We start from the raw sequence: 142575 nt of genomic DNA, 5'->3' as shown, positions 1-142575 counted from the left end.
TATGGAATCTGTTTCTGTGCTGCTCAGTCTGAAAGGAGTGTTTCAAGTTCATGGGATAATCTGTGAGCTGTTGTTCAGGGCATTGGCAGGACTTTCAGTCCCAGCCTTAGAGAAAATTTGGGAATCATTAGCATACAGAGCTTGTCTGTGCAGCGGAAGGGACATATTCCCCTTTTGGTAACTGATTAAGTTAATAAACAGCCGTGATGATCGATGAGATCTGTTGTCTGCTGAAAGAACATTCTCTTAAGATCGTTGTCATAATTGACAATGAAGTCAGAAGGAAGACCTTATTCTGTGACTTTTTAATAATTAAAGTGTATTGTCTAGAATATTGAATTAATCCACGACATTTGTCCTAACTTAGTAAAAGGACCCAATGTCCTAAGGTTATTAGAAAATTGTTTTAACAGATTATGCTCACTGAATAATATGTTTTAAAAAGAAGAGTTTCCATTATCACTGTTTTTAAAAATTTCTTCATAGTTCACAAGCCACCCACAAAGGAATCTTAAATTTCTCCAAACTTTTAAGAGGATTCAAGTTATGAAATATACAGGAGTGGGTAAAAACAGATTAGTAATAGTAATAACACACTAAACTTACCTAATAATAGACAAACATGTAAATTGATCATACCTCTGTTATGCCCACAGCCAATCAGGAGTGAGTATGCAAATTGACCTGACAAAGATGGTGGATTAGTTTGCATATGCAGGTGCCAAGCGGTCGGGAGGGGTGGGGCACCTGCTATGAGGGGAGGGGGTGGTGGCAGAGGGAGCTACAGGAGCGGTGCTCCGGCCAGGAGCGAGGACTTGCAGGCTCCTGGGCAGCCCGGAGCGAAGCCAGGGGAAGGAAGGCCTATTCTTGCACGAATATCATGCAACGGGCCTTTAGTTAATAAATAATACAAGAAGAGCAAACAACAGATAAACTAAGACCATCATAGGAAAACTAGAGTATATGGTCATCTGTATCAGAGATTAATTCAGGAAATAAAAGGGGCTAGGGAGGTGTGTGAAGGTCCAGCTTTAAGTTTAGTGCTAAAAAAGGAACTGAGCTCTGATTGAGCCTCCAAAACCTGCAGATAAAGAAGCTGGGCTGAAGCAAGGGGCTAACCTCTCCCGTTCCCTGCCCTGTGTTTATCCCTGTGCTTAGTTCATTTTCTGGGCAAAGCCCATTGACCTGATTCTTAAGTTCATGTTGAGAAGAGGTCAGTTTCTGCAGCTTATTTAGCTTACTGGCCAAGATGGCCTCTTTACCAGCCACATTTCAGCTAGATATTTGCTTTATGCTACATAACTTCCACACAATACTGACTAGTTTTCAGGAAATGACAGAGAAAGCATGCATTCCACTACATGGCCTAAGTATTTCATTTTGGGTCATTTAATGGACAGGTTTGAACAATGCTAAACAAGATGTCATCACATTGTGAAGAGTAGAAGTTGAAGTTGCATTATAACTTTGCTGTTATTTTTCTTGGCGTTGTAGTTTCCCTCCATGTTTTGAGGGTTGTGTGTGTGTGTGGTTTTGAAAAATCCTTGAGGCGGTGCTGATATTGCCCCCATTTTCCATACACTCACTCTATGGGGTGGTTTCCTCCTAGTTGAAAATCAGTGCAAGCAGTGGGGAGCCATTGACGGATTTTCTTTCCTTTTTTAGCTTTTGTATTCAATTTATTGCCATGATATTGGTTAATAAAATTATATAGCTTTCAGGTGTGCAATTCTGTAATACATCATCTGTATATTGTATTGTGTGTTCACCACCCCAAGTCAAGTTTCCTTGCATCACCATTTATCCCCCTATATCGTCTTCTACTCCTCTCCCCCCTTTCCATCTGGTAATCACCATACTGTGTTGTCTGTGTCTGTGAGTTTTTTGGCGTGTTTTCTTTTCCCCCCTCTCTTAATCCCTTTACCACTTTCACCCAGCCCCTCAATCTCCCTCCAACAGGATTTTCTTTTTTAAATAATCAGATTCGCAATTTGCTTTAGCTTCGACATAGAGGGTAGACCCAGTGGGGGAGAGATTAGGAGGCTATTTTGATCATCTAAGTAAGAGATAACCAGCTTCTTAACTAAGTCCAGAGAGGGACTATTTCAGGCCTAGCTCACAGGTAAAACACGTGACCAAAGGAATGGATATTCTGTGGGAGTATTGGTCAAAAGATGATAAACCTAGGGACACCTAGGATGTCTGTGTCTCTGAGTCCCATTGACTATAGAAGAACATGGTTGCCTGCCATGGCTCTGCCCCCATCCCCTGACTTTCTCTTAATAAACCTAGGAAACTGTCCACATCTTCCTGCCATTTTTATTTTAAGCCAGTTTTTTCTCAGCAGGGACTCCTCCTGGACTGGTGTGGCGGGAGTGCAGGGTGAATCCTGGAGGGTGGTAAGAAAAAAGCCTGGGAAGGTAGACAAGGGGCTGGAGGGGATGTCCTCCCTTACCCCTCCACTTTATTTTTCAAAACTAGTGCCAGTTGTCTGAGCATTTGGGTTAACCAGGCAATTGGAGTAACTTCGAAATGGGTGAAGGAAAGATGCCACTCTGTCTCCAAGTCTCTAGAAACGAGCCTTTGTCATGGGAGGATCATAAGATTTCAGTGGTGAATCCCAAAGGAAACCCTCGTGATTGGGATGGGCCTTTGAGGCTTCGGTTTAAAGTAGAATTTCTTCAAACGAGCAGCTTCTAAAAACATTTCAGTCAGCCAGAACTTTCCAAATGAAACAATGAAAAGTGATGTTAGTATATATTTAGGAATTACTTTTTGGACACATCTTCAGTGGTTTAGGCACCTTCATTTTTTTTCCAAAGAAATAGTAAAAAAGGATACCTTTCTGTGTGAGGGAAACATCTAGTCAGCTTTCCAGCCTTTGTTGTTTACCACTTTTTAATTTTGTCCAGGATAAGACACAGCCGGTACAATAAAAGTAAGTCCCATTTACTGACTTCCGGTACAGATCATCTTGATTTCTTAGCTCCTTCACCCTGCTCGCTACGGAATTTGTTTTACTGACAGAGGGCTGTATCTGTTATTTATTAGAGTTCTGAGGAGAAATTCTTGGAGCACTGCATGTATTGTATCTGTTCTTGACACAAAAAGGACTGAAGAAAGGAAAATGTGATTATTTTGAAAGGTGAATTCACAGAACTTTTAAAATCAAAGCTGAAATATAAACTGCAATTACATATTAAAACATCACTCTTGAGAAGATGTTGTTAGAGCATGAGCTTACTTTCTTCATTTATTCAAAGAATAAAGTTACTGCCCAGCCAGTGTAGCTCAGTGGTTGAGCATCGACCTAGGAACTGGGAGGTCATAGTTTAATTCCTGGTCAGGGCATATCCCCAGTAGGGGGCATGCAGGAGGCAACTGATGGATTCTCTCTCGTCATTGATGTTTCTATCTCTCTCCCTCTTCTTTCCTCTCTGGTATCAATATATATATATATATATATATATATAATTTAAAAAAGAATAAAATTTCTGCTCCACTTTATAGATAGATAGAGATAAAACATCACTATTACTGAGTACTGCCCTAGGGTAGCTCACACTTAGGCAACAGGCAACATGAATATCGCTGCTCCATCTGTCTTCCCCAGTAGGGCAGAGAGAGAGATTGTCTCTCTCTTTTTTTTTTTTTTTTTTAATATATTTTATTGATTTTTTACAGAGAGGGAGAGGGACAGAGAGTTAGAAACATCGATGAGAAACATTGATCAGTTGCCTCCTGCACACTCCCCACAGGGGATGTGCCTGCAACCAAGGTATATGCCCTTGACCGGAATCGAACCCGGGACCCTTCAGTCCGCAGGCCGATGCTCTATCCACTGAACCAAACCGGTTAGGGCGTGTCTCTTGCTTATTACATGTACTTGGTTCTCACACAGCGCCTGGCACAAACATGGTCTACAAAAATTACTTGACAATTGACAGTCAATTAAATAGAGCACAGAAGTCTGTGGTCCCAAAAGACCTTACATATGAAGCTCCAGCTCTCACAATGCGCTAACATCACCATCCTCCCACATAGCTGCGACCTTTGGCCCTGAGAGATGCTCCAGCTGGATCCTGGCGCAGTTTCCACTTTGTCACCTTTGGGCGGCGGAGACCTTAAAATTCAGTCTCCGAGACAGGGCACATCCGAAAGGCAGATGGGGACAAGGTACACCTGCAGTTGCTGTATGGCTGTTACACACGTGGTGGTCCCAAGTGGGATAGGAAGCCCAGATGCCAAAGCACAACTTAAAATAACACACCAGTTGTGTGGGATGTTGTAAACCACAGTCATCAACAGATTGCTGCAATTGCCTGTGAGAATGCCTTTTGAATTCACAGCATTGTGCAATCCAAGCAAGGCCTCACCAGCACAGCTGTCTTCCTAGAGAACGTAGGACAGTGTGGTGTGGGTGCAGGGGATGTGTGTGTGTGTGTGGGGGGGGGCAGTGTGGCTGGGAGGATTGGTTATTCAGCTGGCTTTGCAACCACACCTACACGTGTGGAGAATCACACCCTGGCACCTCGGAGTACACCGGACTTCATGAAAAAGACTCTGGCAAGGTGAGTAGCTCATATAATTTTACTGCATGTTTACTTTACTTCTAACCTGAGTTTCTGTGTTGCTTAGTGGATGTGTTAAGAGCCTTATAGACGATGAGAGCACCTTCGTGAATCCGTTGCTCAGGAGAGGTCATTTTTATTTCATAAAGTAATTAGGATGCCAGAGGAAGAAGTGAGGAATGAGAGTATTTGACAATTCTGTAAAATAAGTTTCGTTTTAAAAATAGGATATAAAGAGCCCTCCTGCTAGGCTTGTTTTATAAAATGTGCTGAAGTTCATGAAAATACTGCTCAGTCCATATTTACAGCATTAGTACATTAAAGCGTCCTGCGTAGCAATGGACAATGGTAGCCATCTTACGGGGGCTTATAGATTTTAGGAACTTTGCACACATCCTCACACCGATTCTGTCAGGAAGATACTATCTAGATCCTCATCTTATAGGTTAGGAAGCTAGGGTCAGAGGGGGTAAGAAATGTGACCAGAAACAGCCAGCAATTATTATGGGCTATTGCATGAAGCTCAAAATAAAACAATGTTTTAATATTTGTTTATAATTATAATTACAAATACGCCACATTTATAATCATTTCAACTATTGATGAAGTTATGAGCATAATTATTTAGAAACTATTAGTGTCACTACAATGTCCTACCTTTAATCTTACAAAACTGAAAAGAGCAAGGAAAACATTTTTTTTTTGTCGAAGTAGACTTTTTAAATAAGCTAAAAGGACATCTCCATGTATAGAAACTGCACCTATTTGTCACAGTTTAGAACCCTGCAGCCTGGCTTGCAGGGAGAGTAAGGTCTGCACCATCCGTGCAAAGTCAGAAGCCTGCTTTCTCTTTCTAGTCTCATCTTGCACCCGACTTTTGATTATTTCATTATAGAAGAGCTTCCTACACATAAAAGCAAATTACCAGTTTCTTCATATCCATCTCTTAATTTAGTGTTGTTCTCTGGACTTTGCCTTCAGTCATAAATGCTTGTGGTTTCTCAGGTAGTTGAGATGAATGAAGTCATTGTAAAACTATCATGCTTTCAATTGTCTGGCTAATACTTCATATAAAATAAGCCTCCTTTATCACCTTTTCTTAAAGAAGACAAACATTTGGCTGCAATAATTATTAGCAGCGGTGGAGATATAAAAGCAGCTAGAAAGTATTTCAAAATTAATGCGTCTTTCAGACAATCATTTGTCAATCACATTGCTTTTTTAAACCCAGCATTGTATGGAAGGGGGAAAAAAATGGATCTGCAGTTTTGTTTTGTTTTCTGTTTGGGCAGATTTTAAAAATTCTTTGTTTTTCACTTTTGACTGAATTACATCATTTTTTTGCTTGAGTGTTTGTATTTTTTGAGATCATGCCTGTTCTTTCTAGAACTAGAACTGTACCTAGTATATTACAGAATGGCAGACTTGAAAGCGACCCTGAAGATGATCTAGCCCACCCCTCTCACTTTACGGTTGAGGAAACACCTTGCTCGGCATTTCTTCACTTAGGGCAGGTGAGGGTATTGCCTAAATCGATAGTGCTTGCTCTGCTTGACTTTTGCACTTCCAGGTGTACCCACCCTAGGTTGGGGAATAAACAAATAGGGATGAAAATAAGTATGATGCCATCAACCTGGCTGTTAGATTGTTCTTTACCAAACTATTGTCAAGTAAGTTATAGATTTAAATGTTTGAACTATGTTAACTTATTTCATTGAACAACGGTAGATGCTATTTTGTTTACTACACATCTGATTCTTTCTTTGGTTCCCAATTAGGTGAACAAGCAAGTCAAGTGTCAACAGCCCACAGAGCCTATTATGGTGGTGAATTAGCGCCCCCTAACACATTTCACCGCTGTTTAAAAATATCTTTTATAAAATATAAATGTGAAACAAAAATGTTCTAAATATTGTGCTTGGTTCTTCACACGATCTCATTTTAATTCTCAAAAAAAATTGTAAGACACCTGTTGAAACAGTTTTGAAAGGAGATAAAGCTAATATGCAATGCGGTAAGGGCTATTTCAGGTGTGAGAAGAGAGTTGGGGCAGGGAGTGACTGACTTTGTGGAGGAATGCGATGATGAATAAGTCCCACTCTCTGGGAGCTCTCAGATGAGCTGGGTAAGCACAGCTCTGGAAAGGAATGTTGCACGTTAATAACAATTGCTGCATTTTTATTTGTTGAATGATGTGGGGGCAACGAAACAGAACCACTAACTCTGCCTGTAGGTTTTGAAGGTGGCTTCGGTGAAGAGATGACTAAGTATTGAAGGAGGAGAGTCGTTTTCTGGGGGAAGAACAGAGAAATGTCATTCAAGGCAGTGATAAGAGCACGTGAGAAGGCATAGAATTGGGGAAGACCATAAGATGTAAGTTCAGGTACCAGTAAGGGGGTCAGTGTTGTTGGAAACTGGGGTGCACGGGATGGAGTGGCATTAAGATGGATAGAACAAGACTAGGAAGAGCTTCTGTGCCAACTTAGGGAGTATGGAACTTGTCCTCTTGACAGCTGGGAGCACTGGGGGTTTTCAATTGGAAAATAATGCAATTGGATTTCTTTCTTTTCCTACCTTGTAAGTTGAGAAATGTAACCTGTAGTCAGAAAACTACTAAAACAAATATACTGTACAAAGCATAATTACAAAGCAAACACTTCCATAACCCTCACCCTGGTGTGAAACAAGTAGTATTGTGAACATGCTGCTTGTCCTCCCCACCTCAATCATCATCCCATTCAAGCCCACTGTCCTTGTGATTCTTCCTCATTGTTTTGTTTTCCTTTATAGTTTTACTAGAGGCCCGATGCACAAAAATTCATGCAAGAGTAGGCCTTCCTTTCCCCGGCTGCTGGCACTGGCTTCCCTCCGGCACCCGGGACCCAGGCTTGCTTCCCTGCGGTCACCAGCAGGCACCCGGGACCCAGGCTGGCTTCCCTCCAGCTGCCAGCATGTACCCAGGACCTGGGCTTCTCTTCGGCCCCAGCTTCATCCGGAAGGATGTCTGGAATGATGTCTGGTCAAATTAGCATATTACCCTTTTATTATTATAGATTACTTATGTATACATCCTCAGAAAATAAAGTTTAGTTTTGACTATTTCTGAACTTTTTACAGATAGAATCATACTGGAGATATTCTTTGTGTTTGATTTCTATTACTCAACATTGTTTTTAAGACTCGTCCTTGTTATTGCTTGTTGCTGTAGCAGCATTTATTTATTTTCATTGCTGTATATTATTTTCTTGTTTGAATATCTCACAGTTTGTCTTGGCTGCTGCTGTTGGATATTTGTTCTTTGATTAAAAAAATAGCTCTTGCCTAATGCAAACGATATTGCTCTGAGCTTTTATACCCTGTATCCTGTTCACACACACCTAACAGTTTGTAGAACATATTCAGATTCCTTTTTCAGGAAGTTAACTGTGATACTAAAAGTCTGGTCCACTTTCAATGAGGATGGAGAGAGAGGTCCCATCTGAGAGACAGTCCTGAGAGAGAATGGAGTTCACAAGAGTGGCACTAACAGGTGACCCTGAGTTTTCTAGTTTGAAAGACTGATATCCTCAACTGACTTTAAAAATCTGGAGGAGAAATAAGTTTTAGGGAGAAATGAGTTCTATTTTGGGTTTGAGGTGACTGCTGAACACACAAGTGGAAATATCGGCTAGATCAGTGGTCGGCAAACTCATTAGTCAACAGAGTCAAATATCAACAGTACAACGATTGAAATTTCTTTTGAGAGCCAAATTTTTAAAACTTAAACTTCTTCTAATGCCACTTCTTCAAAATAGACTCACACAGGCTGTGGTATTTTGTGGAAGAGCCACATTCAAGGGGCCAAAGAGCCGCATGTGGCTCGTGAGCCGCGGTTTGCCGACCACGGGGCTAGATAGTCAGAAATGCCTATCTAGAACTTAGGAAAGGGAGGCGCTAGAGATGAAGATTTGGAACTAGTAGCATACAGTTGATTGTCAAAGCCATGGGAAAGGAGATAACAATAATTGACAATACTTTTTGAGCATTTATTATGAGCCAGGCACTATACTAAAAATGTTACATGTATCACCTCATTTCATCTTCAACAACCTAATGAGGCAGGTACTATTTTCATTTAAACAGGAGAGAATTGAGGCACAGAAAGGTCAATTAGCTTGCCCGAGGTCACATATGTAGTCAGGGGTGATGCCAAAATGAGATTATTTAGGAAGTGTATGTGGAAAGGATTGAACTTGAGTAAGCATCAATATTAATAGCTTGGAAGAGGAGGATCCTGAGAAGGAGACTTAGATGAATAGTTATTGAGTTAGGAGGAGAGCCAGAGAGTGTCATTAATAGCCAAATTCAAATTAACCTAATAAGGTAAGTACTGCAGGTGCCTGGCACTACTGTAGAAGGCCAAATGCCAAAGCAGAGTCACACTCTGAGACTAGGTGTCAACAAAACCTATTCAGGCTTGGTTCATTGCTTCCAAGATTCCTCTTTAAGGAAACTAATAAAATATAGAAAAAGAATGATTTCCCTTTGGTTACTGTTTACAGCTAAAGTAAGAAAAAAAATCCCTTCCTGAGGTAGGGATTGTGGGCATGGGAAGATAGTGGAGAAATGCGGAAGTGGTGGGGAAGATGAGCGCCCCATACCAGACTCTGCTGAGTAAACAAGCTGAGCCAGGCAGGAAGGAGGACAGGAGGAATTGTGGGAGAGTCCCTGCTCTGCCAAGGCCTGCAGCTCTACCACCCCCTACTGTGACTCTGATGACAGTGGGTAGCAGTGGGTGTCCAGGTGGCCCTACAGCTGTACCTGAAATCGCCCCATGGCCCTATCTTCTCCCTGGTGTTGCCTTGTTTCTCTCTAGATAGACTTAACTACTGTTTGTCACAAGGTTGGCATTGGAAATGTCATGGGATTGCCATTTAACAAATGACACTCCTGTGCCAAAGAAAAGATCTGATCTTTCCTTCTTTCTATTTCCATTTCCATAGGAAGAACTTTTATAAATGTTCAAAAGTCTTGACATAATAATAGGTTTCAGATTTTATTTTATTTTATTTTTTTAGATTCCAGATTTTACAAAACATTACATAACTAAATGATATATCTACAAATTATAACCTGCAGAACACTATTCTTTTTTTTATCCTCACTCAAGGATATTTTTAAAATTAATTTTTAGAGAGAGGAAGGTAGAGAAAGAAGAGAGAGAAATATTTATGTGAGAAAGAAACATTGATTAGTTGCCTCCCCTACAAATCCTGACCTCGAATTGAACACACAAACCTTTTGGTGTATGGGATGATCCTCCAACCAACTAAGCCCCTGGCCCAGAAGAGTATTCTTTAAGCTTAAGAGCGTCACACTTTCTAAATTTACTTGTTAAGTTTGGCATTTAAAGTTGTATCTTGGCCTGGTCACCTGCACACCCACTGGGTAATTCAGTTGGTTAGAGCATTGTCCCAATACAATCAAGTTTGTGGGTTCTATCCCTGGTCAAGGCATATAAAAGAATCAACCAATGAGATTCCAAGATGGCTACAGAGTAACTGGAAGCTGCTCAACATCACTAATTAAAACCATAATGAGATACCATCTCACACCTGCCAGCATGGCTACCATTATTAAATCAACAAACAACAAGTGCTGGCGAGGATGTGGAGAAAAGGGAATCCTTGTGCACTGCTGGTGGGAATGCAGACTGGTGTAGTCACTGTGGAAACCAGTATGGAGTTTCATCAACAAATTAAAAATGGAATTGCCTTTGACCCAACAATCCCTCTTCTGTGAATGTATCCTAAGAATCCAGATACACCAATCAGAAAGAATATATGCACCCCTGTGTTCATGGCAGCATTATTTACAACAGCCCAAGTGCCCATCAGTAGATGAGTGGATAAAAAACAACTGTGGTACATTTGCACAATAAAACAACTACATGGCTATAAAAGAGAAGGAATACAAACCTTTGTGACAGCAGGGATGGACCTCGAGAGTATTATGCTAAGTGAAATAAGCCAGCCAGAGAAAGACAAATACCAAATGATCTCACTCATATGTGGAATCTAATGAACAAAATAAACTGATGAACAGAAAAGAGCCAGAGGTATGGATACATGGAACAGACTGACATCTGTCAGAGGGGAGGGGGTTGGGGGGGATGGATGAAAGAGACTAACCAAAAAACATATGTGCATAACCCATAGACACAAACAACAGTGTGGTGATGGCCAGAGGGAAGTATGGGTGGAGGCTGGGTGGAGGTGGGCAAAGGGGGGGGGGGGCAGGGAGATGGGGACATCTGTAATAATGTCAACAATAAAAATAAAGTTAAAAGAAAAGAAACTATCAATGAATGCACAAATAAGTGGAACAACAAATTGATGTTTCTCTCTCTCTCTCCCCCCCCCAAAAAAAAATAAATTTTTAAAAAAGAATGTTTCTTTTGCTTAAAATAAATAAAATTTCAGAGAGAAGGTAGAAGGAGAGAAAGATAGAAATGTCAATGATGAGAAAGAATCATAGATCAGCTGCCTCCTGCACTCTCCCCCTGGGGTTTGAGCCGGCAACCCAGGCATGTGCCCTGAACTGGAATGGAATCCTGACCTCCTAATTCATAGGTCTATGCTCAGCCGCTGAGCAATGCTGGCTGGAAGAATGTTTCTTTTAAAGTTGTGTCTTGCACATAAAAAATACTTACAAGATGTGAACCTTAATTTGTTTTTACTCTTGTAGATGAGTCTTGGGGACAGGACTGACACTTTGCTAGAATCTAGCAGTTGTATTCCAACCAGGTCATACCATTAGTCTGGGTTCTCTTGAAAGCTACAGAGAATAATGTTTGAAAACTAGCTCCTTTGAAGATGACAGCTGTAAACAATGTGAATGTTTACTTCCTTTCAGAGTTGATTTTGCTTTCTTTTCTGAGAAATGTTTTGTGGTTTCTAAAACCAGTGATAGCCCTAACCGGTTTGGCTCAGTGGATAGAGTGTCGGCCTGTAGACTCAGGGGTCCCAGGTTCAATTCTGGTCAAGGGCATGTACCTTGGTTGTGTGCACGTACCCAGTAGGGGGTGTGCAGGAGGCAGCTGATTGATGTTTCTCTCTCATCGATGTTTCTAACTCTCTATCCCACTCCCTTCCTCTCTGTAAAAAATCAATAAAATGTATTTTAAAAATAAATAAATAAAACCAGTGATAATGAGTGTTGAGAAACAAAGTAATGTAGTTAAAAGTAACGGTGTTCTAATGTGCTTAACATTGGTATTGAATTATGAATTTTCAAAAGTGTAAAGGTCTTTCAGATATTATTTACTCTCAGAGAAAATTCTTGAATCTTCTCTACATCATTAGTATTTTATTCTATTTCCACTAAGGGTTAAACATCAGAGCCATGTTTTCTCAGAACAGGGCTGGATATAAAGGGCTTGGGGATTTTCAGTGGACCCAAACTAGAACCACCCATCGCTCCAGAGGTGGTGGGGTGGAATGCAATATATGAGTCAACTGCAAGTGCTGGGAGAAAATGGGGGCGGGCAGGCAGGACCCAGACTCTCACGGCTATGGAAACCTGTCACAGGGACACAATGATCATCAGTATCTGTGGGATCCATGAAGAGGGAGCACAGTGGTGGCAACCCCAGGGCGTGGTGTTCGCAGACACAGCTGACAGGATAATAGGTCAGGATGCAGCTCAGGCTGTAATGAGTTTCAGGGCAGGACTGCGAACTACATATTCTGGTCTATAAAGACCTTAACCTTGACCTCAACCTGCAGCTCTGCCCTCATGATGGGCCACTTTCCTTCTCACCTCAAAACCCCAATCACTTTCCAACCACAACGTGCCACACTCCATGGCACTCCAGAGCCTTGGTCATTCAGATTTCTTTTTTCTCTTTAGATTTCTGCTTAAGTGCCCTCTACTTATGGAGGCTTTCTCAGGACATTCTCTACCACACACTTCTATCCTAATTATCTGCATAACCTTGAGAACTTTCCCCTTATTATCTATATCCTCTCCACTATAGTATACATGGGTATCTTATTCCTCTTGTATTCAATAATCCCAGTCACATGAGGAGCATGGAAAGGAACGGTTTTGTGTGTGTGTGTGTTTGTGTTTGTGTGTGTGTGTGTGTGTGTGTGTTTGCGGGGGAATGGAAGATTACAGAGATGATAGTCAGAAGCGATTTGCTTCAAATATGCAACTTTGAATGTAGAGTGTAGAGGGAGCCTGGCAGACCTGGTCTAATCTCAGAGAAGATGGCACCCACTGCTTGACAATGAGGACCCTGATCTGGGGACAACTTCTGAAGACTCAACAGAGAGCATAACTGTTCAATGGTAGTCTTGTACCAGGTACTGGTGGTGGGAGGTAACAAAGCGGCATCCAGTTCGACTAAGAAGAGAGTAATACATTTCTTGCTCCTTCTCTAACAATTCACTCGGTTCTGTAGGTGACAAATTCTTCCCAGATAGATAAAGCAAACCTAGCTGATGGGCGCCAACAGTGACCAGTTCATTGTGACCTGCCCACCTAGATTCCATATCCAAAACCCTTCTGACAGTGAAGTGGACAGCTAAGGGCACACCAATTCTCTTAAGGTAGTAGAGGATTGTTGCATCACTGGATATAATCCTTGGTCTCAAACTCAGCATTCATCCGAATTCTTAAATTACGTTCAACAGTTATTTGTTGTCTAATCCCAAAGTTGCAACGTAAGAGGTAATCGCTCACACTGAGTATTCATTTAATAGGCATACCCTATATGTAAAGGTGCTTGGCAAATGCTACTCAATGTACTTGGCTCAACAGTCTTGAAAAATGAGCACTATTACCCTGCTTTTACAAAAGAGGATGCTGAGTTTTAGAGGCGCTAACACACACACACACACACACACACACACACACACACACACACTGCACCTCACTTCAAAGTACACCTTGCCTCGCTCTGGAGCCACACAGAGTCAGGGTCAGTTTCACAGAAGTGGTTAGAGTCTGTGTCAGAGCCATGCTGCTTTGAAAAAACTAAAGGTAGCAGAAACAACATGCTAGTTGGATGTAGCTCTGCCTGCAGTTTGAAATGTTTTGGGTTTGAGTGATATTTTTAATAATATTTTTATTGATTTCAGAGAGAGGAAAGGAAGAGGGAGAGAGAGAGATAGAAATATCAACGATGAGCGAGATCATTGATCGGCTGCCTCCTGCATGCCCTACACTGGGGATGGAGCCTGCAACCAGGGCATGTGCCCTGACCGGGAATCGAATCCACACCTCCTCGTTCATAGGTTGACGCTCAATCACTGAACCACCACAGCTGGCGGCCGGGCAAAAGTGGTGTTTTTTTAACTCCTCCCCAGTCTCCACTGATCAACTTGGTGGTCACTGAGTAAGAATGTGACACTCCTCCAGGTACCCGCAGTGTAAGGATATACCTGGGGGGGGGGAAAAAAAGGCAAACATCAATATAATATATTTAGTCTAATGTCCTTTCTGTCGGGTGGGAGATCAGGCAGAGGAGAGAACAAGGTGAGTGATGTGGGGGTTCTGTCCAGAAGGGGGGACAGGAAGGACACAGACATCAGGAAGGTACTAGAACTTGAGCTGGGCTTTGTTGTGAATTAGCTTATGAAAGAGAAACCAGAAATCTGTGTTTCCTGTTCATGATCAGAGGGTTTTTTGGTAACTGTTCATCTTACTGGGAATTGGCTTAGGAGCTAGGTGGCTGCAATAGAGGAAACTCTGTTTTCCCCGCTTGCCCAAGTTACAAGTATTGTTTGCGTTGGGAAGCTGCATGGGGGCAGGAAGGGTCAGGAAAGCCCCTGGTTCGTTGTCAGCTGGGTGGAGACAGATGTTTTCATGGAACAGAGTCTACCTTCGATCAGAGTTCAAGCACTGGGGAGGAAGGTCACCAATGCAGCAGCCTCGAGAAGGAGGGAGGTGGAGGTCAGTGGTGTGTGCGGTTGGGTCTGTTTTTCAGTCAAGGCCGGTTTGGTTGAAATCAGAAAGCGAAAGCTCACAGGGCCAGAGAAGTCTTCCCTTTTTTGAAGTTGCTTCTTAGCAGAGTGGAAAGCCCCAGCCAGACCCCAGTGCACCGAAAGCATCCCAGGCGCAGGGCAGCCAAGAGGCAGAAGCATCCAGACCTGCCCGCCGCGCCTGGGGCATGGAGCCGATGAAGAAGCTTCAGACGGTCCTGGACCTGTACCTCAAGCACCGCGACGCGCTGGGCTACGGCCTGGTGACTCTGCTGACCGCGGGCGGGGAGCGCATCTTCTCCACCGCCGTGTTCCAGTGCCCCTGCAGCGCCACCTGGAACCTGGCCTACGGGCTGGTGTTCCTGCTGGTGCCCGCGCTGGTGCTCTTCCTCCTGGGCTACGTGCTGAGGGCCCGCACCTGGCGCCTGCTCACCGGCTGCTGCAAGCAGGGCGTCTGCACCGGCGGCGGCACCGGCTGCTGCAACGCGGGGCTGCGCGGGGCCCAGGTGTGCGCGCAGCTGACCGGGGCGGCGGCCGTCGCGCCCCTCACCTGGGTGGCGGTGGCGCTGCTCGGGGGCTCCTTCTACGAGTGCGCGGCCAGCGGGAGCAGAGTCCTGGCGCGGCGCCTGTGCTCGGGCCGTGACCCCCAGTGCGTCCCACAACTGCCGCTGGTTCCCTGCAACAAGGCGCAGGCGCCCGGCGTGCAGGACCTCCTGATGGACCTCAAGGCCCAGTCGCAGGTGAGCGGAGAGGGCGGGCGTCTGCGGGCGGCCCCGGGGAAAGGAGACCTCCGTGCCCCTGTCCCAGGCATAGGACACCTAAGACAAACTGGAATGGCTTCTTGCTTCTCGTGAGCTAAGAGGCAAAGATGATGATGAAAGGGATGGAAAAGACAAAAGGCACCTCTGTGCCAGGTACCGCGCCAGGTCCTTTCCCACCTGTTAGTCTCCGACAGATACACTGAGTCTAGGTCGGGTGGTCTGCTCAGCCAGGAGAAGGCAGAATTGTCACAACGCAATGAGTCTGCCTGGCCCTAAGGCACCATCCCACACTTTTTCTTGGAATGCAGAGCTCAGAGGTTTTTGGAAATGAATGCTTGCTTCCCTGGACTTGCCAGTATTCCACTCTAGGGGAGTGACAGATAGGCATTTCCCTGGACTCTTGACAGGACTTGGGAAATGACTGACTTGCAGAGCAAGCAGTTGTACCCAGGGGTTCCGGAGGTCACTGCCTCTCTGTTCTGTTATGAGATTAGGACCTCAAATTGTTGCCTGTTCATCATGACTGCTGAGTAGTTCAAACCTTTTCTGAGGATTTAATAACGACTTGTAAAAAATGTCACTAAATTAGTATTTTGATGTGTTTTCCTAGGTCCTGGGCTGGGTCCTGATAGCAGCTGTTACCGTCTGCGTTCTGATTATTGTATCTGTCACCCGATGTGTATCTCCAATTAGTTTTCTACAGCTGAGCTTTTGGAAAATCTACGTGGAACAGGAGCAGAAGATCCTCAAAAGTCAAGCCACAGAACATGCAACCGAATTGGCAAAAGAGAATGTTAAATGTTTCTTCGAAGATTCACCTCCAAAGGAAGTCAACACTCCGAGCAACGAAGCCTGGCAGCAGATCTCATCAGTATACACTTTCAATCCGAAGAACCAGTACTACAGCATGCTGCACAAACACGTTAAAGGAAAAGAGAAGAATCAAAGTATCAGGAGTACGGAAGGAAGTGCCGTGGTTCCTGGTTTTGGCTTTGTAGATGATCATGATATACACGCCACTAATGCGTTTTGACCCTGTGAGTGAATAAAAAGAAAAGGGTTCTTTTGAATTATTCATTTTTTTAAAGTAAACATTGTTATTGTTTATGGTGGCTTTTCACTTTGGTCTTCCAAATTATGGAAGTATGGAATTTTAGATCTGAAATAAAAATGTGTAATTTTACCTCTTTGTTATATTACTAGAGGCCCAGTGCACGAAATTCGTGCACGGAGGGGTGGGGTGGTGTCCTTCAGCCCGCCCTGCACCCTCTCCAATCTGGGACATCCCTCTCACAATCCAGGACTGCTGGCTCCCAACTGCTCTCCTGCCTGCCTTCCTGATTGCCCCTAACTGCTTCTGCCTGCCAGCCTGATCACCTCCTAACCACTCCCCTGCCTGCCTGATTGATACCTAACTGCTCCCCTGCCAGCCGATTGCCCCTAACTGCCCTCCCCTGCCAACCTGGTCACCCCCAACTGCCCTCCACTGCCAGTCTCATTGCCCCTAACTGCTTTTCCCTGCTGGTCTGGTCCCCCCACCCAACTGCCCTCCCCTGCAGGCCTGGGTCCCCCAAAACTGCCCTATCCTGCAGGCCTGGTCCCCCCAACTGTCCTTCCCTGCAGGCCTGATCGCCCCCAACTGCCCTCCCCTGCTGGCCTGATAGTCCACAACTGCTCTTCCTTGCAGGCCTGGTCCCTCCCAACTACCCTCCCCCGCTGGCCATCTTGTGGTGGCCATCTTGTATCCACATGGGGGCAGCCATCTTTGACCACATGGGGGCAGCCATCTTGTGTTGGAGTGACAATCAATTTGCATATTACTCTTTTATTAGATAGGATTAAAAAAAGGAAGTGAGGTTAAATGTGCCACTGAAAGTGACAAACTGGAACTAGAACAACAGTTTTATATCCTTAATCTAGGGTCCTTTATGGTGAATAATATTGCTGCTTTCAAATACAAGACTTCATTTAGTAGCAAAAAAAAAAAAAAAAATAGTGAAAAAAACAATTGAACTTTAGATCTTTCTTTTAGGCTACATGATATCGAGTTCAAGTTCACTTTCTTGTAGGCAGCACCTTGTTAGGAACTTTAAAATACTGGCATTTTATGTCTCTGAACAAAAATGCAAAAATTTGTCCTGCAAAGGAAAGTAAAATTGTTTAAATATGAAATTTGAAAAACTAAATTAGAGTAATTGCAGACAATAGTTGTTTTTAGTGTGTAGGATTAGAGGAAAACTTTAAAGCTGTTTATTATGGTAAATTTCAAATAGGCACAGAAGTAGAGAGGATAGTATTATGAACCTCCATATAGTCATTACACAGCTTCAACAAAACAGGGAAGTCAGATAAAATCCATACCATACAAATAAATATAGAAATACAAATTGTGGCCTAATATAGATGAGGGGAGGTGCGGGGAGGGGGAGATCTGTAAGAAACTGAAATCTGTAGAGTAGAAAAGCCTTTCAGTTTGCAGGAGCAGTATGTGCAAAGGCTGAGGGGACACAGATCTTAGCAGAGTTGGAAGCCTTAAAGGTAACTGGAAAAATGAGCAAGGGACAGATCATGCAGAAGATTTTAGGTTCGTTCTATGAGCATTTTAGAAATCTTGATCTGCTTTTCTTGTGGAAAATAGAATTGGCCAGGGGAAGAGGGAGAGACAAGGTGGAAGTGGAGAGACTGGTCAGGAGGCCACCGCAGTGGAAACAGGCAGGAGTGAACTTGAACTGGGTTGATAGTGGTGAAGAGAGAAAAAGTAGATAGATAGATTCAAGGTAGATTTTGAATATAGACATGACAGGATGTGTGGATGGAAAGGATACAAGGATTTATTGGAAGAAGATTATGTATAGATAAATTATGTTGCTTGATGATGTCAGGACTTTCCAGGGGACATTCGAGTGTCATTTTTGTCCATTCCACAAATTCATGGCTGTTTGTGCATTTTTTTTTTAAAAAAAAATGATATATGAAAACTTAAAACTGTAAAACAATTGAGCACTGACCGTTTTTAGCCGTTCTTCTTGGCAGACCCTTGTACCAGCTTCCACCTGCCCTTGGTCACAGAACCCATTAAAAAAAACTAGTCCGCAGGGCTGAATACCCTGTGGCTGAGAGTCATGTACAAGACAGATGGCAGCAGAAACTGCATGCTCAGTTTTTTTCTATTCCCTAATGAATACTGTTGAAAATCATATCACATCGACTTTCATTTTTGCTTCCTTTATTTCACTTCCTAAATTCTTTTGTATATTCTTTCCTTTTTTTTTTTTTTTCTGGTCCTACCATTTATACGTACACCTTCAATAGTCTTACATTGTCTCCATTTTGTTGATCTATGCTCCACATTCCCTTGCCCAGTCTTTAATAATTACTGTCAAAGTATACATGCTTAAGATAAACAATGATAATGGTGGGGGAAGCATGTGAAGTAAAGAGTAAAAGTACCTCATTCCTTTGCAATATATTCTTCCCAGAGGAAGCCTTATACTCTGTGTCTAGACAAATATTATTACACTATCAGTGTGGTTCTTAACCTTTGTTACCTAAAACATTGTTGTTCCATATACCTATGTAACAATTTGCCTCATAAAAATTACTTCATATAATTCTGATTACTATACTATGATCCCTTTTTGTTAAAGAACAAAAGTACATAGGCACACACATACCTATAAAGATAAGCACTGAATTGTCAAATTTGGTCAATTCTGGAGACTAATAAAGAGGAAGGGGATTTGTTTTCAAACCTCATGCACTTCTGACCTTTTGGTGTTTTGATAATGTATAATAAATATTAACTGTGTTTTTCCAAAAGACTAGAGACCCGATGCACGAAATTCGTGCAGGTGTGTGGGGGGGGTCCTTCAGCCCAGCCTGTGCCCTCTTGCAATCTGGGAACCCTCAGGGGATGTCCGACTGCTGGTTTAGACCCGATCAGGCCTAAACTGACAGTTAGACATCCCTCTCGCAACCCGGGACCCCTTGCTCCTAACTGCCCACCTGCTCACTCCTTACCACCTGCCTGCTGCTCGCTCTTTACTGCTTGGCTCGCTGCTCCTTAGTGCTGCCATGGAGGCGGGAGAGGCTCCCGCTACCACCGCAGTGCTCACCAGCTGTGAGCCTGGCTTCTGGCTGAGTGGTGCTGCGTTTAACATCTGCCCCCTGGTGGTCAGTGCTCATCATAGCGACCAGTCATTCTGGTCGTTCTGGTAGTTCTGCCGGAAAGGTCGCTGGGCTTTTACATATATAGATATATATAGATTAAGAAGAACCCTTACACTGTTAACAAAGCAGTTTTGCATCTTTCACCTCATTTCATTTTCATGTGTTTGTGGGGTACCCATGAAACACATCACTCACACTTACAAATGAGGAATTGAAGACGAGAGGTTACCTTACTTGACCAAGGTCACACGGTCAGCGAAAGCAGAACTGAAGCTAGGGGCTGATCCTCTCTGGATCATGTGGCACAACGTGGCTATGTGGCTGTTTTTATTTCAGAGTTTTCTTTTTTAGCCCATGTGTCCTTATAAGCAGAGAAGATAAAGATGCCCTTAGCGACCCCAATATTTCTCATCTCATTCAGAAACTTGGCGACTGTTGATGGCTAAAACAATTTTGAATAAACGTAGTGAAATCAAGACAGTTATGTCATGATGGGAACATGGTCACCACTGTTTGGTAGGACACACCACTCGTCTGAGTCTGGCCTCAAACAGGCCACGTCATGGGTTCAAGAAGCATCTCTACACTTGGTGTATATTTATTTGCTGGCTCACCAACTGATTCTTCATAAACACCCTGGCTTTATGCTACCTTAAAGTCTTAACTTTGGAAGAGGTCCAGACACAGCACCTGCTATGAATATTGGTTGAAAAACAACCATATTGTTGTAAGGGATGATTCTACAATGCATTGAGTACTGGCAAGATGACATAATTTACAGAGCATAAGATTAGTCATGGTGGAAAAATACATCCAGAAACAGAGAAACATCAATCAGAATGTCAAACCTCAGGGAAGAAATTGTGACGTAACCAGACACCCAAGAATGCACAAGAACGCCTTTCTAGCCATGCTAGCAATCATCAGATGTACGGTAATTTTACCTGGGACAAGAGGGTAAGTATTTTGGACTTATGCTCCTGACCCTTCATGGGTAAGACCCCTTATGTGGGTTGATCCCCTGACTAATGTAGTTACCAATAATACCAAACACCTTGGTCATCCAGGAGGTCCATGGGTGGGGCAAGAAAGTATAAATACACAGGGGTCTCCACCCAGCTTCCCTTTTGTATGACACAAAATCAAAACAATGCCCCTTTGTGTGTACAATTAAAGAGAAGTTTCTGGCTTGTGTGGACACCAAAGAAAGGGTGTCACTACTATCACTACTTGCCCCCGGTAGAGGTGCAGAAAATGTAACTAAGACCTTGTCTATACAAAAAGAAATAGACAGCCAGTTTGAAAGGGAATTGCCATGGACTAGAACAAAGAATATCCTTACATAATATTATTCTACACTGTCATTAAAATTTTTCCCAGATTTGGATCATCCCCATTACTTATAATAGTTCCTCACACCCTTGGGGATTAAAAAAAAAAATCATCTGTTTGGTGCTTGGAGACAAACGTAACACATCTCTAGATATTTTAGAATTACAACAGCATATTATACAATTATCCCAAACAAACTTACAAACTAATTCTTTGAATGTCTGGCAGTAATTTAAAAAAGGACATTAAAGGGTTTAATCCCTTCCACTGTGTAGAGGGCCCCCTGGGAAGGCACCTGAGCATTCTAAATTGGCTCCTCTTGCCCTTTTGGCCAAGCGGGACCCGCTTCTCACAATCCAATTGTCCACAGCTGTTGCCTGAGCTTCTGTTCATGCCAAGGTTGAAACCTCGTGATGGCTGGTACCATGGATCTGTCTCTTGCCCAGTGGGGTGAGCTGGGCCTCCTTGGAGAAGAAACCTGGGTTCCACAAGATATGTGATCAGTGCTGGGACCCTGCCAGCAGACGAGGGGATCCCAAGGCAGGTGCTGGGCGTGGAGGCCATGGGGGCATAGGCGACCAAGGAGGCAGAACTAAACCTCACATCACCCTGCTTGGCCCCGGAGGATGGCTGGTTAGCCAGAGACGGGTAAGATTCCTCAGGGAAGGAACAACCTAAGACAGGCACAGTCGCATAGGGGCCATCAGGAGAGAACTTGGGGGTCAACAGAGGTGGGGCACAGACCTTCACCGCCCCCCCCAAGTTTGCAGGGGCCTGAACCCTCACCCCTGCTGAGGGAGATCTCCTGCCCCCGTGGCTGCTCAGCTTCGCATGCCCAGCTCAAATCAGGACCCAGGTAACAGAGACTTGGCTGACAGCAGATGCCCTCTCACTGCAACAAGACTTGATGGAGATGTCTTGCACCCATGATCCGGGGAACTGGGGTCTATGATATCTAAATCCAGCCTAGCACCAGGAATGCTCAGGACCTACTCAAGAAGGCAAATAATCCTCTCCACTAATATTTACAGGGTAAAACAAGATGGTTGTTAGAGTATTAAATTTGACAGTAAAATAGTAGTCAAGTTTTCAGACTAATTTAAATTGGCCAATCGAAATAAGCGAATATTCTAGAAAAATCAATTGTACTGGACAAAAAAGCTGTTCCTAAAGTGTTAACTAACATTTTTTTAAAAATATATTTTATTGATCCTTTACAGAGAGGAAGGGAGATGGGATAGAGAGCTAGAAACATCGATGAGAGAGAAAATCGACCAGCTGCCTCCTTCACACCCCCTACCAGGGATGTGCCTGCAGCCAAGGTTCATGCCCTTGACCGGAATCAAACCTGGGACCTTAAAGGCCGCAGACCGACGCTCTATCCTCTGAGAAAAACCAATTGTACTGGACAAAAAAGCTGTTCCTAAAGTGTTAACTAAAATTTTTATTGGTAGTTCATCTCATGGTAAAATTGCATAACATATAATGAACCTAAAGCAGTCACATTTTAGTGCAAAAAAGTAAAATTTAAAAGCTATCAAGACTACATTATAAAATTTTCAAAAGCCTCCTAATATTTAAATCAAAAAAGGGGGGAATAGTAGAAGAATATCATGTAAGGAAAAATATCCTGTAAATAAATTACATCTAGGAAACTTTTACTTTAGAAAATTAACTTTCATTTGTAATGCTAACAGCAAGACACCCAGGTAAAACATACATGGTGTCAAAACAAGCCAAAGGAAAATCGTTTGGGCAAAAAAATGAAAAAGGATCGCAAGTCAAATTTATAGAAAATATTCCTTTATTAACTTTTGGTCGAGAATATGTTTGTATATTTTCAGAAAACAACTCTGAGACCATGTGGATTCCTGCAACAGAGAGGAATTGACAGGAGTGCTCCAGCCATGAAGACAGAAGAGAAACAGTCCAGAGATGGAAGACGCTGACCATGCCTTGCCATACTAGCAGACAGCAGATGTTTGTCACTGCAGATTGCCCAGGACCAAACCAGAGAGGGTCGGACCTGCATTACCACCATTTGTCCACCATCCAGAACTGAAATATCATTGCTGTTATGTACATATAAACAACTGTTGGACATAGAAATCGGGACTCAAAAGAACTGTTGGCCCAGAAAGAAACTCACTATAGACTGATTCATTTGCCTCTCAACATAACCATAATTGCTTGTCTCATTTTCGGTTCCTATAAGTGTATTCCTAGTATCACATGAGCTCACTCATCTAGGGGAAATGATGAACAACATAGACTGAAGAACAAGAACAGCATTGATCAGACTGTCAGACCTCAGAGGGAAGGTAGGGGAGGGTGGGGACAAGGGAGATAGATCAACCAAAGGACTTGTGTGCTTGCATATGAGCCTAACCAGTGATCACGAACAACAGGGGGATGGGGGCATGCGTGTGGGGGAGTTTGGGATGGGAATGGGGGGGGGGGTTGATGACAAATATGTGATACCTTAATCAATAAAGTAATTTAAAAAAAAGATTAGTCATGGTCTCTTTGCTCCATTCAAAGGCAAGGAGAGAAAGATCAGTGGTCTAGGAACTGATTAAAGAAGCAAGTCATGAGGGAAGCATAAGAACATATAATTAGCCATGTACAGAAATGTCTGGTTGAAAATATCTTGGAACCCCTAAGTTTCTCATCTTGCATCTCATCTATCAGGTGGCCTATTGTAAATAATTCTTCCAAAGACAACAGATGGAGAGATGCCCTCTGACTCAACCCCAGCAGCAGCAACCACTGTCTATTTTGTCAGCAACAAACTCCCACTGAGGTCCACCATGTGTCAAACATCCAGCCGACCCTGAGTGCTGAGCCTTTAGTTGATTACTTTGACTCTTACTCTTTATTACCTACTTATGAAAGATCAGTTGTGAATAGCAATATAACAACAGTGGAATTAATTACATTACATTCTTATCCAAGGAAAGAGACCTGTATCAAAAAAGGGATATGGTCTGTTAAGAACCTTTGCTATAAGGAACAGAACGTAAGAAACTTCCACATTAAATAAAAATTGTACAAGATTAGGCAATTTATTGTCATTTTTAAAAAGGTGAGATATCAAACATAGAGAAGAGCAACGGAAACATTTATGTATACTTTAAAGAATAATGAGTCCAGCTGGTGTGGCTCAGTGGTTGAGCCATTGACCTATGAACCAGGAAATCAAGGTTCGATTCCCAGTCAGGGCATGTGCCTAGGTTGCAGGCTTGATCCCCAATGTAGGGTGTGCAGGAGGCTGCTAATCAATGATTCTCTTTCATCATTGCTGTTTTCATCTCTCTCTCTCCCTCTCCCTTCTTCTCTGAAATCAATAATATAATATATATATACTAGGGGCCCAGTGCACGAAATTCGTGCACTGGGGGTCGAGGGTTCCTCAGCCAAACCTGCCCCCTAGCACATACTGGGAGCTCTCAGGGGATGTCCTACTGACGGCTTAGGCCTGCGCCCCAGAGGGAGTGGGCTTAAGCCGAAGTCTGGCCTCCCTTTGTGGGAGGCAACTGGGCTGATCAGGGGAAAGCACCAGCCCCATCACCCCGCTGCTGCAGCCACTGCCAGTCACCACAGCCACCAAGGTGTTTTCATCAACACGACTCCAGTCCCTTCACCATGGAAAAATGACAACTTTCTTTAGGCATTTTCAAGATGTGTCTTTCATAGGATATGCATTTCTTTCTTTATTTTTTATCCTCACCTGAGGATATGTTTCCATTGACTTTTAGAGAATGTGGAAGAGAAAGGGAAAGACAGAGAGAAACATCAAAGTGAGAGGAACACTTTGATTGGTTGCCTCCTGCATGAGCCCTGATCTGGGCCCTGGCCAGGGAGGAGCCTGCAACCTAGGTACATGCCCTTGATCAGAATCAAACCCAGACCCTGCTGTCTGCAGGCCGAGGCATTATCCATTGAGTCAAACCGGCTAGGGCAGGATATAACATTTCTTAGCCCTCCAGCAGCGGACCTTCAATTTTTTCTCCAGAAGTGTGGTGGAAAAACCCTAGATCACCTTTTTGGATTCTTATTACCCAAGTTACTAAGAATATTACCAGTGGCATACAGGAAGCTTAGCCAATGTGCAGTCAGAAAAGGGGTTTCCTCTATAGTTCACACCAATTGAGGACTGAGCCCTGCCCAGGCCTAAAGCCTCTGCCTGAAGCTTTAGGCCTGAGCAGGCCACTCCAGCTCCCTCTGATCACTGGCTCAGCCCCTGCCCAGGCCTGCCCAGACCGAAAGCCTCTTGGGCAGGAGCGGACCCCCAGCTCCCTGCGATCAATCGCAGGGGGTCCGCTCCTGCACAAGCCAAAAGCAGACCCTCAGCTCCCTGCCCAGGCGATCAATCCCAGGGGGTCCGCTCTTGCACCAGGCCGAAAGCCTCCGGCAGAGGCTTTCGGCCTGGTGCCAGAGCGGACACCCAGCTCCCTGCTATAGATCGCAGGGGTCCACTCCTGCACCAGGCCAGAGCAGACACCCAGCTCCCTGCAATCAATCAGAGGGGGGTCCGCTCCTGCACCAGGCCGAAGCAATCCCCACCTCCCTGCGATCGATTGCAGGTGGCTGCTCCGGCACCAGGCCAAAAGCCTCCGATGGAGGCTTTCAGCCTGCGGCTGGAGCAGACACCCAGCTCCCTGCGATCAATCCCAAAATAGCAACTTGAATAAACTCAGGTCTGAGACATGGTCAAACTATGGGCAACTTATTTCAATGGCTAAGCACATTGATAGGTACATAGGGGATTTGTTAAACCATAATTTATTTCATGGAGACCAGACAATCATGTGTGTAGACATCTTTAAAGATAAGTAAAAGCACGTGGAGAGAGGGCAGTGCATAAAATAGAAAACATATGTTTTTCCTCTTACAAATCAAAACATTCCTATCCCCTTTCCTAGCTCCCAGCTCTTCTCAAGTTTTCTTGATGAGACAACTGTTCCTATTCAATTCATATGCAATCAAAAAGACTAACTTTAACGAGTTCACATTCTTTAACTTTAAAACTTCTTGCCACTGTTCATACCAACAGAATTTCACAATCTTTCCAGCTTCATAAGCACATTTATCCCAGCTAGCAGCTGCCTAACTCCCCCTGCAGATATACAGTGAATCCCTCTCTGTAGCTGTAACAAGTAGCTATTTTTTTTAGATCTAAACTTTATTCCAGTTCCTCTATATTCCCACTCCAATTTGAGATTCAACAATTTAAACTTATTAAAAATAATTCGACCTATTTTAGATAGTGTGTGAAGGTTTTAAAACATGTCTACGATTCTTTGAAATGCATTCCTTCAAAAGACAGACATTAATTCCCTCCCCTGATTGTGTGCTGGCCTCAGTTATTCATTTCTAATGAATAGATTAGATTAAAAAGTAGAAGGGATAATATGTGTGTTCAGAGCCTAGATCATAAGAGGTGTTGCAGCCTTCTCTCTCTCTCTCTCTCTCTCTCTCTCTCTCTCTCTCTCTCTCTCTCTCTCATTCAACTGCCAGGAGCAGCCACTGGAGAGGCCCCTGTGGTGAGAAACTGACGGGTCCTGCCAACAACTGTGTGAGGGGCTGGGCTTGGAAGTACATCTTCCAGCTCTCCTCAAGTCTTCAGATGGCTGCAGACTCTACTGACATCTTGATTGCAGCCTTGAGAGAAACCCTGAACCAGAAACACCCAGCTTAGCTGTTCCTAAGGTTCTGACCTACAGAAAATGTGAGATAATAAACTGTTGTGATAAGCCACTATATTAAGGGGTGGTTTGTTACTTAGCAAAAGGTAGCTAACACATAGCCTTTGAAATTTGCTAATTCATAACCATAAGGTCCATTCTCCCCTCTGATGCTGAGTGACATTACATCTTATTTTCTCTACCTGCGTGTCACAGGCTCCTCTTCCCCTACCAGCCATGGGACAATTTTTGGAGAGAGTTTTACATTGTACTCATGGGCAAAAATAACTATAATGTTGATGGATGAAGGAACCAAGATTTGTATATACCCAACCACTTGCGGGTGAGTATCCTTCTCTTCCTTCCTGCATTACAGTTCATGGCAATATCAAAATCCCATTTTACATTTTGAGTCAGCTTTTCTTTTTCTCACTGTAATAGTTAAGCAACAAGACAACATCAGAAGGCTTGGGAGAGACTTTTTTAAGAAGATAAATTGAGCCAAACCGGCTCCGTGGTTGAGTGACAACCGATGATCCAGAAGGTCATGGTTCAATTTCTGGTCAGGGCACATGCCCGAGTTGCAGGCTCAGTCCCCATTGTGGGGCATGCACATCATTGATGTTTTTATCTCTCTCTCCTTCCCTTCCTCTCTGAAATCAGTAAAAATATATTTAAAAAAAGAAAATAAATTGATAGAAAACGTAAAGTGTTTGAAGATATTGAGAGGAGATTTATTTATACAAGTGGAAGAAAAGTGTGGGAATTAGTGATAAGAATAGAGAAAGCTATGAAAATGTAAAAAACTATTCTATTTTTAACTCTAGAGAAAATCAAAAGTCGTGAAGGAAAGGAAATCTACTCTTCGGATGGGACGTGTAGTCAGCAGTGTTTATACAGTCACTGTAGTGTAACCACTGACTATTGATCTAACCTCAATTACACTCTAGTAGGAAAAATGAGGATCAGAAAGTTTGCTTATGTATGTGGTTAAAACAGAGGTTGTGTGTGAGAAAGTTTCACATTTCTTATGGGAATATTAAAAAAATCATGCCTCAAGTGAAAAATCAAGAAAGAGCTATATAAGCATATTATATATGGTAAGGCCAGAAATGCCAAAAATAAAATAAAATAAAATAATGGTTAGAAGACTAGAAGAGAGCTAGGCAGGCGATTTACACTCTTATTTGACTCTATTTGCATGAATACATTCTTAAAAGTAAAGTAAAAAGAAAAGAGAAACAAGATAATTACTAAAATGACCACTAAAATCTATGGAGAGAATCTGTAAATGTTACCAATGTTACTAATTGGTGCTTTACATCTTTTGAAATGACAAATTCTCTTCCAGGAGTCCCCCAAATGTGGAATATCTATATGACATTAACTTCCACTTAAGATCTTCCAGTGTTTCTGAATTTATTCAAAACAATCCTCTGACTGGAGATATAATAATCTGCTCTTTGAGAAGACTTTTGTTGTGTTCTGAGATGGAGCAAAATCTCTAGTGACAACTTCAATCAGTTTTGGTGACTTTTGTTTTCGCTATTGATTTAAAATATGAAAAACAATATTCTAGTTATTGAATAGACTTTCCTCATTTTAGCTTTTCCTTCTTTTTATAATATCACTCAAAAAATTTAAAAGAGGAGCCAGCTTGACTTAATGAATATTTATCAAGCATTCATTACATGGTCATAGTCTAGTGTGTGGTGGTGGGTTGCAGACCTGTGATCAAATGGTTCTAATGCAATGGAATTTGTATAAAGATTAATGTGTATACATGTCAGAGAAATAGTCTTGTGGTAATTTGCCTAAGACAGTGATGGGCAACCTTTTGAGCTTGGTGTGTCAAACTTCGCCAAAAAACTGAGCATAATTCGGGTAGTGTGTCACTTTGAGGAAATAACTAACTCCAAGACTCTAGTCGCAAATGTTTCATCCTCAGGAGCAGCAAATGTTTCATCCTCGGCATGTGGCCGCATGTCATCAGAAATGGCTACGCGTGTCAGTGCTGACACGTGTGTCATAGGTTCGTCATCACTGGCCTAGGAGCTGCCTGAGATATTTATGGAATGAGGCAAGATAGAAATTGGCTAAGGAGTGAGAGAGAGGTGGGAAGAGAAGGTTTTAGAGAACCCAAGCCCAGAAGAGGTTTTTGGAAAATGAATTGTTTACTAGGCATACAAGCAGGGGAAGAGCATTACAGGAAGAAGGAACAGCATGTGAGAAGGAATAGGGCACAAGCAGCATCGTGTATGGAGGAATCAAACTATATCAACATTGCCCTGAATGCAAGGACTGGAGAGGAAGGCAGAGAGGGCTAGTCACAGAGCGCTTTGTTTGTCATCAAAAGGCACTTACACTTTGTTCTGTAGACAATAAAGAGATAGTAAAGAAATTGGTGATGCCATCAGATATCAATAGATTATCCTGGTGAAGGAAATGTTTCGCTTGATATTATGAAAATGATATAAACATAGAGAAAAATAAAATAGTATGATGAAGCACTATAGACATAGATTTAACAATTCTTAACATAAAAAAAAGTGTTTATTGTGGGAAGTTTCAAGAATAAACAAAAGTAGCCTGGCTGGCATGGCTCAGTGGATGAATATCAACCTATGAACCAAGAGGTCATGGTTCGATTTCTGGTCAGGGCATATACCCAGTTTGCGGGCTCGATCCCAAGTGGGAGGCGTGCAGGAGGCAGTCGATTGATGATTCTCTCTCATCATTGGTGTTTCTATCTCTCTCTCCCTCGCCCTTCCTCTCTGAAATCAATAAAAATATGTATTTTTAAAAGAATAAAAAAAGTAGAGAAAATAATATAATCAAGTCTCATGAACTCATAAGTCAGTTTCAACAATTATCAACTCATCAATCTTATCTATGCTCCAATATACTTTCATCATTCCCAGATTATTTTGAGGCACATCTAAGTATAATTTCACCTGTAAGTATGTAAGTATATATCTCAAAAGAAAAGCATGCTTTAAAAAAACAGAATGTACAACACCAAGAGTGAACCATAATGTGAACTATGGACTCTGGGTGATTATGCTATGTCAATGTAGGTTTCTCAATTGTAACAAATGTACCACTCTGGTGGGGATGTTAATAATGGGTGAGGCTGTGGATGGATGGTTGGATGCAGGGGTATATAAGAAAGTTCTATACCTTCCAATAAATTCATAATTAAAGTAACAAAAAAACTAACAAAAAAACACAGTGAATCATCACACCTAAGAAATAACAATTTTTAACATAAAATATACAGTTATCACTTAAGTCCCCACATACCTCATAAAGGTCACATACTATAAAATTAATGTCTCTTAAATGTCTTTGAAAACCAATTCTTTTTTTTTTTTTTAGTCATTGGATTCATAATTTTTCAAAAATTTAAATTGTGGTAAAGTACACAATATATACAATGTACCACTTAACCACTTATCAGTATAAATCAGAAGTATTAAGAACTTCACATTTTTGTACAACCATCACCACCATTCATCTCCAGAGCTCTCTTTATCTTGCAAAATTGCAACTCTGTACCCATTAAACAATGACTCCCATTCCCCTCTCTTCTAAGTCCCTGCCAACCACCATTCTACTTTCTGTCTGTATGCCCTTGACTACTCGAGGTACTTCATGTAAATGGAAGTATACAATATTTGTCTTTCTGTGACTGGCTTATAAGTTTAGCATAGTCTTCAAGATTTATCTGTGTTATAGTATACGATAGAATTTCCTTCCTTTATAAGACTGAATAATATTCCATTATAAGTATACACAACATTTTGTTTATTCATCCATCCTCTGATGAACACTTGGGTTATTTCTATTGTGAATAATGCTCCTATAAGCATGAGATCCTCCTCTTGATTCTTTTGGTTATATACGCAGAAGTGAAATTGCTGGATCATATGGTAGTTCTATTTTTAATTTTTGAGGAACCTCTATACTCTTTACACTATTGTGGAAATGACACTGTGCCATTTTACATTCCCACCAACAATGCACAAGGGCTCCAATTTCTCACATCCTTGCGAATACTTATTCTTTTCTTTTCTTTTTTAAGTGATGGGTGTGAGGTGGTATCTCATTGTGGTTTTTATTTGCATTTCCCTAATCATTAGTGATGTCAAGCATCTTTTCATGTACTTATTGGCCATTTGTATATTCTTTATTTATATTCTGAATAGTAACCCATTATCAGATATATGATTTGAAAATATTTTCTCCTAGTCCATGAATTGCCTTTTCACAAAATTTTGTCCTTTGGTGCACTTAAGTTTTTAATTTTGATGTAGTACTATTTATCTATTTTTTTCTTTTGTTGCCTATGCTTTTGGTGTGGCATATTTTATATGTATATAAAGTAAATAAATTCATACTGATAGTTTCCAATTCAAATCTGGACTACAAGGTTTTTAAAAATTAAATTTAACATTGTTGGACAGACCTATTATTTTCCTTTTTCTCATGCCGAAAATCCCAGATCTTAACAATATCAGCTTGATTACCACTTTTCTTTATACCACAATACACATGCAAAATAATGATACTAATACTACCATAAACAATTTGATTACTGAGAGGAGTTTCAGATTTTTTGATTTTGTATTCTTGGGTGTTCCTTTTTATCCTTAAGGTATATCCCTCTAAAGTTGTAGAATCAAATTACTGTGTTTAAATCAGTTAAATTAGTTCTTCTCTATATTTTATGCCACTAACTAAATACACAGTTAGATTTATTTATTTAATTTTGCTTTCATCTGTGAGTAATTGTTTTTAACTTAAAATGCTTAATTATTGTGTAAAGTGATTGCATGGCTACAAAGTTAAATCGCCCAATCAAGATGCATTTTGAAAAGTCTAGCTTTTAGCCTTGTTGCTTCCACATTGTTGCTCCCTCAAATTGGTAACCTTTAAAAAAAATATTTTTACTTAAGCCTTCCATTTAAAAAATACATATGCAGCCCTAGCTGGTTTGGCTCAGTGGGTAGAACGTCAGCCTGCTGACCAAAGGGTCCTGGGTTCCATTACGGTCAAGGGCATATACCGATGTTGTGAGCTTGATCCCCAGGAGGGGGCGTGCAGGAGGCAGCCGATCAATGATTCTCTCTCATCTATGTTTCTATCTCTCCCTCTCCCTTCCTTTCTGTAATCAATAAAAATATATAACAAAAGAAATACGTATGTATATTGATTTGTAACCTATCTTTCTTAGATAAATGTTACTTTACTATCCACACTTTTCTCTACCTTCCTTTTTTACTTAATATATTCTAGAGGTCATCATGATGTACAATAAATAAGATCTTACTTGTTTCTTTTTTATAGCAGTATATACTCCATTGTGTGGATATGCTATAGTTTATTCAATCAGTCCTCTACTGTGCATTATTAGACAGCAGCCAGACCCTGTATCTTATAGAAGGTTGATGAATTGGACTTCACTTGATGGACAAGGAGTATGGTATGTTCTAGAAGCTATTTTCTGTAGACAGAAAAACGGAGAGTTTTGTTGTATAGCTGTACCACTATCTGATTTGCATTTCCTAGAGACCACTTGATTCTGGTGTGGAGAGTGAAATGGAAGTTGAAGCTAGAGGTAAACCGGTTAGAAGGCAGCTGAGCCCCTGAGTGAGAGGAAAAAAGGATCAAGAGGAATTTAGGATGTAGAATTAAAAGAACTTAGAGACAAATTAGATGCAAGTAGTAAGAAGGAGGAAGGAGTAAAAAATGAATATGAGGCTTTTAGTTTTTACAGCAGGGTCATTAACTAGGAAATGAGATGTTGAAGGAAATGAGATTTAGGGGGTGAGGGAAAATAATGAGTTGACTTTTGAGCACACCAGATGTGTGCTTTTGGGACATCGAGGTGGAGTGACCAGGAGGGAATAGGAGCAGGTAAGTGAAGAAGGTGGAGAGGAGAGGTTTCCTGTGTAAGGGTCACACTATCCAGGTGCAATGTCTACTTTGAGAAAAGTGCCAACCACGGAGGAGAATGAGGAGATTTAGAATTAATAGCCAACTGAAATACAGGAGAGGAATCAGGATGGGGTAAGCATTTTAACATAGGATTGTCTAGTTCCAAAGCGGGCACTCTGTCTTAGCCAATTTGAAATTCCATAGACATGGTGGCTTAAACAATTTATTTCTCACACTTGAGGCTGGAAAGTCCAAAATCCAGCTGCTAGCAGATTTTTTGTCTGGTTTGCAGATTACTGCCCTTTTGTATCCTCATATGGCAGAGAGAGAAAGATCTGTCTCTCCCTTCTAGAACATTAATCCCATTCGAGGGTCTCATCCTCATGTCCTAATCTAACCCTAATTAACCCCCAATGGTTTCACCTCCAAATAATATCACATTGTGGGGTCAGGGTTTTAACATATGAAATTTGGAATGGGGGCATTCAGTTCATAGAACATTTTATTTGCTATATCATGTTTTCTTAAAGTTTGCCAGTGAAAGGATGAGGGATGCGTTGGGAAGTAGTGTCAGGAGAATGTATTTTTTTCTAGGATGGTAGAGACTTACTCATACTTTTAGGCTCATGAGAAGGAGGTAAGTGAAAGGAGAGAGGGGTAAGTGATGAAGTAAGGTCCCTGAGGAGGTGGTGGGTACTAGAGCATGCCTATGTCTCTATAAGAATAAGTAATTTCCTTGCCGAAACCGGTTTGGCTCAATGGATAGAGCGTCGGTCTGCGGACTGAAAGGTCCCAGGTTCGATTCCGGTCAAGGGCATGTACATTGGCTGCGGGCACATCCCTGGTAGGGGGTGTGCAGGAGGCGGCTGGTCGATGATTCTCTCTCATCGAGGTTTCTAGCTCTCTATCCCTCTCCCTTCCTCTCTGTAAAAAATCAATAAAATATATTTTTAAAAAAAGAATAAGTAATTCCATAGACTAATAATGATTTATTCAATTTACTCTTTCCCGAGTCTTCCTCATGACACCATTATCAACCTTTCCATTCTCAGTTACTTCATTAATTTAAAAAGTAGGATACTTTAGATAATCTCCAAGGCCAATCCTGGTCATAAACTTTTATCTTTATAGCTTTTCTATAAAGTCTGTCATCCAGAACTGGAAAGAACTTTCTGAGTCATTGTATGGTCTGTCTCCCTAACTCCAAGCCAAATTCACCATAAATATTTCTACCTCTAAAAGAGGTATATCATTGAGAATTAGTTCAACTACATTTAACTTTATAGAGTACAAATCTTTGCCAAGAGACGGCTGGCCGGTTCATGCATAGAAATATCATGTTAATCAGCCATTGGGCCTGGAGGAGAAGTTGAATTCTTGGCAAAGAGTTGCCCTTTGAGCTGTCTAAACTCGAGCACTAGTTTTGGGGCTCCTTCCTCCTCATTCATTCATTTTGATTTGACATCTTTATGAGGGACTCCACCCAGCAGGTGTTCATAAAAGTGCAAAAGGGCAATTTTTTCGCCTCTCAAGAGGGTTCAAGGGTACATTGTTTAGACCTGGATCTCTTCCAGTCTGTGTGAAATGTCCTAGGCAGCCAAAAGATACTCCCATGTTGCAGGTTTTAGGAACTGCTAACAGTGGGGCAGGAATTCTCTTCTTTCTGTCATTTTTGTAAGTGTCTCTGCAGAAGTGAAAATTATGTCTGTGGATACGCTTACATATTGGCTCTAGCTTTGGTGCTGCTTTTCCTGGGGTGTGTTTTCAGCTGTCTACAGGAGTCTCTGAAAACCCTTGCAGAAGCCTTCCCAAAGGGGAGCAATGCCATTTCTTTCACATTTTGGAGAATATCTCCATGCAATCTCGGCAGTCCAGTTGTGTGGCTCTCTGCGATGTTCCCCGGTGTATAGGGGATGATGCTTTAACCAACCGAGCTACCTGGCCAGGGCTTGTGATTTAGTGGTCATTTCTGTCTGTGTCCCAGGAGCAGTTTCAGGATGCAGGCGTCCCTGGGGCAACTTTGTAGTCACAAATCTACTCCCTACATGGAAGAGCTCTCTGAGATAGCCGCAACCACATCTCCCAATCTCCTTGGGAGACACAGGAAGTCCTGCTTATGATCCATGTGGTCCCAGGTCAGCGCACCCAGTCAGGATGTCATTACATCCCCGCGCCCCCACACCTTGTGTTGGTTTGTTTGAGCGCAGGGGAAGTACAGGGGCCCTGTATTTTCTCCCTGGGCCTATGTAAGATTGTTCCACCTCAAGGCTGGGGTGTTTTCTACTTCCGTGGCGCTGGCTGAGAGTATGAGCAGTGGCCTACCGCAGAAGGGTAGCATCCAGCCTTTGCCCACCTCCTCTTGACATACACCTTGAATCCTGCTTTACAGAGAAGATTGAGCCATCAGTCATGAGCTTGACAATGTCTGCCCTAACACCTCGATCCCATCCCCATCGATGGCCATGCTCACCTTCATCCGTCTTTTCTTAGGGGAAGGGGAAGTCTTGATGCAGTTCAAGGCCAAGTCATTCTCTTATGATCTGGATCCCATCCTCTTCCACCTCCTCACGGCCTTGCTTCATCAGTCATTCCCTCTCTCCTATATTTTCAAATGCCTGCATTCTTACAAAGTAAAGAGAGTAGACAGTCTAACTTTGGGCTGAGGATCCTATGTCTGTTTCCATTTTTTAGTCAAGTTCCAAGAATCTTCTATACACAGTATCTCACCTCTGGTTGGCTTCAATCCACCACAGATAGGCTGTTATTGGACAAGGACCCGCCCGAGCAGGTCTGCCTTAGGCCAGCCTGTAGTGTGTTGGTTTTGACTTCCTGTAGGAAAGATTTCACAATATGAGTCCAGGTGGCTTTGAGAGCATGTTTATTAATGTTGGGGACAGCTACACAAAGGAAGGAATGAGGGTGGAAGAAACAACAGAGGGAGCCGAGGCAGGGCTCTCTTGGGCTCCCTAGAAATGTTGTAGGAGAGAATGAGCCCAGGCGAGGCTGCTGTGAGCTCACCGGGAAGGGAAGGCCACAGCGATAGAAGGGAGCCTGGCGAGGCTGCTTTAGCTCCCTGGGAAGACAGAGGAAAAGGGGGCCTTGGAGATAGGATCAGGGGGTGAGCCCAGGTCAAGCTGCTGCCGCCCACTGCTCCTCTGACTGCAAAATCTCGTGGGGACCCTTAGAATTTAGGAAAAAGTAAAAAGTTCAAGCCCGGGAAGGGATATGGGCATGCTCTGAGCCTGCCCCGAGTCTTTGTCCTGAGGACTTTTTATCTTTTTTTTTTTTTTTTTTTTTCTGCAGGTGAGAATCTTAGAGGAGGATTTCAGTAGAATATTCATCAGCTTTCCAGGCACATTTTTATTTATTTATTTATTTATTTATTTATTTATTTTTTTACTATATATATTTTATTGATTATTTATAGAGAGGAAAGGAGAGGGAGAGAGAGCTAGAAACATTGATGAGAGGGAAACATCAATCAGCTGCCTCCTGCACGCCCCCTACTGGGGATGTGCCCGCAACCAAGGTACATGCCCTTGACCGGAATCGAACCTGGGACCCTTGAGTCCGCAGGCCGACGCTCTATCCACTGAGCCACACCGGTTAGGGCTCCAGGTACATTTTTAATATACTGATGCATCAAAATAAATGTATAGGGAAGTTTTGGATTATTCTTTGTTCTGTTTTACTATTTCACTTTTATCTTAGGTCTGTCTGGCTTAAATTGGGGTTTCTGTTATTTTTTCCCCCCAACTTCATCTGTCTTTGGGAATAGCTGGCACAAGTGACATTAATTGGGTCTTTGTTCTCTGTTTTCCCAGGCCAGGGTGATTTAAACTATGTATTCTCTGGTTAGGGAGGAGGGTATAAGCCATTTGCTCTCAAGTGTCCTTGGTTGGGGAAGATAAGGCGTTGCAGTTCACAAGCTGGCTGCAAACTGCCCAAACTGCGTGGCCTTGTTTAATTTTCTTGTCTGTTTTCCCATTCCACTTGCCCAGGGGTTTTCCTAGCTTCTTACTACCCTGCTCCCAGGCAACTGCCTCCATCTTGCCCTGAAATTGCCCTGGGGCAAAGACCGTCTCCTCATCAAAGCAAACATCCCTCTCGTGGCTTTTCCGTGTCATCTAATAACCTAGCCATTGCATTCTCCTTGAAACTCTCTTGGCTTCAGTGTTACCGGTTGCTCTATGTACATCTCTGACGGAAAGTTTGGCCTAATTCGTGCTCTTCTTTCTTTGCTGCCTTTTGAATGGTGGTTCCCACAACCCCAGGTTCTCTTTTTCTCTTCTTATATTTTCTCAAGTCCATGCTCTCCCCAGATGTTGCCATCTACACCCATTGCCTTTACTATTAACCATACACTGGTGACCTCTCTTCTGCGGTCCTGGTGCTGGTTAGGTGTTTCAAAAGCACCTCAAACTCAAAATATTCCAAAATTTAAAAAATATATATTTTATTGATTTTTTTTACAGAGAGGAGGGAGAGGGAGAGAGAGAGTTAGAAACATCGATGATAGAGAAACATCGATCAGCTGCCTCCTGCACAGCCCCCTACTGGGGATGTGCCCGCAACCAAGGTACATGCCCTTGAGAACCCTTCAGTCCACAGGCCGGCGCTCTAACCACTGAGCAACACTGGCTAGGGCTAAAATATTCCAAACTTGTTTGCTTCTTTCTTACCTCCTGTGGGCCCTCACTCAGCCTCCCAAGCTGGACACCCAGCTCCCTTTACTCAGCAGCCCCTCGTCATCATGCACTTAAATCACTGGCAAATTTAGCCTCTTTGTAGTTTGTGAATCCGCTTTCTTTGTTACCTAATGCTTCACAGGTTGCTGTGAAAAATTAAGTGACATACCACATAATTAACACGCCTAGTACCTGATAAAAATCTTAATTGCATTCAAAACTGAGGAAAGCAGCATTTCCAGGTGCTTATATTGTTTGGCCTGTATAGACCATTGGGAATTAGAATTTCCTCTTTTCAGTCATTAAGTCTAGTGATTCACACACTACACTGAATAGCAAGTCACCAGACGCAGTCTGCTGGCGTGAAAGATTCAGGCCACTGGGAGGCTCCAGGAATCAGAGGATTGTTCTGACTTTGGAATTCTCATGTGACTCCTAATGTAATTTAGGCTTCTGTTGGATACAGTTGAAGCAAGGACCTGAAATCTATGAGGTTCTTTTTGTGTGTTTTTGAAGAGCTCCCACTGCACTGATATAAAATGCCTTCTCCCTGCGGAATCTCCCTTTTCTGGGACTTGTGTGCTGGGTAGATGCAAACTATAACGGCAGCTTTCTATTTCCTTCCTTCTGTAACCCTTTCCTCCCTGTGAGGAGGGGAGTTATTGTAAACCCAAATTCTATTTTGCTGAGCATTGGGTTTACAACTATTAAAAATGTAATAATGAATAGTTCTCTGTGATAGTCTCAAATGTGTTGCAAATTAACCATCACATATTTATAATGCAATGAACTTGGCCGAATTACTATAACAGAAACCCAACTCTGCTCTCTTAGACTGCAGTACATTTATCGGCTCTGTAACAGGCAGGCCTTTCTCTCAGTCCAGTCATCCATGTCCTCCTCCCTATGTCAGAGCAATGATCGTGGTCTGGGGAATGCCCTGTCCTGACTGGCTGTCAAGAGGGTGATTTTAAACTGGGAATGAGCCACTGTGCCCAGGTGATGACTTCCCCTGAAGTGGATGGGCTGCTTAATAAAACGGTGGGCACCTGAGCAGAAAACTGTCATTCTATGAGAAGGCAGCAAGATATAGGCAGCCAACAAATATCCATTGCATGAAGCATAATTAAATTTCTAACTAATGGAAGAGGGAATAAAGAAGGAAGTAAAGGGGTTGCAGGAATATTCTTGGTCTGTCATAAACAGGGAGAAGAGGGAACTCTCCAATTATTCATAATAGCCCATTCCAATTGCTAAAGAGATCCAGGCTCCTAATAACTAATAGATGAGCCGGAGGGATTTGAGAAGACAATAAGTAAGCGTAGAAGCTGCTGAGGGAAGAATTTCTGATTCCTGGCAACTTTGATAGGCAGGCCTCCTCGGTGAACAGCTTGGCAACTGTCTGATGATGTCACTTGAAATAATTAAACTGTCTCTCTGCCCCCAAACTGTCCTTTCCCTTTGCCTTTTCCAAGATAACAAAAATCTCTGCATTGATCAAGTTTCCAGATTCTACTCCTGGTCTTCTGTGGAACTGGTTTGAAGGGCCTTCCATTGTCGGAACAGCTGCCCCAGTGACTCTATTTGATCCGTAATACCTACCTCATTTTCCAGAAGAGGCAGCTGGGTAGGTGAGGAACAATTTCCCCATAGCCTTCTTTTTAAAAAAAATATGTATTTATTAAATTGATTGGGGTGACATTGGTCAACACGAACCCTATAGTCTTCTAAAATCCAAAAAAGTGGAATTTCAGTGGTTATTGATGTCGTTTATTCATGAATATATTTTAGATATTTATCATATCCTAACTTCTCATTTTAGAGAGAGAGAGAAGGCTGGGGAGGAGAGAAGGAGAGAGGGAGAGGGAGAGAGAGAGAGAGATTATACTCCTTACCGAAGATCAACTACTGGTCAGCATCAGCTGAAGCCACTAGAAAGAGAACTAGCCCTTCTCTCCAGCCCTCTGAGTCCCAGGTGAGGTCTCTCAGTACCATATCACTTACAGCAGTTTTAAGTGATGGTCCCACACTACTTGTAACTTTTACTTTTAATTTGATTTCTCTACAGAATCCAGTAGATTCCGGACTGCCATATAGGTTGCCCTTCTATGCTGAGGTCTGGTGAAGATGATTGTTTATTTAATCCAGTACATTTTGAATTTTAAATATGTTATGGTCACAGATAAAATATACTTCGTAAAGTTTTTAGAGGATAAAAATGATAGTAAACATCATAACTGAATGAGCTTTGAAAGTATTCTCAAAGAATATTATTTACTGCTCATTTTAGTGATTTCCTGGCCTCATCATCAGTAATATTTCACAAGAAAAGGAAAGAATTTGGTTAATGCCAGCTATCTAAAAATTAAATATATTAAATGAATTATAATTAAACTAGAGGCCCGGTGCATGAAATTCGTGCACGGGGTGTGGGGGAGGGAGCTCCTCAGCCCAGCCTGCACCCTCTCAAATTCAAGACTCCTTGGGGGATATCTGACTGCCAGTTTAGGCCTGATCCCAGGGATGGGGCCTAAACCGGCAGTCGGACATTCCTTTCACAATCTGGGACTGCTGGCTCCTAACTGCTCACTTGCCTGCCTGCCTGATCACCCCTAACTGCCCCTCCTGCCAGCCTGATCACTCTTAACTGCCTCTGCCTGCCAGCCTGATTGCCCCCAACTGCCCCCCACCAGCCTGGTCACCCCCAACTACCCCCCGTGCTGGCCTGGTCACCCCTAACAATGCCCCCCCCCCGGCCTGGTCACCCCTTATTGCCCCCCCCTGCTGGCCTGGTTGCCCCCACCTTCCCCCTTCTGCTGGCCTTGTCACCCCTTATTGCCCCCCCTGCCAGGCTGGTCACCCTCACCTGCCCCCTTCTGCCAGCCTGGTCGCCCCTAACTGCCCCCCCCCACTGGCCTGGTTGCCCCAATTGCCCCACCCTGCTGGCCTGGTCACCCCTCACTGCCCCCCTCTGCCGGCCTGGGTGCCCCCAACTGCCCCCCCCCCCACTGGCCTGGTCGCCCCTCACTGCCACCCTCTGCTGGCCTTGTCACCCCTCACTAACCACCCCACTGGCCTGGTTGCCTCACACAGCCTGCTGTCCAGTTGTTACTGTGAGGGCATCCTGACCAATTTGCATATTTCCCTTTTATTAGTATAGATGCTATTTTTAAGTGTTTCAGAATTAGCATCCAAATAAATAGGTTTGCTTTGTTGATTACAAATTAAGAGTAGTTTTAGGAGGCTTAAGCTATAAACCAAGCCAATATATGAGAAAATTCACATTCATTGTTGTTCAAAACTATGAAAGATTGCTACAAATAGAACTGTTTCTATAGAGAATACAATGTACAGTATCTAGAAACTATATATAGTGGACTCTATGTTTTATCATTTCATTCATTTTTTCCAATGAGAAGAGATTAAATATAACAGCTATATAGGTGTGTTTTTTTCTGTTACCATAAATAATGAAATGAATAGACTGGACTATGTAATATGTGCAATTCAGGCTTGCTATCTTATAAGGAGCTATTTGTATATGAAATTTTGACATGAGATTGAAAATGTGTGGTTTAAAAGAAAAAGCAAAAAACAACAGCTTTATATCCTAATGTACTACATTTCAAATTTCAGGCTAATTTATAATTATAAAGTCCATGCTATTAAGCAATTCAAAATCTCAATGGCTGTCTATGTTTAACTAATATTAGCTCCTCCACTAATCAGCCTGTGACATTTTGTCTGCTATTCTTCATTTTTTCCGTCTGTATTTTTTCTCATCTAGCTTTTTCAGGAATGTTATTCCTATTTCTGTCACACTGTCGCCTTTTAGTCTGTCTTGCAAGAATGTAACATCAGCAGCCAAATGAACCTAGGAAAGAAAAGAAAAAAAGCTTTTGTCATTTACGTTTTTAAAAAAACACAAACCTCATTTTTCTGTCTCTTTTTTTCAGCTTTATTTACCCCATAGGAGCTGGCTTTCCTTATGGAAAGATAAAAAAGAGCTAGCTCTGTGGATGAAGAGCCCTTTACTGCGTGTCCTTCAGAGATGGTCTGGCTGTGTGTGAGCTCTGTGTTATGCATCTGCAAAGAGATGGGCATTCCAGGCCAGGCCGAACCTGGGTGACTCTGGGGCAAGCCCAGAGATGTGGACCCTTGCCAAGTTTTGTTCACAGGGCTGAATTATGAATCCATCTCAAAAAGAACACAGATTCTCAGCTCAAGGATAGCCTTGACCCAATGTGCCTTGCAAGCAGAACTCCCAAGGATAAATGAATTCATAAATGATTCCTCTCCAACTGACTTGCCATATGTCATTCTGTCCTAGCTAAATAGAGTAATCATAGCATAATAAGTATTGTCCTAACAATACTTAGGACTCACTTATGGCTTTGAGAGGTTTAAAAATATATAGACTAAATAAATCATGAATATAAAATTAAAGATTGAAATTACAGACATGAATATTTGATACCAAGGCCTTCTTTTCCTCTGTAAGGCATAGCTCATTTCCCAGACATTGAAGTGAGCCCCAAGGGCTGACTTCTCTATTCATTAAAATATATTCACATAAGAGCGGCATGGTATTGCTGACCTACCCTCAATAAAATACCATTCGGCTATTTTAAGTCATTGGGGTAAAGAAAATAAGTAAGTGAAAGTACCTAATAAAAGCAAATAAGTGGGAAAGCCTGAGCCTGGTAATGAATTAATATTAATTATTATCTTACCAGACTCATTCCCCTCTCTCACGAAGAATTCCTTGGCCAACCAGCCTGGGTTTGTTAAACCATAAACCTTGGTAGGCCAAGTTCTTTGGCCCATACAGTGTGCAAAAACCATGCCTCTGTGATGCCCACCACCCAATAGAAGGGTATAGACTGCACTTTGAAATAGAGAAGATAAATTCACCCACATTTTTTCCACATAAGATCTTTTTCTGCCGAAACCGATTTGGCTCAGTGGATAGAGCATCGGCCTTCGGACTCAAGGGTCCCAGGTTCAATTCCGGTCAAGGGCATGTACCTTGGTTGCAGGCACATCCCCAGTAGGGGGTGTGCAAGAGGCAGCTGATCGATGTTTCTCTCTCATCGATGTTTCTAACTCTCTATCCCTCTCTCTTCCTCTCTATAAAAAATAAATAAAATATATTTTAAAAAAAAGATCTTTTCTGTCCTTGTAAAAATTAGACAGAAAATTAAATAAAATAACAAGGAGACTACACTGATACTATTTGAATATTTGGGGCCACATGTTGTCTGATGCTTATGTGTCTATCATTCAGTATGTATAGTCAACCATTATCCATGAAAGATGGAGACTTCTCTATCTTGCTTTTGACTTGGTTTTTATGGTTCAACCCATTAACTCCCAGAATTCTTCCTTTCTTGATTTCATGGTCATTGATTGTAGAGCAAGCTTTGAAAAATGGTAGATAGACCTGTGGAAGATCTGTGTGACTGATACATTATATCTATTGTTTTACTCTTTTGGACTACCTGTTATTATGTCCTTCCCCTAATTATTCTATATAATAAAGAGGTAATATGTCAATTGACCATCACTCCAACACACAAGATGGTCGCCCCCATGTGGACACAAGATGGCTGCCACAAGATGGCCAGAGGGGAAGGCAGTTGTGGGCAATCAGGCAAGTAGGGGAGGGCAGCTGGGAGGGACCAGGTCTGGAAGGGAGGGCAGTTGGGGGTGATCAGGCCTGCAGGGGAGGGCAGTTAGGGGTGACTAGACTGGCAGAGGAGGGCAGTTGGGGGGGGGGACCCAGGCCTGCAGGGGAGGGCAGGTAGGGGCAACCAGGCCTGCAGGGGAGGGTAGTTTGGGGGACAGGCCTGCAGGGTAGCAGTTAGGCATCGATCAGGCTGGCAGGGGAGTGGTTAGGGGGTGATCAGGCTGGCAGGCATAAGCGGTTAGGGGTGATCAGGCAGGCAGGCAGGCAGGCGAGCAGTTGGGAGCCAGCAGTCCTGGATTGTGAGAGAAATGTCCCAGATTGGAGAGGGTGCAGGCTGGGCTGAGGGACAACCCTCCCCCCATGCACAAATTTCATGCACCGGGCCTCTAATCATAAATAATTGAAAATTATATTTATGCTTCATCATTGGGTAGGTCAACACATGTCTAGACTTGGGCTACTATCTGGTCTCACTATTCTAAATAGCTAAGCTTCTGTGAAAATGAGATTGTTTGTTACTACCTCTGCCTAAGTTGCCCTTGGCTCATCAGTCTTGGACAGATTATCTTCTTCTCCCTTCACTTTCCCCAAACAGCTTTTTTGGTTCCTAAATGTTGTGAATATTTTTCAGGTCTTGTTTCAGATCTTTCCTTTTCTTAAAATCCTCTCCTCTCTTGTTTCTTTGACTCCATTCTTTCCTGGCATTTGTCTAAGCTCTGGTTGCTCCTTCTAGGTATCCTTTGCAGCCTTTGTATTCTCTTGTCTAGCTTACTCACTATGTTTTGTCACCTCCTAGGGTTCCAACTGTGGCTCTCTCTCTCTCTCTCTCTCTCTCTCTCTCTCTCTCTCTCTTCTCTCTCTCTCTCTTTATACTCTTATCTACACACTCTTTGAGAGTTCAGTGCTTCTTCAGTCCACATCTCTGTGACTTGCAGACATGTGTAACAACTGCTGAGCGATATCATCACTGGTGTGCCCAATTAAACTCCTCGCTTTGTCTCTCCATCCCCAAATGAACATCTCCTGGTTTTGCTCTCTTGATTAATAGTACAACCATCGCTATAGGTTGCTCAGAAACCTGAAAATAGCCCTAGCTGGTTTGGCTCAGTGGATAGAGCCTCGGCCTACAGATTGAAGGGTCCTCGGTTTGATTCCAGTCAAGGGCACATGCCTGGATGTGCCCGGGTTGCGGACTCCATCCCCAGTGGGGGATGTGCAGGAGGCAGCCAATCAGTGATTCTCTCTCATCATTGATGTTTCTATCTCTCTCTCCCTCTCCCTTCCTCTCTGAAATCAGTAAAAATATATTATAAATTTTTTTAAAAACTAAAAATAATCCCTGAGTCTTTTCTCAACCTTGTCCCTTTAGTCAACTGATGACCTAATCTTAAATCTGTTCTATCTTCTCAGTGTTGTTGGCATCACCCTTCTCTCCACTCCTCCTGTCAGGGCTTTCTCTGGTTTTTCTCCAGTTTCCCACAATCAACTTCCTAACTGCCCTGCTCCTCCCTCTAGCATTGTCCCCTCCTGTGCACTTTCACTTTGTGGACAAAGGAATGAAATTCCTAAAATACAAATTTGAAAATATCATCCCCCTGTTTATAAACCTACAACAGGTCTCTGCTCTTTTCAATACAAAAATCAAATTCCCAACTTGTCATATAAATGCCTTTTTTTTTTTTTTTCAAAATCAGGCCTCTGAAAAGAATTTAAATCTCCTTCTTCATGACAATTCCTCTCTCAGCCTACAGGTAAACTAATTCAAGTTCCTCGTTCCTAGACGGAAACATGCTTTTTGTGCCTTTGGACAAGCTGCTCCTTTGCCCCCTGCTCCCCAAAGCTTTCACCAAACTTCCATTTATCCTTCAAATGCCGGATCACAGTTTTTCTAGGAAGTCGTCCCTGACCTTCCATCCACCCTCACCCAGGTCCTCCCATAGCCCTTAGTCACACGTAACATATCTGATTTCTCTACAGGACAGACGATTCTTGAAGGGCAGCAACTGTGTCTTGTTCATCTTTCTAAGTGCAGTGCCGGACTCTTAGCAGGTGCTAATCGTTGCCTTCGTTAACTTGATGAATAATGCAGGTGTGGAAGCCAGCCTCCAGCATAGCCTGCAATGATCTCTGGCCTCCTGTTATTCACGCCCTCAGGTAGTCCCCTCCCACTTTGCACCAGGGTTGGCAGCACCCGTTGTGATTAGCTCTACAGAGAGGCCTATTTGGCAAGGAACTTCATGAAGCCTCTAGCCAACTGTCTGCAAGGCCATGTGAGTGGGCTTGAAAGGAGCTTCTCTAGCTGAGACTGCAGCCCAGCCAACAGCTTGACTGCCTGTGTATTAAGCTGAGAAAAGCTCTGAGCCACAACCACCCGGCTAAGCTGGTCCCAGATTTCTGATCCTTAGAAACCGTGTAAGATAATAAACATTTGTTTTAAGCTGCTATGTTCTGGGACAATTTGTTACCCAGCACTAGATAACAAATGCACCCGCAAAATGAAGCAGGGACTTACCATTTCCAGGGCACCTCTGATAATCCCACAGAGTAAGTTGCAGTAGCACAGAGACGACCGCCCGGCAGGGAGCTCTTCCACAAACTCCACCAGAGGATTCTTGTCCAGAATCAGGGAAAATGCATTTCTGCTGGAATTATTACAGGTCACACTTGGTGTAATCCCCAAGTACATCTTGAAAGCCACCTAACAAAGAGGGGGGCAAATTACGAAAACTTGGTCTAGAACAAACGTCTATAAATAGGGCACCCAAATAAATACCCTGTTCTAGGCAGTGCTACGTAATGGGGAAGCGCGTGGAGTTTGCAGTCAGGAAGTCTGGGCTCACACTTATTTTTGAAGTGTGCTTTTATTTTTATGAAACCTCTTAAGGGACTAGGTCTTAAAACAAAAATCTTTTAAAGTAAATATCCTTGCCCTAACCGGTTTGGCTCAGTGGATAGAGCGTCGCCAGAGGACTCAAGGGTCCCAGTTTCGATTCTGGTCAAGGGCATGTACTTTGGTTGTGGGCACATACCCAGTAGGGGGTGTGCAGGAGGCAGCTGATCGATGTTTCTCTCTCGTCGATGTTTCTAATTATCTATCCCTCTCCCTTCCTCTCTGTAAAAAAAAAAAAAAAAAATCAATAAAATATATTTTTTAAAAAAGTAAACAACCTTTAGGAAGGTGGGAAATTAAAATATAACTAATATCAACATATTAGTATGATATTTGTCACACTGAGGCTAGTAAAAGATAACACATCTGCCCTAACAGGAATCTGATAGAGCGAAGGATGCTATAGGAAGGTTAGACTCAAGGGTATGTTTGGGGAAGTGATATTACTAAGGATGGCAAGTCTCTGACAAGGAACAAAGAGTAGTGGCGAGAGGCACACAAATGAGTCCTAACGTGACTTCTCAAAAAAGTCTCCTGTTTTACAGGACTTAACTTTTTTTATAATATGGAAATGGAGGAAACCTTGATGATTATTTCTGTTTCATTCACCTTTTCACAAATGAATAAACCGGAATTCAGAGACGTAAAATGACATGGCCAAGGCTACACTATATCTCAGCTCCTCGTCCACGGCACTTTCTTTTCACAAGGTACACAGACCTGGAATTTGAGGCTTATTAATGGGAATGTGTCAGCTTAATAGGTCTTTCAAGTGCCTTCATTAATTTAATTTTAAAATTAACACCAATGTAGGAAATTGAAATAATTTCCTTAAATTATTTCTAATTAGAAGTACTTCTAATTAAAGGTTTTTTCATTCATTCATTCATTCATTCATTCGTACTCAATGAGCACTGTCTGTCTAGTACAGTGCCTGGTACACAGTGGGAGTTGAATAACTATTTGAAAAAGGAATTATTGAATGAGCATCTAATCTGTTTGACACCATATTTAGATCCAGAATACAAGTTAATAAAAAGGGCTACAGATATTAAACAAATAACTGCAAGAGTATAAGTCCTGCAAGTACAATGTTATATATAGGGTAGGGCAAAAGTAGGCTTATAGTTGTGAGTATGCGAAACACAGACTCTATTCTTGTATTATTATTTATTAATTGTGCCGCACCAGCACGGCCAAAGGTGAACCTGATTGGGGGCTGGTGAAGGATTAGAAAAGACAGACGTGAGAATGAAGGCTGGGTCTCGGTGGGACGCTGCTCCTCTGATGGAGAGACAGCAACAGCGCCACGGACTACAAGCCGTGTCTTTATTTTATAGCCAGATTCCACGAGGCAAAGTAAGGGCGTGGTCAAGATGTTTACAACATTCTCGTGGGTTTCGATCCTACTCAATTACATGCACCTGAACTCTATTAAGCCCACATCACTCAGGCACGTGGGGCCACGTGTTTGTACCATAGGTTCAAGCTTACAACTATAGCTGCTGGCTGTAATTGTGCTGGGAGGGCTCTGCCCTCCAAGCTGGGACTTGCACGTGGCCATGAGAGGACTGTGCCCTCTCATCAGTCCGAGGCTTGAACCTGTCCAAATACTGTAGCCGCTCTCCACAATTAATTATTGTATTATTTTCTATAGGAACAACTGTAAACCTACTTTTGCCCCACCCGGTATTAAGAAGCAATCCTGGAAATAATCACAGAGGAAGGAACTTCTACCCTGTTCATGAATCCTGAGTGAGAGGTTGTCAGGTGAACAAGGTGGGGGTGGTGGTGGTGATATTCCAGGTGGCGGGAACATATCGTGGGCATGAAACGCCATGATTAGACTCATGGGAGGCTGGCATTTATCAGCTTGTAGGCAGTGGGGAGGCTCAAAGCCATGAATAAGCTACGGCAGAATTCAGTTTCTGTTTGAAAGGGATCTCCTTTGTGTCAGCGTGGAGGGTGGATTTAGGACGGAGGGGATGCTGGGCATGAGGTCAAAGGCAGAGATGCCAATCAAGAGATTACTATGATAGCCCAGGAAAGACATGATGAGGACTTCCCGTTTTGTCTTTCATTCAAAACTCAAAGGCTCACTCAAGTTTTCCTATAAATTCCAAGTAGTCAAATCCTGAAATTTGCTGCACATCTCCGCCACTAGCCAGCTTAAAAGGATATAAAGTGAATTTCCTGCTCTTAAGTAGCAAGAGAGAGAGAAAAAAAAAAACCACACACACAAAAAAAACAACCAGCACAAATGTCTCCAGACTTGGACATTGACTTGGCTCCCGACCAACTGGCTGAAACCCATTTCTGGGAATGCTTTGATTTCTCCGGCTGGAAAATTCCTAGACTGTTATTTACATGAGCGAGAATTTCTTTCAGATTCTCAATGCATGGAAATAGCATAAAAACAGAGGCTTTGCACTTGGAACTTAATTACCAGTGTTTTGGCTCGAGTTTCATGGCCCAGTACCCACCAGTAGGAGGCATAGTCTAAACACAGTTGGGAAATACTCATTCTTGGGGAATGACATTGTTTTCTTATCTGGCCGAATTCGGTCTGAGAAGGAGGCCGGTGGCTTCCAGTGAAGGAGGAGCTCCACCCTCAGCCACGGCCACAGCTGCTCTGCCAATAAATAAGGCAAAGCATTTCCCTGCTTTATTCACCTCCAAAATGGATGCTTTCAACGGGATTGTAAAGTTCATCCTGCACCAGAAAACGGTGATCGGCTACAGCTTCATGGCTCTGCTGACCCTGGGGAGCGAGCGTCTCTTTTCCCTCGTGGCGTTCAAGTGTCCCTGCAGCAGCGAGAACGCGGTCTACGGGCTGGTCTTCCTGTTTGCTCCCGCCTGGGTCTTGCTGATCCTGGGCTTCTTCCTGAACAACAGGTCCTGGAGACTCTTCACCGGCTGCTGCGTGAACCCCAGGAAGATCTTCCCCCGAGGCCACAGCGGCCGCTTCTTCTATGTCCTGGGCCAGATCACGCTGAGCTCCTTGGTGGCGCCAATGATGTGGCTGTCTGTGGCTTTGCTCAATGGCACCTTTTATGAATGTGCCATGAGCGGGACAAAAAGTGCACGGCTCCTGGGGTTGATTTGCAAGGACAAGCCCAAAGAGTGCTGGGCAGAGCTTCACAAAGTGTCCTGTGGCAAGACCAGCATGCCAGCCACGGACAGCGAGGAGCTGAAGCTGTCCCTGCAGGCCCAGTCTCAGGTAAAAAAAAAAAAAAAAAAAAAAAGGACAAACTTGGCTTCCCCTCCCAGCTTGAGCTCTTCTCTCAGTTCTCCTTCTAGCCAGGGCTGAGTCTGAATCCTGCCAGAACCCTTTGAGACACAATGGAAATTGGAACATGATGCAGGGTAGAGACCATCTCGGGAAAAGCTTTTTAGAAGTCCGAGGGGCTCAGTAAAACTGCTGATTGAATTGTCTTTTCCATTTCCGAACAGAAAACATCCTCTGGGTTCTGTTTACGTAAATACTTAAGTACTTTAAAACTCTCTCTCTGGGTTGACTTCGTAAATAATGCATGATACGAACTCATAATTGAGCGTTACGGCCAGAGCTGTAATTAGAAATTACTGCCTTCTATCAATTATTTATTTTCAAGTTGGTTTCTCAGGGGGGAAAAACAACAAAACCCCCCCACACACAGCGTTCATCTATTAAAATATAGCTGAACCAAATGAGTTAATGCTTTGCAGTGTTGCATGCAATATAGTTAAAATCAAGATTCCCTTGAATGATTTCTGGCAACTTCTATCTCTGTGTGTTAATAGTGCCAGGATTGAGAAGAGTTTCCCAGATAACGTAGGAATTGGCCGTCTTTAGCCTCCGGTGAAAAGCGATCATATTCTCGAGGGAGGTGTGTCCTCCGCTCTTTGTGCTGTACAGCTCAACAAGTCTTACGTGACGTTAGAAGCTCACGATTCGGGGCTTTGTTTTAGGTAACAGAAGGAAATCATAGCTTTCCCTAACCGATGTGGGGAAGTAGCTTGTCATCCTTCCAGGTTTGTGAGCACAAATCCAGATGTGACAGCCTTGCCCCGGCCTCGGGAAAGACTGCATTCCTACTTGTGAGTAGAAGGAATTGCATTCCCCAAACCAAAACAAGCAATAAGAGTGGATAAACAGATCCACAGCTGGTCAGCAATGCCACTTGTTTTGGAATAAACGCACTGAAAATAGTGTAATTTTACTTTTCAACAAGGATTTACACATCAAGGCAAAGAGTGCTTTTAAAATCCTGCATTCCAAAGCTGCCTGGCAGTATCGTCATATACTCTCCATAAACCGATAAGCCTAAAGTCTTTTTGTGTAATGCATAAAGTACATCTTAGATAAAAACATGCCAGGCTCCCAGATGTCTTTCTTCTTTTGTTGAAGGAAGGTATTAATTACGAAGGTTATGACACAGTGAGTGATTTATGATTTATGTCCCCAGGCACCAGGCTCCGTTCAGTTAGTGCCAGATCCAAACACTTATCACCGTGTGAGCTCTTCTTCTCTAAACACAAGCACAAGGAAATCATGCACATGCTGTCATGGCGGAACCTGGGCACACCGACCTGTTTTACTTTTCAGCAGAATGAAAAGGACCTGGGGCTCATTCCTGGGGGAGGATGCATGAGGGATGTGGACAAGGCAAGCTGTGTCAATAGCAGGTGCTCACAGTGGGTCAGGTAATCAGGAGAAACAAACAGTCCAGACTAATGGTTGGGCATGTGGGTGGAAATGAAAAAAGTGTCCCATCCATAAGTGGGGCAGAGAAACAAGAAACCCAGCTGGGTGATGCTCTTTTCTTAAGGGAGGTAAAGTGTAGGAGTGGAAAGAACTTGGCCTTGGAGTTGGCTAGCCTTGGGTTTGAGTCCTGACTCTACCAGTCACCAGCTATGTGATCTAGAGCTAGTGATTTGACTTCTCTGAACCTCAGAGTCCTCTAGTTGGGGGAATAATACTTGCCCTGCTGGAGGGTATAGAGATAATGGACATAAAGGGGCATAAAGCTTCTGGCGCACAATAATTGATGAGGAAACTCCCAAGGTTTGAGGGAGGAGACTCATGCAGAATGGGACACTATTGAAGGCTGGGGTGGGATCATGTACCGTGTGTAGTTAGATTATGGGTACTATGAGTTGGGGAAGAACAAGAGGGCTCAGTACCCTGGTGAGAGCAAGGTGATGCTAGGGTCATTTCCAGGGAGGGAGGGGGAGAAGAGGGGGAGTTTGAAGCTGACCAAATGATTTAAAACTCAAGCAGAATTGGCTCAGATATTGAGGTGAGATGGCCTACTGACCCGCAAGAGGCCTGGTTGTAGGGGATGAAGAAAAGAGGAAGTTCTGAAGTATTCAACCACAAGTCAGGTGAATATGAGGACTTTCACACCGCAGTAGCTGTGTCTAATTCATTAATCATGATAGAAAGATACCATGAGTTTAATCATGCATTTACATACACATATACATTTGAAAAATAGCATCCTATATGATAATCCTGTATAATAAAAGGGTAATATGCAAATTGCCCTTACTACAGAGCAACCGAGAATAACCAGTCGCTATGATGCCCACTGACCACCAGGGGGCAGACACTCAACGCAGGAGCTGCCCCCTGGTGGTCACTGCGCTTCCACAGGGGGAGCTCCACTCAGCCACAAGCCAGGCTGATGGCTGCGAGCACAGCAGCGGTGGCAGGAGCCTCTCTTGCCTCCTCCACAGCACTAAGGATATCCAACTGCGGCTTAGGCTCCCGTGGGGAGCAGGCCTAAGCTGGCAGGTGGACATCCCCTGAGGGCTCCTGGGCTGCCAGAGAGATGTTTGACTGCTAGCTTAGGCCCCATCCCCTGGGAAGTGAGCCTAAGCTAGCAGGTGGACATCCCCTGAGGGGTCCCGGACTGCAAGAGGGCGCAGGCTGGGCTGAGGGACACCTCCCCCCCACAGTGCATGAATTTTCGTGCACTGGGCCTCTAGTCATGTAATAATAGCTCACACTTACTGAATGCACATATATGTCTACATCATCTCATTTTAATCCCCCAAATTGCCCTCTGGGATGGGTAACCCCCATTTTACGGTTGAGAAAACTGAGGTGCAGAGAACAGCCAGAAAGGGGAAAGTTGAGATTTAAACCCAACTGGTGCCAATCCAGAGCCAGCATTCATGTGGAGTCTTAGCCCTTCACAATGACTCCACCCAGGAGCCTGCAAGTCCTTGCTCCCTACCAGAGCACCGCTCCTGTAGCAACCCTCCGCTGCCCCCCCCCCCTCCTCAGAGCAGGTGTCCCGCCCCTCCTGGCCACTCCACACCTGCATATGCAAATTAACCCATCATCTTTGTTGGGTTAATTTGCATACTCACTCCTGATTGGCTGTGGGCTTAGTGGAGGTATGGTCAATTTACATGTTTGTCTATTATTAGGTAAGATGTCTGTTTTACTTTATCATGATAATGAGTCATGAAATTTCTCTCAGAAGGGGTTGTTGCTCCCTACAAACAAGAGAACTTGGGAAAAATCAGTCACTAGACGCATATATGCATTTATCAATGCCTGAAAACACATGGCTAAGAAATTGATCATTTGCTCAAATGATCACATTTACCCATGCACAGAAATGTTCCCTCTGAAAGATAATACTATTTGAGGGCTTGGTTTCCCTGATTCTTGTATAATCTATATTTTTTGCTTTTTTTCTATTTGCCTGCCTTCCAGTTATTTATTTGCATATCAGCAATGATGTGGAGGATGGAGAATAATTAGGTAAAGTCAAAATTTATTTTGACTGTTAGAAAAGTATTGTTAAAAAAATAAGATGAAGGATTTCAGCTGAGATGTGGATTTAATTTAGCCATTCACTTCCCAATACTATCACCCCAGATCCCTGAGAAGTGGCTTTGCTTTTACATGCCTTCAATATCTCTCTCTTTCTAAGATTCTAGGATGGTGCCTGATTTGTTCAGCATCTTTGTTCTCTCTGCTCACCACTTGTTATGCTCGCTGCCGATCTAAAGTTAGCTACCTTCAGCTGAATTTTTGGAAGACATATGCACAAAAGGAGAAGGAGCAGTTGGAAAATGCGTTCCTGGACTACGCCAGCAAGCTGAGTGAGAGAAATCTGAAAAGCTTTTTTGAAAACAAGAGGCCAGAGGTCTTCCCCATGCCTACTTTTGCTGCCTGGGAGGCTGCTTCAGAGCTGCATTCTTTCCACCAAAGCCAGCAACACTACAGCACCCTGCACAGGGTGGTGGAGGAGGGTCCGGAACTTAGCCCCGAGGAAGATGAGACCACAATAGTGCTTGTGGGTAGCGCCCACAATGTGTAGTTCACCCACCATCACTGACTCATGGTGTCCAGAGGTTCACTTCTTATAACATCTTGTTACTGCATCAGCCACAACCTGTGAATATCTGTGTTTTCTCACATCCCGCGTTTCTTTATAAGACAACAAGGCCAAGGGAAGCAGCTTTGCAGCTCCCAAGTGCAGACAGCATTAGGATGTGCTCAAACTGATGGTGAGTGACTGGTCAAGGATGGCGAGAAAGGTGGTCTTGCTTTGGGTGGGGATTGGGTTCAGAATCTTCAAGTTTAAGATTTTATGATTTAACAGCAAGACGCATGCAAGGAGGTCACGGCATCTGAGGAGAAGTGGTGAGTTGTGAGTGAGACAGGTACTCTTAATGGACTACTGTACACAGTGGGATCTGCAGTGTAGTCAGCAAAATCCTCGTCCTATAAATCTATCCTACTGCCCTTTAAGGATGTATAAAATTCTACCATGTGAAATTCATTTCCTCAGATTCTAAAGACATCATTTCTCAAAAATAATACATTGAATGGACATAATGCCTAAAATTCTGACCTTCTCACATGTTTCCAGCATACAATGAAAATATGCCCTGCAAGCAGGGCTGTGTTAGGGCTTTTGTGGGCTCTAAGTACTTTTGCCTTCATGGACCCCTTTCTACATTAAAAATACACAGACACACACACACACACACACACACACACACACACACACACACACACATTCATGACTGTATTGATATAAAAGAAAATATATAAATATTATGTATTAAACTTTTTTTTCAACCCAAAAGTTTATTTTCTTCAGATTTTAAAAGAAATTCAAAACACTTGTGGGCCCCTACACGTATCAGGGGCCCTGGGCACAGTGCCCACTGTGCTGAATGGGGCAGTGAGCCTTGGCTGGAGGTCTGTGGGAACTGTCCAAAGCGTGAAGCCCAAAATGTACACTGAACCAGAATGAGATTTTAGGAGAGGCTAAAGGGCAAGCTGGGATGCCGAGGCTGGAGCTTGAACACAGAGAGAAACCCCAGAGAAGGCCTACATTACTGGTAAACAAGGCAAGTGCCAGTGGCTTTTTAAAAAATATATATTTTTATTGATTTCAGAGAGGAAGGGAGAGAGAGGGAGAGATAAAAAACATCAATGATGAGAGAGAATCATTAATTGGCTGCCTCTTGCACACCCACACATTGAATAATTATTCAATGTATTATTTTTGAAAACTGATGTCTTCACATTCTGGGGATTGAGCCCACAAACCGGGGATATGCCCTGACAGGGAATTGAACTGTGACCTCCTGGTTCATAGGTCGACACTCTACCACTGAGCCATGCTAGCCAGGCTAAGTGCCAGTGGCTTTGGAGTTATTCCTTTTGGAACAGGATTTTGATCAAGAGCATTAGGTTAGTTTAATCCATTTTGTGGGTTGGAACATACTTATTACACATATAAAATGTCATATTTGAATCTGGAAGGAAATTTGCTTTTAGGCAGCTTCAAATAATATTTTCAATGTTCAGTCGCTAGTTAAAATTGAGTTATGCAGAAAAAATACTTGCCTAGCTGTAAGAGAGACCATATTCTAAATTTTGCTCTTCCACTAAGGAGGAAAGGTAGAATTAATGTATATGACAATCTATTATGCTCTGGGTAGTTTACACGTGATTTATATTTAAAACTCACAAGTATACTGGGAAGGAAGTATTACTGTTTCTACTTTTATGAATAACATTGAAGTTCAAAAAGGTTAAAGTTAAGTCATAGGTAAGAGATAAGAAACTAAATTTGCACCTGAATTTATCTGATTCCATGTCTACCACATAAAATGTTGCATGATGTTGATTTATTCTCAAATGTTCATTTAACCATAAAAAGCATGTCTCCTCATTGAAGCATCAACGAGCCTGGCCAGCGTGCCTCAGTGGTTGAGTGTGGACCTATGAACCAGGAGGTCACGGTTCAATTCTCCATCAGGGCACATGCCTGGGTTGTGGGCTCGATCCCCAGTAGGGGGAGTGCAGGAGATAGCCAATCAATGATTCTCTCTCATCATTGATGTTTCAATCGCTCTCCCTCGCTCTTCTTCTCTGAAATCAATTAAAAAATATTTTTCAAGTAAGAAAAGTCTAAACTCAGGTGATACTGAGTAGTTTTGTTAAAAACAATACCTGAAAGTATAAGCATCCTTTGGAAGAGTGCTTAACCCATACAATTATTACTAATCACATTGACAACATTTTATTCCTGGATTTAGCGCAAAGGAATGTACGTCTGCAATAATAATGGTTGCTGATGGAATCAACACAAGATTATTTCTCCTTGGGGTTTTGTTCATATCTGTGTCATGGGAGGAAACGTGAGGGATAATAATCAGTGTCTTTAAAAAACTTGCTTCCTTAGACAAGTGGCTAATGATGAGTGGATCTCAATGGCCCTCTGTAGGAAGTCAAGCAGTTGAAGAAATACACAGCTACAAATTAGTGTTTAATCAATATCCATCTTCTTTGGCGTGAATGTCCTGGAAGACAGAGCTTCTCTCCCTACCTCCTACCCCAGAGATAAGCTAGTCATCCCAACCACTGGTGGGGTGGGCTTTGCTTCAATCAAGATGATGGATGCTTTATTATATCTCTCTAGTTCCCCCACTTTTAGAAATGACATTTTATCTTATTTGAAACACTTGAAAGAGATAAAATGAGAGGCAACTCCGGAAGAATCGGGACAGAGGATCTGGGGGAATGGCAGCCCTCACAAGCCACCTCACCTCTACCGCAGTCACTATAGAGTGCCAGGGAACACAGTTTGAACACTTTTGCTCTAAAACAGTGGATGTCCATTAAGATGGCTTGGGGAGCATTTAAAAAGTTCTTATAGCCCAGCCAGTATGGCCCAGTGGTTGAGCATCAACCTGTGAACCAGGAGGTCATGGTTCAATTCCCAGTAAGGGCACATGCCCAGGTTACAGGCTTGATTCCTAGTGTAGAGTGTGCAGTAGGCAGCTGGTCAATAATTCTCTCATCATTGATGTTTCTAGCTCTCTCTCTCTCTCTACCTTCCTCTCTAAAATTAATTTAAAAATATTAAAAAATAAAAATTTCTTATGCTGGGCTTTATTCCCAGAGACCATGATTTAATTGGTTAAAAGTAAGATCTGGGCATCAGGATTTCCTCAGGAAACCTCCAGGTTATTGTACGGAGCAGAAAGACTGATAACCATTACCTTGGACAATGACTAAGAGGTCAGGCCAAGCCTGGACAAAAGCTTACATCTGACACAAATAAAGAATGACACCACACAGGGCTGACCCAGAGTTTGGCTGGCCTTTCCAAGGTGTCTCTGAACACTTAGGCCCAGATTGATCTTGATTTTTCCTTTGGGATTTTGTTTTCCAGAGTATTTCCTAAATAGTTTTCACCTCCTTGTAAGGAATTTTGTTGTTAAAAGGTTACATTAATAAAATGCTCCCAAAGATACTGCTATTTTAAAGTTGTGGATGAAAAAGGAGCTATGTAATATAACTGACAAGCTGGGGGTTGGGGGTTGGGGGCAAATGACAGGCCTGACAAGCTCAGTGACCAAAAGTAACCACACAGGATGGTCTGATCACAAATTCCTAACTGGGCAGGTCACAACAGGTAGTCACATCCCAGGCCTACAGCTTCCTTAGCAAAGGTCAATCTTGACCTTAAGTGAGCTCTGTCTATTGTTCTTATGCATCTAGGGTAATAGACCTTTGAAATTTCAGAGTAGTGATTTTTTTTCTTTTTTCTTTTTGTGAATCCTCACCTGAGGATATTTTTCCATTAATTTTAGATAGAGTAGAGGGGAGGGAAGGAGGGGAGGAAGGAAGGGTGGGGGGAGAGAGAAAGAGAGACAGAGAGATGAGAGAGGCACATGGATTGTAAGTGCCCTTGACCAGGAATAGAACCTACAACCCTTCAATGTGCGGGCCGACACTAACCACCAGCACACCGGCCGGGGCCAGAGTAATTTTCTCTTCCTACCCCTCGAAGGTACAACTACAGGCACCAGAGCACCAGACCGCAGAACTTCTCATTATTATCTTGTTCCCTGACTACCCTCTGTCTGTGCTGTAAATGCTAATTATTAACTATTGTGTCCCATCGATGTAAAAGAAGTATGTTTCTCCATTTGGCTTTTTATCCAGGCTCAGAGATTGCCCTGCTTTGCTTTCCTCCTGCGCCCTTAATCTACCACCAGTTAATTTCATGCAACCCTCCTTAGTCTCCTTCTTTGATTCTAATGTATAAAATAAGCTGCAAAACTGCCATTCTCCAGAGCATTTTCTCAATCCATTGAGATTTTGCTTCCAGGCCTAACCTCAAAATTTGGCTCAAATAAACTCCTAAAAGACTTTGCTATAGGCTGGACATTCTTTTGTCAACAAATCCACACACTTAGGTGTTTTGTAAGTCGGTCTCTCATGAGTTTCATCCAGATAAATTAAGCAATAAAAACAAAACCAAGAATCTGCAATGGGAAGTTGGGATAGACTGTATTTTTTAACCTTCTGTAGTTCACTTTTTAAAAAAGTTAAATTTATTTGGATAACATTGGTTAATAAATTATATACATTTTAGACTAGGTTTTCATGTGCTAAGATCTCTGGAAGATTGAAAACGTTTTCCTGGAATATAATAGTGCCAGGAAACAAGATGCCTCGTTAAAGTCAGATTTTCTGTAAGTCCCAGTCACAAGCAGAATTGGAAGACGGACATTCCTAATAAGGGAAGATGACTGGTAGAATGTGCTGAGACTTGAACTTTCAGAGATACTTCTCTGTGACTTGAGGAAAAATAATCCTATCTAATAAAAGAGTAATATGCAAATTGACCATCACTCCAACACACAAAGATGGCTGCCCCCATGTGGTCAAAGATGGCTGCCCCCATTGGACACAAAATGGCCACCACAAGATGGCCAGCAGGGGAGGGCAGTTAGGGGTGACCAGGCCTGCAGGGGAGGGCAATTGGGGGTGACCAGACCTGCAGGGGAGGGCAGTTGGGGGTGACCAGGCTGGCAGGGGAGCAGTTAGGCATCAATCAGGCTGACAGGGGAGTGGTTAGGGGGTGATCAGGTTGGCAGGCAGAAGCGGTTAGGGGCAATCAGGAAGGCAGGCAGGCAAGCAGTTGGGAGCCAGCAGTCCTGGATTGTAAGAGGGATGTCCGACTGCCTGTTTAGGCCCAGGATCGGGCCTAAATGGGCAGTCGGACATCCCTTGAGGAGATTGGAGAGGGTGCAGGCTGGGTGGAGGGACACACATCCCAGATTGGAGAGGTTTCAGGCTGAGCTGAGGGTCACACACCCCATGCATGAATTTCATGCACCGGGCCTCTAGTGTTACATAATTGTAATCATCATAACAGTTTCAGGGCAATTTTCCTGCAGGTGCCTTGCCTTCATAGTGGAACTCCGCCATAAGTAACTGATATGATCTGATGGGTTAGACCCAATCAGTCTGCAAGATCCACAGACCCTGTGGCTACGCGTACATTCTTTTCCACAAAAGCAAACTTCCTGCGTTTTCCTTCTTTCACCCCTCCCAGAGTTCCGAGGAGGAATAGTTCAAGTACGTGGGTGTTTGCATAAGGCAGCTCTTGCCTACTCAGAGGGGAGAATTAAGTCTAAATGATTATGTTTGTGTAAACAAGTTTCTTATTTTTAATCATCTACCTGGCATATTTTTGGCCCAAGCGGTAATAATTCTCGAAATATGTTATGAATCGCTTTTGCTGTTAATACTCATTATTTTTTAGATATTGAGAATTTTATAACTATAAAGGATTTTTCTTTCCTTTTAATTTTTCCACTCTCTTATTCCCAGCTAAAAAAAAAAAAAATGCCACTCAGTAGGAAACTGGCCTGACATTCAGCTGGCTGTGATGCCAACTCCTCTGGAATGCTGTGTGGTGTTGTGCTGTGACTTCCACGGAATTCAATCCCTGCTTATCAAGGGCCCCCACTTATTTTAATATCATGTGTTGGAAAATGCGGGAAAAAAAAGTCCAATAGGCTCTTACCACTAAATTGTGAGTTAGCCTTTGAAAATAGTAATTAATAGCAAAGAGAAATGCTCTATTTCAGGCTTAGTCTGATTAGCTTCCACTGTCCAGTTGAGGGATGAAAGGAAGCCGTCGTTTTAGGAAGGTGCTGAGAATGAGGCACGGAGGGCACTTCAACCCCGGCGTCCACCCCTGCCTCCTCTGTGCTGAGAACTGCTCTTTTGTGACTTGGTCACCAGCTGCTGCTCTGTGGGTTGTGAACCTGCGTTTCCGAGCGAGACACTTCGGATTCGTGGCTGAGCTGTTCATGTGGCTTCTTCCCACCCCTTCAGCTCCCTGCAGGAGCCACATGGTTGGACATGCCTGACTCCCAAAGCCAGCCTGGACTCTGAGGACTTGACTATTGTGGTGCCTCAGTTTCCCACTTCCATCTTTTGGTTGGGGGTGGGAGGGACATACAGTAATTCTCAAACATCTATTTAAAAATTATTCTCCTACAAAACAGTGGCAAGATACTGAATATTTTAGGATTGGGGGATCTTTGTAAGTAGCAGAGTCACAGCTGCTGGCTGTCTGATGGAGGCGACTCAGTGGGCGTGACCCTGAACCCTCTCCCCACTCCCGGCCTGCACTGTAGGGGTTTCCTGGCAGGGATCTTGGAACAGCACTGAGTTGCCTACGGTGGAGTAGATGTGAGTCTTGGCAGCTTTGGGCAGTGGCTTTAATCCTGCTGAAGACGAGGTCGGACTTTCCCCATGGCGAGATGAAAGGAAGTGGGACCTTGGAAGGGAACCCCCTCAATCTTACATCATCAATAAGGCTTTCCAATATACCTCATCCTCCCATGGGGCCTCAGGAAATTCTTTTTTCCATGGCACCCCAAGATCTCCACTTCTACAGGTAAGGGGGCGGGGGACACAGAGAGCGCCCCACCAGTAACAAAAGGACAGGAAAGAAAAAGCCTCCCCTTTTGTGCATAGAATTATGTTGTCAACAGAATTCAAGTGTTGTGCATTGTACTGGGGGCATTGCACTTAGGCTTTTCCTTAGAATTGTGAAATACAGCGATTTTGAGGGAAAGTATTTCTTTTTAAAATGTACATTGTTTGGAAAATGGAAAAAAGCCAAATGTAATCAGAAAAAAAAAAAAAAGGAGGGAAAATAAACTACAGAATCATAAGGAACAAATCTGTTTTATTTTTGAAGAGAAAGAAAAAGACCTAAGATATGCTGGTGTCTCTGGCTTGAATGGCCTTTTTCAAGTTCCTTTCACCTGGGCAGGTTTCCTAGTAGGTCATCTCTGGTAACATTCTTTGAAAAAACACAATGCCAAGAGAATGGCCTGGAAAAGGTTTAGAAAAAGAGAAACAAAAGCAAAAGCTCCATAGGATTAGAGGAGCAGAGCACATTTTTCTGGTTGGTTCCTTTATAAGAAATTCAAAGGAAAACCTAATATAATCTATTGTAGTACAACTACATGTGGCTTCATTTTTCCTAGAATGTGCTTGCCTCCCCTCTACCAAAGCATCTCTCTGTGAGTTCACTGTTCTGAGAAATGTCTGTCCCACTCTTGCTAATATTTTAAAATATTTACTTTCGCCCTAGCCGGTTTGGCTCAGTAGATAGAGAGTCAGCTTGAAGACTGAAGGGTCCCAGGTTCGATTCTGGTCTAGAGCACGTACCTCAGTTGCAGGCTCCTCCCTGGCCCAGGCCCTGCTCAGGGCTCGTGCAGGAGGCAACCAATTGATGTGTTCCTCTCACATTGATATTTCTCTGTCTTTCCCTCTCTCTTCCATCTCTCTAAAAATCAATGGAAAAATATCCCCAGGTGAGGATTTTAAAAAATAAAATATATACTTTCTACTAACATCGTGGTTTCCCCTGCGATGCTTCCTAGGGGAAACATAGTTTTGAAAGATTTCCTTTCTTGATTATTATCTGCAAAATACATAGCAAAGACAATTATTTTTATTTCAACACCTTATAGCATGTGAAATGGAGCCTGCTACACTAGTCTATGCAGGAATTCTAGCCTCTGGGGCAAAGGAAAACAAGCGCTCGCATCAGGAAGATGAATAATGTGAGCAGAGGACTCCTAAGACTCCTAAGGGGCTGTTACTCATTTTTCAGACAGAAAGAGCAAGGTTTGTAGCAATTCCTTTGCCCTGTTTCAGAAAATCTCAGAATGTTTGTCGTACCCAAACCTGCTTCCCGAGGGGTTTCCTGTGATGGTCATGTCCTATGCCTCATTCTAATAGACTGGAATGGGCATTTGAGAGCGCGGGCAATCAGCCCCATCGTTTGGTGACAGGCCTGGCCGTGGCCTAGCATGAAAACTCTGTGCAACAGAGGGCTACTGATTGACTGGACAGGTTGGGACCTTGAATATGAGACAGAGGGAGTCACGGTTTGGGTGACTGGACAGAAGACAAAAGATTCGTGGAGAAAAGAAAGCCAAGTGGACACTGTGAGGAGGCCAGAGGACTGGTGTGGAGAGAAGAAAGGGAAGTAGTGTGGTGAAGGGGGAGGGAAGGGTGGTGGAGGGCGTCAATGGGGAAAAAGGGGGACATCTGTAATACTTTAAAAAATAAAGATACAGCCCTAACCGGTTTGGCTCAGTGGATAGAGCATCGGCCTGTGGACTCAAGGGTCCCAGGTTCGATTCCGGTCAAGGGCATGTACCTTGGTTGCGGGCACATCCCCGGTAGGGAGTGTGCAGGAGGCAGCTGATCGATGTTTCTCTCTCATCGATGTTTCTAACTCTCTATCCCACTCCCTTCCTCTCTGTAAAAAATCAATAAAATATATATTTTAAAAAAGATACATTTTTTAAAAGAAAAAGAATAGAAAGGGGAAGGGATCAAATGTATAAATTGCCAGTCATAAAAACAGTCACAGGGATGTAAAGTACAGCATAAGGAATATGGTCAATAATATTGTAATAACTATGTGTGATATTATGGTGTCAGATGGTACTGGACTTATTGGGGTGATCACTTTGTAAGGCATATAAATGTCTAATCACTATGTTCTACACTGAAACTAATATAATACTATATGTCAACTATAATTGAAAAATAAAAAATTTTATTTAAAAAATATATTAGTAATTAGTTGCCAGAGCAAAGTAAGCAGAGAATAGCTCAGTCACCAAAACCCCAGAGGAGTGAAGTAGGTGGGGAAGTGCAAATGCCTGCTCCTGAGATGACAAGGGAGACTGAAGGATTTTCTAATTTCTGTTCTCCCATGAAGCCTAGCTATTGTGCCCCAGGATATCCTTACAATAAACCCCTACGACCTGACACAACTCCAACCTAAAGGAGTCTAGCTAACACAATTTGGCTCCATAATGAATTTTAGGCTACACAAATATTTTCCATAATAAATGGAAATGATTAATTTTATGTCTAATTAGTTTTTCTTAATAAAACTGTTACTATACATGTGTTTGAAAACCATCGAATATATTTTTGTGTAACTAAGAAGATTTTTTTAGATCTTAGAGAGAGGTATAATTGCATTTTCTATTTAGCCTTATAATAAACTGGAAGAGATATACTGGTATGCCTATTAGATTAAGGGAAATGCAATATCTAGTAATTTGATTACCTATTTAATGCTTGCATTTTATAATCACAGTTGACTTCAGTGTAGCAAGAATGACTCTCCCATCTCTCCTGCAATTTTCTATAATCATATAAATAGTGGGGGGGGGGGAAGAATAAAGGGTTTCAATAAAATTACCAAGATGAATTCACTGTCTATTGTTTAATAAGAATTGGATATTTTCCTGTCCAGAATTCCATTGCAGTTCAAATCTTGTTATTGTGGATTTGTTATTGTGAGCAACCAGACATGTTTGGATTTTCAATGTAATAGTAAATACTGTTGAAATAAGGGCACTGCCAGTGATGGGCCTTAAAGTGGGAGGGGAAGAGTAGGAGACTTTAATTTGGAGATGAATGTGGACTACTGCCCTCTTCTGGAAAGAATATGAAGAGCAACAGTGTACAGATGTGTGGTAAGATCTTCAAACATTTTCTAGATTCGCTTCAGTAATATGTAACATATGTCTACAATATTCTGGTTTGCCATTCAGTCACATGTAACATATGTCTACAATGTTCTAGTGGGCCAAACCCTAAGAATACCTGGAATTATTCTTCCCTTTGAAAAGCTTACAGACGTGATGAGGAAATGAAATTTCCCAGAAATGAAAGATAACTTTAATGGATAATACAATGAAGTATCAAATCAAACAAAGTTTGTATATATTACCATGACTCAATAAAACTCTGCATTATTCTATTCTTTGTAAAACACTTTTGCTTTCGTTAGATGAGGAGTAGGAATATATACAAAAGAAACTGCACAACCAGCATGGCTCAATGGTTGAGCGTCGACCTATGAACCAGGAGGTCTTGGTTCAGTTTTCAATAAGGGCACATGTCCAGGTTGCAGGCTCAATTCCCAGTGGGGGGATGGGAGGGGGCGGGCGTGCAGGAGGCAGCCGATCAACGATTCTCTCTCATCATTAATGTTTTCTATCTCTCTCTCCCTCTCCCTTCCTCTCTGAGATCAATAAAAAAATATATTTAAAAAAATGTTTTCTTTCTTTGGGTATTCTCTCTCAGCACTAGGAAATTCTTCGGCATATTTTCTTCTTTCTTAGTAGGTAATCACCTATATAGTTAATAACTTTTTATATTAAACTTTGCTTGTTGAAATGAGTGTGTGGTTTCTGTCTCCTGACTGGGCCCTCCCTGATTCTCCTTCAAGAAAAGCACACCTCTCTGAAAATGTCTAATCAAGTCAGATTTGAATGTCCCTGTTGAGGTGTTAAATCAGTGCTTCTGAGTACAAACCTGGACGGAGATGGCAATTCCATGGCATGGAGCTGCCAATACTCTGACTTAGGAGTTTTAGGCTTCAAAGCATTTGAATAACTTGAATAAACTCAGCCATGGCAGTTATGTGCATTCAGGTCAGACTTAGGACAAAAGAAATATGACTAGTGTGATTTGCTGGAACCCTTCTGTATAGACTCACCTCTCATCTTAAATAGAGCACTTTATAAATAAAAATGATTCCCTAGTTTTAAAAAATCCCTCTGCCATTGAGATTCCTTTCTGGGTTATATTCCTAAATCTTGCTCTAGAGTTCATGCTTATAACATTCACCATTTAGATTTCCTTCCCCGCTTTAGGCATTTTCTTTTCCTTTTTTTGCCTCCTATGAACATTTCCTTTCAATTATTTCATTGATTTTATATCACTCACACACAAAATCATTGTTTATAGCACCTAATTAAGGCAAAGTTTCAATGTATACTATCAAAAGGAAAATACCTCATTTTTGCTTTCCAGAATTTCCAACATGTACAACATATTGGGTTCCAGTTTTTTAATGTAAAGATCAGAATTTCAAGTTTTAAAAGTATTTTTATATTTTGAATATATTTTGTGTTGTGTTTTAAAATTTCATTCTACTGTGACAATACCAATGATGTGATGTTTATACTGAAAAATTATAAAGTCCCTCCATGCCCCTCAGCACAACCATCCTAATGACATTGGCCTGACAGTTAGAAGCTTTCCCAGCTTTGGTGAACAGAGTCCATGCTGGGCCGAGCAGCTGTTAACACTGTTGGTAACTAGAAAGTGTGAATGCTTTGGAGGAGACCTGGGAAGTCACAACCAGGACGCTCAGCTGTTTATAATTATAGTTCGGTGTCCAGATTTTAGCTAGAGAAAGCAATACCTGAAATTCAGGAGAACTTTCGCTGAAAGAGGCCTCATCTGACAGATCTGGAACCCGAGTTTCAGCCAGGCTCAGCAACCTTCTCAGGGTCACACCAAGGGGATGGCGCTGAGCGGGATGAGGACTCTTCCCTTTTCATCTCTACCGCATTGGGTATGGTTACGCCACTGCTCTGCATCTGATGAGGATCAGAGCTCCTTGGGTTTAAGTTACTTTTAAAAGACAACATTACACTAGTTCTTGTCAAGCTTAGCCTTTATGATCATTTTGATTTTAATGATCAAGTTTATTTCTAATTAGCTTCTCCTAATAATAAAACTTCATCATAAATGTGTTTGGAAACCATGAAAAATATTTTTATGTATCTAAGGAGGTGTTTTCTAGACCTTAAACCAGAGAGAGGTACAATTACATTTTCTACTTGCCCTTATAACAAACTGAAAGAGATTTGTTCTGGTTAAATTATAATTAAACTCTCTAATATTTCATTATTACAACTAAAATCAGCTAACTGTATTGCAAATTCCACATTTTCATTTTTCTCAAAACAATGACCACAACAGGAGAAAATCGTCAAAGGTATATTTTAGAGGAACAATTATATATTTTTAAAAGAACTGGAATCAGGTCAGAGAAATAAAGTGTAAGCTGGCTTTCTTACCTGCCTATGGTGATGTCATCTAAGTCTCAATGACATCATCAGTAAAATGGGGCTAATGATAGATGCTTTCTACTTCACAAAGCTCTTGTAAGGAAAAAACAGATAATAGGTGGGAATTACTTTGAACTTTTCTTCAGAAAATCTCTATATTACTAGTTTTTTAAATATCATTTTATAATGCTAACAATTTGTTATATGTCTTATTTAAAACTTGTTGTATTTTGAGACAATCACCACAAAAAGCAGACTTAAATATGAAAAAAATCACAATTTAAAAATGAATACCTTTTTGTTGGTGGGTAGTTGAAATATTGGGGGGCTCACTTTATAAAGTATATGATTGCCTAATCTCTATGCTGTACTCCTGAAACTAAAAGAAAATAATATTGAATGTGAATTATAATTGAAAAAAATAAAATAAATACCTTTTAATGTTGCAGGAAGATGGCTTTAGAATTAGCCTGCCATCCCTTTTTTATATGAAATATAAGGCTGACTGAAGGGTGGTTGTTTTTTTATCAATAATTTGGTCTCTGTCATGGGATTTGTTTTTATACCACTAGATGGTGCAATTTGAGGTCTAAAGCCTGTCCAAAAAATTTTCTCAGAAGCTTAGTGATAGAGTTACTTTCCCTTTGGAAAAGGCAAAGAGGAAAACGAGAGGGGGCGGGGTGTTAGTAATATATGAAGTTACATGATTGACCTCTCCCAGAGGCAGAGGAGTGTAGAGTAGAGCATGAGATCAGGAGACCTGTTCCTACGTGTAGTCTTTCACTAACTGGCTCTTAGATGACTCACTTCACTCATCTGGACATGGTTTCTTCTTCTTTCTCTGCTTCCCTCTCTTCTCTGGACCCAGGACAGAGATCATGAGTTCTGTGGAGGCCACGATATGCAGATGCGAAGTACTCAACAAGGACAATGCTAGTGTTCCGTCTGAGAGCGTGGTCTGGGAGGGCGGCCAAACAAGTCACAACCATCGGGTTCTGCTCCTGTCCCTGCTGTGCTCCACAGGCAGCACTGAGCCTCCTCTGATCTGGCCCACTTCTCTATAAAACCGACTCTGCCATCTCACATCCACCGCCTCTGAGCAGAGACTACAAGGATGGATGAGACAATGCAGCCGAAGGCCAGGCCTTTTAATGAAAGCTAATTACAAGCAAAGCATCAGTGGTGAAGACCTAAGTAAAGCCTGGCCCTTCATCTGTGTTCAAATGCTCCTGAATGGGGTGACATCATTCCCACATGTGAAAGAATATTTTGCTGGAGAAGTGAAAATTATTAAGGGGGAGGAAACCAGGCCTTTGAAGGAAAGTGCAAAGACCAGGAGACAACGCCTCTGCACAAGAGAAGGGTGAGGGTGGCAAAATATTCTCTTCATTGAATAGGAAACTTGCATTAAGAGTGGAAGTTTTGAATCCATTTTGAGTTGATATTTGTGTATACTCTAGGATAAGGGTCCAATTCCATTCTTTTGTGTGTGGACATCCAGTTTTCCCAGAACCATTTGTAAAAGAGATTATCCTTTCCCCTTTGCTATATTCAACGGTGAAAAATTGCAAGCTTCACTCCTACTCAACACAGCACTGGAAGTCCTAGCCAGATCAAGTAGTAAGAAAAAAGAAATAAAACGCATCCACATTGGAAAGAAAGATGTAAAATTATCTTTTTGCAGATGATATGGTCTTATATGTAGAAAATCCTAACGACTACACACACACACACACACACACACACACACACACACATACACACAGAGAAACTGTTAAAACTAAAATTATTTCAGAAAAGTTGCAGGATACAAAATCAACAAACAAAAATGAACTGTGTTTCTACATACTAACAATAAGCTATTCAAAAAAGAAATTAAGGAAAGAATCTTATTATAATAGCACCAAAAAGAGGATAAAATACCTAGGGATAAACTTAACTAAGGAGGAAAAAGACTTACTTACTGGAAACTATAAAACACTGATGAAAGAAATTAGATATAAACAAATGGAATGACATCCTGTGTTCTTGGATTGGGTAACTTAATATTATTAAAATATCCATACTACCCAAAGTGATCTATAGATTCAATATAGTTCCCATCAATACTCCAATGGCACTTTTTACAGAAATAGGACACAACCATCTAAATTTATATATTGTGAATATTTACTTTTCATCAAAATAGCTCATATTCTTGTAGTATTGCCCATAGAACTGGTTTAGTGAAAATGTATTTCATTTTTCAAACTACTGCTTCAGGATCTTAATTATGGGCTGCAAATATGGAAAGAGAGAACAAAATTTAATGTGTTTAGTAGTGTAGTAAACTCACTACACTAAGACTAGAAAGTCTATATTTTAATTTCAACTATATGATTCACTAGCCATGAAATAATAAAAGTAAGAATAACAATAAATGGGAAAATGTTTCATTTGGATTGTTTTTTAATGTACAATATTTTTCACATATACTGGTATTTAATGTTTATCAAATTCTTTCTGAGGCTCAGTTTGCTTATCTGGAAAGTGGGGATAAGAACTCCTAGTCTGCCTGCTTCGCAGGAATACTGTAAAGATGAAAGACAAAAAAATATGCAAAACTGCATTTAGAATCACAAACCGCTATGTAGAACTATTATTGACACTAATGTGAGGAGTCCATATGACAATGGATGACCCCATCAAGGGTCACGAGAGAAAAGAATGAGACTGACTAAATTGGTCAGTTGTGAAAACGTGGAGGCAGCATTCCTGGACCGCATAAATATCTCTTATCCATGCATACTTTCTAGATCTCTCACAAATGAACAAGGCAAGGAATTCTGGCTAAGGATGCATTTCCCGCTCTCATCTTACATCGGAAACGTGATCTAGTCCCAGATAATTCCAAGCTGCCTCTCGGGGCTGTGAAAGTTCTTAGAGCACATACATTTATAGGAAGCTTCCTTTTTCTCTTGGGAAAACATGTGTCCTGGAATGAAATGGCTACGATGTTCTCTGACACAGGCAAAGACTACCTCCTTCCACTGCTGAAGATGATTACATAAAGAAATTGGTTCTGGGCCTGTGTGTTATACGGCTGCCTTATTACACTTCCCTTCTGTTTACCTTCTCAAAACATTTTCCCCAGTGTGGGACACATACCATTTGGCCAGAAAAATCGATAGATGCTTAAATGCCTGGAAGCATTTATCTGTGTTCACAATAGCTTTATCTCTGTGCTGAAATAAAATGCTTTTTGATCGGAATCCTCTCTCTTCGCACCTAATAATGGATACAGATGGAACCTCTTCAATCAGAGCAGAAAACCACCACACTCAGGACGCATCAAAGGGTTTCAAAACATATTGACAGAGCTTAAAATGCTCTTACCTGGGCAATTATGTCGGTAATTTCTGAATAACTGTGGCATCGTCCCACACAAGATCGAGCCAAAAAGTCTTCCACCAGCCGCGTTCCAATGCCGTATCCCCTGTGGATGAAGGAAAGACTGTGGTCTGGAAATAATATTTGAGTACTTCATGCTAAGTTTGTCAGTGTTTAAGAATGGATTCATCTAGTTAGCACCTGCCAACTGGATTACAAACTAAACCTAACGTGACAAGTCAAATGGCTATTCAACAGTGGGATTCTTATTTGTCCCACAGACCACAGAAACAGAAGGCAACAAGGCCCTGGCCGGGTAGCTCAGTTGGTTAGAGAGTTCTCCGGATACACACCTAGGTTGCACGTTCCATCTCTAGTCAGGGCACATACAAGAATCAACCAATGAATGCATAAATAAGTGGAACAACAAATCTCTCTCTCTCTCTCTCTCTCTCTCTCCCTCTCTCTCTCTCCCCTCCCTCCCTCTCTCTGTGTCTCGCTCTCCCCCCTCCTCTCTCTGAAGAAAGAAAGAGAGAGAGAGAAAGTAAGAAAGAAAGAAAAAAGAAAGAAAGAAAGAAAAAAAGAAAGAAAGAGCAACACATCCAGGGAACATTAACTAATCTACCAGCAAAGGAATTTGAGGAGTCAGGGATGGCCCAAACTTGGCTTTGCACACTAAAGGTAAATAAGGTTGGTTGGTGTTTGCGGCCTAATGTTTCTCATTAGCAACTAACTTTCTCATCATTAGCTATTGAGAATGAGGGTCAGCTAACTTGTTGTCTGCTACAGGTGTGGTCCTAGATGCTCATTCTTCTCTTAGAGTTATTGTGGTAGGAGGGCAGGCATGCCTGGGTGGGCTCTAGACGAAGGGGACGAGGGGAATAGAAAAATCAATTTTTGTTGCTAGTGTAGATGTCAACAGTTAGAACTCAGAGTTTTCGTGAAGAGAAAAAAGAGCCAAGTTCAGAAAATTCATTTTCCATTTCAGAGAAACTGGATCTGTGGGACTCGGGAGAAAGTATTTGTATTAGCTCTACCTCACAAGGAATAGCTTGAGTACTTGCAGGACAATTGTGAAAGCATTTTATTGAGATGTGATCTGAGTATGTGGCTAAGATGGCTCGCCGGCGCCTTCCGCAAGATCAGCCTAAGAACTTTCAACGTAGTTGAGGAAATATGACCTTAATGGTGGAAATAAAGAAGAACAAGACTTCCTTTGCCAAACCACTGACACAAAACTGGTCTTTTCATTTCACAGCAACATGTGCATAAACCAGTGGAACGATTTGAATGGAGCAACAGAACACCCAGCAGGATAAAGACACCGAAGTTTGAGGAGGCAATATTTGCTCCAGAGGGTCTAAGAAGGGGGGAGGCAGATTTGATGTGAGAGTGCTCACTAATTCACCAAATCTAGTGATATTCTATTAATTTTTTCCGAGTGGATGGTAATATGAAATTTAGCTTACTTGCCTTTCAAGAAAAATGTTTTGTGATTCTAGTCAGGAAGTTCTCACAGAAGAGACTTTTTAAAAACAGAATGTATACTTTACAGAAATAGTCGTGCCAGGATTTTAAAAATGTTTTCAGTGTTTCTAATTTTTATGCATACACACAGGCTTGGCCACTGGGAATAGTGGTGGGAAGCCAGAACGTGATGGTCAGTGCCGTATCTATACATATATATTGCTTTGGTCCAAGGGTATGCTTCTGCAAAGTAGGTATTTTGTTTACTTATATATCAAATTAAAAATGTAAGATGCAGAAGCTATTAAAGATGTCCAATGTGAATTACTGTTTTTCTTAAGGCAAGTCCTTTTGGCAGCCTCTCAAAACTTATTCTTTAACTAATATTTCATTCATATTTGTTAAAAAGTGCACTCAAGTAGTAGCTAACCAGATATTTTTTTTTTAGTCAAATAAGTGAATTTCTGTATTTTCTACCTATGTTCCCCACAACAATGCAAATCTAACATAAGCTAAATAAAATGGCATAACTTCTGGACACACTATATGGCCTGTTTCAGTGTGACCCGAGTGTAAAATAGCTTACGCAGCTCCTACTCTTACTGACAGTTTAGCTGAGGAAGTGCTCCTGACTAATTAAGAAGAAATGAAAAAAAGAAGTACATGGATCAAAATAAATACAGGACAATGAAAAGGAACTTTCTAATTGAAAAAAATAATAAGCACATAAAAAAGGGAGAAAAACCAAAACCAAAGTTTTGAGAGAAAAAAAATCTTTAATTTTATTTTATGGGTTTTTTTTTTTCCTGTATTCCAACTGAAAATACAGTGAACCCTTTTTAAAAGCTCTAAAATGCTCAACTCAACTAGCTAAATTTCCCATTCAACCTGTCTAATTAAATCTTCTACAGATTTTTCAGTCATTGTCCTGTTAGAACCCTTTTCAGATCCATAATTAAGAAGTTTAAAAATGTTGACAGATATTTTATTATTTTTATTTATCAACTTTAGAAAGAGAAAAGAAGGGAGAGAGAGAGAAACACTGATTTGCTGTTTCACTTATTCATACATTCATTTGTTTCTTGCATGTGTCCTGAAACCTTGGCCTATGGGGACAACATTCCAACTGAGTTACCCCGCCATGGCCGACAGATATTTTATTATTGAGCAATAACATAATGTTCATATAATTATTCTGAGAAATTTAAAGGCTGAGTTTGTGCAAAAGGAATCTCCATTAATAAAGACAAGAATAATGAGCTTTATTTAAAATGGAAGAAGTGGGTTCCACTAGTATATATACTAAAGGCTCAGTGCACGACATTCATGCACTGGTGTGTGTGGGGGGGTGGTCCCTCAGTCTGGCCTGGACCCTCTTGCAGTTCGGGACCCCTTGGGGGATGTCACCTGCTGGCTTAGGCAGACATCCCCTGAGGAGTCCTTAGCGCTGCTGTGGAGGCGGGAGAGGCTCCTGCCACCACCGCTGTGCTCACCAGCCGTGAGCCCAGCTTCTGGCTGATCAGTGCTCCCCCTGTGGGAGCGCACTGACCACCGGAGGGCAGCTCCAGCGTTGAGCATCTGCCCCCTAGTGGTCTGTGCACATCATAGCGACCGGTTGTTCTGCTGTTTGGTCGATTTGCATATTAGGGTTTTATTATATAAAACATATATGTATTTTTTGTTTTTTAATCCTCACCTGAGGATATTTTCCCCATTGATTTTTCAGAGTGGAAGGGAGGGGAGAGGGAGAGAAGGAGAGAGAGAGAGAGAGAGAGAGAGAGAAACATGCGACCCAACTGAGGATCAAACTTGTACCCTTTTGTTGTACCCCACAATGCTCCAACCAATGGAGCCACCTGCAAGGGTCCATTAGCAGCTTTTTGCATATCCTTCCACAGGTGGTCTATGCTTATGTAAGCACATACATATAGTAGGAGTTATGTTAGAACAAAAGCTTTCTGAAAAAAATCAAATTTGATGATCCATCATGTTAAAAAAAAAAAGTGTTTTACCACCTCCTTTGCTTATAAATGACTAGCAAAGAAATGATTTCCAACTAAAAAGAGAACAACTCCGTGCCTGATCTACATGGGGGAAAAGTCCCTTCCCATTACTTCTACTTTATGACAACCCAAATGGCAGCTGGTAGAAATGATGTCCAGCCTTAAGATGTCATTGATTGAAATAGAAGATGAACCCGTGGAATGGAGCAAGAGAAGTCAGGGTGGGGAGGATGCGGAGGACGCTAAGAAGCCATGCACATTCCACAAGAATGAAAGACGTCTACTTACATTTTATCTAAATATGTATTCACATCTTCATCTTTTTCATAATCCTTGCACAGTTGGGCAACCAGAGCTCCATAGGTTAGGACAAAGAGATCCTTGTTCTGGAGGAAAATGGGTAGTTTCACGTTATAGGCAGTTACAAATAATATATTGCTCTAGCTTTTAGTTGGACTTCCAGATCATCTGTTCACTTTTCCACCCTTCGTTCTACCCATATTGGCATACATTGCTCGGGGCGGCAGGGGGAGGGGGAGCTATGAAATAAAATTAATTTCTGAACATAAGAAATCTTTCTCTGCATTTGTTTGTATTGTATAACCTGCAATATTATTTTCATGGAGAAAGTTTCTGAAGAAATACTAATTGCTAGTATAAATTCCTGTTTTTCTAGAATGGCCTTTGATAGGTGTTGTCCATGTTTTCGGTTGGAGGAATAACTGGGTGAGACTTCTCATGAGTCTGCAGACTCCCTAATGGGTTCCAGACCTGCCACGAAGACCATCAGGAAGAATCCAACTGCAGCAGGAAATTTATGGCTTTGTTCTTTATACTTAGAAGAAGGGGGGGAAAAAGAGAGAGAACTTGTACTTTCCTTATAGACCTCCAAAATATGCCTTATATTCAGAGTGAATTAAAAATTAAAACTGAAACTGCGGATAATTTAGGTTTGGTTTCGCATGGATAGGTTGAAAATGCGGGAAACAACATAAAGCACAATCAATCCATTTTAGAAAGTCTCTGTTTTGCATCTACCATGAATCCCATCTAAGAATGAAAAGGGAATATTAGAGATAATTTATTCCAGTGCTCTCAGTCCTGCAGAGGAGGGAAGGGGGCCTCAGGAGGAATGAGTGATTTGCCAACTAGCTTCAAGCCTGAGACTGCAGGTCCCCCCTCTACACACAGCAATTGTCGCTGAGGTGCACCAAAGAAGGCCTGTTTCGAGTAGAGGAGGGTGGAAGGTAGAGGTACTAGGGATTACTGTTGAAAATAATCTTATCTTGTGCATAATTATGTATTTTCATGAAAGGTCAAATGTGGATTCCAGGTTAGAAGAGATGTCCTTACCTCTAGGCCCAGGTGTCTTGGATAGATAGCCTAACCTGCAGGGGAAAATAAGGCCTGATAATACGTATTTAATTTCTTCTTTTAATCATGGACAGAAATGTCTCAACAAACCAATAAAATTGTTTATTCAACAAAGGGGATTCTATAAAATATTACATAATTTTGATCCAAATACTTCCGAAATTGGCCCAATACCACAAGCGTCTACTCCCTTATGTACTGGTTTATATCATGACAATGTTTTTAGTCAAGTAGAATATTTATTATCACTAAATAATTTTAAATGGATAGAATCTAAATATTATACAGCACATATGGACATAATTTATGTTGAAAAATATAAATAAAAATGTCATAAATATATGTAGAAATATATTATATACATTAAGGACACTAATATATATATAATTCTGGTATAAGAAAATAATAAATACTTTAATATTTCTACCAGGAAAGAAAAGATGTAAAGCAAGAGATTTGAACAAAAATATTGTTAAACAAATCATGGAAGGGTCATCATGTACTCAATCTGAATTTTGTTCTTATTTAAAATTTTCAAGAACCTAATCATAAGTCACAAGAAATGCCTATATTAGTACATTTCTGCTTAGTATATAAGGAACCACAGCAGAAAATAAATTACTGCTATGTGCCAATATTACATCATAAAAATAAGCAAAGGGGAAGGGAAAGGGGGGTGAAAATATAGTTATTATCACTAGCAAAAAAAAAAAAAAAGAATTTGAAAAGGATATAAAAGTATACCCTTACCTACATACTATATCCTCAGCATTGTGTCCATTTATAAAGGCCAAGCTGAAATAATGGCATTTTCTTTTTCTTTTCTATCTCTCTGTCTATCTCTCTCTCATTATGATGGGTGAGTACAAACTATATTTTACTTCCAGCTATGTTTTAAGTTCAATAAAGGCCAGTTTTCTCCATTCTGCTTCATGGCCAAAGGCTGTATCTTGAACTACATAATCAGTTGAGTCTCAAATCCATACAACTTATCACAAAGAAGGTCAATATAACTTAACTTTAAAAATAATAGTTTTTCATATATGGAAAATATAATACCATTAACTATTTCAGGAGGTTTTGGAGATATCAGGATAAATATGAGTTTTTATCATATGATGTAGGTACAATATGAATGATGTACAATATTTTTTTTAGCAATTGAGAGCCCCAATAAAAATAAATCAAGATCCTGGAATGCCAGAGGAGTTATCTGTAGACATTTCAAACTGGGCTGTGCCTGGGTTAGTCATACAATTTTAAGTACCCATGGATGAAATTACTTAATTTTAAGTAAATGCCCGTAAGTCTCTTGAAATAAATAACAGAGCTTTAAACTTAATGATGAGCTTTCACATATATAACTTGTGAATGCCTAAAACTATAAGAGAGGATTAAAGAAAAATATCTAAATCTAATCTGCAAATAATTGAGTTTTAAAAATAACTCTCAACTGGGAATATGAAGCAAAGATAATAACACATACCAAATTACAACAGTAACCCCTTACATCTAACTAGGAAATCTATGTTTAAAAGCAATCTTTTAATCCCGAGTGTTTTGATGCTCCAGTCCTATTTAATTTAATATATAACCAACTATTTTCTATGCATTTCATTTCCTATCTCCTGAGGTACAAAATACAACAAATTACAAGTATGAAATACAAAAAAATTGCTTAATCCTTTCACATTTTCTGTCAGAGACAAGAAAAATTTGACACTTTTGTAGACCTCACCAGTCAGAAAAGAAGACCCTGGAATATATAAGAACCATTATTCTGTTACGGTATGTAAGAGATTGTTGTAACTATTCCCAGAGGTGTCATTTACGATTCACTCCACTAAACACTCCCTTACTCCACTGCAAAACTCTACTTGTAGCATCGCCTTTCAAAATAAATCAGAAGTCACTTAAAACGTTTTCTCTGAACTAGAATAAAATATCTTTGAGAACATGTTTATAAAAAGATCTTACTATTTTGTGGTATTCTGGTTTTCTGGGTGCAGGGCGAGACATAGTGCCTGATGGGTGAAGAATGGGATCTTCGGTTTCTTTCCTTTGGCTTTGTTTTGTGTTTGCAAGCCGCCCCTTGCTTTGAGTCACAAGTGCTACTTGCGCACTCCACTGCTTTTGCTCCTTGCTGAACTGAAGAGGACAGTCATACACAGGACTGCGCTGTGGCCGCCCACTTTCCCAGCCATCAAGTAAGGACGGCTCCACTCGTGAGGGTGAGTCGTAATCTAGAGGCATGAAAGCTGAGAGTAGGAAGTCAGACCAGAAGCACCATCTACTGAAAATTCTTTAGCCCAAGGGAGTAGGAGAGTGGTGTTTTGCTCTCATGCCAAGGCATTGTTTTAAAATCACAAACAGAAACCCTCGCAATCCAAGATAGATCTAAATGTTAGCATTATTCAGTCTTTGTATTGATTGTTGTGTGAACTCAAGACAGGATCAGCAATCTATAGGCACTAAATCCTGGGTTCAGACCTAACCAACTCTAATGGGTTATCACATTATCCCCCAAATGATGGGTATCAGAGTCCCCATCTTGTGTGATTAGAAAATTTAAATATAGCTGGTAACTTTTTACCCATAACTAGCAATTTGAAGGAGAGATCGAATGTTGGGTGCTGATATTCTCTTATAAAACTGTTGCTCAAAATGGGTGTTCTACACTTTAATAATGGATGATGAGCCTGGCAGAGAAAGCAAGCCCTTAGCTTTCTTTCGATAGTCCCCGAGATGCTGGCTATTGAAAGCTCCCTTTATTTATGCACAAGTATAGTTAAAGTTGAAACAAGAATCCCTCTCATCTTGGCAACTGCAGGGTGTGGAGGATCAAAACGTTTCCAGAAATAAAAGCATACAACTCCATTTAAGAAAGTAGTCTCTTACTTCATACAGCTCGAGTCAATTAGCCCTACGTGTTCTGGAAAATTCTTGCTGTGAAGTGACAGACTACTGACGACTTTGAAGACGAGCATGGCGTAGTTGAAAGAGCCTGGGAAGGTTTGGGAGGCCCAGGCTAAGCTGCAGCTCTACCACTTACTGGCTCTGTGACTCGGGCAAGCCACTTTATTGCTCTCTGGCTGTTTGCACATCTGCGAATGGCAGTAATCATGCCCACCTCACAGAATAATTGTGAGTATCAAAGAGATAATGTGCACTATAAAGCACATTACAACGCACTATATAAACAATAATTACTAAAGATTATTCTTGAAGTTGAATATATTGAATGGGATTCTACAATATGTAAGGTATTTCCATTAACGCCTTTGTTCTACAACCCCATTCTCAGGAAAATCCGTTTTGCTGGGTCATAGGGTGTGGGGGGCTTTTCAGTAGCAGTTTCATAGCACCTTTATTTATAGAAACTTTACCGTTTACAACATGGTTTTAATTTTCTTTATCTCCTTTTCTTTTTTTTTTATTAATATATTTTATTGATTTTTTACAGAGAGGAAGAGAGAGGGATAGAGAGTTAGAAACATCGATGAGAGAGAAACATCGATCAGCTGCCTCCTGCACACCCCCTACTGGAGATGTGCCCGCAACCAAGGTACATGCCCTTGACCGGAATCGAACCTGGGACCCTTGAGTCCGCAGGCCGACGCTCTATCCACTGAGCCAAACCGGTTTCGGCTATCTCATTTTCATTCAACTACAGTCTGAGAAGTAGTCGGCATGGTAATCAATACCATGTTATAGGATAGGCATCTAAGTCAGAAAGGGTAGAACATTTTTTCCATGTTAGCTCAGTAGTAGGCAACAAAGAGTGATTTAGGCTAAATTTGCTGATTCCAAATTTTAAAAACTTTTTTTTTTTCTGCACACACTGTAACTACGTTACAAAAAAATACTTTAGGGGTAGATTCACAAAAGCTACTAAGGTATGGTGACAGCACATTGATGGGCCCAGTATGGGGCAATTCTGGCTTCTGCATGAGAGATCCCTGCAAAAAGCATACACAAGTCCTGTGTACTTGGTGAGAGGGGAGAGATGGCACGGGAATCAATTTTACAAAACTCTACAGGTGTGGTACGGTGACATCAGGGCCACCATGAGAATAAACATCATGATGAAGTACTGCTCTTCTTCCGCCTGACGCTGGGTCTCACCTGTCCCCAGCCCTGCAGCCGGACCGCAGGGCTTCAGGAAGGCCCTGCCAGGGCTACTGGACAAAAGCACAGTCTGCACAAGCTCAGCGGGAGGCATGGCCTCCAGGACAGTGGTCTGCTGGTTTCCAGACTGTGAAATGCAGTTGCTGTAACAGGTGCAAATGGCACCAGGTGTCGGGCTGGTGGGGGTGGGGTCAGACCAAACCGGGGTTCAGCAACTTTGGTCCTTGGATTTTATATAAAAAGAAGTAGCCTGGGGCACACAAGGCTCACTTGGATCTTCATTTAAGTAGAAGAACGCAAGAGAAAAGTAAAAAAATAAAAAAATAAAATAAATAAAATAAAAAGTAGAAGAACGCAGGGAGGTTGTTTCAAACATGTACATGATCTATAATGACTGTCCTGGCAGCAAGCTAGAAACAAGAGTCATTTCAAAGTAATGCATAAGTTTCTCCTCTTTTATTAAGAGTTCTTTCAGTGTCCTAGGCCTGAATTTGGAAATAAGATGCATTCTTCAGGCTCATCATAGCTGCACTGCAGTGTCAGTCAACCCAAGTAAATGGTGAACTGGGCAACTCCCCTATGCTGTCCTTTGGGAGGTACATGGGCAGCTGAGTGGAGAAGCTAAAAGAGAAAATCTCCTAACCCGTCCGCCATATAATCACCATCTGAGGTCATCCACAAACTCTCAGACAAGGCGAAGCCACGTCCAGCTCTTGTAGGCAGCGGGAATGGCGCCAGGTGTTAGACCGGTGAAGTCAGACCAAACCTGGGCTCAGCAACCTCCGTACTTGGGTTCTGGCTAGGAAAGAATTCGGAGTCCAGACCCAAATTGAAAGAGAGCATTTACTGGGTGAATGACAGAGGTAGAAAAAGTAATTCCTAGAAGAAATGGGCTTAGGAAACAAGTTCTAGAGGTAAAGGGAGGGCTCCTGGAGCTTGAGAGTGAGGAGGCTAATGGGGCCTCCAGAGAGGGGGAAAGGGAAGGCAAGGCATGGGTGCGCTCCCGGGAGGAAGAGCACACTGGCTCCTCTGTCCTAAGGGCTCTAAGGGTGGAGATCTTAGGGGAGGCCCCAGGGGGAGATCTCAATGGAATATTCAGCAGGTGTGTCCTTTCTGGGTTGTGGTCTCCACTGATGGATTGGCTGGCAACAGGGCAGGGGGACATTATTCCATGCAGCTGGTCCCCACTTCAGCCTTAGCTGGTTTTATTGCTTATCTGGGCCTGGAGCTGAAACACAACTAGGATCTAGATGTTATCTTTAGGGAGGAAAGGTCAGGAGGTCCAATCACCCTGGGGGCTAGGTCCTACCCTACAATTGTCCTTTGCAGCTGGGGCTTTTCCACCCCGATGACCTTCTGTACCTGGCCCATGGTCCTTGCTCTGCTCACGTCTGTCCAACTGCCTACAACACAGCTACCATACATCTTCCCAGGAGCTTAAGATTTTTCAGGCTTTATGTGTAGCCTCGTTTTAGATATATTGCTTGTAAGTAACATGAACATTTTTAAATCACTCTACAGGTAAGTTTATTCCAGCTCTGGTGTGGCGGTTAACAGCATTATCCAGACCACCTGGGTCCTATCCTGGTTCTTCTATTCATCTCTGTGTGGCCCTGTACAATGTCCTTAATCTCTCTATACAGTACCTCAGTTTTCTCATTGGTAAAAAAAAAAAGCTGAGGACAATACTAGTACTTCATCATAGGGGGATTGTGGAGGGTAAATAAGATAAAGTTCTTAGAATAGTGCCTGCCATAGAGTAAGCAATCAGTAATTAATTGTTAGTTATTTAATTTTTTCGTGTGGAAATTGGTGTGTTTGGTCTCATTCCTACCATTATTTTGTGTTTTCTTTTTACCATCCTTTTCCCTTTATTTATTATCTCTTTTCCTATCAATATTCTCTTTTTTTCCTCTGTTTTTTTTACACTGTATTTCTATTACTTAATAATTCTACTTAAAATTTTACTACTGTATTAAGATATAATTGATATGCAATTTGATGAGTTTTGACCTACGTATACAACCGTGAAGCCATCAAATCAATCAATATAATTGACATTTCCATCACTGTTTTAATTGTGTTATCTTAGATTCACTAATGGGCAAGGTCATTTACATCTCCTGTACGATCCAGAGCCCATACTCTGAGGCACCTTCTTATCTGTCATACAACAAGCCAATATTTCCCCTACTCGGAATCAGCCCAGGTCCTGGTACCAGACAAGTAGTGACAGCCCCTGTGCCCCAAAGCCCGCCAGGATTCTTTGAACTACCCAGCCTTAGGCTGGCTTCTCTGCCCTATCTTACCTCTCCCATGGAAACACCAGTAAAAGCTCTGGCCTAAGCTTTCCACTCTTTCTGCCTCCTGACCAAACTTGGTGTTTCTCCATGTGGCCGTGGGTAGCCTGGCATGCCCCTTTCTCTGGGTAAATGTAAGTAATAAATTCTTTTTTTCAGTGATATTGGCCTCTCTGTGTCATCATGCAATCATCTCCATAAATTAAAATCCTGCTGGTACAAATTGATACAATGCCCCCAAGCTTTCTCATGCCTCTTGGTAATCTCTCTTCCCATTTCTCCTCCCCCATTACCTAGGCAAGCGCTGGTCTATTTTCTGTCAGTACAGATGAAGTTACACTTTTTAGAATTTTATATAGTCATACATTATGTATTCCTTCCCTTGAATTTTTTATTTAGGAAATGATTCTGAATTCATTCTTGTTATTGTATTATTTCCAGTTTGCAGCTATTATAAGTAAAACTGCTATGGACATTCATGTACAAGCTTTCTTGTGAACATATGCTTTCATTCTCTTGAGCAAATACCTAGGAGATAAATGAGTGTGTTATACAGTGGATGTAGAGTTAACTTTTAAAGAAACTGCAGTTCTCCAATTTTACATTCCTACCATCAGTGTATGAAGGTTGCAGTTACTCTGCAATCCTCACCAACATTTGGTATGGTCAGTATTTTTTATTTTGGCTATTTTAGTAGTCATATATTATTATAACCATGTGTTGTCTTAGTTGTATCTTTTAAAGAGTAGTTATTTCTATATCTTATAATTAAAGGAACATCTTAAGAATATCATATTTGTATTCATCGTTATTTTTTACTCCATGTCTTTCCTCAGAGTTCATTTTCTCCTTGCTGAAAATATATGTTAACGATCCTCTTACTGAGGTTCTGTGGGCAGCAAATTGTCTTAGTTTTATGTGTTTTTATTTCGCTCTGTCTTGAAGGACAGTTTACCTGGTATTAAGTTACTCTGCATATATTGTCTCTGGTCTCTGTTGTTGCTGATTAGAGTCTCCTGCTAGTCTATTGTCAGTCTTTCATAGGTTATGTATCTCCTCTTTCTGCTAGCTTTTAAGAATATCTCTTCATTTTCCACATTCTGCAGTTTTACTATGGTGTGTCTATATGTGGATTTATCTTTACACTATTCATAACATCTAACACCACTCTGATGTGAGAACTTTCTTTGATTCTGCAAAATTCTCATTTATTTCTCTTCAAATAAACAGATCATGGAGTTGCTTAATTTGTCTTCTATTTTCTTTCATTGGTTTTTTAAAAAAATATGTTATTTGTCTTTTTGTATTGCACTTTGGATGAATTTCTCAGCATTATGTTTCAATTCACACATTATGTATTTAATCATGTCCAGTTGAGAGTTTCTTTGAAAACAGAAACTTATATCTTATTCACTTTTTATAAGCCCAACCAAGCCTAGTCAGGTGACTTTTATATAGAAGTTATTTAAAAAAATGATCATTTTATTTCTTCTTTATATATAATTTTATTAATATCCAAATATTACATTTCCATAGAACAAAATACATTATGTAAATAAATTTACAACTTAATTTATAAAGCAACACATTATTATATTAGATTCTGTCAATCCAAATAGATTTTTATGCAAAGTTAGAATGCTTTTGTTGTGATTCGGCTTTAGGGGTACCCAAACCTTGTTCTGCTCTTTTTGGGAAAGTTTTTGGAATCTTCTGGCAGAACTCTTGGGTTACGGACATTCCAGACAGCCGTGAATTTTGGATCACTTTAGGTTTTTTATAATTTCCATCATTTTTTATGCCATATCCCTGAACTAGTAGAAAGGTAAGAACGTTCTCTGTTTTGCTTCCCCTGCTCTATGAGCATTTTGTGTCAGCACATGGAATGATGCAGCAGTTTGCTTTGTAAGCAAGCTGTCCTCTCTTCAGTGGGAAGATACACCAAAGAAGTTAGTCCTTCTCTCATACCAGAGGAAACCTCTTTCCATTTCTCCCAGCTGTCATCTGAATGAAGTGCATTTATTAGGTTAGGACTCCCAAGGTGCACAAGGAAAGATGCTAGGATCCTTTCAACATGACTGACACAACCAGTTCAACCAGTAAGACCCCATAAAATGGTTATAGCTCGAGAAGTCTAATGATCAGAAAGGGCTCCGAGCTGATCCGTGGAAGAGCTTCCCGATGATGGGCCCAACTCTCAACAGTATCGCGTCTTCTCTGCAGAGAAGTGGAACATGGATCAATTCTTTAATTGCTGCTTTGACTCTTGGCGGGCAGCAGCTCTTCTCCTCTTTCACATTCAGATGTCCGTGTCAGGTTGGGAAAAACTTCTACTATGGTTCTGCTTTCCTAGTCATTCCTGCCTTGATCCTGCTGGCTGCTGGCTATGCTCTGAGAAGCCAGATGTGGACAATTTCGAGGGAGTACTGCTGCCACTGTGGCCCTCCACCCCGGAGAATCGGCCTCCTGGAGCGCAAGCTGGCTTGCCTCCGGTTCTTCAGCATCACCGGCAGGGCACTCGTTGCTCCATTGACGTGGCTGGTGTCCACCCTGATGACGGGCACCTACTACGAATGCGCAGCGAGTGAATTTGTGACTGTGGACCCTTACCCGGTGTTTGACAACATCAGTGCCAGCAAACGGGAAGAGATCTTGGCTGGGTTTCCATGCTGCAAATCAGCTCCATCTGACATGGTCCCGGTGAGAGACGAAGTAGCTCTTCTGCACAGATACCAGTCACAAGTAAGTTCTTGATTTTTTTTTTTTTCTGTTATCCTCTCCTATATTAACTATCGTGGGAAACATTCCGCATCCTGCTGCTTCTCATATTGTCTGTTTATAGAACACAAACTAGGTGTCAATCATCAAAGTGATTTCTGCTGAAGCAGCTATATAAATACAGTTAGGATATTGGGCTTTGGGATCACAGACCTGGGGTTAAGTCTTGCTTTGCTGTTTAGTAACCTGAAAAACCTTAAGCAAGTTAGGTAACTTTATCCATGCTTCACTTTTCTCAGATGTAAAATGGGTATATTAATGGGATCAACTGCATAGGGTCAGTGTGAGGAATAGGTCAGCTAATATATCTAAAGCGCTCAGTACTGTGTCCAGAATCTCTATCTGTAAAAACAATGAATTTTAGATATTGTTATTAAAATTATTATTACCGCCGAAACCGGTTTGGCTCAGTGGATAGAGCGTCGGTCTGCGGACTGGAAGGTCCCAGGTTCGATTCCAGTCAAGGGCATGTACCTTGGTTGTGGGCACATCCCCAGTAGGAGGTGTGCAGGAGGCAGCTGGTCTATGTCTCTCTCTCTCTTTTTTTTTTATTTTATATTTTATTGATTTTTTACAGAGAGGGACAGAGAGTTAGAAACATCGATGAGAGAGAAACATCGATGAGCTGCCTCTTGCACACCCCCTACAGGGGATGTGCCTGCAACCAAGGTACATGCCCCTAACCGGAATCGAACCTGGGACCCTTGAGTCCGCAGGCCGACGCTCTATCCACTGAGCCAAACCGGTTTCGGCTGTCTCTCTCTCTTTGATGTTTCTAACTCTCTATCCCTCTCCCTTCCTCTCTGTGAAAAATCAATATAATATATTTTAAAAAATTATTATTACCATATGACTACATTTTATCTTGCTACATATATATTCTTAAATATGAATTCTTATAAATTAAAATATCTAAAATGACAGGAAGCTTAAATATAGTTAAAAATAAACAACAATGATGGTCTTAAATTGAGCGTCCTGAGACAGGTTTGTGTGAGAAGGGGATGAGGGAGTGGGAGGAAGGCCCGAACCACTTTCCACCTGTCTCCTAGAACCCTGTGAATCCACACTTGTGAGGTTTCCCCAACTCTTTCTGCTCTTATCTTCCTGTCTTATTCCCTTATTGGAACTCTCCTCAACTTCTTGCATCTGTTGAACTCCTCTTTAATGATTTAAGTTGTGAGCATCACCTCCTCTGAGAGGTATTCCCTGATACTCTTCTCCTTGAAACAAGTTCATTTCTCTTCCATTGTGCTCCCCCAAAACCCTGTGCTTACACGTATCAAAAAAATGACACATTTTACCATATTTCTTGGATTGTTCTTTTGTCTCTCTCTTTAGGCTTAAAGACTGCAGAAAGAACGAATGTATCTTAAATTATTCACAACCAAGCACCATGCACAGCACATGGTGGAGGTCAACCTGGGGCTCAATAAATGGCAGCTGATGGATTAATGGGCGTCTGAGATGGCCTTTCCTCCACCATGCTAGCCTCTATTAAGTTTAATTGTGATGAGCACGTTGTAGGTTTTAGCCTCCGCAGAGCGTAGCTATCTTAGGGTACACACTGTAATCCCAGGCCTGGTGGTGAATAACAAACTGTGGAAGAGACCTTCACCTTCCAGACTAGAGCTGCCTACTGCTGGCTTCCCCAAATGTATGACACTTGTGTCTCTCACTTTATGTAATAACTGCTGAATATTGAAAAGAAGAAGAATTAAAGGAGTTGGGGGGCGGGCGAGGATTGTAAGAGTAGAAAACAGCCATTCACATCAATCTTCAATGGTGGAAACTAGATAGTTACAAATAAAATCTAGTTCATTTTCCTTTCAAAGTATATTTCAAAAACAAGTCGTAAAACTAGCCAGCAAATGACTATTTGAAGGGAGAGGAAAAGGAAAACGATAAGTTGTTATACATTTAGGGACATAAGAGTCTGCTCACTGACTTTCTTCTTTGGTCATAAAAAAATAAAAGGAAAGAGCAACTCAGGAAGAAATATTAATGAATACTTGTTGGCACATCATTGAAGATGCCTTAGGAGGCTACCATTATTATCTATCATATCATTTTCATTACCATCATTATCAAGTACTTATTAAGCCCCCAGAGAATGCATGGGCCTGTACCTGATGGTTGAAAAGTAAGGTTGAGCTAAAAGCAAAGAACATACTTTATGTACCTTTATGCAAGGTAGTTGGTGGGTTATAGGGTCTGCTACTTCAAGGACAACACTTAGAATTCATTCAAAACCCTTTGTAATCCAAAAACCAAGTTGAAATGGTTGGGCCTGTACCCCCATCATACCCATATCCATATCAAATGATCATCACCTTGTTGGTATGTTAAAAACTAGGAAAAAAAACACACCTTGTCCACAGTTGGGTCCTGTTTTGTGGGAATCCCTCCTACCATGGCTATTTCTTGAATATTCGAAGCATTGATGCTTTCTGTTTTCCTTTTAAATAATTACATGAAGATGCTGGGCTGGATTTTGATCACCTTGGCGACCATCACGACCCTCGTGTCCTGCTGCTTGGCGAGGTGCTGCTCTCCCCTCACCTCTCTGCAGCACTGCTACTGGGCCAACCACCTCCGCAATGAGAAGGAGCTCTTTGAGCAAGCTGCCGAGCAGCACTCACGCCTCCTCATCACGCAGCGCCTGAGGAAGCTATTTGGCTTTGTTCCTGGAAATGAAGATGTCAAGCACATCCGCATTCCTTCGTGTCAGGACTGGAGAGACATTTCAGCACCCAGTCTCCTCTGTGTGGGCGATGACTTGCAAGGTCACTATAGCTTCCTTGGAGGCCAGGTGGATGAGGCTAATGAGGAAAGCGCAGCAGGAGGTATTGAATTAAAACCTTGATTATAGCACCTCTCCCAGTTCAGGTTGCTTAACACATACTTTATTCTTACGATGATGGAGTTTCAATGTAATTCCTTTATTTTTTACTCTCTCTTCTATTATGTGTTTACAAAAGTCCATGCAAAACGCCATTTCCAAAATCAAATTGTCTGATAATTGTGCCAATGTCTCTTTTTGAAATTTCATGGATGGTCTGATAATGCCTATATTTGTCTTATTAAACCAAAACGGAGTTTGGAGTTGTATCACCATTTGAATCTTGGTTCTGTTATTTAATAGCTGTGCAAAAATTACTATTTTTAGTGCCATTTCATTGTCTGCCCATAGTAGCTACCTCACAGAGCTGTTGTAAGGATTAAATATGGTAACACAAGCAAAGGGCACAGCACAGTGGCTTTCCTAAATAAGTTCTAACAAATGTTACCTTCTCCCTCCTCTTTGCATTTCATGTCTTGTATCACTATTTTCCCTGTCTCTATTTTCTGTTTTTTTTTTGTTTGTTTGTTTTTTTTTATTTTTTGTTCCTTCTATCTCTACATGCAGAAACTTTTCACTACTTCTGCCTCTACACTTACATATCTGACCTTTTGGAAACCAGGATTAAAAGTCCGTTCACGGTGACATGTAAGGGAGAAGCCCATTGGTGAAGGTCATCCTGCCATCACCAGGGAAAGATGATGCATTGTTGTATCATCATTAGCATCATAAGTACTATTTGTAGCACCTCTGTCCTGGGAGCATTTTTATAGCTATGACATAGAAAGTTGTGCTTTTTCATTAATTGCAACTTTGCATTCAAAATCCATTTGAGGCCGAGACCGGTTTGGCTCAGTGGATGGAGCGTCGGCCTGCGGACTGAAGGGTCCCGGGTTCGATTCCGGTCGGGGGCATGTGCCTTGGTTGTGGGCGCATCCCCAGGAGGGGGTGTGCAGGAGGCGGCTCGTCGATGTTTCTCTCTCATCGATGTTTCTGGCTCTCTATCCCTCTCTCTTCCTCACTGTAATAAATCAATAAAATATATATTTAAAAAAAAAAAATCCATTTGAGGAAGCAAGACTGTAACCTATATTTGCATACTCATTATCTACAACTCCAAAAGGGGAGACCTACCTGAGTTTCCTGTGTGACTTTGCATTTCTAATATTTGACAGTTTTCTAACTGATCTTGATTATTTCTGATATATCCAGTGTCTTGTGCCTGATTTTTGCCACATTCACATGGGCAACTGGGTCATTGGCCAAAATAAGCAAAATGAGGGCTTTTATTTCTTTAAACCAAAACAGTGACTGCTTACTGGGCAATGGACCCAATGCCAATAGTGAAGCTGATGTTCAAGATTCAGAGAAGTCAAGCCATTTGCCAAAGGCCACACACTTATAAGTGATGGAACCAGAATCCAGTAGCCTGATGTCTGACCATGCACTCGACTGCAGCACAGCAACAGAAGGCAGAGTATAAAATTTCCAGGGCCTTGTAGGTGTAATTGTTCAATGACTAACTAAAACATCCTGAGTTCCAACAAGATGCCGTATCACATCGGAGTCCCTCTTTTTCCACATCCACTGGACCTGCATGTACAAGGGCTCACCTTCAAGGCACTGTGCTTCCTAGCAAAGTGACGTTTCCATGCTCAATGAGGCATAACTTTGGATCTGAGCCACGCAACAGCCAGTAGCACTGATTCTATTAGCCACAGACTACACGCTGGACCGGAAAGCTCGGGTATTCTCTTTCTCATGCAGGGAGTGGCAGAACACTATAATCCATCCGTTTGTTTTCAATAAGCCATCGTTTAAAGGGTCAAAATGAATGTCAGGAAATCATACTCTCTCATCATTCATGTGGTCTTATACAAGTCAATCACTCTGGGACTTAATTATCCCTGACCAGAGACAGCGGCGGGTGATTAAATTGTGGGAGTGGGTGATTAAACTATTTTGAGTCCTGGACCCCTTCAAAGAGCCATTCTGGGAAAAGCTATTTTGAGAAAATATCCAGAAAAACTGCGTGCACACACACACATACACACACACACCACACACACAGGCTCATATACCTCAGAGTTTGAATACTGTGGTAGGCTGACTAACGGCTTCCCCAAAGGTGTTCATGTTCCAATCCCTGGAACTTGGGAACGTTACTTTATCATTTTTATGGCAAAAGAGACAATGCAGATGTGAAGTTAAGGATCTCGAGATGGGGATATTATCCTGGACTCTCCTGGTGGGACCGATGTAATCACAAGTCCTTATAAGAGGGCCACAGGAGGAATCAGTGTCAGAGTGAAGGCAGAGTAGCAACAGAAGAGGAGTGTGGAGGGCTGTGAGAGTGATGCCTGAGAAATTCACCACTGCTGGCTGTGAAGATGAAGGGGGGTCATGAGCCAATATATACTGTTCTTACAGGACTCTGAGATTTTTTTTTCAATATATTTCTTTATTGATTTCAGAGAGGAAGGGAGAAGGAGAGAGAGACAGAAACATCAATGATGAGAGAGAATCATTGATGGGCTGCCTCCTGCATGCCCCCTGTTGGGGATGGAGCCCGCATCCCAGGCATGTGCCCTTGGCCGGAATGGAACCTGGGACCCTTGAGTCGGCAGGCTGATGCTCTATCCACTGAGCCAAGCCGGCTAGGGCAAATCTGCCTTGTTTTAAGCCACTACATTTGTGGCAACTTGTTAGAATGGCAATAGGAAATGAATACACATACCAACACATTTCCATTTATGGACACACAAGCCTGTCATGAATGACACCCTCTGGATTAAGACCTCTTCAAGGTAATTTCTAGGACAAGCATTCTGATTCTACATGCACTGATGCTCCGCCCTAGGCAAAACCATTGCTCCTGTAAATTAAATAAATGTACCTATAATGTTATAAAACACACTGCATTCTAATATTTTAAGGTGGTTTAAAGTGCAACCCGGGCATGTGCCCTTGACAGGAATCGAACCTGGGACCCTTCAGTCCAGCACTCTTATCGACTGAGCCAAACCGGCTAGGGCTATTATAAAATATTTTATAATGTGGACATATTCCATTGGAAATGTGAGAAAACAAATGCCAAAGGGGAAAAAAAAAACCCCACTAATCTGTATCTATGAGGTGCTTTATTGTATATTACATTTAATAAATCCAGAGTAATCGGCTTTTTGTTGATTTTCACTTTGAAATAATTCGAATTTGAGAAAGCTGCCTACAAAATAAGCATCTTTACCCCAGTAATAATGTAATAGATCCCATGAGATCTGTATGTTGTTGGGTCAAAAGTCATCCAAGCATTCACTGGCAGAGCTGGAACAGTAAAATCTCGTAGGCAGTTCAGTGGTGCCTGCCGTCAGGGCGTTCTGCCTCCTTCTCCTGCTTTTCTAGGACTCGCCCACGTGCGCCAGTCCCTTCCTCGCCCAGTGCTCTCCGAGCCCCCTCCCCGAGCTTGGCGAGCCCGGGGCATTCCGACCAGCGGTGCCAACACCGTCTACCGCACCCAAACGCGCCGGGGTGGCCGCCGCTCCGTGGCTCGGTGCGCCGCGACGCGGGCACCCACCGTGCCAGCACCCGCGCGGGCTGCGCGCCTCCGACCCGCCGTCCGTCCGCTGGGGTGGCGCGTCTAAGCCTCCCCGGGCTCACCATGGCCCTCACCATGGCCCTCCAATCGCCGTCCTCGGGTCTCTGACGGGGTGGAGAAGCTGCGCTCTCCCAGGCTGGCCAAGGGCAGTCGTGGCACCAGGATCAGACCGCTCCTCCGGCTCCGCCTTTAGGGGCGGCCAGAATTTGAACTCCGGCTCACCTCCTTCACTCGCACAGCTCTGGTCTAAGTCATCATCGTCGTCTTTGGCTTAGATTATTGCCATAACCTCCTAACTGGTCTCCGTACTTCAGGCTTTGTCCCGCTGACATATATTTACACTTGGAAGCTAAAGTCATGTAGGCAGATTGTCCCTCTTCCCGCGAAACCCTCCAATGACCCTACGCGACCTGTAACCTCACCCCCATCCCCACCCAGTTCCCTGTGCACCGGCCACACAGGCTTCCAAAATACCCAGTGGGCTCCCGGCGGAGGAGCTCTGCCTTGTTCCCTCCGCCCAGAAGCTCGTTAGCCGGTGACAAACCCTTCATCTATCGGAACGGAGGTATCCAGGGAAATAAGCACCGAGCATTTGCAAAGAGACTTCGTGCATTGATTGTCATCATCTTCAGAAGAGTTCCTGCTTCTCCCCCTCAAAGTTTAAAAGAATGCCCCATCAACCCTTAATACTTAAGTACTAAAGTGTATCTGAATGTTTGTTTTAATGCATTCCTCTGCTATACGGAAGCTATACTTCCTAGCACAAGATCAAGATGCCCTCCAGTCCATGGGACATGTTCATTTTAGGATGATGCAAGAGCCCTGACTGGTTTGGCTCAGTGGATAGAGCATCGGCCTGCGGACTGAAGGGTCCCAGGTTCGATTCCGGTCAAGGGCATGTACCTTGGTTGTGGGCACATCCCCAGTAGGGAGTGTGCAGGAGGCAGCTGATTGATGTCTCTTTCATAGATGTTTCTAATTTTCTATCCCTCTCCCATCCTCTCTGTAAAAAAATCAGTAAAATATATATAAAAAAAAAAAAGAATGATGAAAGAAAACCTGAGAGCCTCATCATTGGGGACCTTATTACAAATTGCTGTTTCCCCCACTACACAAGTGAAACCTGCTTTCATACAGAAAACAAAACAAAGGGAAATATAAAAAAGTGTGAAAAATCTCCTAATGTTGGGGTATTTTCTTGTATTTCCCGCTTTTTTTTTTTTACTTAACCATGTTCCTTTATTATAAACATAGTTACTTAATAATCTTCTCATAAAAGTAACATGTTAAGCCACTTGCTTAGCTTTTGCCACTATGGCTCTTTGAAAAACTTCTTTGTAACTGATGCGATGAACTTACAGATGACAAACATGTATCCATTTGAAGCACATTCCTCGGCTTTATTTTCCCAAGCCAAAGGTCCTGAACAATTTTCCGAGTACGGACACTTTCACATGGCTTCTCAGACCTGTGACTGACCTCTCCACCCTCTTGATCCATTCACAGAAACACGCCATCACGGGCACCCTTTACTTCCGTGTACAGCCGCGTTCATTTTACAGACGTAGAAGGGAAGCCTAGGGATCTGAATGGAGAAGCCGGGGCTCCGGACTTGCCGCCGATTTCTCCCCCGATTCCCTCGGAGTCGCTATTCAGGGGTCGGGCCGATCCTCCCGGACCCGTGGGACCCCCCGGCGGAGCTGCCCTCCCTCTGCCCACCGGGTCCTGCCCTGCTTCTCGCCCAGCTCCCGCGGGACGCCACGGACCCTGGAGGTGGAAGCGTTCGAAGTCACCTGCACCCCACCCTCCGCCCGCACTGATCCTGCCCGCCGGTCTGCCCCCACCGGGCCACCGGATCGCAAACCGAAAACACCGGAGACGACGGAGGTCGCGAACTCCCTCCCGGAGCCTCCACCAGCGACTCCCTCCCGCTCGGGAACCCGAGGCCGCCCTCCCTTCAGCCCTGACTCATCGAGCGCGGAAGCCGCGCGGAGGGGCTTCTCGGGCTCAGGCCCCCGCCAAGCCCCGGAGCCGGCCCTAGGTGTCTGCGACGAACGCCAGACCCGGAGCCCTCGCCATCCCTGCAAACCCCGGGCGGGCGTGGCGCAGGCGGCCGCGCAGCGCCCCGCCGGCCAGGCCCAACGAGTCGAACGCGGAGCTCGGGAGCAGGCGGAGGCCGGCGCGGGGCTGGGGCTCGGCTGGCCCGCCTGGCTCAGGGCTGCGGGCCTCCCAGCCGGGGACTCTGCGCCTGCGCCCGCCCCGGCCGCTGCCCGCTCTACCGGCGCCGCCGTGGTCCCGGCTGCGGCGCGCCGCCTGGGTGTCTGGGCGATCCATGGGCAGCGGCGAGGGCCACGATGACAGACTACGGCGAGGAGCAGCGCAACGAGCTGGAGGCTCTGGAGTCCATCTACCCCGACTCCTTTACAGGTGACTCCCGCGGCCGCGTGCCCGCAGCCGTCCCGGGCTGGGGTGGGATGGGCCGGAGCCGCCGCCGCCGCCGCCGCCGCCCTCGGCCTCCCGGGCCGCGATGGGGAAGGGACAGCGAGGCCGCGCGGCCGCCTCTCCCGCCCCCCTCTCGCCTCAAGTTCCTCTCGCGAGGTGTTCGGGCGCTTGGAGCAACTCCACGGCTGTTGCTCCGCCTGTTCCCTGGACTCTCCAGGTCCCGGCGAGGCCGGCTGGGTCCCCGGAGACTTGTCAGGCCTGGCATCCCATCCCGGGCGCTTAGGGGTCGGTGTAACTTGCAGCAACCGGAGTCTGAGCGCAATTAACACGAAACGTACCGCACGTGGGAAACAGACTCCGCTTCCAGAGCCGCCAAGGTGCCCGTCGTCACATCCTCCGCCTGCATTCGGGTAGAAGCTGTTTTTTTTTTCCTGCGATGGTGTTTTCAAGTTCATGGGGATTCAGAGTCGTGTTGATCCAGAAGCAGTTGGAGAGTAGCATTGCTCTGGAAGTTGGTCGTTTTCCGTTTCTTTTCTAAAAAAAAAAATCTCAAAAAAAAAAAAAATCTGGCATTCTGCAGAATGCCCCATGAATGATGGGGCCCAGAGTCCAGGTCCCCTGTAGGTAGAGTCACAGGTGGTCAGGCAGGAAGGGATATTCGACACCATCCAGCCGGGGCGGCGTGCCGCCAGCGAGGCCATGGAGGCTCGGAATGGTGGGGGGCTTGCTCTGGGTCGGCCAGCAAGTTAGCGGCCGGTCTGGTACGGAGAGTGAGTTAGGTCTGGAACGCCTGTCCTGGACCTTCCCCTTCAGACAAGGTGGGATGTGGGATCTGGCTCCGGCTGGGATGAGGGGGAGCAGATTAGGCGGCAGGTTGGGCTAATGTAGGATATTGAGACATTCGTTACGTGAAGGAAGACACTTCTTCTGTATTAAGCAGTGCTTCCGGTGATTCTTAAAATGCGGCAAGAGAGCCGTATCTGTATGGCTTCTCCCGCATCACACTCAGTTTTTGAGAAGTGATCCAATGAAACCGGTCAGAGCGAGTGGAACCTGGATTTGTGGGATTTCTGTTCCCCATCCCTTCCTTTGGGTGTTGTCTGTCATCCACAGTCAGAATGCGGTGTGTAAGGTTTGTTATTTCAACTCAGTAAATCCCAACCCCCCTCCGTTTCATTGTTTAGTGTCGTTTTCTTAGCTCTGCCTTTGACCACTGCTTGCAATGGTAGCAAATTTTGTTCTGCTTCGCCAACAGGCAGATGTCTCTCAGCTACCCCTGTATAGCTCCAGTCCTGTTCACGTTCTCTCTCACCAGCAGTACAGCTGTGCTGTGAGGATGTTAATGGGATGAGTGAAGAGGGGTTTGAGAGTGTCATTAACTGGGTGAGTGTGTATGGAGTCTGGCTCCCTTCTCTATCCTTGCTTATATGTCAATGTCTAAATAAATTGGAATATAGGGTCAGTTGTTGGATACATTCTTAACTGTGACATGTGGTCATTTCTGTTACGTTGGAAATGTAACAGGCATGCACACTGTGTAGGCAGAGTTAAGAAGGCGTAAGATGTGCTGTTCTTTTCATTTCTTTGGACATAAAGTATCCCTCATTAAATACTGTGCATAAAAGCATGTATAAAAGTGATACATTTGTAACCCTACAACAGTCTGGTGGTTCTTTTGTTTTGTGCTAGGCCCTGATACAGTTCAGTGTATGTAATTCTTGTCGGAGGCAAAAGTGCTTGAGGATTTTGAGATAGGATAATAAAAGACTAATAATAAATTGATGACTATTTGACGCCTGCAAGTATTCTGCAGTACCAGCTGAGCCCATCAGTCTCTAATTCCTATCAACATCTTTGCAATAAATAAATTGAGATGTCTTGATTAATAGTTTTTCAAGAATCCTGCCTTCCTTGTTAATCATGTTCTTTAGGAAACCTCTCAGGGAAAAGGCAGAGAACTTTGGAATAAAATGTTTCCATGTTTAGTCTTTTGAAATCTTCAGGATTTGCAAGGTTTACTGTTTTACAGCCTTCTATTGTGTTGATGATTTTATGCTTCATATTTTCGGACCAGGTTTAAGAACGAGATTGCTTGTATCAGTTAGCCAAGGAACACAAATTGACAGTTTTCTAACTACATTTTGAATCTCACTTAATATTGGATTTTTAATATTATATTTGGTAAATGCTCAATGCTGTTGATGAAGGATGTAGATATACCTTTTTTTTTCTTTTTCTTTTTTTTTTTTGATAGATGGTTGAGTGCTTGACAGAAAAGCCTTAAGCACATTATGACTCTCTTGTGGAAGCAGGAGGCATAGTTCAGCCAGCTGTAGCCCTAGCCATATAGACCTAGCTTAACCTCAGAATTGGTTGCTTAACTATCTGCAAAGCACTTTTGGTCCAGTGTTGCATTTGTTGTGAATTCTAAACATATCATAACTATAGCTTGACTGCACATTGATCCAATGTTTCCAACTACTAGTCTTCCAAAGTATAAACAGGCTCTCCTGTAACGCATTCTCCTTCAGTCTCCTTCAGTAGTGCTTCACTAGACAAGGTCCAGCTAAGGTAGTAGAATTTGGTTATTTCCATTTCCGTATCAAAATGTCTGGCTATGAGAAGTTTTGTTGAAACATACGTGTTGGCTTTGGGCTAACCAAAAGTCTAGTTCTCCGAATTCTGTTTGGTCTTACAAAGAGAGGTAATCCTGTATTTGCTGGGTCAGTACCTCAACGTAGCAGCCATGAGCCTTTAACATTTATAATTGCATCTTACAGATGGGGCAGAAGTCATCATGTGAAAGCAGTTTTTCTTGACAGACACTTCCTAAGAAGCAAAGGGCCTGTTTTAATATGGGCTGTCTGGTACTTTGTTAAAACCTTAATGTCAATTGTGTGTCCCTTTAGTGTACTTTTCAGCTACTCTACCTCCTTTATCTCTGTTCTTGACAAAATCCTCAATTCTGTCCCTCTGTCCCTATATCACTTCCCACTTCTACCTGCCACTGGTTCATTCCACTATGCCCAACAACCTGACTTTTCCTCAAACGAATTTGATCCCCTTACAATGGTGGAAGTCTGGTGTCTTTAGGAAGGCTGATCTTTCCTCTGCTTGCCCAACAGTAATGCATTGGAGCTGGGATTATTCCTTCAGCAGAATACAGGAATCAGTCATCTTTACAAGTCCAATTAAGTAACTTTCCCATCCCTATTTTAGTCACCTCCAAGCTTTGGAATGTTATTCTTTTCCATGTTTTTTAAAATACACTTTAAAAAATTAGGTTTAGCTGTGACAGAAAACCTCAAATTACAGTGGTTTTTAAAAGGTAAAAATTTATTGCTCTTGCACATAAAAGATAGTTGTGTAGCTCTCATCCAGAAATTCCTCAGTGACCCAGGCTTCTTAGTTCTCTGTCATCCCCAAGATGTGGTCACCCTCATGGTAAAGATGGTAGCATTCCTTTTCCAGGAAGTAGGATAGTTAAAGAAAATATAATTAAGGAAATTTCCTAGAAACTGTCAAAGGACTAACTTGCTTCCATCTCAATTAGTTGGAAGTCAGTCATTTCATGAGACCTAACTGGAAGGGAGGCTGAGAAATGTATTTTTATTCTGCGTGGTCAGTGTGCTCAGTTAAAATGGTCTGATTGGCCCCGGTTGGGTAGCTTTGTTGGTTAGGGCTGTGGTCGGCAAACTGCGGCTCGCGAGCCACATGTGGCTCTTTGGCCCCTTGAGTGTGGCTCTTCCACAAAATGCCACGGCCTGGGCGAGTCTGTTTTGAAGAAGTGGCGTTAGAAGAAGTTTAAGTTTAAAAATTTTGGCTCTCAAAAGAAATTTCAATCGTTGTACTGTTGATATTTGGCTCTGTTGACTAATGAGTTTGCCGACCACAGGGTTAGGGCATTTTCCCCAATATGTCAAGGTTGCCTGGGGTTGCCCGTTCAATCCCCCATCAGGATACATACAAGAATCAACCAATGAATGCCTAAATAAGTGGAACAACAAATTGATGTTTCTCTCGTTCTCTCTCTCTCTCTCCCCCTCCCCCTCTCTTCCTTCCTTTTTCTCACTCTTAAAAAAAAGGTATGACTGGAAGAAGGGGAGAGAAGATTTGGTGGGATATTAGCAGTGTTCTCCAGTATCCTTTTTTGTTGTTGCTTCTGGGTCACAATTTTTTCTCCCTAATGGCTGCCAGGTGTAGTGGGTATTGTTAGCTCTGGGTCCTTAGACAAATCATATAACCTCTCCAATCCTCAGTTTCTGTTTAATGAAGAATAATGTAAATGGAAATACTTTATCACTGTTAAATATAAGACACTCTTCACTGGAAATTTACCATATTAGTTTCTGATTCTTCTAATATAGCTTTATAATTCCTCATCTTTATCAGCAAATAGTTTTGATTTCCGTTTTCATCAACTGCTGATGAAATGGAAATCAATAGCCACACCTTGGAAATGCCATCTTCAAAAATCTGGCCTCTGAGATTCCTCTTTCTGTCTATAAACTTTGTAGCCATATAGTTCTTTCATCCCCATTCTTTTACTGGACATGCCTTTCATCATGATTTCTTATGGATTAATTGTATATCAGCTTCTTTCGTGTTCATCTTGCCTCCCTATTCTGTCTGGCTCCAAAGGTCAGGCAGTTAGAGATGTTCTTGCTACCACCCCATATCGTCATTTACCAAGTATTTACCATAGGTGATTGTTAGAAGCCCAGGCTGTTGGGAAAAGACACTAGATAAGTAATATACAGCCCAGTGTGACGACTCTTTCATGGAGGTATGTATAGGGTGCAACTGGAGCATAGGGAGAGATGAGGGTCTGAGTTGTTTTGGAAAACTGAGGGGTGATGAGGAGTTATATGAATGAAATGTGGGGAAGGACCACAGCATGAGTAGAAGGATGAGTCTGTGTTCAATGGGCTAGTGGCTTGGTATTGCTAGAATATAAAGTGAGAAGTGGGAGTAATGAGACCTGACAAGTAAGCAGGGGCCAGACCACAAAGGGCCTTGGTAGGAATTTAGGCATGATCTTACAGGCCAGGGCTCATTGCCCATGTCCTCCCCACCGAGCACAGGCACATGTACTTCATAGACACATTGGAGGTGCACGTTGTAGACACTGCCGTGTCAGACCTGGATCTTGATAGCTGGGGTGGTTCACAAATAAAACAGTCTTTTCTTGAATTTGTTTTTACCTCTCGTGGCTGCTGGAAAGAAATACCTATAGTAGATACCTTCCTGGAGTTTTATCAAATCAATTAAAATAATTAAGTAATTTACCTTTCTTTTCATTTCTGGCACTTTTTCCTCTTCTTACATTTTGCCGCCCCCTCCCCCACCCCCACCCCCAAATTTAGGGTTCCTTACAAAGCTGGTGTTGGTCCTTATTTCACTCTCCATTTTCTCTCTAGTCTTATAGCTTTAGCTATCCCTCTTTGTGAATGATCCCAAATTGAATTCAAACCTACCTTTAGCTCCATTTGCTCATTTCTGATTGCATACTCAATACCTCCAACTGAAGCTACTCTGTGTCCTTCAAATGTATCACATTTGATTTTTCTTTTGCATTTCTTGTTTTGTTAGTGGCTCCACTTTCCTCTGCCTGCATATTCAAAATGTCATTCATCACCATGTTCCTTGCTGTTCCCATTGGTGCCAACCTCCTTCAGAACCTCATTATCTTTGCTGGGACAATTTCATTAGCTATCGAGTTCATCCTGCCTCTGGTCTCCTTTCTTTCCTTTCATTTTATGCACTGTTGCTAGATTTATTTCCTATGTTTAGAAATACAATTCTGACCATATTACTCCTGCTAAACAAAAAACAAAAACCTATCACTGGCCACAGCTATACTTTCAACTGTGTTTTCAACTAGTTTTCCTCATTCACCTTACTCACACATATTCCCTCAAATGGGATGGTTTCTTATTCCCTATTGTTCCTTAAGCTTTTCCACCATTATACCCTTGCTGCTGTGTTAATCTACATCCTTTTCTCCATCTCTACTTACCACTGTGCCTTAATTCATAGCCTAGCTCAAATGATTTCACTGGAATTTCTCAGCTGGGAAAAAAAATGTTCTTTTTAAACGAAACTCTATAAAGCAGTGATGGCGAACCTATGACATGCGTGTCAGCACTGACACACGTAGCCATTTCTGATGACACGTGGCCGCTGAGGCGGCCGCATGCCGAGGATGAAACATTTGCTGCTCCTGAGGATGAAACATTTGCGAAATAATGTTTTTTCCTCAAAGTGACACACTACCCGAGTTATGCTCAGTTTTGTGGCAAAGTTTGACACACCAAGCTCAAAAGGTTGCCCATCACTGCTATAAAGTTATTAAGTTCTGCCAGTTACTACCTGTGTAACCTTGGGAAAATTAGTAAAAAGCTTTTATCTCAGTTTTCACATCTATAAAACTGGTATGATACAATATTTAATTGACTGTAAGACATTTTTACATCCCTGCAATATGAATTTGTCTTATAAAATATATCACATATCATAGTTTAATTGCAGCTTCTTTCTTAGTGGTACATAAAGTAGGGTGTATCTTATACTTGATAGCCTTTTAAGTTTGGTGAAATACTGTAACAGTATAAAATCATGGTTTTGGTGTGAGACCTTTATGTAAGTGCATAGCACAGTACAGGCACAAAGTAATGCTCAATAAATGTTAGCTGTTGTTATTGGCTATAGGTGATTCCTAACTTACCACCTCATGAAGTCCTAGAAAATGGTAGTAAGTTTTAATATCACTGGGTTGAACCTTTATTTCTGTAGTTTTAATGTTTACATTTCATGACATGTAAATACTAAAGTTGGTCATGAAAAGAAATAGGAATGAAATACATAAAATATTTTATACATTTGTTTTTTTAAAAAGGTAGAGCCAATCATAAAAGCTTTATTATAATTTCTGTCCAGGGACTTTTTCATCATGGGCTGGCCTGCCTGAGGCCTATTAAAATAGGAGTCCAGTGAGTCTTTTATCTTTCCGACAAACACCTCTCAAGTAATCGTAGATGTTCATCATTGTTTCAAGTACTTTTAAACTTCAATTAAAATGAAGGCATATGTCTTGAAATTTTTATTGTTAGTGAATATTTATGAAGGCCTCAGAAGTTCTGGAGTAGGAAAGCTGAGTAGTTTCCATAGTGACTTCTGCAGAGATCCCATGCTCTTTCGTTTCAGAGAGAGGCTGCTGACGGGATTCCACCCTTGTCAGGGGCCAGTGCTTTCCAGGCCTGGAGGGGGGCACAGGCTTTTCCCATGGACTCAGCAGCTGTCATGGCGGCCTGACTTTCCTTTTTTATTCTTGTAATGGTTCTGAATGCACGTTTTCTTTGTTTGGTTCCAGAGATGCTGTGGGAGAGATACCTAGAAGACACAAGCTCTAACAAGTTAATACTTACTATTTGTCATGGAGTTTCTGAATTGTATTTCAGAATATATAAGTATAAAAATTAGTGATAATACTGAATATTTATCAGTGGCTAGTTCCTAATAAGAAACATCTAACTTTTTGTTATTCCATTTGGGAATTTTTTAGAATATAATTTTCCATATATAGGTGGAGATTTTGAATGAAAGGTAAATTACTTAATTATTTTAATTGATTTGATAAAACTCCAGGAAGGTATCTACTATAGGTATTTCTTTCCAGATTAAAGACAACCCAAGATTTAAATAGAAAATTGATGGATGTGTTTTATCATTTGTGTGTTCTATTTAGTTTGTATTTGCGGAAATGGAATCAGTTTCCCCGACTGGGTAGTGAGTGATACTTGGCTAATGAGGAAAGCATCTTAATAACTTACCCTCTATGTATATTTTCTTGCAGTATTATCAGAAAACCCTCCTAGTTTCACCATTACTGTGACATCCGAGGCTGGAGAAAATGATGAAAGTAAGTCTAATAAAAAAATACTTGTGGTTTTCTAAGCCTCTCAGGAATTTTACTCATTCCAGAGCCATTCTGTGCTGGGCCTTGCAGGTGCAGAGGTGCTGGGGTGCTGTTAAGAATCTAGTGTAAGTGTTGTGCATTTCTAGTTGGTATACTATGTAAACATGACTTCTAGAGAAATAGAAAATCAATAAAATACATTCTGACACAAAACCAGTAAGATTGGTTTTTAAAAGCAAAACAGAAACATTAACGATACATCAGATGGAGAAAAAGTAAGATATTTTTTGGCCAAAACAAGACTTGGCATGCGTATGTATTCCAGTGGTTGTGTGGTATTTCGTTCAGTGACTATTATTTTTCCATGACTTTTTTATCTTTGGACATTTAGATTGTTTACTGGATTTTTGCTGCTATAAATTAGTCAAGATAAACACCTATCTGCGTGTTTTTATCTCTCTCTTTAGAATGGATATTCTACTGTTATTTAAATATATATATGTATAGATGAGTTAGATAAAAGTTTCACACACAGCCTCTCACACTGTCTACTTCAAAACATGTCATCTAACAACCCATAGCAATTCCCTGCTGGCGTTGTGCAGACAGAAATATAGGCCCCAGGGCTGCCGCCAGGTCTTCTGCACTGGGAACTGGCTTTAGTAAAGGCCTAAAAATGAGCCTACGACAGTAATTTTTCTGTGTTGTATTTTGTACCTTTTGTTCATCTTGAGGGTTTTAAAAATAGTGTAACTTGTTTTTCTTTAACCTTGTTTTTCTTTGCAGGAAAATCTTTTGTGCTTTTTATTGACACGTAAATTAATTACTGATTCAACAAAGATGTTGACTTCTTTATACTTTACACTTTAAGGTATTCATAGCAAACTGTTTTCTGGTGTTTTTAGCTGTACAGACTACCCTCAAGTTTACATACAGTGAGAAATACCCAGATGAAGCCCCCCTTTATGAAATATTCTCCCAGGAAAATCTAGAAGATAATGATGTCACAAGCATCTTAAAATTATTAGCATTACAGGTAAGGTTTTGTAATGGTATTATTTTTTTGGTCTGAAGTATTATACATCAATTGCAAGAGTCAACAAATTCTATTAAACATGTATAATTAGTACATTGAAAAAGCAGAATTCATTATGTGCATATATATTTGTTTGCTTCCCACTCTGTCTTTAGACTTAAGCTGTTCCTGTATCCCTGTTTTGAACTCAGTCAGCCCCATAACTTTTAGATATAAAAAGTCTGACAAGTAAAAGCACAATTTCATTAGATTCTCAGTTCCATGTGCAGTTAAAAATTCCAACTGAAAAGAATTGAAATTTTCAACCCCTCTGACCTGTTGCAGGCTAGTTGCCTACAATCTGGGAAGAAGACTGTTGATTGATTTTTTTCTTACGTCTCCTTATCCTAAGCTTACAAACAGCAACAATGATTGTGACTCCTCTAAGAGGGGGGTTATGAAGAAGAAAAATGAGTATTGGAAAGTTCTTATTTGGCTAGTTCTGTGGTGGGATGGGCTACCCACAGTATTTAAAGCTGTCTCTTGCTTGGGTAGAGAGTTTCCATGTGTTCTTCAGAGTAGGGAGTAGGGAGGACAAGCAAAATCTTTACCATCTTAAAATCAAAGTCCTAGTTTTGTTTGTTTGCTCTAAGAATCAACAGAAAACATGTCTCCATCTTAAATGTGACTTGTATATTTCCAAGAGTATTGCTCTTATTAATGTTGATACTTAAAAAATATCTGGAGCTCTCAGCCGGCGTGGCTCAGTGGTTGAGCGTTGACCTATGAACCAGGAGGTCATAGTTTGATTCCCGGTCAGGGCCTTCAAATGACCAACTTCAAAGTAGCTTTTGCATTATAGGCCTTCCATGAGTCAGAGATGCTTCTATATTTGGTTTTGAACCATTTCAATTCAAAAGAAAAAAGGTAGATAGAGATAAATCACAGAACTACCTACAATCTTTATTATTATACTAGAGGCCTGGTGCACGAATTCGTGCACAGGTGGGGTTCCTTGGCCTGGCTGGCGATCAGGGCTGATCGGGGCCAGCGGTGGGGATGGGGGTGGGGGTATCACAGGAGGTTGGCTTGCTGGGGGAGGTTGGTTGTGGAAGTGCACTGACCACCAGGGGGCAGCTCCTGCATTGAGCGTTTGCCCCCTGGTGGTCAGTGTGCGCCATAGTGACCTGTCGTCATTCAGTTGCTTAGGCTTTTATATATATAGATTATGTTAGTAAATTTCTTTGGCCTTAAAGTTCAGTTCATTGTCACAGCTCTTAAAATATCCAAAAGGAACTAAAATAATGAAAATATGCTTAAGAGCTGATGCTATTAGCTACTGTAGGAAAGGTTTTCTGAATTCTACCTACATGTATGATTTTTAAACAGAATTTACTGAACTGTCTGGTTTAGGTTGGATATAGTAAATTACTTTAAAATTTTAGATATTGTTTATATATGTTCAGTTCTTAAATAATCATTTATTCAAGTGTCTGAACTGATATGTAACTGAATTAGTAGTCATATTATGAATGCACGGAATTTAGTTATAATGCTGAAACACTCTAATGGGTTGTTTTTATTTGTCTGAGAAGTATGCTTCTCACTACAACCCCTTTTTTTGTTGTTGCTTTTTTGTTTGTTTGTTTTGTTACATAGGCAGAAGAAAACCTTGGTATGGTGATGATCTTTACTTTGGTAACAGCTGTCCAAGAAAAATTAAATGAAATAGTGGATCAAATAAAAACTAGAAGAGAAGAAGAAAAAAAACAAAAAGAAAAAGAAGCAGAAGAAGCCGAAAAGGTATATTAAAAGCCATGGTTTTTTCACTGTTCTCTAAATCTTTCCTTCCTTCCTTCCTTCCTTCCTTCCTTCCTTCCTTCCTTCCTTCCTTCCTTCCTCCTTCCTTCCTTCCTTCCTTCCTTCCTTCCTTCCTTCCTTCCTTCCTTCCTTCCTTCCTTCCTTCGTTGTTGGGGTTTGTTTTGTTTTTTTATCTGTTTTTGTTTTTGGAAATTTAAGTGATTTTTTGGAAATCACAAATATAAATTTTAGTAAAGCTTTATAAATAAAATCTTAGGAGTTCCTCATTTTGTTGGTGGTATAACACAAGTAACAATAATCAGTAAAGTTTAGTAAAGCTCATGCAGGTAAGATCAAGAAATATAAATTACTTCACTTATGGTATAGAGTTTAGAATTAATAATGCCCCCACCAGAGTGATTTAAATACATTCATGCAATGCTTAACACGAATATATGTTTTGAGAAATGCATTGTTAGGCATTTCATCATTGTGTGAACATCATAGAGTACACTTATACAAACTAGATGGTATAGCCTACTACACATCTAGGCCATAAGAAATAGCCTATTGCTCCTAGGCTACAAACATGTATAGCATGTCACTGTACTGAACACTGTAGGCATTTATAACACAATTTGTGTGTGCACTAGGTAAGTATTTGTGTATCTAAACAGAAAAAGTACAATAAAAATTGGTATAAAAGATAAAAATGGTACACCAGTAGACTTATAAAGATTGCACACTTAGGCTACACTAAATTTATAAAACATGAGATTAAATCAAGCACAAGAGAAAATGATGCAATTAAGAAGCTTGGTAAACAAGATGTGTGAGGCTGCTGCTGGTGTAAACATGGCATACAGCTTTACAGCAAACTTTTTAAATAAATAGAAAGAGTACATTCTAAAATAACGATAAAAGTATAGTAAATGCATAAACCAGTAACAGTTGTTTATTATTATTATCAAGTAGTATTGTATATAATTGTATGTGCAATATTTTTATGCAACTAGTAGCACAGTAAGTTTGTTTACATCAGCATCACCACAAACACCTAATACATTGCCCTATGACATTTGGACAGCTACGATGTCACTAGGCGAGAGGAATTTTTCTAGTGTGTTATCTTACACAACCACTGTCGTATAGGTACCTGTCATTGACTAAAATGTTGTTATGCGGCACATGACTGTATTTACTGAAATAAAGAAAACCTCAAATTCTGAAATAAAGTACAAAGATAAGCTATGATGCTAGTGTTCTAAATTGATGTGTATTCAAAACATTACTACTGACAGCAACAGCTTTCTTCTGAATAGTGAATAGCAATGGTGATATGTTACGTATTATCTTTGTTTTTTGTAATAAAAATTATAAATGGACTTTTCCAGAAGAAATCGCCAAAACCAATGAGAGTAGCCAGTGCAGGCAGATATCATATTACTTAAAACAGTTTTTCCTGTAAGTGGCTATATTCGTCTAGAACCGTGGTCGGCAAACTGCGGCTCGCGAGCCACATGCGGCTCTTTGGCCCCTTGAGTGTGGCTCTTCCACAAAATACCACGGCCTGGGTGAGTCTATTTTGAAGAAGTGGCATTAGAAGAAGTTTAAGTTTAAAAAATTTGGCTCTCAAAAGAAATTTCAATCGTTGTACTGTTGATATTTGGCTCTGTTGGCTAATGAGTTTGCCGACCACTGGTCTAGAAGATCATTAAGTCTTATTTTTTAAACTCTTGTCTCACTTATCTGGTGACCTGTCTTTTTTATTTTCCAAGCAATTATTTCATGGCACTCCTGTTACAATTGAGAATTTCTTAAGTTGGAAAGCCAAGTTTGATGCAGAACTCTTGGAAATTAAAAAGAAACGAATGAAAGAAGAAGAACAAGCAGGAAAAAATAAATTAAGTGGTATGACTCGCCCCTATTTCTGTTCGCCCTAAACGTTTTGGCATTAGTTCTGATATAGCAAGAGGATCATTTGAACAGAGATTTCTGTAAGACATTTTTTTATCCTCACCCGAGGATATGTTTACTGATTTTAGAGATGAAGGGAGAGTGAGAGAGAGAAACATCGATGTGAGAGAAAAACATCGCTTGGTTGCCTCTTGCACCTGCCCCAAGCAGGGATCAAATCCACAACCTAAGTATGTATCCTGACTGGGAATCGAACCCAAAACCTTTTGGTGCACAGGACGACACTCCAACCAACTGAGCCATCCAGCCATGGCTGTAAGAAAATATACTTAGGCATCCAGGGGAAAAAAAGAGAAAGCATTCTCTCTACATGTTGATGTATTTTCACACGTAATTATAATTAATATTTGTGGATTATCTTTGATTTACAATGATAGATCTCAAGATACAGCTACCATGACTTCCAGGATTATAAGCCTTAGAAGTGATAGAGTCACATTTGTTTTTCTAGGACTTGAGGCAGACTAGGTTATCATTTGTTCCATTTTAATGCAAATACATTTTATATGCCTCTTAGCTCAGTTCATAAATTTATTGAAATTTACAGAATAACAGATTTTCAGACTTTTTCCTGGAGGGTTGTAGAAGATGGAGGAAAACTATGCTGTTCAAATTAAACATATTTATTTCTTTTAGGGAAACAGCTATTTGAAACAGATCATAATCTTGACACATCTGATATCCAGTTCTTGGAGGATGGTAAGATAATATTAGAATTCCACATGTATATATTATACTGTTTTTAATATTAAACCATGAAAATCAGAGTAATAATAAATCTTTCCTCCCAAGGGTATAAAGAAATACATTTTGAAGAATAAATTCTAATGTTTGATAAATTTGTACATAAACTATAGCAATATATTCTTTAAAGTTTTCTGATAACTTAAGCAAAATCAAATATAGCAATAGATATACAATTATGATTACATTAGCTTCTAACAACTTGTAAACCAGGCCCATGGTCAGCGATCATCAACTTTGTATGACCAGGACATATCATTGTCTTCAATTTGTCACATGCCACATCATAAATAATTCATTCTAAAGGCTTTTTTTATAACTGGATTTTTTTAGACTATGAATTGGAAGCACAAAGTTGTTGTTAAAATGTGTGAGTCTCTGCTGACCATTACAGACAATTGTTGGCCTGTAATGATTTGCAGTAGCAGTTTAATATTTCATCACCTCCCTTGCATGTGGAGAAGTTTCTGTTTATATCTTTCATTCCCAAGTATAAGACTGAAGATGAAATCTTTTGGTTTTTTTTGCAGCTGGAAACAATGTGGAGGTAGATGAGTCTTTGTTCCAGGAAATGGATGACTTGGAGCTGGAGGATGACGAGGATGATCCAGACTACAATCCTGCTGACCCGGAGAGCGACTTGACCGATTGATGGACCATCCCCGTCTGCAGAGGCTTGACTGCCACAGCATCTGTGGCTATGCCGAGAGGGTGTTGATTTTCCTTCCTTTTTTTCTAAGAAAAAAACAATTTTCAGGAGAATATTCTTCTGAAAGCTTTCATCAATGAACTAATAAACTGACCTTAAAATTTCAAATATAAAATGTTCAGTTCCTCTTATTAGTGGGAAGAAGCTCACGTACAGTCAAACCTCATTTCTCAAACGTCTGCCATCTTGAACAATTTGGTTCTCAACTAAATTGTTCACAGAACTAATGTTGAGTCACACTTTGGTTTTCCACCTGGCAACCTTTTCATGCTGATACCTCACCATGATCAAGTCGCTCAGGCAACAAACAAAGGAGAGAAATAAACATTAGCACAATTGTAAAACATAAAGAGGCTGTCAAGAGTGCTAATGTTGCTAAGGGTGTGAAAGAAACAATGATCACGGGTAATTGAAGAGGTAGAAAAACTTGTTTTGGGTAAATGAAAAGCAGTTAGTCAGTGGCAGCATTTCCGAGGCAGTGATATGAACAAGCAAAGATATTGCATGCTGTTCTGAAAGACACCTCTGGGCCAAGTGCCGAAAGTGACTTAAGGCTAGTAGGGGGTGTTTTAAGGCTAGTAGGGGGTGTTTTGATAAATTTAAGAAAAGTCTTTATTTACAGATTAAACAGTACATTAGACATATATATAAGAGAGGTTAAAACAGATTCATTTGGGGGTCTGGAATGGATTAATTCAATTTATATCATTTCTAATGGGAAACAATGATCGGTTTTCAAAAAAAATACTTCTCCCACAGCCCTCTGGAACCAATCAAGTTCGAGAACTGAGGTTCCACTGTATTTTAAATCATTTTGTGTTGGAAAGAGATCTTCCTATACCTTCACACTAGAATATAGACTGCTGCTATGCTTAGGTGTGGTTTTATATACAAGGAATTGGAATAACGCAGTGACTTTTGGATTCTAAGTGTTGTCATTCATATACATACATTATTAGAAGACTGAGGTGAATAGAGTATTAAACTGTCTTGAGTTCTAGCCTTTGGGTATGATAAATTTAAGTCTTAACAAAACCAGAAGCACATATTATAGTCAGGAATAAAATGGACTTTAGTCCTATTTAAATCAGAACCATCGGTGGAGTTATTAAAGTGTGTGCTTTTAGGCCCTTCTCAATTTAAGTTAATAAACTCTGAGCCTCAATCTGAATCTTAAAACTGAAATCTCATGCCAGTGACTCTGGTTGTGATGCACACTCCTGATTAAGAACCACTGTCCTACAGTTGTGAAGTCTATATGTTGTGATGTTCCCCTATGCTTCTAATTAACCAGTCTGAAGGGTTCTGAATTCTGGGAGTTGTACACTGTCTATAAGAGAACCACACTCCACATCCATGCACATGTGAGACCTTCAGAATAATTTGAAATGATTGACTTGGAAATTCCAGGTAGAAGAGTCAGGCTTCATGCAAGTTAGCCACTCACTGGAGATTTGGAGGACTGAATCTTCACCCCAATGAGAAATCACTTGTGCGATTGATTGCAAATGGCTGCCTCCATTCAAAAATATATATACCGCATACCCACAAACAGCACTGTCAATTCAGCGTTTATATTTGGAGTCAGCCCTTATGATTAAAACAAATCATTTAAGACAAAGGTATCATTGAGGAATTTAATACTTTTCACCAACTTGATCCTGACCAATACAAGGGAATGATAGTCATGGTCAGCATTTCTATGCAGAGAGAAGTCCAAAAGTTTGTGTTATGTGAGGTTTTGCTTTTCATAAGGAGATCCTTTTTGAAGCTGATCAGCAGACGTGTAAGAATCTAAAAGAGCAGTTCAGTTAAAGTTAAGAAAAGTGGAGGTCAATGAAGACTTGACTTTGAGGTGTCAAGAATGACTCCCCCTCGCCCATGATTTTTTAAAGTTTTAAGCTGTATACGTTTTCTACAGGTATCAGAGTGGATTGCCAACTTTGTCATTTCAGAATGCCATTTTCAGAATAGGCAGAACCCAATGATATGGCAATGAAGACAAGCTGGTTAGTTCTAATGATACTTCTAAGTATTGTCATCCAGAGTAAATATCAACTTTACTGTTGGCTCTGTATTCTGCAAATTAACCAAAGACTCTGGTTCCCAAACTGGAGCATACATTTTACCCAAGGTAAGTGCCTCATTCCCCTCAGCCTAGTCCCTGGTAGTTCAAGAGGCATCAGGGTTCCCTGGCCTCTATGCTCAGCATCATTAGGTAGAAAGACTGGAGGTGAAACCATGTGGAACTATCAGGTAAGGGGGTCTTTGCATAAATGAAAGTGCTCAGGGAATAGGCAAAATGAAGTCATTATTGCTAAACCCATGCAGACAGGTAAACTAAAGCAATTAAGGACCTGAAAATACTGGAATATGGGCTACTGCCACATAACCCAAAATGTTAAAAAATTAGTTACTGGTTTTGACCATACCAGTTCAAACATATCTAAATGGGATATAATCATTAAATTATCCTTCAAATGTGATGGTATCGTTAAGATTGATTCTTATAGAACTTAGACTATTTTGAAAATATGGATCTGAACATTTTTTCACCTATACTTTTAAGATAGTTTTTTAAAAGAACTTCCTTATATTTGGATGTATCTTCTGACATATAAATTTTGTTTTTAAAATATCAGATCCATCTCTATCTAAAGACCCCTAAGACATTTGGATCTGTTGCTTAAAAGATGTTTGATTTTAAAGGTAAATATTAATTTGATATCTCTTTTCTTGCTATTAACTAATCTTACGGGATTCTCTTTGAGATAGGAACTGCCTCTGTGCACATGTATTTTTATATGGGGAGGTTGAGGTTTCTGTTTCTGATATTGGTGCTCAATTGATGATGAACCAGCACATGTTGATCCTGCCCCAGGGAGCTTAAGCACAAGGGGGGGAAATGAAGATTTAATACTTAATATTTTAGTGCACTACTGAAATTTAAAATATTACTTAGTATGAAAATGTAGCTGGTTCTGGTCAAAAAGGGTGAGAATTGGGGTAATAGCTCTTCTAACTGTGGGAGCTTGAAAAACATTCACTTGTTCTCTGGTCCTCAATTTCCTCTGTAAGGTGGGGGTTTTAATATGCAAACTCCATTTTAAAAGGAAAATTAATAAACATGTTCAAAATTGGTCAGTTACCAGCAAAGTTCTTCCCAGGGCTTTGTCTACAAAACTCGCACATCTTTCCTATTTTACCATATTCCGTCTGCCCTACCCAGATCATGTGGAAGAAACTGTTGGAAGCTGCCCATTGCCTTCACTAGCAGAAAGAGGTGGACAAGGAGTCCTGAAGGGTGGTCAACCTTGAGGCTCTGGCAAGGGTCAGAGCCATACACCCACTGTCTGGTGGAGACAAAGGGAGCTGAAGCAACTTCCACCTTTCAGTCTCATGTAAATCCTTGCTGATGGGCTATCATTGAGTTATTACTGGAATTGCCTGCCTAAGGGCTATAGGTGGATCCCAAACCTGAATAAAAGGGATCACAAGGCCAGAGCAGCAGAGTCCTCCCTTGGGCTTCCCCCTGGCCTCCAATTGCCAAATTAATATTTTCTTGTCTTGTCTCTCATTTGTGTGCGGCCGCCTCCAGAGCCTGAACCCTCAACTGCACGGGAAGTAGGGGGGTACACTCGCAACTGGCAGCCCAACGTGGGGCACTCGCAAGAAATAATACTGCTATGGAGGTGAGTGCCCTTATCAAAGAGGCCCTGGCAAGCTCACTCGCCCCTTCTGCCATGTGAGGTTACAGTGAGAAGACAGCCAAGGAAGCAGGTTCTCGTCAGACATGAATCAGCTGGTATCATGACCTTGGATCTCCCAGCCTTCAGAACTGTGAGAAATAGACGTCTGTGGTTTATAAGCTTCCCAATCCAGGGTATTTTGTTATTATAGCCTGAATGGACTAAGATAAATACTCTATCTTCTGCCATTATTTCATAAAGTCTAATTCGGGAAAATACAAAAGATTACTTAGCAATGCAGGTAGCAACTTCCTTCAACTACAGTTGCACAAATGCTGCCCAGCATTTGCATCTGTAGCAACAAAACTGCTTCAATTAGAACAATTCTGAGGGGCATCTTAGCTCCTTAGCTGTGTGTGTGTTTGTTTGTTTGCTAACTGCTTTGCAGTCCAACTTTTCCCTCTACCCATTCATGCTTCCTTCACTCTGTCACAGCTGTTGTTCCTGAGAGCACTTTGCGTGTCTGCGTACAAATCTCAGTCTGTTTCCTGAGAGAACCTAACTTAAAATATCTCACAAAATGATTTAAATGAAAGCAGCATGATGACCAGTGGCAGAACAGCAATGGTGCAGAACCGGCTGAGAGCAGAGTTTGGGGATAGCTCTAGACTCATGCCCTTGGCTACTCATAGACTCCAAGTGTTGCTAGGGAAGTGGTTCTGCGTGGGGTTGGAAATGTGTAGGAGCATTTTTGCTTGTCACAATATATCAGGGTGGGCAGAAGCCAGAGACACTTTCTTGTGTGTGGGCAGAAGCCAGGCATTTTCTTGTGTGAGGACACTTCATGAAAACCTTCTCAATCCTGCATGCATTTCTAATGTTCCTCTGGACATTCATGGCTGTCAAAACCCCACATAACTACATTAGAAAACTGTGTGTGGAAAAACAGAGGTGTGGTTGGTATGATAAGGTTTAGAACTTTTTCTAGAATATAAAGAAATTTGATTAAGCTCCTGTAACAGGTGAAGTGCTAAGAGAATCTGAGAAGAGACCTTGGGTCGGAATAAAGAGGCTCCTGAATAGGAAGATCTTGGGAAAGCAAGACCCATATCACCAGCAGTAGTTGCCAGTTTTCATGCAACAGACACCCGTGCTGGAGTCCAGGGGGAATGAGAGGCGTCTCGGTGGAGGTCTGCAAAGCTCAAGGAAACATTGTCCAGATGAGAAGAGCCTCCCCTCACCAACATGTGGACACTAAGCTTCCCTGTCATAAGCCCGTTTGGGAAGGAGAAATTAGATCTGTTGAGAGGGGAGAAACAGCCCTGACAGGAGTTTTCAATCGTCATTAAATTTACTCGCCACTGGCCAAAACCGGTTTGGCTCAGTGGATAGAGCATCGGCTTGTGGACTGAGGGGTCCCAGGTTCAATTCCGATCAAGGGCATGTACATTGGTTGCGGGCATATCCCCAGTGGGGAGTGTGCAGGGGGCGGCTGGTCGATGTTACTCTCTCATCGATTTTTCTAGCTCTCTATCCCTCTCCCTTCCTCTCTGTAAAAAATCAATAAAATATATTTAAAAAAAAAATTTACTCGCCACTGTTTAACACTGAAAGAGACATGTGATCTTTAATCTATGCAGGGGTCCTCAAACTTTTTAAACAGGGGGCCAGTTCACTGTCCCTCAGACCATTGGAGGGCCAGACTATAGTTTAAAAAAAACTATGAACAAATTCCTATGCACACTGCACATATCTTATTTGGAAGTAAAAAAACAAAACGGCAAAAACACCCGCAAGTGGCCCTCGGGCCGTAGTTTGAGGACGCCTGATCTATAGGCTTAAATTATTTTTATAGTGAGAAGGAGGATTTGAGAATAAGATGAGATGGGTTATAGATAATAGAAGATAATCCCCCCCCCCCCCCCAAACTGCAGAGCAATAAGTGTAATCCTTTTACTGGGTTGTAAGAGAATTAAGACAGTATAATTAAAACCTTGGCTTGAGTTTGAATCAGTGCTAGGAGGCGGCTTCTAGGGAACAATCCTTTAGGTAATGGATAAGCATAAAGAATACTTCATGAAAAACACCTGAGAATATGGAAATCATGTAGGTCCTGCAGTTACATTTCAAGAATATTAACTGATAGTTACGTAAAAAAGATAATGTTGAAGCAAGTATGATTTTTTTCTTTTTTTCATTCCTTATTTTTTATGATACAAAATTAAGCACATGCCCAAAGCTTGTGTTGTGGTTGTGAATGGGAGAAATGAGATTTATGTGAATTTTATTCTGAATTACCATATGATACAAATACATTTTTCCCATTTAACACGTTAAGCACCAAGCCTATTTTGTCTCCCTTTCCGTTTCAGTCTCTGGTGACTGACCCGGCGCTTAACGTGTTAATAAGAATTTTTTGTTCATATGGAGTTAGTCCATTTTGCTAAAGACAGGGTGTATTTCTCAGATTGCTTTTTCTAATGAATCCTATATAATAAAAGGCCAATATGCAAATCAACCAAACAGCAAAATTACCCGTTGTTATGATGCGCACTGACCATCAGGGGGCAGACGCTCAATGCAGGAAGCCAGAAGCCAGGCACACAGCTGGCAAGTGCAGCAGCAGTTGTGGGAGCCTCTCCCACATCCACTGCAGCACTAAGAACTCCTCGGGGGATGTCTGCCTTCTGCTTAGCGGGATGCTGGCCTAAGCTGGCAGTCTGACATCCCCGAGGGGTCCCAGACTGCGAGAAGGTTCCGGATGGCTGAAGGACGACCTCCCCCCTGATCCCCCAGTGCATGAATGTCGTGAACCAAGCCTCTAGTATCTAAATATATTAAATTTCCATACCACTTTTAATCATGAAAAGGACACCATTGCCATCTATCAACCAAATTCAGTAAATTGTCTTTAAAATATACTCACGAGTGCCATCTAGTGTTTAATGAATCTATTGCATTTTTAGCTGCCAAGACTGTTCTGCAGCTGAGCCCAGCTCCAGAGACAAAGAGGGCAAAAAACTAAAACAACCTCTTCAAATTTTGCCTTCCCTCTACAAAACGTCTGCCTTTGTTTACTCTTTGTGTCAGCTAGTTGTGAGGTTTGTTGTTGTTGTTTTGGTGTTGATCCAGACTTTCTAGATGTTTCCAAAAATGCCAGGACTTCAGTGACAGAGTTTGGTTTTCGCTGTGGCAGGCAGCAGAATCTGGATTTTCAGTTACAATTTCTGGCAAATCTTCTGGGACTATGTGGACCCCGGTAAGGCCCGAGGGCCTGGGCTGAGGGTCCCAGCTGCTTGTGGCAGGCTGACCCCATGACAGGGACTACAGGGATTTCCCAGCAGCTGTTGAGAGTTCTTTATCTCGGGACTCTCCCTGCTCTCCCTCTCAAGGCATCAGGGGCCTGAAACACTTAGCTGGTGGAAGGAAACAGGTCCCTGTGGAGTCTGTGGACTCCAAGTCTGACTGGAAGTCAAACTGGGGTGCACAGGAGGGGTCCTCTATCACTGCTGGCTGGTCTTTTTAGCCATCTAGGACTCAGCAAGGAGTCATCTGCGGTAACGTTTTGGCAGGGGGTAAGACTCTATGACTTTAATCCCAGTTCCTCCGGGGGAGGGAATCAGTTGCTGTCTGAGAGCTCTGGTCTGTCTGTTCTAAGTGCTCTCTGAGAGCCCTCACCTGTCTGAAATGAAACTTTGGTGACCATTGTTCTTTGCTTGTTTTCTTCTCTTTTGGGGACTTGCTTTGATCATTGCTGTTGTGTAACTCATCTGTTTTGACCTTGTCTTTCTTTAGATTTTTTTCTGTTTTGAAACAAGAGATTTGGTCTTGGTTTCATCAGAGAGTCCATTAGGTCGTATTTTGGCTAACTGGTCGATTAAAGTCAATGACAAATCAGAATTGTTTTGCCAAAGGTCTGGTAAGTAGGATAAGATCTCTTATGTGCAGGATTTCATGTTGTTACATGATAAAAATTCTACTCTGAAGGATCTACATTGATGGTTCAAAGAGGGGGGTAGGGGGAAGGTCTCACCCCCACTTCCCAACAGTAAAACTCAAAATGATTAAAATAAAGAATGAAATGGTGATTTCTGAGGGGCTGGGAGGTGGAGAAAATGGGGAGATGTTGTTCAAGGGGTACAAACTTTCAGTTATACAATGAGAAGTTCTGATGATTTAATACACAGCATGGTTACTATAGCTAATACTGTATTTTATACTTGAAATTTGCTCTAAGTGAAAGAGATAGTATTGCATCTGTGACCAAAGGAATTGTTTTAGTTTTCTCATTTCCATGCCAAACAATGATATGGTACATGCAGCAATTAAAAATATTACTAACCTTTTTGTTTCCATGGAACTTTCCACTACTTGGTGAAATCTTGTTTTCTAAGATTTTGGAGGTTGTGTCCTATTCCAATAATGGTCTGTCCCAACTACTAACTAAAGACAAAATAGAAAAAGGGATTTGAAAAAGCCCTGTATAATTGTGATAAAATAAGTTATTCCTCTTCCTCAACCCACATAATCAATTCATCTTGTCTTTTTATATATTTTAAGAACTTGAAGATTTCACTTAGAGTTATTGCCCACTGGCCTACAGAGGGACAATAGGAAAAACATCTCAGAAGGCCCCTAAACCATTTAGTTCAATAAAAATTTGGGTTATAAAATCAGAGGTTCTTTGCTGAGCTATTCATTTTAATAAGTAGTCTACTCCCTTTGATTTCTACTATTTAGGCGATGCCAATCTCACGAAAGTGATTATTGTCTTAATTTATGAACATGAAGGGAAACAAAAGAAGGCTAAACCTTTTATAACTTAAATTCTCTTCTGGTTAAACCTTATATTTTCCTAGTGAAGACTTGTTCATAGAATCAAATTCTATTGCTAGTGGAAACCTGAGAATTATTATCAAAGAGTAGTTTATGGAGGGAACAGATGACTGACAAATGTGAGAAAGGTTCCAGGGAGACATCAGGGCAGGTGTGAGACATAGTTCAATTATTGTAGAACTAGAGGCCCAGTGCATGAAATTTGTGCGCTGGGGGGTGGGAGAAGTCCCCTCAGCCCAGCCTGCACCTCTCCAATCCGGGACCCCTCGGGGGGTGTCCGACTGCCAATTTAGGCCTGATCCCCAGCCTGATTGCCCCCAACTCCCCCCTCCCACCTGCCAGCCTGGTCACCTCACACAGCCTGCTGTTGATCTTTCCTATTACGGTGATGGCATCCCAGACAATTTGCATATTCCTCTATTATTAGTATAGATGCAAAAGAGATAGGCTGCATCTTCTGTAATGTGTACTGAAAAATGCAATATAAAACAGGAGTGGAAGGCCATCACTTAGGAAGGACAACCCTGGACATTTTAGAAAATGAATTTAAATACACTGTAATTTTATAAATTCTTTGAACCTCCCATAGCCATAGCCAGTTTTACATAGGTTGTTTGGAGTAAAAACCTGGGAAAGGAACACCAGCCTTCTGAGATAGGTCTAAACAATGTTAGGAGCCATCCTTCATGCCCAAGGAAGATGTTGCTATAGCTTTCAAATACCTGTTGTTTTATAGTTTCCAATTTAAGTAAATATGACGACTGGTTACATGCAGCTCTCTTTATTATTGCCACCAGTTTGACTCTTGCTTTGTCTGGAGTAATCACATGTCTATTTCCTAATTTATTTATTCAAACTGAGCTATCTGTTGACTCCCTAGAGCACTACTCATTGGCCAAAATACACTTGTAGGGAGTATTTATTTCTCAGCAGCACATCATTCCCTGTCATCCATGCAGTTATCTCAGAGGTGGATTTGGCTTCATCAGCTGACGTGTAACAGTGAGTAGTGAAAACGTAGACATAGAGCCTCTTTCAAGTCTTACCCTCTCTTCAGCATACAATGTATTTATTTATTTCTCCTCAATTTTCTGTTTTATTCCTTTTTCTTTTGGACTCAGGGCAAGAATAGGGAAAACACATGACATTTCTTTCTTTATACAAGTACTTTCTTCCATATTCATTAAGGAGATACAAACAATATATGACTCACCAGTCCTGAGATCCTATATAAAAATGCATCTCACACTCTACTTTTTCCACCTCGTTTCTGTGACAAAATAGCTTGTTCTCTCTTAAGACTGTGCAAGACAAACTAAATATAATAAGTAGTTAAAAGGAGTGATTTTTGAATGTTTTTGTGGACTGCCTGACACCTTTCCTCTTTTCTCCGAATCAAAATTCCTGCAATTGGTGCTTTTTGGTGTGTGTGTGTCCATGTTATACAGTATAAATTCTTCCTCACCACACTCCAAAGGTTGAATTATCCAAGGGTTTTCCTGGAAAATTTCATAATAGCAAAGTCATAACAGCACTTCATCTATCTCTTGAAAGCATTCTTTGTGATTTATCAGCCAGTGTCCTCTCTCCTCACTTCTCAATAGTTGAGGTTGCCTGGACTTCACCTTGAGTCAGGAAAGCTCTAGCAACTTAGTAGGGCCTTAACTGGATCTTTTAATTGGAGATCAAATAACATCCCACAAAGTGGTCTCTGGAGGTTGAGATAAACATTCATTGAAACAGTATTTTGGGTCCCCCACCCCCTTTTTTTTAAAGTGTGATCCACAGGATTGTTAAAATGCAAGTTTCCAGGGCACACTTTCCAGAAATTCTAATCCTATCAGTCTGTTACAGGGCCTAGAATATGAACATTTACCAAAAACCCAAGTAATTCTAATGCAAGCGATGTTTCTACTCTTACTCAGCAAAATTCTAACCTCTGACTTTCCTCTATCAGTCAGATGATTTAGATTGTTTGTAAAAGAATTAAATGTTGTTTTTTTGACATGCAATTTAGACAAAGCCATATTTGCAACTTTAACAAATTCCTTTTCTAGGTGTGCACAGACATTTTTTAAAAGTACACAGCTAACATATGTGTTGGTTCTACACCTAGTGTTATTAGAATTTCTGAAATTTCCTCATCTATTTAACATTCAAGAATAGATTTCTCGCCTAGTTGGGTGGCTCAGTGGTTGAGCATCAAGCTATGAACCAGGAATATCAGTTGGATTCCTGTTTAGGGAACATGCCTAGGTTTTGGGCTCAATTCCCAGAAGGAGGCCAGCAGAAGGCAGTGGATCAATGATTCTCTCATCATTGATGTTTCTATCTCTCTTACTTTCTCTCCCTCTTTTAAATCAATATATATAATAGATTTAACAGGTGGAGTTAATAGAGTAATGCCCAGCTGGTCCAATTTTTGAACAAATATGTCTTTAGAATGTGTGCTTCCTATATATATTATGACTTTCTTATTTATTTAGGATTTCTGATAAAAATTCAATTGGAAAATGTAATAAAAACCATATAATATCTTACAACTATATGAGGGTGACATCTCCAAAGTAAAACCAGTTGGTGTTACTCACACAGAGCATATTCCACAATTTATTTGAAATGGCAGACAGATCCCAAAGCCTCAGAAGCTTCTTTCAGGGACAACAGATTATTTCTGTTCCAGGAAAAAAAAAAAAGTATATTTATTGGAGAATTTCCTATTCTATAGTAATAAAAATATGAAATACTAAGGAACTGTATTAGGTAAAGTGATTGAAGGCATGGGCTCTGTGGCCACATCGTCTGGCATCAAATCCTGCCAACTCTGCCAGCTGGGCAAACTTGCACCTCCTTTACCTTATTTTCCTCGGTTCTATGTTTGGAATCATGATAATACCTCCCTCATGGGTTTTAGGAAAAGCTGTTTAACCTTTTAGTATCTTAGTTCCTCCTCTTTAAAATAGTGATAAAACCTCTATGAGTGTTTGGGTGCTGTTAAGAGTAAATTTTTATATATGCACTAGAGGCCCAGTGCATGGATTCGTGCACTGGGAAGAGGTGGGGCCTCAGCCTGGCCTGCACCCTCTTGCAGTCCGGGACCCCTCAGGGGATGTCCGCCTGCTGTGGGGGATCCAGCCTATGCCGGCAGGCAGACATCCCTCTCACAGTTGGGGGCTCTCACAGTCCAGGACCCCTCGCTCCTTACCGCCCACCTACAGTGGAGGCAGGAGAGGCTCTTGCCACTGTTGCTGCGCTTGCCACCTGTGAGCCCAGCCTCTTGCTGAGCAGCGCTCCCTCTGTGAGAACTCACTGACCCCCAGGGGGAAGCTCCTGGATTGAGAGTCTGCCCCCTGGTGGTTAGTGCACATCATAGGGAGTAGTCGTTCTGCTGTTCAGTCGATTTGCATATTAAGGTTTTATTATATAGGACTAGAGGCCCAGTTCATGAAATTCGTGCACGGGGCTATGTGTCCCTCAGCCCAGCCTGAACCCTCTCCAACCTGGGACACCTTGAGGGATGTCCGACTGCCTGTTTAAGCCAGATCCTGGTAGGATTGGGCCTAAATGGGCAGTCAGACATCGCTCTCATAATCCAGGACTGCTGGCTCCCAACTGCTCGCCTGCCTGCCTTCCTGATTGCCCCTAACTGCTTCTGCCTGCCATCCTGATCACCCCCTAACCACTCCGCTGCCAGCCTGATTGATGCCTAACGGCTCCCCTGCCAGCCTGATTGCCCCTAACTGCCCTCCTCTGCAGGCCTGGTCAGCCCTAACTGCTCTCCCCTGCAGGCCTGGTTCCCCTCAACTGCCCTTCCCTGCAGGCCCAGTTGCCCCCAACTCCCCTCCTCTTCCGGCCTGGTCCCTCCCAACTGCCCTCCCCTGCTGGCCTGATCGCTCCCAACTGCCCTCCCTTGCAGGCCTGGTCCCTCCCAACTGCCCTTCCCTGCTGGCCCTCTTGTGGCAGCCATCTTGTGTCCACATGGGGGCAGACATCTTGTGTTTTGGAGTGGTAGTCAATTTGCATATTACTCTTTTATTAGATAGAATGCTGTTTAGTATGGCATGGGTTGAGACACATGACATTTAAAAGGTGCTTGGTATGTATTGAACATTCAGTAAATGTTAGTAATTACTACAAATACTAAGAAGTGTTAAAGAATTTTATTTGTTTTTACTTGTAGGTGAATAAGTATGGACAACAAAGACACATATTTGCTGAACTTTAAAGGCTATAATTTTGAATCTACTTTAGTTGATGCTGACTTTCTAGAAAATCTAGATGATTTTGAAATTAGAGATGATGATGTCTTCATAATTACATATCCAAAATCTGGTAAGTTTGGGGAGTGGACTACCTGTTACCAGTTTTCACTCTGGTTTGCTAACACATGTGTACAAATGAGCCCTTTTCCAGACATTACAGTACCCAGCCTACACTGAGAGCACCATTTAGGATTTTTAATAAAGTTAAATAAATCTCAAATTTTTCATATGTAAGGTCATTTGAAATGCATATATTGTCATTTTTAAGGCACCTATGAAGGAACCAAATATTGAGTCAAAGCAGATACTAGGTAATTGCTGACCTGTCGGCTTTCTCTGAGAATGGAAGAAAATATATTAAAAATCCAGCAGGATTTTGGTTAGCAGCATCTCTCAGTCAGAACTAATTCCTAATGTGCTTTTCAATTACTCTAATTGCTTTTCTTTCCCTATAATAATGAAATAATTTTGAACTAAAGTAAATTGTTCTCAAATCTTACATTCCCCTTAAAAGCTTAGTTTTTATATGTGCTTTTTAGAACACAGGGTGATCGGTGTTCTTGAATCAATGTTGTACAAAGTGGTTAATATTGGTCAAAAATACATTGGAGTCAAAGTCAATACAAAAGAAATCATTCCTGATTTTCATGAAAATGCTCCAGTCCCTCCCTTTTACCAATGACTTTGAAATTCAGGACCCTGTTTACTTTCCCCAAATTAGTAATACAATGCCTTTCCCTGGGTTTTTCTACTCTGCAAAATGTGTTGGCACATTTGATATCAGGTGTTTTTTATTTCCCTCCCTTAGATGTTGGTGGTGCCTCAGTTTGCTTAGTTTGAGGTTAAGCAGCCCATAACAATTTTTCCTTTACCCTTAATCCAGCCTAAGTATTTGGCACACCACACACCAGTCCTTAGTCCAACCGGCTGGGTTCTTGCTCAGCTTAGAGGGGAGATTAGTGACTCTCCAGGATTCCCCATAAATTTTATCAAACCTACTGTATCTATTAAATATACTCAATTGAGTAGTAATGATTGCAAGTTTATTGACACTTCACATTCTTAGAACAATGATTATATATTCATGAACATAGGTGCAAAAATCCTAAACCAAATAAACATAAGCAAAACAAATCTAGCAATGTAAAAAAAAAAAAATACCACTGTGACCAAGGTGGCTTTATTTCAAGATTGGTTTAAAAATATGTTAATGCAGTTCACCCACATTACTAGAGTATAGAAGAAAGCCTGAATTATCATCTCAACAGGTGCAGAACAAGCATTTAATAAATTCAGCATACATTCCTAAGGGAAACTATTAGTAAACTAGGGAGAAAGTGAACTTCTTTAACCTGATGAATAGAATCTACCAAAACTACCACAGACATCAAATGCAATAGTGAAACATTTAAAATCAAGTATGAGACAAGAATGCCTATCAGCACTGTCATTTAGCACTGTATTGGGAGGCCTATACAATGTTAAAGAGAAAAGCTGAAAGGGGTCTTGAGCTCTTAAACTGTCTGTATTTCCAAAAAGTAAAGCTTTAAGCAAGACTAAGGAAGGAGGAACAGAGATAGCTGCAGAAAGTCACATGAACAGAACGTACACAAATTACAGGGAACAAAAGAGCTGAAGGATTGAACTAATCACTACTGTCACAACTCTTTAAGTAAAAAGGGAACTTAGAACACCTAATTTTATCTTTACTAATTTTAATGTAAAATACATAGAAAAAAAAAAGTTGGGCATATTTCCTTGGTATATTTAGAGTTGTTAAAAAGAAAGAAAAAGCTCCGAATAGTTTTGAGATAGATGGCATAATTATTGACATTGTTAATAAAAAATTAATTCAGTGTTGAAAATGAAATTATTTATTTTTACAGGTACCATCTGGACTCAGCAGATAATAAGCTTGATTTATTTTGAGGGACATCGTAATAGAACTGAAGACTTGGCAACGCTTGATAGAGTCCCCTTCTTTGAATACAATATACGCAAAACAGACTTTCTCAAGAGACCATCTCCTCGCCTCTTCTGTTCCCACCTCCCATATTATTTGGTACCAAAAGGTCTCAAGCGCAAAAAAGCTAAAGTAAGTCATATAAAGAGCTTATGGACCTTTGGCACCAACAAAAATACTGTCTTCAAATATTTTTCTCTAGCCCTACTCATCCACAGTCTTTCAAATGTGATCATTATAATCTTTGATACTGTTTGACACATTAAATATACCTGGAATTATAAGTATATACATAAATTGGGTCATCCCACACATTGCTTGTAGTGTGATTATATAGTATACAGCAACATTTCCTTGATGACAGCACATTAAATTCTATTCCTTTTAATGGTTTAGTAGAATTTATTGTATGGCTCTACAATGCTTAGTGTATTGATGGACAGGTAAGTTGCAGCAAATGTATATATTACATCGCAATACACGTTCTTTTTTCTTTTTTTAATCCTCACCTGAGAATATTTTTCCATTGATTTTTAGGGAGAGTGAAAGAGAGAGGGAAGACAAAGAGAAATAGCGACATGAGAGACACATATTGATTGGTTGCCTCCTGCATGAGCCTGGACCAGGGTCCAGGCCAGGAGGAAGGAGCCTGCAATTTAGGTTCCTGCCCTTGACCAGAATCGAACCCGTGTCCCTTTGGTCTGCATTCCCACACTCTATCCACTGAGCCAAACAGACTAGGACCAAACTTTTTAGTTTTTAATATAAATTATAAAATGACATCTCAAACTAATCTGAGTTTGCATTTTCCTAATCAGTAATGAGATTTAGCACTTTTTGATATGTTTATTGGCCATAATTATTTCTAATTCTGTGAAATTATTATAATTTTTGTCCAATTTTTAAATTTCATTGTCTTTTTCTTAATGATTTATTTTATATATATATTCTGGATACTAAAATTATTTGTTATATGTGTTGCTTTGCTCATACTTCGTTGCTTTTTGTAACTTCATGCTATATATTTTGATTAATAGCATTCTTTAAAACTTAATATAGTTTAATTGATCAATTTTTATTTTAACCAAAATAAATTTTTTCCTGTTTAGGAAATCTTTTTATCTCTGAGACCAGAAATATATTCTTTATTTTTAAGATGTCAAATGTTGCTTTCATATTTAAATTCTTAATCCATTTGTAAATGAATTGTTTTTGGTCTGGTGTGATGTATGAAGTAGAATTCCAGTTTTATACTATATGGACAATTATTTGTTTCAACATCACCTGTTAAGTAGTTTTTCCTTTTTGAAATGCTCTCCAGTGCTATCTGGGTTTTTTATCAAATGTCACTTAACGCTTACAGAGGGTACATTGAAACAGTTTCTATGCAGGGTAATTTGTAGTATTAACCAAACTTACAAATAAATAATTTTACTTTTAGAAGTTATTCCTAAAAGCTTGCGCATGTGAAATGTCATATGAATAGAGTTGATTACTTCAACAGTCTTGGTAATAGGGGGAAAAAAAAGACCAAAAAAATGGATATAACCTAAATTTCCATGAGTAGTAGGCTGGATGAAACAAATTAGTATGCATTCATATAGTAATATATGCTGGTGTGAAAAAACAACAACAAAAATAACAACAACCTGTAAGAACAACCAAGAATTGTTAAAATCATTTTACTATACTCCCTGCAGATTGTTTACGTCTACAGAAACCCCAAGGATGTTATGACTTCATACTTTCATTTTTCAAATGTCGTGGTCACACTTGAAGCTGGGAATGATATGGAATATTTCATGAAAAGGTTTCTAGATGGAAATGGTAACTATGAATTTATGCATTCAACTTGTTTATGAGGCCATGTTGCCATCTAGCCAAATTCTCATATATTAAGGAAATAAAGAATAGTAATGATAGAAGCTGGATGCACACAAGTGGTTACTACTCTGTTATCTTAATTTGCCACCCAATGGCTTTTCTATTCTCACCACGACCACTTTGGGGATTGTTATGGTTGCAAAGGCATATTATTTAAGAAATAGTTTGACCAGATCATAAAAGAACCGCAGTGGTGTACCAATTCAAAGTGGATGTAGTTTTTGTGTTCTGTCGTGGACCTGTGGTAGGCCTTATATGGCAGCGATGGAATATTCATTTCAACCTGAGGACGATAGATGTCAGAGGCTTGTGGAATGTGGAATTGGGGCTCTCACTTATTTAGATAATAAAAGGAGAAATAAAGAATGTTTTTCAGGTGGAAGAAGTAAGAAAGTAAGGAGCTCACCTTAAATCTTCACAATTAGTTGTTTGGGCTTCTTCTTTTCTTCACTGCTGCTTTCCCTACATACATAGGAAAGGCAGGTTTCCATTAAAATCATGTCATTGTTTCCCAAAGCACCATTTGACAAGGTAACACAGATGTCTCGTGGTGGGGGCTCTCCTTTCCTTTCGGAGGACGCCGGAACAGAAAAGAAAGACTCTAGTTTGCTGTTTGGTAAGCGCAACATCTTCACCTTGTCACTTACTAATTTCCCCCCAGTGGTAGGAAGCCGTTGGTTTGATCACATCAGAGGCTGGTATGAGCACCGACATGACTTCAGTATTCTGTTTATGATGTATGAGGAAATGAAAAAGGTAAGAGGCGAAGGTTATTTTTACAAATTATTTCTTTGAAACCCTCTTTTATTTAATGAGCCACATTTTCCCAGTTTTCTTGGTACCTAACTACTTCTCGTGCTTTTTCAGGGGTTTCTAATCGCCTGCCCCTCCCTTAGCTATTGGCCTCCTCAGGGCTCTCTTCTCACTGTACACAGTCATCTCTGTGGTTCCTTTTCATGCTCCCATCTGTGTCAATAGGGGCAAACTCACAAGACCAGTGATGGAAAAAAGAGCAAAGGCACTTCGAAATGCTGGGGCCAGCCCTGGCCGGTGTGACTAGTTGGTTAGGTGTCATCCTATGCACTGAAGGGTTGCTGGTTCGATTCTGAGGCAGGGCCTGGGTTGCAGGCTTGATCCCTGGTAGGAGGCACGATGTTTCTCTCCCTCTCCATTCCTCTCTCTCTCTAAAAATCAACAAGAATATTAAACAAACAACAAACAAAAACAACACTGGGGCGAGAAGCCACTAAGATTTGGCCAATTAGTCAGAGGTAATTGTGTGCCCAGTGATGCAAGTTCTTTGTGTTTTGTTTTGTTGTTTTTATTAAAGAGAATCTTGAAATGTAGCTTTCATGGAAATCACATAATATTTACATGTTGGCATCCAATGAAAACTGTCTTAATACAAACCAAACACATTTGAAGTTCACTATTTTGTGATCTCTGATTATATGTTGACTCACTGCTACATATCTTACTTGCTCATTAATTCAAGATTATAACATGCCTGTTATGTGACAGACCCTAAATAATCAGACAAAGACAATTGAACCCTTTATATCTAGAACTTATAGTCCAACAGGGAAGACAAGTATTCACTAAGTAGGTATATATACTTCAAACCTGTGATAACTGTTATCAAGGAAAAGTGTAGGTATGATAAGATAGTACCTGAAATATACTGATCTGGTGTAGGTAATAGGCGATTATACCTGGAAAAGTAACATGACAACTTCAAGCTAATAGATATGAAGTTGGCAGAGAAGTAAAAGAAGTCTAAGCCAAGAAAAGAGAATGTGCAAATTATCTGACAAATTCAGGTGCATGATATCTCGCAAGGAAGAAGTTAAAGAGCAAGGTGGAGGTAATGAAGGATTAAGATAGAGAGGTGTATAGGAGCCAGACCATGCAAGGTCTGTAGACTTTGTTAGTGATAGTAATTTTTCATCTTAAAAGCAGGAGGAGGAGGAAAAAATGGCGGCAGAATAGACAGATGTCTTCCGAGCCTTGTCCCAGAGCAGATAGAAAGAACAGCTGAGGGTCGCATGGGGAGTATTTGTTGGTGAGTTAAGGGACAGCTATACTCCAGGAGACTGTGGGGGACTGCTGGACAGGGCTACCCTGACCCGGCAGTTCCCATTGCGGCTGGGTTCCCTCCCGGAGTGACATGCTCGGACACGGAGACCGCGCCATCTTGAAGGGGAAAGTAAATGTTATCGGAAGCCAGAAAATCAACAACTACGGCACTTACTGAACAGCTGCAAACCCCAGAACACTGGTCCCCAATTGGCGTAAACACACGTATTCAGAGGAGCTCTACACTCCACCACGGAAAGAAGAAAGAGAACTACATAACCAGACACCCGGAGAAGAGAGACCATGGCGAGACAAAGAAACAGCCTGCATATGAAAGAAAAGCAGGCATCACCAGAAAAGGAAGTAAATGAAATGGAGGCAAGCAACCTGCCAGAGAAAGAATTCAGAGAAATGGTCATAAGGTGGCTGAAAAGAATGGGAGACAATTTTGACAATATGTGTAAGAACCAAGAGGAAATGAAGAAGAACCAAGAAGAAATGAAAAATGACATGGTTGCTGTAAAGAACTCTATAGAAAGCATCAATTTAGACTAGAAGAAGCAGAAGACCGCATCAGTGAGCTAGAAGACAAGGTAGGAAAAAATACCCAAGTAGAGCAGCTTCTAGAAAAAAAAATTAAAAAGCAGGAGGAGAGCCTAAGGGAACTTTGGGACAACACGAAACAAAACAACATCCATATACTAGGGGTTCCTGAAGGAGAGGAAACTGAGCAAGGACTAGAAAACCTGTTTGAAGAAATAATGACAGAAAACTTCCCTGATATAGGGAAGAAAAAACCCACACAAATCCAAGAAGTTCACAGAGTCCCAAGCAAAATGAATCCCTAAAGGCCAATGCTAAGGCACATTATAATTAAATTGACAAACACCAATGACAAAATAAGAATTTTAAAAGTGGCCAAGAGAGACAGAAAGTTACCTACAAAGGAACCCCCATCAGACTAGCGACTGATTTCTCAACAGAAAGTTATCAGGCCAGAAGGGAATGGAATGAAATATACAAAGTCATGCAAAGGAAGGGTCTCAATCCAAGAATACTGTACCCAGCAAGGCTATCAATCAAAATTGAAGGTGAAATCAGGAACTTCCCAGACAAAAAAGGACTAAGGGAATTTATTACCACCAAACCAGCAATGCAAGAAATGCTAAAGGGTTTTCTGTAAAGAAAATAAATAGGAAGCGAAGAAGGAACACAGGGATAATCAATAAATGTTGGTGTTTGCCAATTTAATTATAAGCAATAAGCACCTATCAATAATAACTTTAAATGTAAATGGATTAAATGCCCCAATCAAAAGACATAGGGTAAAGGATTGGATAAGAAAACACAACCCATATATCTGCTATCTACAAGAAACCCACCTCAGAAAAAAGGACTCACACAAACTGAGGGTGAAGGGATGGAAAAAGGTTTTTCAGGTGAATGGAAATGAAAAAAAAAGCTGGGGTAGCAATACTTATATCTGATAAATTAGATCTCAAAGTGAAGGACATAACAAGAGATAAGGAAGGCCACTTCATAATACTAAAGGGATCAATCCAAAACAAGAAGAAATAACTCTGGTAAACATATATGCACCCAATACAGGAGCACCCAAATACATAAAAAACTCCTGGAGGATATCAAGGGAGAGATTGACAGCAATATAATCATAGTAGGAGACTTTAATACCCCACTATCACCATTGGACAAATCCTCTAAACAAATAATCAGCGAAGAAACATCAATCCTAAATGACTCACTAGACCAGATGTATTTAATTGACATCTTCAGAACATTTCACCCCAAAGCCACAGAATATACATTCTTCTCAAGTGCACATGGTTCATTTTCAAAGATAGACCATATGTTGGGTCATAGGCAAAGTCTTTTCAAATTCAAGAAAATAGAAATCATATCAAGCATCTTCTCAGATCACAGTGGCATAAAACTGGAACTCAACTACAATAAAAACAATCCCCCCAAAAAATCAAACACATGGAGACTAAAGAGCATGCTATTAAACAATGACTGGGTTACCAGAGAGATCAAAGAAGAAATAAAAAACATCATGGCAACAAATGACAATGAAAACACAACAATTCAAAATCTATGGGACACAGCAAAAGCAGTCTTGAGAGGGAAGTTCATAGCTCTACAAACCTACTGCAAAAAACAAGAAACATTGGTAATAAATTACCTAACCCTACAACTCAAAGAATTAGAAAGAGAGCAACAAGAAAAGCCCAATGTAAGCAGAAGGAAGGAAATAATAAAGATCAGAACGGAGATAAACGGCATTGAGACCAAAAAAACAATACAAAAGATCAACAAAACCAAGAGCTGGTTCTTTGAAAGGATAAACAAGATTGATGAACTGCTAGCCAGGCTCACCAAGAAGCAAAGAGAGAGGACCCAAATAAACAAAATCAGAAATGAAAGAAGAGAAATAACAACAAACCCCACCAAAATACAAAGGATTGTTTAAAAATACTATGAACAACTCTATTCCAACAAACTGGACAACCTGGAGGAAATGGACATATTCCTAGAAAAATATAACCTTCCAAAACTCAATCAGGAAGAATCTAAACATCTCAATAGGCCAATAACTATGGAAGAAATTGAAGTAGTCATCAAAAAGCTTCCATCAAACAAAAGCCTGGGGCCAGATGGCTTCACAGGAGAGTTTTACCAAACATTCAAGGAAGAACTAAAACCTATCCTCCTCAGACTATTCCAAAAAATTTAAGAGGATGGAACACTTCCAAGCTCATTCTATGAAGCCAGCATCACCCTAATACCAAAACCAGATAAAGACAACACTATGAAAGAGAATTACAGGCCAATATCCCTCATGAACATAAATGCCAAAATCCTCAACAAAATTCTAGCAAATCGGATCCAGCAGTATATCAGAAAGATCATATACCATGACCAAGTAGGATTTATCCCAGGAATGCAAGGATCGTACAATATCTGCAAATCAATAAACGTGATACATCACATAAACAAATTGAGAGATAAAAATCACATAGTCATATCAATTGATGCAGAAAAAGCATTTGACAAAATTCAACACTCTTTCTTGATAAAAACACTCAACAAGGTGGGAATAGAAGGATCATACCTCAACATAATAAAAGCCATATATGATAAACCCACATCTAACATCATACTCAATGGGCAAAAACTAAAACCATTTCCCCTAAGAACAGGAACAAGATAGGTATGCCCACTCTCACCACTCCTGTTCGATATAGTACTGGAAGTATTAGCCATTGCAATTAGACATCCAAATTGGAATGGAAGAAGTAAAGCTGTCCTTATTTGCAGATGACATGATATTGTACATAAAAAACCTGCAAAGACTCCATCAAAAAACTAATAGACTTAATAAATGAATTTGGCAATGTAGCAGGATACAAAATTAACACCAAGAAATCTATGGTATTTCTATATACCAATAGTGAACTTACAGAAAGAGAGACTAAAAAAGCAATCCCATTTACCATCACACTAAAAAAAATTAAGATACCTAGGAATAAACTTAACTAAGGAGGTAAAAGACCTATCCGTGGAAAACTACAGGACACTGAATAAAGAGATAGAGGAAGACATAAACAGATGGAAGAACATACCATGTTCATGGATTGGTAGACTCAACATCATTAAAATATCCATACTATTGCCGAAACCGGTTTGGCTCAGTGGATAGAGCGTCGGCCTGCGGACTCAAGGGTCCCAGGTTCGATTCCGGTCAAGGGCATGTACCTTGGTTGCGGGCACATCCCCAGTAGGGGGTGTGCAGGAGGCGGATGATCGATGTTTCTAACTCTCTATCCCTCTCTCTTCCTCTCTGTAAAAAATCAATAAAATATATTTTAAAAAAAATAAATAAATAAAATAAAATATCCATACTACCCAAGGCAATCTATAGATTCAATGCACTCCCCATTAAAATACCAACAGCATATTTCCCAGACCTAGAAATAACTCTCCAAAAATTCATCTGGAATAAAAAAGACCCCAAATAGCCACAGCAATCCTGAGAAAGAAGAACTAAGTAGGTGGGATCTCAATACCAGATTTCAAGCTGTACTACAAAGCCACTGTTCTCAAAACAGCCTGGTACTGGCACAAGAACAGACATATAGACCAATGGAATAGAACAGAGAATCCAGATATCAACCCAAACCACTTGCTCAATTAATATTTGACAAAGGAGGCATGAACATACAATGGAGTCAAGACAGTCTCTTCAATAAATGGTGTTGGGAAAATTGGAGAGATACATGCAAAAAAATGAAACTAGATCACCAACTTACACCATACACAAAAATAAACTCAAAATGGATACAGGACTTAAACATAAGACGGGAAACAGTGCAGCCACTGTGGAGAACAGTATGGAGTTTCCTCAAAAAATTAAAAATAAAGCTCCCATTTGACCCAGTAATCCCACTTCTAGGAATATATCCCAAGAAACTAGAAACACCAATTAGAAAGGATATATGCACCCCTATGTTCATAGCGGCACAATTAACAATAGCTAAGATTTGGAAACAGCCTAAATGCCCATCAGCAGATGAGTGGATTAGAAAACTATGGTACAGCTACACAATGGAATACTACGCTGCTATAAAAAAAAAGGAAATCTTACCATTTGCAGCAGCATGGATGGACCTGGATAGCATTATGTTAAGTGAAATAAGCCAGGCAATGAAAGAAAAATACCACATGATCTCACTCATTTATGGAAAATAAAGAACATTATAACCTGATGAATAAAAAGATAGATACAGAGGCAGTAAAGCACCGAACAGACTGTCAAATTATAGCAGGAAGGCTGGGGAGTGTTGGGGAGGGAGGGAAATAGATCAACCAAAGGACTTATATGCATGCATATAAGCACAACCAATGGACACAAGACTCTAGGGGGGTGGGATGAGGGCATGCGACAGGGGATAGGGGAGGCTGGGGAAGGTCAATGAAGGGGAAAAAAAGATATATGTACTAATATATGTAATATTTTAAACAATAAAAATATTTTAAAAAGCAATAATGAGCCCTTTAACAGTTATAAGAAGAATAGCAATATGATAGGATTAGTGTCTTTAGAATGTAATTCCCTGTAATGGCTTTAAAAGTGATAATAGTAAAAACAGGCAAACTAGTTAGAGACCAGTTTGCTAAACCACTGTTCATTGTTAGTGTAAATAAATGCAAATGATTTGGGAATGTTGGTTTTGTATCCTACAACTTTGCTGAGTTTTTTAATAGTTCTAACAGTGTGGTTTTTTTGTTTTGTTTTTTTGTTTGTTTTGTTTTTGTAGATCTTTAGTGTTTTCTATGTATAAAAACATGTTGTATGTGAACACATAATTTTACATCTTTCTTTAAATTTGGATGCCTTTTACTTGTCTATTTACTCTGGCTAGGACTTCCAGTATTAGGCTGAATATAAATGGTGCGAACTGGCATCCTTGCATTGTTCCTGATCTTTTGTTGTTGTTGTAGTTGTTAATCCTCACCCGAAGATATTTTTCCATTGGCTTTTAGGGAGAGTGGAAGACAGAGAGAAATATTGATGTGAGAGAAACACATTGATTGGTTACCTACTGCACGGGCCCTGACCAGGGCCTGGGTTGGGGAGGAGCCTCTAATCGTGGTACATGCCCTTGACTGGAATCAAACTCTGGCCTCTTCATTGTGTAGGCCGAGGCTCTATCCACTGAGACAAAGCAACTAGGGCTGTTCATCTTTGCATTCCAGGAGTAAATCCCACTTGTTCATAGTGTATAGTTCTTTTAATACTTTACTGAATTTGTTTTGCTAGTAATTTGTTGAGGATTTTTGTATCTTATCTTTCATAAGTGATATTAATTTTTAGTTTTCTTTTCCTGTAGTGTTCTCATTTGGCTTTGGTATCAGGGTAATGCTGGCCTTATAGAATGTGTTTGGGAGTACTTCCACCTCTTTGATTTTTTTGAAGAGTTTGAGGATTGGTATTAATTCTTCTTTAATTTGTGTTTGGTAGAAATAACCAGTGAAGCCACCAAACTTGGACTTTCCTTTTTGTAGCCATTGTATTTAATTACTTGCTTTATTCTTTCTCTCATGAAATTGTAAATTCTTAACAAGCACGGATAGCATATTATTGTTCCCTTAAACTTCTCCAGCACTTATCACAGTTTCTGAAACACAAGATTCCAAAAAGTGCTAGTTGAATGAGTGAATGGGTGAATGAAAGTGTGTTGTCCTTATAAAATCAAACAGTAGAAAGCTCTAACAACGCTGACAACCAGAGCACTCATTTTCATAGAAGGAATAGGAAAGTAATATATCTTTGTCAAACTTTAGACTTACAGTAAGTCCAATCACCTTCAGTTTTCCAAAATGTAATCAAGATGTTGGGATGTAACTCGTGTACTTTGTAAGCTGAATAGTTTCTCATACCCACAATTCTTTCAGGATCTCAGAAGTTCTGTGCTTAAAATCAGCCGTTTTCTTGAGAAAGAACTGAGTGAAGAGGATGTGGAAGCTATTGTGAAACAGTCTACATTTCAGAACATGAAGTCTGATCCAAAAGCAAATTATGATGAGATTCTAAAACATGAAGTTGGGAAAAGAACAGATGACGGACATTTTCTGCGCAAAGGTGATGCTCAGGGGGTTTTGGAAGCAAAAGTGTTGAGAGTTCCGTGATTGCTTGGTCCCTATACTAATTAAGGGTGTGTTTACCGTGTCTTTCTAAGTACTGTCATTGGGACCTGGAGAGAATCAAAGATCTTAACTGCAAATGGCCCTGAAAAGTATCCCAGGACACTAAACAATTTTGTAGTACATAGTCTAACACTTGAACCTAATTAATCAATATTACATTCCTTCCTTTTAGTCTACGTGTCCCTACTCTTTAAAATTGGTTACCAAATTTTACCAGAAGGTGATATATATATATGTGACCAGGTCAGCTCCAATTATTGGTTTTCTTTCTCTCTCCTAGAACATTGTAGAAGTAAACCCAACATGTATTTTGTTGTGGGAGAGGAAGTTTGATTTATAGTTATTTCCTCATGTATCAGATTTCTTCAGTGTAAAAAGTATATTAATACTTCAAGAAATCAATATGCTATGAATTCAAATATTCAATAACAACATGCAATTAATTTTTATTGTGCTTCTATGACATGCCAGGAATTCAGAATGAATATATCTTCCCCCTGATACTTCTTAATTTCAATTAAAAATTTTTTTGATCTTTTAATGTATTTTTTAGAACATAATTTGTACTTCTTTTATTCATATTTTATTCACTAATTTATCCATGACTTAGCATTTTGATGATGGATATTTATTCTTAATTAATGAAGATCTTCTTGAAATTGCTCTTGATATTGCTAATTTTTTTAAAGTATTTCTTTTTTGTCCCATTTACTATCAGCTTTTAAGTCTCATTGCTTAACTAGATCAAGTACAAAGTAATTTTCATGCCCATAAATAGCTTGCTAACTGTTCCAAATGCCAATGATAATGTTTAAATAAGAAAATTTGATAGTGGAAGATGCCCAATAATCTTCATTTAAAAATTGGCTTAATGACAGTTTCTAACTTCCATCAAGTAAAACTGAAGCAATGATAACTCTGAACACCCTCTATGACCTTGATTTCATTACTTGAAAATCTTTGGATTTCATTTTTTTTATTTTAAAGTATGTTTTTATTGATTTCAGAGAGGAAGGGAGATGGAGGGAGAGATAGAAACATCAATGATGAGAGAGAATCATTGGTTGGTTGCCTCCTGCACACCCCACACTGGGGATTGAGCCCGAAACCCAGGCATGTGACCTGACCAGGAATCAAACTGTGACCTCCTGGTTCATAGGTCGACGCTCAACCACTGAGCCATGCTGGCCGGGCTTTCTTTTCAATTTTATTTATTTTATCTTTAGCTTTGTATTTATTTATTTTTACTTTTTAAATTATAGTTGAGATTCAGGATTATTTTATATTAGTTTCAGCTATGCAGCATAGTGGTCAGACATTTATATAATTTATGAAGTGATCCCCCCAATAATTAGAGTACTCACCTGGCACCATCCATAGTTATTACAATATTATTGACCATATTGCCTATACTGTATTTTACATCCCCTGACTATTTTGTAATTACCAGTTTGTACTTCTTAATCCCTTCAGTTTTCTCAATTTTAAAAATGAAGAAATGCTGATATTGTGGAGTTGTGTTAATAATTATATTACATGATAGATATAGTTTGCCAAGTATGGTGCCCAGCATTTATTTATTTTATTTTTAGATATATATTTTTTCTTTATTTTATTCTTCCTCCATCCTCATTTATCCCCCCTATCCCATCTTCCATCTCTACCCACCTCTCTCCCTTGCACAATCACCACAATGTTGTCCATGTCCATGAGTTCTTTCTCTTTTTTTTCTCAATCTCTCCACCCCACACTCCCAATAGTTACCCCATACCAGAGTTGTCTGTCTGCTCTCTATCTATGAATCTATTTTGCTTGTTAGTTCAGTTTGTTCATTAAATTCCACATATGAGTGAAATGATATGGTACTTGTATTTCTTTGGTGCCTGGTATTCAGTAAAATATATGAAAAAAAATTAAAGCTAGTAACCTATTTTACTCTTGTTATGCCATCTCAATAAAAGACTATAATTTAATGGTAGTGGTTGGAGAAAGCATAATAGCTGAGGATAGTGAACTTTATAAGTGTTTTTAAGTTTGTTTCTTAGTTCATTTCTGTATAAGGGAACATGAAGTACCAAACCCATGGAGAACTAACAGATATTGGGGAGGCTGGCAGAGGAGATTAAAGTGGGTGGGAAGAAACGCGTGCCCTGATAGGGCCACTTACTCACCCAGGTGCCCATCGTGTGCTTATTTCTAGGTACCGTTGGAGACTGGAAACATCACTTCACAGTGGAGCAAAATGAAAGATTTGACAAAATATTCCAAAGGAATATGAAAGATTTGCCTTTGAAGTTCATCTGGGATTTAAATGAGGAGTAAAATCAGTGTAAAAGAATTTTTAAAAAATCTACTAACTAGAGAGGCTATTTTAATAGACACATTAATTTGTGCTTCTTATGCAAATGTTAATTATAAAACTTTACTAATAAAAATTGAGTAAACTGTGCTTATATTAGTTGCCAGGAGTTTGATAAACACTTTGAAATTTCAAAAATTAAAATGATTTAGGAGATAGTCTGCATTGATATCCTGTATTATAAGTTGAAAAACAGGAAGCATGTAATAGGAATTATAAATGTTCTGAGTTTTCTGTAGTTTGTATTTTTTCTTTACCTACAATTAAATTTAGTATTAATGAAACATTAAAATGTATTTTATTATTGTAATTAAATATTAATTCTTTGATTTAAAATAATTGTGAATGTTGAAATAGAGAACTCTTATGAAAGCACATGGATCTATTTAATACTTTAACAGATCACTAAAATTTCTTTTTATATATTGATTTTGAGAGAGACAGAAAGAGAGAGAGAAACATGGATTTGTTGTTCCACTTTTTTATGCATTCATTTGTTGATTCTTGTATGTGCCCTGATGGGGATCTAACCCACAGCCTTGGTGTATCAGGATGATGTTTGAGAGATGTTAGGGAGAAGAGATTTCACATTATAAAATACTCTGTTAATAATAGTAATATTATAATTTAAATTTAAATACTTGTAGGGAGAATTGTCTTGTTCTATATTTACATTTTGCAGTAAATTTAACCAACAAACACTGGGTTTACTAAAAGCAACGGGCTCACTGCGAGGATCTCTGTGGTTAAGAAAATTTTGAAGAAATACAGTTACTCCGCAGAGAAGTTTATGTTCTAGTTTGGATAGCAAGGTAATACCAAATACAAAAGAATACATTTAAAACATAGAACTCGCTGGTTGAATTTAAAATACACATCTAAATTAGGTTAAATTGAATTAAATGGCATAATGACTATAGTAGGTGATAAATTTTAAGATGAATTGTATGCTACTAAGAAGTGTTAACGTAAAAAAAACATTCAAACCTGTAAATAATTTTTTGTGAGTTTATTTGAGCCAAACTGTTGACATTTGCCGGGAAGCAGAACCTCAACTAAGTGAGATAATGCTTCAGATAATGGGGAGTCATCTCTATTTTTATACATTGCAATCATAGGAGGGACAGATGGGTTACATGAAATCCATTGGTGATAGACTAGAGAGGCGGGAGAAAGCAAAACAGGGAAACCTCTGGGATTGGATAAAAAGTAAAGTGCTAGTCACATACTTAGGTGGGTGCAGGAAAAATGAACATGATAACAATGAAGGAATTTGTGGTGTCTGTCCTGGAGCCCAGGCACATTAGTTGTGCCCCAAGGGGTCTGGCAAAAAGGAAGTTACAAGTTACCCAGACATTTCAAGGATATGCTATTATAGATGCAAAAAGACAGATAGGCTCAGTTCAGGTAAAGGTTGACCTTTGACCTTGTTAGTGAAGATACTGGCCTAGGATGTAACTACCCACCACAACTGCTTTTAAAGTTTAATTTCAGACCATCCTTTGTGGTGAGTTTAGGTCTCTGAGTTTGCAAGACTTCCATGCAGGCCTCCCCTGAGCTTGTCAGGTTAGCATGTGGCCCCTATATCTAAATGGGATATAATCATTAAATTATCCTTCAAATTTGATGGTATCTTTAAGATTGATTCTTTTTTTTTTTTAATTTTTTTTTATTGATTTTTTACAGAGAGGAAGAGAGAGGGATAGAGAGCCAGAAACATCGATGAGAGAGAAACATCGATCAGCTGCCTCTTGCACACTCCCCACTGGGGATGTGCCCGCAACCAAGGTACATGCCCTTGACCGGAATCGAACCCGGGACCCTTGAGTCCGCAGGCCAATGCTCTATCCACTGAGCTAAACCGGTTTCGGCTAAGATTGATTCTTAAAGAACTTAGACTATTTTGAAAATATGGATCTGAACATTTTGCACCTATACTTTTAAGATAGCTTTTTAAAAGAACTTCCTTATATTTGGATGTATCTTCTGACATCTAAATTTTGTTTTTAAAATATCAGATCCATCTCTATCTAAAGAGCCCTAAGACATCAGGATCTGTTGCTTAAAAGATGTTTGTTTTTAAAGGTAAATATTGCTTCTAAGGCCCTTGAAAATGACATTGAAGGAGGGTTTTAGGCACATTCTCAAAGGTAGGCATTTGATATCTCTTTCCTAGCTATTAACTAATCTTACGGGATTCTCTTTGAGATAGGAACTGCCTCTGTGCACATGTATTTTTATATGGGGAGGTTGAGGTTTCTGTTTCTGATATTGGTGCTCAATTGATGATGAACAGGCACACGTTGATCCTGCCCCAGGGAGCTTAAGAAAACGGGGAAACAGTGAAGATTAATACTTAATATTTTAGTGCACTACTGAAATTTAAAATATTACTTAGTATGAAAATGTAGCTGGTTCTGGTCAAAAAGGGTGAGAATTGGGATAATAGCTCTTCTACTAACTGTGGGAGCTTGAAAAACATTCACTTATTCTCTGGTCCTCAATTTCCTCTGTAAGGTGGGGGTTTTAATATGCACAATCCATTTTAAAAGAAAATTAATAAACATGTTCAAAATTGGTCAGTTACCAGCAAAGTTCTTCCCTGGGCTTTGTCTACAAAAGTCGCACATCTTTCCTATTTCACCATATTCCACCTGCCCTACCCAAATCATGTGGAAGAAATAATACGCTATGGAGGTGAGTGCCCTTATCAAAGAGGCCCTGGCAAGCTCACTCGCCCCTTCTGCCATGTGAGGTTACAGTGAGAAGATGGCCAAGGAAGCAGGTTCTCATCAGACATGAATCAGCTGGTATCATAACCTTGGATCTCCTAGCCTTCGGAACTGTGAGAATAGACATCTGTGGTTTATAAGCTTCCCAATCCAGGGTATTTTGTTATTGCAGCCTGAATAGACTAAGATAAATACTCTATCTTCTGCCATTATTTCATAAAGTCTAATTCGGGAAAAAACAAGATTACTTAGCAATGCAGGTAGCAACTTCCTTCAACTACAGTTGCACAAATGCTGCCCACCATTTGCATCTGTAGCAACAAAACTGCTTCAATTAGAACAATTCTGAGGGGCATCTTAGCTCCTTAGCTGTGTGTGTGTGTTTGTTTGTTTGTTTGCTAACTGCTTTGCAGTCCAACTTTTCCCTCTGCCCATTCATGCTTCCTTCACTCTGTCACAGCTGTTGTTCCTGAGAGCACTTCCTTCCTTCCTTCACTCTGTCACAGCTGTTGTTCCTGAGAGCACTTTGCGTGTCTGCGTACAAATCTCAGTGTGTTTCCTGAGAGAACCTAACTTAAAATATCTCACAAAATGATTTAAATGAAAGCAGCATGGTGACCCAGTGGTGCAGAACCGGCTGAGAGCAGAGTTTGGGGATAGCTCTAGACTCATGCCCTGGGCTACTCATAGACTCCAAGTGTTGCTAGGGAAGTGGTTCTGCGTGGGGTTGGAAATGTGTAGGAGCATTTTTGCTTGTCACAATATATCAGGGTGGGCAGAAGCCAGAGACACTTTCTTGTGTGTGGGCAGAAGCCAGGCATTTTCTTGTGTGAGGACACTTCATGAAAACCTTCTCAATCCTGCATGCATTTCTAATGTTCCTCTGGACATTCATGGCTGTCAAAACCCCACATAACTACATTAGAAAACTGTGTGTGGAAAAACAGAGGTGTGGTTGGTATGATAAGGTTTAGAACTTTTTCTAGAATATAAAGAAATTTGATTAAGCTCCTGTAACAGGTGAAGTGCTAAGAGAATCTGAGAATAGACCTCGGGTCGGAATAAAGAGACTCCTGAATAGGAAGAACTTGGGAAAGCAAGACCCATATCACCAGCAGTAGTTGCCAGTTTTCATGCAACAGACACCTGTGCTGGAGTCCAGGGGGAATGAGAGGCGTCTTGGTGGAGGTCTGCAAAGCTCAAGGAAACATTGGCCAGATGAGAAGAGCCTCCCCTCACCAACATGTGGACACTAAGCTTCCCTGTCATAAGCCCGTTTGGGAAGGAGAAATTAGATCTGTTGAGAGGGGAGAAACAGCCCTGACAGGAGTTTTTAATCGTCATTAAATTTACTTGCCACTGTTTACCAATGAAAGAGACATGTGATCTTTAATCTATAGGCTTAAATTATTTTTATAGTGAGTAGGAGGATTTGAGAATAAGATGAGATGGGTTATAGATAATAGAAGATAATCCCCTCCCCCCCCCCCCCCCCAAACTGCAGAGCAATAAGTGTAATCCTTTTACTGGGTTGTAAGAGAATTAAGACAGTATAATTAAAACCTTGGCTTGAGTTTGAATCAGTGCTAGGAGGCGGCTTCTAGGGAACAAATCCTTTAGGTAATGGATAAGCATAGAGAATACTTCATGAAGGATACCTGAGAATATGGAAATCATGTAGGTCCTGCAGTTACACTTTAAGAATATTAACTGATAGTTATATAAAAAAGATAGTGTTGAAGCAAGTATGATTTTTTCTTTTTCTCGTTCCATATTTTTTATATGCAAAATTAAGCACATGCCCAAAGCTTGTGTTGTGGTTGTGAATGGGAGAAATGAGATTTATGTGAATTTTATTCTGAATTACCATATGATACAAATACATTTTTCCCATTTAACACGTTAAGCACCAAGCCTATTTTGTCTCCCTTTCCGTTTCAGTCTCTGGTGACTGACCTGGCGCTTAACGTGTTAATAAGAATTTTTTGTTCATATGGAGTTAGTCCATTTTGCTAAAGACAGGGTGTATTTCTCAGATTGCTTTTTCTAATGAATCCTATATAATAAAAGGCCAATATGCAAATCAACCAAACAGCAAAATTACCCGTTGTTATGATGCGCACTGACCATCAGGGGGCAGACGCTCAATGCAGGAGCTGCCCCCTGGTGGTCAGTGCGCTCCCACAGGGGGAGCGCAACTCAGCCAGAAGCCAGGCACACAGCTGGCAAGTGCAGCAGCGGTTGTGGGAGCCTCTCCCACATCCACTGCAGCGCTAAGAACTCCTCCAGTGATGTCTGCCTTCTGCTTAGCGGGATGCTGGCCTAAGCTGGCAGTCAGACATCCCCCAAGGGGTCCCAGACTGCCAGAGGGTGCAGGCCTGGCTGTGGGACAACCTCCCCCATACTCCCCCAGTGCATGAATGTTGTGCACCGAGCCTCTAGTATCTAAATATAGCACTTTTAATCATGAAAAGGACACCATTGCCATCTATCAACCAAATTTAGTAAATTGTCTTTAAAATATACTCACGAGTGCTATCTGTGGTTAAAGAATCTATTGCATTTTTATTTTATTATTATTTTTTTAATTTAATAAATCTTTATTGTTCAGATTATAACAATTGTTTCTCCTTCCCCCCCCCCCCCATATCTCCCCACCACCCGGTTCCCACCCCCCCTCTGCCTTTACCTCCCCACCGCTGTCCTTATCCATAGGTGTATGATTTTTGTCCAGTCTCTTCCCGTACCCCCCACACAGACACCCCTTTCCCCCTGAGAATTATCAATCCACTCCCATTCTATGCCTCTGATTCTATTATGTTCACCAGTTTATTCTGTTCCTCAGATTTTTAATTCACTTGACTTTTAGGTTCACTTGTTGATAGATATGTATTTGTTGTCCATAATTTTTATCTTTACTTTTTTCTTCTTTTTCCTCTTTTTAAAGAATATCTTTCAGCATTTCATATAATACTGGTTTGGTGGTGATGAACTCCTTTAGCTTTTTCTTATCTGTGAAGCTCTTTATCTGCCCTTCAATTCTGAATAACTTTGCTGGGTAGTCTTGGTTGTAGGTTCTTGCTATTCATCACTCTGAATATTTCTTGCCACTACCGTCTGGCCTGCATAGTTTCTGTTGAGAAATCAGCTGACAATCGTATGGGTGCTCCCTTGTAGGTAACTAACTGTTTTTCTCTTGCTGCTTGTAAAATTCTCTCTTTGTCTTTTGCCCTTGGCATTTTATTTTATTTTTTAAAATTATTTATTTATTTATTTATTTAAGTATATTTTATTGATTTTTTACAGAGAGGAAGAGAGAAGGACAGAGAGCCAGAAACATCGATGAGAGAGAAACATCGATCAGCTGCCTCTTGCACACCCCCTACTGGGGATGTGCCCGCAACCAAGGCATATGCCCCTGACTGGAATCGAACCTGGGACCCTTCAGTCCGAAGGCTGACGCTCTATCCACTGAGCCAAACCGGTTTCAGCTGCCCTTGGCATTTTAATTATGATGTGTCTTGCTGTGGTCCTCTTTGGATTCCTTTTGTTTGGGGTTCTGTGTTCTTCCTGGACTTGTAAGTCTATTTCTTTCATCAGGTGGGGGAAGTTTTCGGTCATTATTTCTTCAAATAGGTTTTCAGTGTCTTGCTCTCTCTCTTCTTCTGGCACCCCCATAATTCTGATGTTGGTATGCTTGAAGTTGTCCCAGAGGCTTCTTACACTATCTTCAACTTTCTGAATTCTCTTCTCTTCTTGTTTCTCTGGAGGAGTGTCCTTTGCCTCTTTGTATTCCAAATCTTTGAGTTGATTCTTGCGTTCCTCTAGTCTGCTGTTGGGTCTCTGTATATTTTTTATTTCAGTCAGTGTATGTTTAGTTTCTAGTTGGTCCTTTTTCATATCCTCGAAGGTCTCATTAAATTTATTGGCCTTTTCCATAAAATTCTTGAAAAACCTTATAACCGTAGTTTTGAACTCTATGTCCATTCATTTGTTCTTCTCCATTTCTTTCGTTTGGGATTTGTTTCCTTGCCTCCTCATTTTCGCTGCTTCCTTGAGTTGGTAGGGTGGCTTTGTGTGCTAGGTGTCCTATATAACCCAGTTCGTCAACCTCCCAGTTACCTGAGGTGGACACTCTTGGTGTACCCCTTTGTGGACTGTGTGTACAGCCTTGTTGTAGTTAAGTCTTGATTGTTGTTGGTGTCACTGGGCGGAATTGACCTCCAGGCCAATTGGCTGTGAGGACCTGCTGTGTCTATAATGGAAGAATTGCTGTGCTGGAGACACGTTTATGGGGCAGGAGTTGTTCCAGTAGGGCTTTGGTGCTCCCTGAGTCTGCCTCTTGAATGTGTCCCTTATGAGAGTGGTTGAAATCTGGTGTCATCTCACACCGACCATTAGATACACTAGTGTCTGGATCTCCATTGGGGTGCAGGTCAGCTACTGACTAAAGCCCCCCAGCAGGAGCTACAGCAAGAACTATAGTTTTCTCCTCTTTGCTTGGGCTGTTTTGGAGCAGTCTGACTGGAGCTGCAGTTAATTTGGTTAAGCTGCCACAGAACAGGCCATTTATATGCAAAAGCCGCTGTGTGGAGCCTGGACAGGTTTGTAGAATGTGCGGGGTGGGGTCTCAGGGTGGGGCGGGGTCTCAGGGCATCACTAGGCTAGGGCGTGGTGCGGGGGCCTGATGCGGCGGGGATCTCCCTTTTCCGTGGCCAGCACGGAGAGAGATGAAACTGGTTCTTGATAGAGGCGTCCAGGGATTGAGAAATAAAGAAATAAAGAGAGACAGAAGTAGATGCAAGCTGGGTGCCAGGTGGGTCACTGACCTCCTCTGCTGGAGAGACAGACAACTCCCTGAGCCACGCAGCACATTTATTTATACTCCCATATACAAGGCAGGTTCACTGGAAAACTTAAGATTAAAGGAGCTTGGGAGGGCCCAGGTCTATTTCATTTCCTCTTTTCCTGTGCTAGACTGGTTCCACATCTCAAAGCCCTCTTCCAGAACCTAGACAAAGGTAAGCCAGGAAATAACAACACCTGCGCACTCCTGGGGCGAGGTGCAACTGACATGACTCTGTCAAATATCTTGGGCTTAATCAACAGCAAGCTAAAGAATGTCCATGTGTCTTCCCAGGGGGCCCTCTACATCTCCCCCATTTTTAATTTTTAAAAAATCTTGCATTTACAGACCAGAAATAAACATATAAGAATGAAAAATGTTTGAGTCCCAATTTCAATGTCCAGCAGTTCCTCATGTGTACATCTCAGCAGTGATATCTGGATGGTGGACAAACGGTGGCGATGCAGGCCCGACCGTCTCTGGTTTGGTCCTGGGCATCCTGCAGTGACGCACAGCTGCTGACTGCTAGCATGGCAAGGTGTCATCAGCGTCTTCCATCCCTGGACTGTTTCTCCTCTTGTCTTCATGGCTGGAGCATTCCTGTCAATTCCTCTCCTGCAGGAATCCACATGGTCTTGGAGTTGTTTTCTGAAAATATACAAACATATTCTCGACCAAAAGTTAGTAAAGCAATCCTTTCTATAAATTTGACTTGGGATCCTTTTCATTTTTTGCCCAAAATGATTTTCCTTTGGCTTATTCTGATACCAAGTGTGTTTTTTCATAGGTGTATTATAAATGAAAATTAGTTTTCAAAGTAAAAATTTTTCTGGATATTTTTCCTTACATAATATTTTTCCACTATCACCCCTTTGTTTTTTATTTAATTATTAGGAGGATTTTGCAAAATTTTTATAATGTAGTCTTGATCACTTTAAGTTTCATCTGCACAAAAATATGACTGCCTTTAGGTTCATTACATGTTAAGTAATTTTACCATGAAATGAACTACCAATAGAAATTTTAGTTAATACTTTAGGAACAGCCTTTTGTACAATTAAATTTTCTTGAATATTCAATTATTCCATTTAGCCAATTTAAATTAATCTGAAAATTTGACTATTTTACTGTTAAAATTTTAATACTCTTAACAACAATGTTAGTTTATCCTGTAAATGTTAAATGGAAAGGTTTATTTGTATCCTTGAGAAAAGCCCTGAGCATTCCTGAATTTAGGCCGGATTTAGACATAGGGCAGCTGCCATCAGCCAACTCTCTGTTGCCTGGGTCCCAATCCAAGCT

The 142575-nt window shown here is 41.2% G+C and overlaps 6 protein-coding genes across 7 annotated transcripts; 5 read left to right on the top strand and 1 right to left on the bottom strand.

The window, feature by feature from the left end:
• Nucleotides 1–14413: 14413 nt before the first annotated feature.
• CALHM6 (calcium homeostasis modulator family member 6) lies at nucleotides 14414–16464 on the top strand. The gene is made up of 2 exons (XM_008159444.3): nucleotides 14414–15279; nucleotides 15911–16464. Exons 1-2 carry the CDS (start codon nucleotides 14728–14730, stop codon nucleotides 16331–16333), a joined length of 975 nt encoding a protein of 324 aa, XP_008157666.3. The 5' UTR covers nucleotides 14414–14727; the 3' UTR covers nucleotides 16334–16464.
• Nucleotides 16465–40871: 24407 nt separating this feature from the next.
• TRAPPC3L (trafficking protein particle complex subunit 3L) lies at nucleotides 40872–75671 on the bottom strand. Its single transcript, XM_054722084.1, has 5 exons — nucleotides 75630–75671; nucleotides 72567–72664; nucleotides 68815–68914; nucleotides 45319–45504; nucleotides 40872–40991 (listed from the first exon to the last, which is right to left on the bottom strand). Exons 1-5 carry the CDS (start codon nucleotides 75669–75671, stop codon nucleotides 40872–40874), a joined length of 546 nt encoding a protein of 181 aa, XP_054578059.1.
• CALHM5 (calcium homeostasis modulator family member 5) lies at nucleotides 48377–53500 on the top strand. Its single transcript, XM_008159431.3, has 2 exons — nucleotides 48377–48916; nucleotides 52629–53500. Exons 1-2 carry the CDS (start codon nucleotides 48377–48379, stop codon nucleotides 53016–53018), a joined length of 930 nt encoding a protein of 309 aa, XP_008157653.2. The 3' UTR covers nucleotides 53019–53500.
• A 6593-nt stretch (nucleotides 75672–82264) lies between the features above and the next one.
• Nucleotides 82265–85724, top strand: CALHM4 (calcium homeostasis modulator family member 4). The gene is made up of 2 exons (XM_008159434.3): nucleotides 82265–82822; nucleotides 85338–85724. The coding sequence occupies exons 1-2, from the start codon at nucleotides 82265–82267 to the stop codon at nucleotides 85722–85724; spliced, it is 945 nt and encodes a 314-aa protein (XP_008157656.2).
• Nucleotides 85725–91483: 5759 nt separating this feature from the next.
• Nucleotides 91484–106033, top strand: RWDD1 (RWD domain containing 1). 2 transcript variants are annotated; one of them, XM_054722272.1, is made up of 7 exons: nucleotides 91484–91722; nucleotides 99593–99658; nucleotides 100561–100691; nucleotides 102330–102473; nucleotides 104249–104381; nucleotides 105084–105146; nucleotides 105722–106033. In XM_054722272.1, the coding sequence occupies exons 1-7, from the start codon at nucleotides 91650–91652 to the stop codon at nucleotides 105841–105843; spliced, it is 732 nt and encodes a 243-aa protein (XP_054578247.1). In that variant the 5' UTR covers nucleotides 91484–91649; the 3' UTR covers nucleotides 105844–106033. The 2 variants fall into 2 exon arrangements, with proteins under 2 accessions (XP_054578247.1, XP_027992073.2); XM_028136272.2 differs by lacking the exon at nucleotides 91484–91722 and adding an exon at nucleotides 92061–92147 and having other exon boundaries at nucleotides 105722–106032.
• A 9354-nt stretch (nucleotides 106034–115387) lies between these two features.
• Nucleotides 115388–133973, top strand: LOC129150488 (amine sulfotransferase-like). The gene is made up of 7 exons (XM_054722164.1): nucleotides 115388–115427; nucleotides 118606–118757; nucleotides 120574–120782; nucleotides 122351–122477; nucleotides 123196–123290; nucleotides 131085–131271; nucleotides 133537–133973. Exons 2-7 carry the CDS (start codon nucleotides 118616–118618, stop codon nucleotides 133656–133658), a joined length of 882 nt encoding a protein of 293 aa, XP_054578139.1. The 5' UTR covers nucleotides 115388–115427; nucleotides 118606–118615; the 3' UTR covers nucleotides 133659–133973.
• The last annotated feature ends 8602 nt before the right edge of the window (nucleotides 133974–142575 follow it).

The sequence above is a fragment of the Eptesicus fuscus genome, chromosome 10 (assembly GCF_027574615.1).
Source record: "Eptesicus fuscus isolate TK198812 chromosome 10, DD_ASM_mEF_20220401, whole genome shotgun sequence".
In the NCBI taxonomy this organism is placed as follows: Eukaryota; Metazoa; Chordata; class Mammalia; order Chiroptera; family Vespertilionidae; genus Eptesicus; species Eptesicus fuscus.
The sequence above is the reverse complement of the archived record's forward strand: the minus strand, read 5'-3'. Positions and strand labels throughout refer to the sequence as shown.

Bases quoted from the DNA above. Each gene is read 5' to 3' on its own strand.
- CALHM6 (XM_008159444.3), top strand. From the start codon at position 14,728: ATGGAGCCGATGAAGAAGCTTCAGACGGTCCTGGACCTGTACCTCAAG. The intron at 15,280-15,910 runs GTGAGCGGAGAG...GTGTTTTCCTAG, and splicing joins ACCTCAAGGCCCAGTCGCAG to GTCCTGGGCTGGGTCCTGAT.
- CALHM5 (XM_008159431.3), top strand. From the start codon at position 48,377: ATGGATGCTTTCAACGGGATTGTAAAGTTCATCCTGCACCAGAAAACG. The intron at 48,917-52,628 runs GTAAAAAAAAAA...TCTCTTTCTAAG, and splicing joins CCCTGCAGGCCCAGTCTCAG to ATTCTAGGATGGTGCCTGAT.
- TRAPPC3L (XM_054722084.1), bottom strand. From the start codon at position 75,671: ATGTCTCGCCCTGCACCCAGAAAACCAGAATACCACAAAATA. The intron at 68,915-72,566 runs GTAAGTAGACGT...CTTCATCCACAG, and splicing joins AATACATATTTAGATAAAAT to GGGATACGGCATTGGAACGC. The intron at 45,505-68,814 runs GTAAGAGCATTT...CCTCTTTGTTAG, and splicing joins TTACCGACATAATTGCCCAG to GTGGCTTTCAAGATGTACTT.
- CALHM4 (XM_008159434.3), top strand. From the start codon at position 82,265: ATGGGCCCAACTCTCAACAGTATCGCGTCTTCTCTGCAGAGAAGTGGA. The intron at 82,823-85,337 runs GTAAGTTCTTGA...AATTACATGAAG, and splicing joins TGCACAGATACCAGTCACAA to ATGCTGGGCTGGATTTTGAT.
- RWDD1 (XM_054722272.1), top strand. From the start codon at position 91,650: ATGACAGACTACGGCGAGGAGCAGCGCAACGAGCTGGAGGCTCTGGAG. The intron at 100,692-102,329 runs GTAAGGTTTTGT...TTTGTTACATAG, and splicing joins TAAAATTATTAGCATTACAG to GCAGAAGAAAACCTTGGTAT. The intron at 102,474-104,248 runs GTATATTAAAAG...TTATTTTCCAAG, and splicing joins AAGCAGAAGAAGCCGAAAAG to CAATTATTTCATGGCACTCC.
- LOC129150488 (XM_054722164.1), top strand. From the start codon at position 118,616: ATGGACAACAAAGACACATATTTGCTGAACTTTAAAGGCTATAATTTT. The intron at 118,758-120,573 runs GTAAGTTTGGGG...TTATTTTTACAG, and splicing joins AATTACATATCCAAAATCTG to GTACCATCTGGACTCAGCAG. The intron at 120,783-122,350 runs GTAAGTCATATA...TACTCCCTGCAG, and splicing joins TCAAGCGCAAAAAAGCTAAA to ATTGTTTACGTCTACAGAAA.